The sequence below is a fragment of the Lynx rufus genome, unplaced genomic scaffold (genome assembly GCF_022079265.1).
Source record: "Lynx rufus isolate CCGP_SWC_20201006 ecotype Redwood Valley unplaced genomic scaffold, mLynRuf1.p SCAF_7, whole genome shotgun sequence".
Taxonomy (NCBI): domain Eukaryota; kingdom Metazoa; phylum Chordata; class Mammalia; order Carnivora; family Felidae; genus Lynx; species Lynx rufus.
In genome coordinates, this window is record NW_025814889.1 from 51,413,654 (window position 1) to 51,557,832 (window position 144,179).

A 144,179-nucleotide genomic window follows, 5' to 3' on the forward strand; every position below is an offset into this window, starting at 1 on the left:
TATTACCTTATGAAATTTCATTATATAAAACATGGTAAGTTGGGAAAAAAAAAAACTCTAGAGATTTATTACCAGAAGCTCAGAAGAGGGATTGGCTCTGTTTTTGAGCCATCTACTTTATGATCAAATGTAGGTCATGCTTATCATTTATTACAAGATTGCTTCTATCCTTAAACTTGAATTTTGATGACCTACATGGCTGACCCTTTATATTATTTTTAATATGATTGGAAAATGGTATCTTTGTATATTTCTTCAATAGTTCAGATGGAATTGATACAAGCTGTCTCTTCCTCTGCATACATCTTTCCTCCAGTTTTTACCCTTGCTAAATTTGATTTTATGATACAGAATATTAAAGAGGTGGGTTTGCTTTTGTTTTTTTGTATGTTTTCTTTTTTTAATTTTAAAAACAGAACTGTCACTTGTGTTCCTACATCTACTGCTCTTCCAATCATTTAAAATCAGAATGAAAGAGACTATAATAAAATACCTTAGAATTTCTTCTGACCTTTATTAATCCAACTAGTATTTAGTTACCATACACTAGCTGCTAGAAAAAAATACTTTTATCCCAATAGACATTGTTAAGATTATATTGGAAAGATGAGACCAGATCTTGCTCAGGAAGTATTCCTATAGTTTTGAGGATATTGGAATCTTCTTTTTTCTTTAAAAATTAAAATTTAATTTATGAAAAATTAATTTGGGCAAAGTACCCAAGTTATAAGTTATGTATTTCAAATTACTCATCTTAAATGCAGATTCAGTGAGTAAGCCCTCTCCAACATCTCTCCATTGCTTGGAATGAGACTTCAGTGATAGTAAAAAAATAATAATAATAATAATAAAGCCAACCTTGAAACAGTTAAATTTTTGGTAGCACCTAGTCATAGTATACAGGGATTCATTAACCATTCCTGTAACTGTTTATTTTATATATTTGAAAAATAATAAATACTACCTTAATTTTACACTAACCAAGATATTGGAGAAATATATAAGGAACTCGGAATTCAAGGCATACTTTATTCAAATAGACCAATCACATAGGAATCAGCCACAGAACAATCACTGGACCCACTTTTTATGATCTTGAAATCTATAGTAAAATATAGATTCAGAGAAATTTCAGTTAAGACCCTGACCCTTTTAAGAGTAGTCATATTGGTCTACATTTTTGAGTTTCCTGTCCTTAATTAGCAGAGCTGTCCAAACTGTTTTTGATATAAATCTCTAGAGAAAAATAGAATATAAACTCTTTCTCCTATTGTTAATGCTTGTTCTATAGATGATGAAGTATGAAATGATTGATCATGTACTATAATGATGGATAAGGACAATTTCTGGAAAGGTCAAACCTATTAAATAAATCTTAGAATATATTTAAAAACATCATATCTGCCTCACTGGAGCATGGTAACTCTTTTCAATGACAGGTGGCCTTCACATCAGAGGAGTAACAGCAGTGGCAAACAATAGACATTCATACTTCACTAAAAGAGTGGTAGAGAAGATGTGAGGATTGTGAGATTACTATTGCCAAAGAAAGAGGTTATCCTGAATAGGATGAAATAAATAAAGACCTTGACTACAGCTGCACAATCCTTGAACATTCTAATGAAAAGCAATGTAAAACAAACAAATAAACGAACAACAATAAATCTTTTCAACTGCCCAGATATCTGTATACATGGTAACACACAAATATTTGAAAATTTTCTTTTTTTCTTCATGCCATGCTTATACACACACACACACACACACACACACACACACACAAATAATAGGTTCTTTAAAAAGAAAACTGAACCTTCCTATCAAGCATAAATTATTTTTCTTGTGATGTATTCAAAGGTTTTATTTCTGTCAGTTTAGGAAGTTAGAATACACTTCACTTAGACTTAACAGAATCATACAAGCATATAGCTAGAAGGAACATTGGTGCTCATCTTGTAAACAATGCATATTTCTTTAAATCATGTTTTCATTCATCATAAAGCAAATTAGCCATACCACCCACCTTCATTTATAACCTGATAGGTATGATTTCCTTATCTTTAAATTATTTGTGAAAGATAGTAAGTGAGTGGTAAAAACAAGATAAGAGTCCCCAAATGGAGTCACTTATGTTAAGACCTACATCATCAAACCAAAAATTAATGACAGTTTCAGCCTCTCCCAGAAATGGAATCTTCAACTGGCCAATCAGGAATCATCTGGTCAGGACAAATAAGATAATCTGCCTGAGAGAAACTGCAGTCACCTGAAGGAAGGTGACCTTGTCACAACCAATCTACTTTTTGCTAGTATAATTTCCTTGTCTTCACTCCCTCTACCTATAAAAGTATCTCATTGTATACAGTTTCTTGGAGCTTCTATCTGGTAGATCAGATGCTGCCAATTCATGAGTCATTGAATAAAGCCAATAAGATCTTTAAAGTTTACTGAGTTGCATTTTGTTTTTTTAACAGTTGTTTTCCATTGCATACATTCATCAGCCTAATTTTAATGTATTTAATGATCCTCTTTGGAATTACTCTCCAATCTCCAGATTCCAATTTTTTTGGTAGGCTAAAAATTTCCATGTGTCATATTTTGTATTTTTTTTTTTTTTGCTTAAAATATCCTATTCAGGCTTAATATCTCTGGAAAGTTCCCTCTGTTTCTGTATGACTTAACCCAAGCATCATCTCATTCATGAAGTCTTTCTAGCCTTTCCCAGATAGGGTTAGGTTCTCCCTTAAGGTTCTCACAATGTTCCTTTATACATACCTATTTTATAGGATTGTGTTAGAACACCCTAAGTATTTCTTCTACGTATTTCTCTTTTATTGTCACGCTATCGCCACATTCACAATACTTCTGACACAAGCTGTATGTTGTTGTTGCTGTTGTTGTTTCCCCACACCAAGCAATCTTCTGTGATATCAACTGGCCATTCTACCATTTAACTCTATTCTGACGCTGCATACCTGGAGATAGCATCAGATCCCACAGGTTAAGGACTTAGTCTCCTAAGATTGTTCCCACCCCATTTCAGGTGCCACAAATTGTAATTTGTGCTTCAGACCAACTGGCTATAAATCTGAGGTTCCCACAACCTCCTGCTTGGGTTTGACTAATTTGCCACAGCAGCTCAAAGAACTCAGAGAAACACCTACTTATGTTTACCAGTTTATTAAATGGTATGATAAAGGATATAGATAAAGAGCCAGGCGCAGAGATAGGCAGGGCAAGGTCAGAGAGGGTCCTGAGCTTGGGAGTTTTTGTCCATAAGTTTTTGGGGTACATCACCCTCCTGGTACATGAATGTGTTCATCACCCTGAAAGCTCCTCCAACCCTATACATATTGATATTTTTATGTAGCATTCATCACATAGGCATGATTGATTATTATTATTAAAACTCCATTTTTAGCCATTCCACCTTCTCAAAAGAAGGGCAGAGCTGACAATTCCAAAGTTTCTAATCATGGCTTCGTCTTACCAGAGACCAGCCCTCATCCAGTCATCCAGGAGTTTACACACAGTCACTTCATTAGAATAAAAAAATGCTCCTGGTTCTCTTATCACTTAGAAATTTATGAGGATTTTAGAAGTCGAGTATGAGGAACTGAGGATGAAGACCAAATATACACTTTTTGTTATAAATCACAATACCAACAAAGATTTAACTCTTTACCATAATTACCTCTTTAATATCTATCCCATCCCTTCAACCAAACTCCTCCTGGACCCTTAAGATCTGGCACTGTAGAAATACACACACACACACACACACACACACACACACACACACACACACACATATAATCTGCAAAACCTAAAACAGCAGCTAATATTTGGCATGCATTAAGTTTATAAATGAATGTGTGAATGACGTAGAGAAACTTCATAGGAACTCGCATAGAAAACACTGTCACATGAAGCTATAATCATCACATACATATTGCTATCACAGCCACAGATACAAATGTGTTACTTATATTAGTTTCCTCTAGTTGCTGTAACAAATTACCAAACATTTAGTGGGCTAAATAACACACATTTGTTCTCTTATAGTTCTGAAAATCATAATCCTAAAATTTGTTTCACTGGACTAAGGTCAAGGTGCCAGCTGGGCTGGTTCCTTCTAGAGAATCCATTACCTGGCCCTTTCCAGCTTCTAGTAGCCAAAGCCACCTGCATTCCTTGGCTTGTGGCACCTTTCCCCATGCTCAAAATACATCACACTGCTCTCTGCTTCTACGGACACATCTCCTTCTCCTCTGACTCAGATTTTCCTATGTCCCTCTTGTAAGGACCCTTGTGATTACATTGGACCTGCACAAATAATCCAGGGTAATTTCCTTTCTCAAGTTCTTAATGTAATCGCATATGCAAAATCTGTTTAACCGTGTAAGGTAACACTAATAGATTTTGGGAACTGAAATATTCAGTTGTTCAGCCTATCACTAAAACTCATTTGCATTCTGACAGAGAATTATATGAACATAGTGTAGTATTCTTAATGACATAACATCACCATCATGTGAAACAACATTTCAGTGTGGGGTAGCAGAGTAATATCCATTGCAGAGAAGAAATGCCTTCCTCTGTAATGGAATTGTTCAAACATTTTCCTTGGGGGACTTACCGTGGGAAGTGGCAGGGAGGGGAACACGTGACAACAGAAACTTTTCTCAAAAGATTTTGGGAAAAGCCTCTGTAACTACTTAGGGGAGGTGTCAGAGTCTGTTGTAAGCTTCCCTCCACCTCTGCCTTCTGGTGCATCCTTGAGCCCTGTGGATATGAAGAATTTAGTTTGAAGAATGGTAACCTCAGGACAGTTGGGTGGCTCAGTTGGTAAATCACCTGACTTCGGCTCAGGTCATGGCTTAGGTCATGATCTCATGGTTTGTGAGTTTGAGCCCCACATAGGGGTTGTGCTGACAGTGTGCAAATCCTGCTTTGGACTCTCTGTCTCTCTCTCTGTCTGTCTGTCTGTCTCTCTCTCTCTCTGGGAGTCACTGCTCTCTCTCTCTCTAAATAATAAACAAGTAAACATTTTTTTAAATAAAATAATAAACTTTAAAAACAAGAATGCCAACCTCTTCCCCTGTGTTTTGAAATGGTTTCTATTACTTCCTTTGATTTTATTTTCCTGTAATTCCAATGATAACAACTTTAAGCTGATCTTTATTTGTTTAGTATTTTAACCTAATGTGGCTAGAAAATTTGTTAGAAACTGAAGCTGCGGGGCGCCTGGGTGGCGCAGTCTGTTAAGCGTCCGACTTCAGCCAGGTCACGATCTCGCGATCCGTGAGTTCGAGCCCCGCATCAGGCTCTGGGCTGATGGCTCGGAGCCTGGAGCCTGTTTCCGATGCTGTGTCTCCCTCTCTCTCTGCCCCTCCCCCGTTCATGCTCTGTCTTTCTCTGTCCCAAAAATAAATAAACGTTGAAAAAAATAAATAAAAAACGTTGAAAAAAAATTAAAAAAAAAAAAAGAAACTGAAGCTGGAACACTTTTGTGATTTTTTTCAAAATGACAGAAAGATATAACTAATGGATATCAATTATGATTCTACTGACTGAACTTTACTACACTTGGAATTTATTTCATATGTTTTGGCCTATTTTGTCTAGAACAAGGAGAATTGAATAAACTAAGACTTAATGAGAATTTTACTCACCAAGCACAGTACAGTGACTTCACAGATGAGTATTAGATTTTAACCTAACTTTTCAAATATAGAAATTGACTTAGTGGTGTGCCTGGGTGGCTCAGTCAGTTAAGTGTCTGACTTCGACTCAGGTCGTGATCTCCTGGTTCATGAGTTCAAGCCCCGTGTCAGTCTCTGGGCTGAGAGCTCAGAGCCTGGAGCCTACTTCGGATCCTGCGTCTCCCTCTCTCTCTCTGACCCTCCCCACTTGGGTTCTGTCTCTCTCTTTCTCAAAAATAAACAAAAAAAATTAAAAATAAATAAAAAGAGAAATTACTTGGTGAGTTTAAGTATTACTTAAACATGCCCAACATCCCAGTTAATAATTTCAGAAAGGATTCATGTTTAATGGTAATCCTTAAATTAAAACAAGCAGTTTTCTCATCCTTATATGTGTTTGAGATTTTGAAGCACAGATATAGGATCCCTATCTCTCTCTCTAGCATATTATATTTGTATTTTAAAGTGTCTTTTGGCCCTCAAAACAATTCTGTCAAGTATGTAGGGCAAGTGCTATGGTCCCCATTTACAGATATAAAAATCTCATTTCCAGGAAGTCAAATGTTTTCTCACTAAGCAATTATGATTAATTCCTTCTTGTTTATAATAATGTTATCATAAAGAAGCTATTACTGTTAAGAAGCACTGAGAAAAATTCTGTCTGAAGAGGCAGTACAGAATCAATCTTTTAAAGTAGTTTTACCAATTTAACTAACTGTATGGTCCAGATGGCTTAATATCCATAGCTGTTATGACAGATATATGTAGATGTCAGAACACATTATTTAGAAAATCTGTATTTCTGACTATAGATAATTGTTTTCATATTCACAACCAACTAGACATTTTTAACATAAAGGATTGGACATGGTTAGCAATTGAATTAAGACCAAACACTTACTGCAGTTAAAGGACAAATTTTATGATTTCTAAAGAAATTTTTAACCAATGTGAATGAAAATAAGAAAACAAAATGTAATGAATGGAATGATGTCAAATACTGATTTATTTATTTATTTTTTTCAAATACTGATTTAAACTAGTTTGTAAAGAGTGATTTTGATAATATTGCATATAGGAAATGACATACCCAATATTATGTTAGAGATACTAATTTTACCTAATGTATTGGAATTAAAATCTAATCAAACTAGTTAGGAGGATATCACAGTTGGGCATTTGGAAAGAAATGGTGGCTTAAAAGTATAGTAGAGACGAAGTCAGCATGTGCAGAGGAAAGAAGGGATGAGTGCAAAAGTTACAAAAAGTTCAATTCAACAAGACTTGTTTGATTGCATATGATGATGAACCAAGAAAGAGTTGTAAATGAAAGATGATTCCAAGGTTTCAAGGATGAGAAATTTGGAGAATGACGGCACCATTAAAATAATAACAGAAAATCAGAAAAATGGGTTGAAGTATAATGAAAGACAAATGATTTCTGTTAGAACGTGTTCAGTTTCAGAAATCAGTGTGATCTAGGTAGAACTACCTTGCAACTGCTACTCTGAGGCTGGATTTCAAAAAAAAAAAAAATTAAGAAGATTTTAGTTGGAGGGGCACCTGAGTGGCTCAGTCAGTTAAGCATCCAACTCTTGATCTCAGCCTAGGCCATGATCTCACAGTTTGTGAGTTTGAGCCCCGCATTGGGCTCTGCACTGATGGCACAAGGCCTGCTTGGGATTCTGTCTCTCTCTGCCCCTTACCTGCTTGTGCTCTCTCTCTCTCTCTCTCTCTCTCTCTCCAAAAAAAAAGAAAAAAAACACACACACACATTTTAGTTGGAGATACAGGCTGGAAACGACACTGGCATAATAGAGGCATCTGTAATTACAAATAAGTTTGACAAGGAAGGTATTGTAGGAAAGAGGAGAGTGTTCCAAGAATAGAGCCTTGTAAAATGTATACATTTCGGTTATAGGCATCTTTACTTATTACTGTTTCTCTCTCTCTCTCTCTCTCTCTCTCTCTCTCACACACACACACACACACACACACACACACACACACCTATTACCAAGTCCTGCTGTTTATACTTTCTAAATATCTCTCCATGTGTCATCTCCATTCCAATGGTTGCTCTTACTCTGGATCCCATTATTTATCAACTAAAACACTGATATTTTTTTTCTAATACATCTTGCATTTATTCTTCCAATCTATGCCCTTTCTTAAAGGAAAATTACCTTACCATATCCCTGCTTAAAACCATTGAGTGTCTTTCTATTGCTCCTGGACAAAAAATCTAAATTTCTCAACTTGGTTTAGAAACTGTGGCATTATCTAAGAGTCTGCTGCACCTGCCCTTTCACCACCTCCCACTTCACATCTCAGCCATACCAATCTTCTTTTAATTTCAGAAAAATACAACATCTCAGTACCCAGATTTTGGACATGATTGTGTGTGTGTGTGTGTGTGTGTGTGTGTATTCATAAAACATTCCCTTCAACATTTTTCCAGATATCATATTCTTTAACACAAGAATGTGTTAAAAATGCTCTGGATTTTATGCATTGGTGTAACTGTTACTTCGTAAATGGACTATTCTGTTTGTTTCCACATCTCCAAACTACTCTCTAACAATTTCTAATTTTCACCATGCCAGGAGGCTGACTTCATGACTGGATCACTAGAATCTTTTATGATCTGGCTTCTAGTTGTACTCTACCTCAAATGGGAGGAACAAACAAATCAGTGGGCAGAAGTAAAGAGATATCAAAGTAATTCTCTTTACCACCTTTCTTTGACACCACTTTTTTTAATATTATTTTTTAAATTTATTTATTTTGAGAGAGACAAAGAGAATGTAAGCAGGGAAGGGCAGAGAAAGAGAGAGAGAGAAAGAGAGAGTCCCAATCAGGCTCTGCAGGGTTAGCATAGAGCCCTAAGTGGGGCTCGAACTCACGAAACTGTGAGATTATGACCGGAGCCAAAATCAATAGACCGATGCTGAACTGACTGAGTTAGCCAGGCGCCCCATATTCGACACCACTTTCAGACAGTAGTTGTGTCTCTCTGTAACAACAATTTCCATCAGATGGCCCCAATTCTGTGGCTCCAATAAGACTATACCCTACCCTTTGCCCTTTCAATTCTGGAAAGGTAACCAATATCTGACCATTAACATTAGGTTATGCATCTGGATTGCTCATATATTTGATGAAAACATGACCTCTTAGTGAGGGGAAAAATTAGGTACTCATATGTGGAATACATTGCATCACAGTTATCCAGATTACCATTGGTAGTAGTTTAGGATAGGTCACCAATATAGCACAAGAACTTGGGTGATTATGTGGTCCTTGTAATTCATTGTAATAGTGACAGTGACACATATAAAGAATATAGAAGAGGCCAGTGACATCAGAGAATGCTGAAAAGTATAAAAAATAAATATACCTAATTCAAGGCTAGAGAAGAGAACTTGAATGTTTTTATGAGTCCCTTTTTAAAAGTTATCTTTTCTCCTGTAAGCATAAGACTAACAGGCTAAACACCTGACTCAAAAACTGATTGTTTGGGTTGCACAATTTTTATTCCAATAAAATACATCAATGCATCAAGTTTCTTCTCATGCTACACTAAAGAAAATAATAGGGAGAAGCGGATCCCTGAGAATTGAGAATTTGGGCATACGGTGGTCCAGTTCATACACTGAATTTGAACCCACAAAAGCCTTTCTTTGTTTAAATGCCTTTCAATAACTTCAACTGTAGCAGGAATATTATGCAGAGATAATACCTCTTTTCCGAAAGACACAATCTCAACACTTCTCATTGCTTCCAGAGTTAAATACCAGCATGTCACACATAAGGAGAACTGAAAGGTCTTTTCTATGGGGAAATAAAGTACATATCAATGTACCTGCAAGTACCTGCAAGATCTTACCAAGAGAAATATGGATTCAAATGGACTCTACAGTTATTAGGTCAAAGAAAGCAAAACCTGATATCACATAGTAACAGATTTTCCATTGTTGGTGTATTTATCTGAGTTTTGCAACTTCATATGTTAGCTAAAGCACTTGGAATGCTCTAAGAGTTTGCTTGGTTGATTGTTTGAAGCCTGGACGTAATAGTGTCTTCCTATAAATGCAGTTAAGATTCTAGAATTTTTATTTCATACTATGAAGGACATGAAAATTAAAGCAGAATGATTTAAGACCCAGTTTCTGTTGAATTAGTCAATTAGGTAAGCCAATATAGGGCTATCTCACCAGCTCATAGAGGAAAAAGAGAATATGAAATAGATGATGGTAAAATAAAAAGTTATAATTTTTATTTTTGGTTTCATGACTAGAAAGAGTCAGGATTACAGAAATTATACATATATATGTATATATATACATATATATATATATTATTTGCTTCTTTCATGCTAACTAGTGTGAAGAATAATGATAGTAGTGTTATCATTTAGATTCTAGATAAGAATAAAGTGGCAGTTTATGCTTCCTCTAAATGAGAATGTCTTCATTTGAGTAAATGGTAAGAATAAATATTATTGACAAGAGAAGTAGTCTTTACTGGTAATATGCCACCTTCCCCCACCCTAACCCTTGAATTCTCTTCTCTGCTCAGTACTCCTGGTGGTTGACACCAGGGGCTCCCTACTAGTTTGCTGTTAGTTAAATTTAGCAAATAGTAGACATTAATGACAGATTGAAGGATAGGGATTTGAAGGTTAGGGGAATGGAGAATTCTGGGTATTTTCTCTTCCAGCACTGCAGCTTCAACCCAGATAAGGTTGGCCTTTCTTCAGGCTCCAGCTCCCCTGGACTCCGGTAACACTATTTCTCCCTGTGTTTTTCAGCGCTGTGGGTGGTAATGGTCTTTTTTCTGTTGTTGGTCTCTGGGTGCCTCTAAAATCTTTATCTTTGCAAGCAGTCACATCCCTAATTCTCCTTAATTTTAGCCATCTGACTGGTTTTATGTGATGCCAATGTCTTGAATGAAACACTTTCCTCTGATCACTTCCAACCCTCCAGTATGGATTATGTGTTTACTCCATAAAAGCCCATGGCTGATCCTCTGAAAATCCCTATTTTCACCCTTAGTACACAGTTTTGACATTGTTTTGTTGTTTGTATCATACATGAGACATAGCTGAAAGAAATCTGGGACTTTTTATTTCCTTTTCATAATTATATATCTCCAGTCTGCGATAGTGTGTGACAGATAGCAATTATTCAAGAGATTATTGGTTTTTTTTATTATTTATTTATTTTTTATCTTTAGAGAGTGAGAGAACTCCCACCCATGCATGCAAGTGGGGGAGGAGCAGAGGGAGAAGGAGAGAGAATCTCAAGCAGGCTCCAAGCCCAGGGCAGAGCAGGATATGGGAACTGATCTGAGGACCGTGAGATCATGACCTGAGCCAAAATGTAGAATTGGATGCTTAACCAAGTGAGCCACACAAGCACCTCAAAAAGATTATTGTTAAGTGAATAAGTTAATAAATGAAGATGCACAGAATCCCAGGTCCTTAAGGCATTAAAAGGTGAATTGAAATTTTGACCACCTGAGAAATCCAAGGAAGAAAAACATTTCAAAGGGAAAGTGGTAAATAGAAAAAAAGAAAACAAAGTCAAAGGGAGAACAAAACAATGGCATGATTATGTACATATCTCAGTTAAGGAGAGGTGAAAATAATCAGTGCAAAAGCAAGAGAGATAGAGGCAGACTATAACTATTTCAGTAACAAGATGGTGGTGAAAGGCAGATTGAAGCCATTAACAAAATAAGTTGGACTTGAGAAAATGAAATCATAAAATACAAAACTTTTGTAATAATTTTGGTAGAGAAATACAAGAAAATGATGATATGATAAATTTGGGGTTTTCAGAGTTGAAAGAAGGCTTCTCTAGAGGAAGGAAAGACAGGATAGCAGGAAGACAATTTGGGGGATTTGAAGTAACTGGCCAAAAATAGTAAGAGGTAAAAAGTCAAGTGATGTCAAATAACTGCCCAATGTGGCAACTGAAGCCAAAAATAAAAGTGGGGGTGGGGCGGATTGAGTTGGCTAAACAAGTGGGAATTGTTGAACATCTGAAAATTGTAATGAGAATAAAGAAATAAAAGAGAGTAAAAGAACATGAGACAAAATAAATGATATATTTTCTACTATTAGATATCATGAAGGATACAGGATAAATCAGTAATTATTCACTTCAAGGTTTTATTCACTCAACAGTACACTGAAGTTAACAATTGTGAGAGAAAGAGAACATAGAACTAAGCAGGATTTCCTAAGCCTAAGTTAGAAATTGACACAGTTTTCTTCAGATGTAATTTCTCTTGACCTAAAGTGGGTTCGTAAACTCAGAAAAGATCAAGGCTACTAAATTTCCAGAGATGTGGAGTTGATTTGAAGAGTTCTCCAGGGAGTTTCTATTTTATTGTACAAAACTCATGAGTGTTTCCTAAATCGACCTATGTTCAAGGGTCATTTTAGTACTCCACTTTTTTTTTTCTTGGTGATCTTCACAGTTATTTGGTCTGTGTATATTTGGTTTGGTAGTTAATATTAGTACTTGTAGTCTTGCCGTTTTAAGCTTATCTAGTTATAATAAGGTTAGCATCAGAATCTTTGTGGAGAAATGTTCATTAAAAATCAATTCTGATGAAAAATTTATTTGGTCATTTAATGCAGACCCAACAAAGCTGACAACTTTCTTCTAGTCTCTTGTTTTTTTTTTATTTACAATATTTTTGTCTGTTTTATTGAGCTCTACTCAATATTAAACTTAAAATTATCAAAGTCTATCATAGTTATTGGCTTCATGGCATTCAACAATGTAATGAAAGAAGATTGTAATTAGAAGTTTGATTTTCTATCTTGAGTTTTATAGGTAGAATTTTTTAACTAGTGAGATAATATGATATAGAGCTGTTTTGAAAATTGGTTGAAGAAGAAAAAAAGGATTGAAATTATTGAAGTTATGAAGCATTGAAGGCAATTTGTCCAAGGTATTAAAAGAAGTATAAACATTGGTATTACAGTTTTTGTGAATAATAATATCTAGAATGATAAGTACATGTATTAAATACCTACCAAATGACAACAATTGAACTATGCACTTTGGGTAGCTCATATCATACTTCAAGAGCCTACAAATAGAAACAATTGTCCCATAATAATGCACAATAATTCTGAGGATCATGTAGGCAGTCCTGCTGATTTGATCCAAGCTTGGTAGATTTTTGCTGGGCTCGCCTACATATTTGTGACCAGCTGGCTAAGTAGACTTGGGACTGGCTCGTCAAAGATGACCTCAGCTGAGATGATTCGTCTCTGTCTTTATAGTCTATCTCCTTTGCTGGCTTTGTTATCATGGCAGAAGTCGAGTTCTGAGGAAGAGATCCCATGAGCCTATCTTAGAAATTGGTAAACTCTCATATTCCCCATATCCCTCAAACACAAGTCAAAAATCCACTAACGATATAAGAGGCGGGAAAGTAGAATTCACTCTTAATGGAAGGAGCTGAAAAGTCACTTTGCCAAGAATATTTGAGTAAAAAACATTAATTGGAGTTAGTGCAAATAATCTATCACAATATCTTTTAGGTAAATATCACAGCTAGAAATCAATCCTAATGAGTCTGACTCTAATACCAATGTGATTCTTTGTCATTACCAATAATGAATGACTAAAGAGGAAAACTGTGAGTCAGGATCTGAATTACTTATAACATGAGAGTAATCTAGATGTTGATGAACTATAAAATTGAGTATTGGAAAAAGGTGGTATAACCAAATAATATGGACTTCAGTAGAGAAGACAAAAACTTGACTTCTGCCTCTACCAGTAACAGGAATATGTGAAAAAAGAGCTGCATTCACTTGAAATGCTTGCTTGGGAAGTGAACAAGGTCCAGGGAAAAACAAGTTTCGGTGAAAGAGAAAATACCAGGCAAATACTAAGGATTTGGTAATGAAATTTGGTTTTCAGTCTGAAAACACATTAGAGCTTATAGAGAGGCTGGTAATGGAAATGCGCTGAGTAAGGAAAAATAGAGGAAGTGTAAGCATTACACTCAGGCAATATATAGGCTATAAAATTGTCTTCCTACAAGGTAGTATGTCTGAATATAAACATATCATTAAAATGAAATGGTGGTTCCTGTTGATTAAACATCATTGATTAATGATGCATGTACCATTTCCCCTTTAAAGCCCCATTAAATACTGTTAGAAAATATTTAAAAGTACGTAATAACTAAAGAACAAAAGGAATGGGACAGGAGGTATGAGTGACAAAATCTTAGACAAATAAAGTCCAAAGTAGCTCAAAGTAATTGAGTTAGCAAAGAAAGCCAAGAATGAATTTTATCCCTGAGTTGAACACCAGAAATGCTATTACTTAGGGTCAAGGAATAGTTTAGTTGAAAATAAAGCAATCAGAGGAGTACTGGAAAAATAATTATGGTTCTTGAACTGTACCTGAAGTGGTACAGTATTATTGAATATATATTGTGATTGTTAAATATGCATACTACAATCAACAGTAAAACAAAAATTATAGCAAATAAGCCAACAACAAAAAAATAAAATGGTATACTAATAATCTTTCTATTAATACAAAAGATAGAAAAAAAAAGAAATAAAGAGATGGGGTATATTAAAAATAAAGGCAAGATGATAGATACAAATCCAATAGCATGCATAATAACACTAAATGTAAACAGAATAAACACAGGAATCAAGAAGCAAAAATTATCAGATTGGGTTTCTTAAAAAGCGATACTGGACTGTATGTTCTTTATGAGAAATTTATTTTAAATATAAAAATATGAGTAAATTAGAAATAAAAGAAGGTGAAAGATATACTATGCTAATGCTAATCAAACAAAGGGTGGAGAGGGCATATTAATATCAGATGAGTATATTTTAGAGCACATAATTTTGCCAGGGTTAAATAGTGTCATTTCATAATGATTGAGGTCAATTTAAGAAAGCATAAAAATCCTAGTCATTTATGCACCTAATAACAGAGATCAAAATGAAGCAAAAACTCAAGAGAACCAGAAGGGGAAATAGACAACTCCACAGTTACAACCAGAGAGTTTAACATCCTTCTACCAATAATTGATAGAATACGTAGACAGAAAGTCAGTAAGGATAGAGATTTAGATATCACTACCACCCAATTTATCTACTATCCTTTATGAGGTGCCCCAACCAACAGAAGTAGGAAACATTATTTTCAATTACACATAGACTATTTGCCAAGAAAGACCATATTCTGGGCCATAAAATATCAATACATTTCAATAGTTTCAAATATGCACTGTATAGTCTCTCAACTGTACATTCTCTAATCGTGAAATTAAATAAGAAGTCAACAGCTGAAAGATATCTAGAAACACCCCAAAAATAATTGCAATCTAAATAATAAATAGCACATTTCTAAATAGCATGCAGACCAAATAAATAATTGAAAGTGATATACATAACTCTTGAATAAAAATGAAAACACAATGTAAGAAAATTTGTGAGAGGAAGTTATAACAGTATTTAGAGGGAATCTATAGCATCACACATTAGAAGAAGAACGTTGTCAAATCAATACTAGCTTCCCTCACAGGTTGGGAACTCCAGTGGATGGCCCAGACTCCTTTGGCAGTTCCCTTGGGCCTCATTTAGAACATACAAGACATGCTATTACTGCACTGTAACAGCATTGTGCTTCAAGGACAATGCAGCAGCCTATGCAATATACCATCCCACCCAGGCTCTATGGGAGCCACTCTTTTTATGTACCCAATCTGCTTCTCTACCAAAGGGTCAGTTGCTAGGGCTTGTACACAAACTAGGACATTCCTAGTACACAAACTAGGACATTCCTGATTGCTAGGGGGGTGTTAGTGCCTTATGAGCTGGGATGTGGAAGATGGTGAAAACTGCCTCAATAGTTTATAGATGAACCCAAATGTCTTTCCACACATCTTCATCCCTAACATGCGCCTGGTTGTGGGCTTATTTATGATTATCAACCCTTGACTTCCCATTGTCCAAGCCATAGCGTTACAGTCGAACTGTCAGTGCAAATGGTTAATAGCCAGGGCTCATGAGTAATCACCAGCCAAACTGGTGGACTGACATCAATCAGTCCCCTGGTTGATGCAGTTTATTCCTGTTTCCATCCACATGGTGTCAGTGCTGAGTTGAATAGCAACTACAGACCCTTATGGACAGATTGCCCAGACTAGATGGATCTGTATGTATATCAGGCATCAGTAGGAATTTCCCCTGCTCCCTCTCTGCTGCTGCAGGAATAGGAGTGGGAACATTTGGGAATCCACATATTCTACAGGGCCTAGTAGCTCCCATATTTCTAGATGAAAGGTGCTCCTCTACAGCAGACAGGCATGTCACTTAGGCACTGTGGGAGTTTGAGCCATGGCAGAACATGGAACATGTTCTCAACTCACCCTTTGATAAGCAGGGACGTTCTGACCACAATGTGCTGTTCCTCTGTGAAAGGCTTTACCTGGAGGAGCACCATGTACACTAGCAGGACCTGCCGTTCTAAGGGAGTACAAGGGCTTTCTGCCCCCTTCCATAGCTGGAACCAAAATCTTAAGGACACTCTTTTTGTTGTCTCTGTCACAGTGCCCAATCCACACCTTCTGGAGTCACAGACACATCTAATACAAGCCCTTCTTGGGAGATGGCCAGAGATTTTATCTGCCTCATTAGTATTTTCACCTTCTCAAAAGTGCTTGCTGTTCTGATTCCCAGTTCCACACATGCCACTCCCACCCATTTTTTTTTTTTTTTACCAGCCAGTATAAGGGATGGAAGGAATAAAAATACACCAAAACTCAAAATCCCTGAAAAGGCTTGTACCTCTTTCTCATTCTTAGGGGTTGAATAGGTTTGCACCTGATCAATTACAGCTTTCTGGGACAACACATGTCTTACCTGACTAAATGACTCCTAAAAACTCACAGTCCATTGTACTGATGTGGGGAAGGAAAACAGGGACAGATCTTGGCTGCCATCCCATGACATATGGTAGGGCTGTGCAGGTAACCTTGGGCAAGGCCTTGAAATGTCCATTGTTGTCCCTCCCATGTGAAGGAAAAGTGATCTTGTGACTCAGTGGTCAGGCATTTTCTGAAAAAGACATTTGATAAGTCCATTCCAGCATAGTATGCTCTTAGGACTCTGGCCAAGGTATCTAAGATGGTGGCAATATTGGACACAGCTATGTGAATGGGTGGAATATACGGTTTCACTGTGATTGTTCAAGCACGACTTTATTCAATCCTCAGCAGTCCGTTGTTATCCAGGTCCAGTGTCAACCAGAGCAGTCATCTTTGTTTATTTCTGGAGGACCAGTGAATAGTGTGCTTGATGTGAGGACTCTGATCACCTCCAACAGCCCTCACCTGGTGGCAGTCTTGTCCTGCATCCTATACTCAAGCCATCCTGTACTCATCCCTAATAGCACTGCATTTCTGAGGCCTCTGGAGCAGGTGGGGTGTCAGGTAAGATAGGAGCAGATGGGGGCGCCTGGGTGGCTCATTCGGTTAAGCGGCGACTTCAGCTCAGGTCACGATCTCTCGGTCCGTGAGTTCGAACCCCGCGTTGGCTCTCGGCTGATGGCTCAGAGCCTGCAGCCTGCTTCCGATTCTGTGTCTCCCTCTCTCTCTGCCCCTCCCCCGTTCATGCTCTGTGTCTCTCTGTCTCAAAAATAAATAAAACGTTAAAAAAAAAATTAAAAAAAAAAAAAAGATAGGAGCGGATGGCCCAGGTCTGAACCATTGTTCTGGTTTTAAGACTTCCACAGACCCACCAGCACAGTGTTGCCAGTCTATCTATTCTAGTGGAATCCCTGCAGCAATCAGGCCAAACCACATGTGTTTTCAGGTTACTTTAGCCAGACACTTTATAGCCAACTAGGATAGCCTTTTGGCTTTTTCCAGCTCCCTCTCTTTCTCGGGACTTTTCCATAGCCCATACTCATTCCTGAGATTTGTCAGTCTCCCCCCGATCAGCAATGGATTGCCCAACATCACACATGTCTTGTTCCATGACAGGGCTCAGCATGGATATCAGCATCCTATACTGGATGCTGGAGTGGACTGGAGAATCTTAGTTCTCATTCCTGCAGTGAATGTAGCCCAATTAGTTCCTTCAAACACAGGAGTGTGTATGACCTATCTTATTCCCAACTCCCGAAGAATTTGTGGTACCTCCTGTGTAGATTTCCAGGGTCCCACATGCTGAGGGAAGTCTCCCTCATTGGGCCAAGCCTCCCTGTAGGCTAGAATAATCCAGTGTATGAAGGAATGAGTACCTTGAAGCTCCAAGTAGCATGTAGGCACTACTGGAGGACTGAGTGTGTGTGATATTGCTCATTTTCTTTGCCTCATACCTGGTCAGAAAAATGCCACCGTCTCTCCCTTCCCTTCCACCCATATTTCCTTAGCTGCACTAACCACGCCTGGATACTTGCTGGCCTTTTGCTAGAACTTGGCAGCTATGTCAACAAGCTCAGTGGGAGTATATTCTCTCATAGTGAACGTTTCCTGAATTGGAGCTGTCCTGCTGGCTGAGGTTGCTTTGCTTTTGCTTTCCTTTGTTTGGGGTCAGATGGCAGGAGGCGTTTCATCGCTTCACTGTCAATCACCACAACACCTCCTCTTCAGTATCCTCACCCTCCCAGGGATTCCACCTCTTAGCATCCTACCAGGCTTTGTCACACATGCTCAGATCTTCATCTGTGACAGCCTGCACCTTCTTAGCTCTGCAAAAGAGCACACTAATATCTCCAACTGTTTATCCCACTCCCCCACCTTGTCTGTCTCCCAGAAGCCAGTAGAAGAGCAGACATCCATACATTCTTCTTTGACCTCAGCTCTTCCATCTTTCTAACCAGAGTTTCAGCCTCTTCTTAGACATCAGTGACCCGCCGAAGTGTCTACAGTAGAAACCAGTTCACTGTGGCAGCCATTTGCTTTCCTTCTCTGCCATGTTGGTCTCTATGCAATTTCTCAAACAAGTACTTTAAAGCAGCTAGCAGTCCACAAGCTTCTGATCTACAGGAACTTCTCCCCACAGAGATGATGGTGGCCAATGCAGAATTTCCACCAAGGATGCCTCTTTCCCAAGGCCCGTTTATTTGGTCTTCTGTGCATGGAGAGATCGAAGAAAGGCAGGCCACTCCAGATTAGTAGGTTCCAGGTTTAACTGGTAAGGGGACTTAGGAGGCTTGATTTGAGAAGCTGCAAGACAAGTAGATCTCTATAGATCTCTACATCTGTCCACCAGAATCTTAAAAGTTTCTATAAATGTCTTGACTGGATGCAGTCACTTATATCGTCCAGACACACTTCTCGACAGCACATGACTGTCTCAAAGTTACATCTTTAGGGAAGCTTCTAGTGCATGGAAGGCAAGAGGAACACACATTCCAAGAATAGGGAAGTAAGGAGTCTTTGATTGCCCATGTTGTGCATGAGGGTCAGCCGGTGTTCATATCCTCTCAATGACCTCCTCCAAAAAAAAGGGCACAAAGTTTCAGTTATGTAAGATGAATAAGTACTGGAGACTTAATATACAGCATGGTGACAATAACTAATACTATATTAGCTATACAGATAATGTGTTTAAATGTGTGGAGAGGAAATTAACACTTCAGTGGGGTTTGGGGATAAATTATAAACTGCCTACAGTGATAGGTACTCAGTAGTAAGAAAAACATAATGGACTATATAATCTAAAAAATACAAAGTTGCACAGAAGTTAAATGTAATCATAGTACACTTCATCGCTCAACTGTGAATAATGTTCACATTTTCATAATACAATGTCATGTATTTAACAAAAAAATCTACAGATACACCTATACTGGGAAAACAGAGAAAGACATGTGCACGAAAGAAGGCAAATAGCAAATTGGCAGTAGGAAGTCAATGGATAGGTCTAACATAGGAAAATCAAGAAAAAAAATAAAATAATTAGGTCATTTAAAAATGTGGGATACTAACAAAATATAGGAATAAAATGTGTGTAAAAGCTATCTTCCGAGGAGCAGACATTTGGCGTTGTCGAGATGTAAAGAAGTTTTTTTTTTAATTTCTATTATAAATTTTATAAAACTATTTAACTTTTAAAAGTATGTGCATAGGGACACCTGCGTGGCTCAGTCGCTTAAGCGTCCAGCTCTTGATTTTGGCACAGGTCATGATCTCAAGGTTCATTTGTTCAAGCCCTATGTGGGGCTCTGTGCTAACAGCCCAAAGCCTGCTTGGAATTCTCTTTCTCTCTCTCTCTCTGTTCCTCCTCTGCTCATGCGTGAAGTCTCTCTCTCCTTCAAAATAAATAAACCTTTTTTAAAAAAAGTCTGTGCACACGTTAATGTGATAAAGCACACAATTAAAATTAAAGAATTAAAATGGGAAATGTCTAGCTGTATGTAATGTAGTGACTATAAGGAAAAGCGTTATAGTTTAATGTTAATTATAACAAAACTTTAATAGTTTTGAAGAAAAAATAATTTTGAGGTTTACTCTGATAGTATAAGTTACTAAATTATTAAAATGGAAATGTTAATACTTGACCCATTAGGTTGTCCTCATAAGATGACAATTTCTTTAAAGTCTCTCTCTCTCTCTCTCTCTCTCTCTTTCTCCCTGCCTCTCCTTTAAACTATGACTTCTCTACAAGGAGTCTTTAACTTGAATTCTCAGAAATTTCCACATTTAACACAGAAAGAGACTACCAATGTCTTTGCCACTCAGCAACTGTCAGTTTTCACTAAGTCCAATTATCATTGGGTATCACTCTAAGTTAATTTGTTACCTGATTCGTTTCACTGCATTTTCAGACCTGTTTTACTTGTTCTGATGACAGATGTATTTCCGCCATTTTAGCAGTTGAATTGAAACTGCAGAAGGCAATTGATTATTGAGGAATGATAACTCAGCTACACAGCAGCACCATCTTTTGGCCTTCTAAGGAAAGTGATCCAAACTTGTAAATTCTGAAGTCTGTATTTTTGACATTTTACTGTATGAACCACCTTTGCAGTATAATTTAAGAAAATGGCTTCAAAGAATGAAGGCAACATTTTGTGCAAGAGAAGATAGCCACAACAATAAGGTCATCTGAAAAAAAATTATATTTTATTCATTTAACAAAAATTAAAATATGTTAGAAACTGCTTACCTTTGAAATTGTTAATTTCTCCATTATTACTTATAAATTCAGTATGCATTAATTTTATATGAATCTTTAATAATGATCATTTAAAATTACTTGATATTTATGGCTTCTGAAAGGAGTTTCTGCAATGTACTTATTTGCCAGAATACAGGACCCAGGATACTATTTCTTCAGTTATCTTTAGAGTAGTAACATATTTCTTCCCAAATACTCATGATTCTAATATATATTTATCAAATATTCCTATCTTTTCAAATCCTATTCTCAAGTGTTTCCTGAGGAAAATTTTCATAAAGTACAAATCCTATGAAAACTGGATTTTTACGTCAATGTAAATAATAACACACATGCTATGTCTTAGAATATAATTTTATTCTGTCATTACTAATTTAGTTACAGAAACTAAATATATGAAATAAACAATGCAGCATCAAAAAAATGTAAGTTTTATTCTGATCCTAAGAATGACAAGCCGGTTATATGAGAGAGGTAGTTCAATCTCTATTTTATATAGAAGAAATAAATCCTAATATTGATCTAAAAAATTACTTTTCTAACTCACTTAGATGTATCTGGTATATTTTTTATAATGTTATTTTTCACTGTGATTTCTTTAATTTTACCAAATAAAACCCTGTGGCATTTACATTTTTTATAATAACATTTTATCACTATAATCTTTTAGTTTTTTATAATTCTATTATACCAATATGGGTAAAGCTTTAAGAAAATTCTCATTTCCATATTCTAAAACAAATAATTTTTCTATAGTCCTTCTCATTAAAATCAATCATATAGTATAGGCTTAAAATATTTATTCATAATTTCTTTTTTCCTCCTCTAAGACCAGTGTGTCCTTTAGACCACTGAGTTGGATCATATCAGAAATAAAAACATGAATCAATCCAATGTATTTTCCAAGTTATTGAGATTTAGATTTAGGTCATCTAATTGCATGTAACTGTTTATTTTTTAATTAAAATTCAGTTTGTCAGTCAGAGTAGCCATATTTCAAATGTTTAATAGCTACAGGTGGCTAGTGGCTTGGGTATTGAGGATAAAGAATATCTCTATCATCACAGAAGTACTAATGGACAGCACTCGTGATTATTTATGCGTGAAATAATATTATCTAAAAAGTAGAAATCTAATGGTATGCCAGATTTTCAACAGCAAATTGAAGTAAATAAGACCTATAAACCTTTAAATGGTTGTTTTTAAAATAGTGGTAAGCTGTCAAGAAGAATTGGGCATTAGAGTTTTTAGCAATTGAAGTAATTAAGACTTCAGTCTTATGCCACTTGTATTATAATCTCCACATCTTTTTAAAAAAATCAAAGAATGCAGATATCTCTATAAAAATACATTTTCCTTTACTTTATTAAGTTGTGAAAGTTAGTTATATAGCCATTTCAAGTCAAATAGGTAGTATCTAAAAGAAGTTTACTAAGGCTGTGCCCCAAAAAAAGCCTGTAAATTAATCTCTTCATATTTATCTTCCTAAAACATCTCACTCAAACCATAGTCATAGGGGGACAAAATTAAACAATGAAATACTGTTGATTGTGTTACTTGGTGGGAAGAAACTCTAGGCACCTTGATTCAATGTGTTTTTGTTTTACCACATGGAATTCATAAGAGGTTGAGGTTGGTTATCTTAAACCACATATAAATTCTAAATTCTAAACAAGTATGAATGTAATATATTTAAGGTCTTTGGATTCCTTTGCTTAGTTGGGGATATGTGATTAATTTCTACAGGCATGTTTAGACTCTTGTGTTTTCCGATGTTGTGTCTCTTCTTTTTACAAATAGCATATGTGGGGTGCAGTGGGCAATATTTGGATGCCCATCCAGTCTAAAAATATTGCCACTGCTTATGAACAGAGATGTACACCTGGCAGCCATGTTTGTGTTAAATGGCAACATCACACTCAATCAATTGTACTGGGTTATACCAGCTATACACACTGAACACAAGTTAGGTCTATCAAATGGCCTCAGAATTGGAAAAAAAAAATTCAGAGAGAGCCAGTCACTTCATGTGTCTGGCTACAACCCAGGAACATGAATTTTGGTACATCGAGACATGAAAAAAAATATCCAGTTTCCAACACAAATGATAAAATCGTAAAAAAGAAAAAGTGAACAAAAACAATATACCAGGTACCTAAAATTAATTCATTATCTTAAGCTTCATTGGTCAGTGAAATCTCAGCTATGCTGCAGTAGCAAATGGTCCTGCAATCTTAGTGCCTTTCAGACACATTTCATGTCCAGATTACATCCATTTCAAGTCAGCCACAGCTCTGTTTCACATTCTCTGCATAGTGGGACCAAAACTCTAGTAGTAGCTAGCTGGGACATGATGGTCTCATTGTAGCAGGAAAAAGTGTTATCAGAGCTACATGATCACCCTTCTTTCTTCTGCACAAAAGAAACACATGCAACTTTCACTCATATTTCAGGGGATAAACTAGGTCATAATGCCAAGAAAGGTAACAATGGAGTGAAAAAAATAAAAAGTGATTCACTTTCCAGATCAGACCCAGTAGGTAGAAGTGAGAATATATTTAGAATTTATCTCAAGGCTCCTTCTAAGACCTAATACATGCTTGCTCATAGATCATTAAAGACTTCCCTTAGAATGATATCAGCAAAACTTTCTATTTTGTAAAAATATGTATTTATTTTTACTTTTCCTTTTTTTTTTTTGCTGTTAAATTCACACAATGTAAAATTTACCATTGTAACCTTTTTAAAGTGTGCAGTTCAGTGGCGTTAGGTACACTCACATTGTTGTGCAACCATCACCACCACCCCTCACCAGAACCTTTTCATCTTCTCTAACTAAAACCCTGTACCCATTAAACACTAACTCCCCATAACTCCTCCCCCTTCTCCTGGTAAACACCATTCTACTTTCTGTCGATGAAGCTGACTACTCTAGATCCTAAATATAAGTGGAATCATACTTTGTCATTTTGTATTTGTCATTGTGTAACTGGCTTCTTTCACTTAGCGAATGTCTTCAGGGTTTATCCAAGAGGTAGTATGTGTCAGAATTACCTTCTTTTTTTGTGGTTGGATAATATCCCATTATATGTATATACTACATTTTATTTGTTTATTCATCTGTCAGTGAACACTGGGTGGTTTCCAATTTCTGGCTCTTGTGAGTAATGTTGCTATGAATATGGGTGTGCCATAGTTGAGTTTCTGCTCTCAATTCTTTTGGATACATAGAAATAAGTGAAGTTGCTGGAACATATGGTAATTTCACTTTCACTTTAATTTTCTGAATTCTGTTGTAATACTATTTTCCACAGAAGCTATATTATTTTATGGTCCCACCAGCAATGCACAAGGGTTCCAATTTCTCTACATTCTTGCCAACACTTGTTATTTTCTATATGCTTTTTTTTAAATAGTCACACTAGTGGGTGTGAATGGTATCTCATTATAATATTGACCAGCATTCCCCTAATGATTAATGGTGTTGAACATTTTTTCATGTGTTTACTGGTTATTTGTATGTCTTTTTTTGAAAAATATTGATTCAAGTGCTTTGTCCATTTTTAAATCATATTTTTGCTGTTATTTGAGTTGTAGGAATTATTTTGTTGTTCTGAATTTAATCCTTTGCACTATATGATTTGCAAATGTGTTTCCCCATTCCATTAAGTGATTTTTCACTCTGTTGGTAGCATCCTTTGATGAAAAAAAGTTTTAAATTTTGATGTAGTCTTATTTGTGTTTTTTTTTTTTGCTTTGTCTTTTGGTGTCATTTCTAAGAAATCATTGCTGAATACAATGTTGAAATTTTCCCCTATGTTTTCTTTTAAGAGTTTTATAGCTCTGACATGTATGCCTTTGATCTGTTTTGAACTAAATTTTGTATATGGTGTAAGGAAAGATCCCAACTTTATTTTTTTTGCATGTGGATATAATATAATCCCAATATAATTTCCCAAAAACATTATCTTTTACCCATTGAATGGTCTTGGCAACCTTGTTGAAAATCATTTGATCATATTTGCAAGGTTTCATTCTGGCACTCTATTATGTCATGTTTATCTATATGTCTGTGTTTATACCAATATCACATAGAGGATTCAAAGTGGGCTCTGTGCTGACAGCAGCGAGCCCGATGTGGGGCTCAAACTCACAAATCATGACCTGAGCAGAAGTCAGACACTCAACAACCTGAGTCACCTAGGAACCCCTGTAGATTTTTTTTTGATAATACGATACCTTAATATTAAGGTGAACATGGGTGTTGTTCCATTTATTTGTATGCTCTTTAATTTTTTTCAACTAAGCTTTCTACTTTCAAGCGTATGATTGTTTTATCTCCTTTGTTAGGGGTGTTTTATGATTTTGTATCCAGCAACTTTGCTGAATTCATTTATTATTTCTAACAGTGTTTTTGTTTATTTGTTTGTTTGTTTTTGGAGTGTGTATGTAACTTTAAGATTTTCTACATAAAGATGATAATCATTTGCAAATAGATATAATTGTACTTCCTTTCCATTTTGGGTACATTTTATTTCTTTTTCTTGCCTAATTTCTCTGGCTAGAATTTTCTATACTATGCTGAATAATAGAGGAAAAACCAAGTATTTCTGTCTTATTTCTGATCTTAGAGGAAAGATTTCAGGTTTTCTTCACTGAATAAGATGTTAACTGTGAGTTAATCACAAATAGCCCCTATTTTGTGGGAATGTTTTCTTTCCACTCCTAGTTTGTTGAGTGTTTTTATCATGAAAGAATATTAAATTTTGTAAAGTGCTTTTTCTGCATCAGTCAAGATTATCATGTGGTTTTTGTCCTTTATTCTGTTAATGAAGTATACTCTATTGATTGGTTTTCATATGTTGAGCCATCCTCTTATTCCAAGAGTAAATCCAATTTGGTCACGGTATATGTATTTTTAAATGTGCTGTTGAATTTGGCTTGCTGATATTTTCTGAGAATACTTTTATTTTTAATTCAACAACTACCACACACAGACACACACATACACATACAAAACACATAAAAATATCACTCTTTCCATATAGTAAATGTATTTTAAAGAAAATATTAAGTCCTTAAATACATTTGTAGGTGAGATAATAGATAATATCTTGCTTTCTTCCCATCTGCTCTTCTCACTGAAGCAGGAATTTTTTTTTTTTTTAGAAAGAAAGAAAAAGACAGCATGGGAGAAAGGAAGAGGGTCAGAGAGATAGAGAGAGAGAATCTTAAGCAAGCTCCACCCTCAGTGGGGAGCCCAACAGGGAACTCAATCCCCATGACCCTAGAATCATGACCTGAGCTGAAATCAAGAGTTGGATGCTCAACTGACTGAGCCATGCAGACATCCCCAAAACATTTTATCTAAAATGTGAGTCTTATCATATCACTCTCTGTGGTATATTGCTAATAAAAATTTCTTCATTTTTATTCACTGTCCCAGTATTTGCACCTTTTGGAATTTGAAATAACAGCTTCCCCTATCCAAGAGGGAGTCTATTTCCCCACCTCTTTAATCTTACCCTACCTTATGACTTGTTCTGGGTAACGGGCTATAGAAGATGTGATAACATTCCAATTTCGAATCCATGTTTCAATAGTGCTTGTGTATTTCTGCTACTTCTTTTGAGACCTCTGCCTCTGACACAGGCCAGACTACCAGAAGATAACAAATGTGAAGTGTAGATGAATCAAGGCCCCAGACAAGTCAGGGAGCCTCAACAAGATCAGCAAATCTGACTCTCAGTTGATAGCAGATGCATGGCCAAGAACAACAATAACAAAAAAAACACGCACTTAGTCTAGACAAATTGCTGACCTGTAGATTCTTGAGATAAAGTCATTGTTTTAAGCTACAAAGTTTTGGGGTGATTCCTTAGATAGTGTTAGCTAATTAATTTATTCTCCTACTTAAACTCCTTCAATAGCTTTCCATTATCTTTAAGGGAAAGTATAAATTACTTAGAATAGCCTAACACATAACAAAGAATAGATCAAATACATTTAGATCAATGATTAAACAACCACCTTAATATAAGCCGCTTTTGTTATCTTTAAAGTATAATATAGCACATTCAGGAAGATGAAACAGAATGGAAAAAAGAGCTATTTTTTGGCTGTGCATAGATAATTCTAAAATAAAATATTATATAGGATTATCAAGTAATCAAAAAAATAGTTTCTCCTTTGTATTCAATGACTGGATATAAAATAGCTTACCCTAAGTAATGCCATGCTGCCTAGGATGTTATCTTATTAATATAGAAAACTTATCATTGGAAAAGAGAATAAACTCATTGTTATATATGGCAGTTAGGCCTCAGTTACACCTACTCCCACATACATACAAGTTGCGCTTGTGTCTTTTTGAATTTTCACAGAGTTCCTGGATTAAATGTTTTGGCTGATAACATTTTCAATACCTATGAGCTAGAAGTTACACAAAAAACTTTGTAAGTCAAATCAACTTCTACTAAAAGTGTTGGTGGATCTGCCTTTTGTACTTAGAGCTGTGAGGGAAAATTGCTTCCATGCCTGTCTCCCGACTTCTAGTAGTTTGCTGGCAATTGTTGTTATTCCTTAGATAATAGATATATCAGCTCAATCTCTGCCTTCATTTTTACATGACATTCTCCCTGTGTATTTGTCCCTAAATTTTCCATTTTTAAAAAGATACAGTTAGTATTGGATTGGGACTCACCTTAATGACCTCATTTTAACTTGATCATCGGCAAAGACATAATTTTAAATAAGGTCACATGTATAGGTACTCAGGGTTAGGACTACAATATTTTGGGGGGAGATTCAATTCAACTAATACATTATCTGTACTCCTATCTAAGATCAAGCTCTCTCATGAATTTGATCCTAACCCCGCTCACCTATTTAAGGACTTAATTTTCTTCAGTAGATTTTTTTTAAATTTTTTTTTAACCTTTACTTATTTTTGAGAGACAGAGGGAAACAGAGCATGAGTAGAGGAGAGGCAGAGAGAGAGGGAGACATAGAATCTAAAGCAGGCTCCAGGCGCTGAGCTGTCAGCACAGAGCCCGATGTGGGGCTCGAACTCACGAACTGTAAGATCATGATCTGAGCCTGAGTCAGACGCTTAACCGAATGAGCCACCCATGCGCCTCCTTAGGTAGATTTTCTGTCCTTCATATTCAATTTTTCTTTTTCTAATATATTGTCATAATTGTATATGTGTCAAGCATGTTATAACATTTGCTACTTTTAAAAATCACTCTTTAGACCCCTTATTTCACCCCTACATGTCAAAAGCTTGGAAGTTGTCACTTCTGTCTTAATAACAAGAAAAATGGTGGGCAAACTGAAAATGAACACTTAAATGGTAATTTTGATGAATTGCTTGAGACTAAGGTGGACAAGCATAAGAGTGAGAAATTCCTAGGGATTTTGATATTAGGGTTGCCCAGATTTTCATGAGCTTTATATGAAGGAAACCCACCAGTCTTTCATGGTAAAGCAGTGAGAATTCAAACTCCAAATTCCTTCATGGTTTTGCAGGGGAGAGGAAGATCATTCATTGTGAAATGTACCTAGAATTTTCTACCTAACAAAGAACCTACTATCCAGGGAAAAACATCCAGGCTAAAGCTTTGTCCTAAATCAGAAGAAGTTCATTCCTCCCACTCCAGGAACTTTTAGCCATTCTGTCTCACTTGAGAGAGGAAAAAACAAAAAACAAAACCATCCAAACAAATCAGGGCTTCATGGAAATAGATTGAGAACACTGCAGCCAGATAAGGGCATAATGGACAAGGGGAAAAAAAAATAAAGTATATATATGTATATATATATACATATATATATATATAAACCACTGCAGAAACAGTTGTGAAAGTCACAGCCCTGAAACACAGGCCACTGAAACAGATTTAATAGGAAAATTGTAGACTAATAACCCTTCCCACACACATTACCGTCACACCAAAGGAGCTCTAGTATATTAACAATGTATTATAGCTGAAGGTGCTGCACGACACAGTATTTCTTGCTGAAGAGGAATACAGAGAGAAGTCCAAAGTAAAGAGGGATTAAAAAGTAAGAATACTATAGACACTTAGAGTTTAGAGTTTCTGAATCTACAGGTATAGCAAACATAAAATACAACTTAACTCTTAGCCAGATTAGTATATACCTTCACACTAAAGACTTATTTACCACAGTTCCTACAACCCAGTACAACTTGTCTAGTTTGGCATATGTATGTATGTATACATACACACACACACATATGGAAAATAAAAAAAAAGAAGAAGAAAGAAAACAAAGCAATCTGAAAGACGAAGTCATGTCAGAACCAGACTCAGATGTGACACAGTTATGGAAATTATCAGACAGGCAATTTAACAAAGATATGATGAATAAGTAAGCTAATGGAAAAAGCAGGCAACATGCAAGATAAATGAGTAAAATAAGCAGGGAGATGAAAGCTCTAAGGAAAAATAAAAAGTAAATGTTGAAAATCAAAAACACTGTATCAGAAATGAAGAATGCCTTTGATAACACATCAATAAATCCAATAAAGCCGAGGAAAGTATCAGTGAGCTTGAATATAGTTAAATAAAAAACACGCAAAAGTGAAATACATAGACAAAAAAGAATAAAAATAAAAAACAGAAGCATAAAAGAATTTCCAATAGTTAGGGGTCAACTTCAATATGCAATTGAAATGCCAAAAGGAGAAGAAAGAAAGAATGGAGCAGAAGAAATATTTGAAATAATAATATTTGAGAACTTTCTAAAATTCATGACTGACACCAAACCACATATCCAGCTCAGAGAACATCAAGTAAGATAAATGAAAAATAAACAAACAGTTCCCCAAACTCTATACTTAAACAACAGAAATCCAAAGACATAGCAAAAATTTCATTTAAAAAGCCATAAGATTTAAAAAAATACTTACAGAGTAACAAGGATATAATTACAGTGGAATTCTTGCTAGAAACCATATGAAAAAGAGTAGAATAACAATAAAAGTTTGAAAGAAAACAAAAGTCAACCTAGAATTCTATATCAAGCAAAAGTATCATTTAAAAGTGAAAGAGAAATACTTCCTCACATAAACATAAATTGAAGAAATTCATCATGAGCAAACTTGCCCTGCATAAAATGCTAAAAGGAGTTCTTCAGACAGGAAAAAAAAATGACATAGGAATAAACTTGGGTCTACCTAGACAAAGGAAGAGCTGCAGAGAATAAATAAATGAAAAGGTTTTTTTTTAAATCTGCTCTTAACTGTTCTAAAAGATATGTGTTTAAAGTAAAAATAGTCATAATGTAATGGGCGATTATAATCACTTATATATAAATGAGGTAATTGACAGGAATGTTATAAGGAATGGAAGGAAGGAATTGGTTATAACTACACTCCATATGAAACCATATAGTGTTACTTGAAGTATAATTTAAGGTAGACTTAAATTATTTAAATATGTGTACACTACACTATACAGCAAGCACTACAAAAATTATAAAAATTAAGTACAATTGATAGTCTAAAGGAAGAAATCAAATGTAATCATATAAAATGCTTAATTTAAATATGAGAAGGTAATGGGGCACCCGGTGAATTAGTTGGTTAAGGGTCCGACTTGCACTCAGGTCATGATGTCCTGGTTTGTGAGTTCAAGCCCTCATCTGGCTCTGTGCTGACAGCTCAGAGCCTGGAGCCTGCTTCAGATTCTGTGTCTCCCTCTCTCTCTGATCCTCTCCTGCTCACGCTGTGTCTTTCTCTCTCTCTCTCAAAAATAAACATTAATTTTTTTAAAATTATGATAAGATAAAAAAGAGAGGGGAAATAGAGAACAAATGCAACAAGTAAAAACCAGTTAAACACAGTAGCTACTAAGAAAAGTATATTAATAATCACTTTAAATTTGAAGTCTAAATTTATCAATTAAAACATATATTGTCAGAGTAGAATTTTAATTTTTTTAATTTAAATTTTATTTTTTTAATGTTTATTCATTTTTGAGAGAGAGAGAGAGAGTATGAACAGGGGAGGGACAGAGAGAGGGGAACAGAGCATCTGAAGTGGGCTCTACACTGACAGCAGCAAACCAGATGTGGGGCTTGAACTCACCAACCATGAGATCATGACCTCAGCTGAAGATGGATGCTCAACTGACTGAGCCACCCAGGGGCCCAATTTTTTGTTTTTATTTTTTGTTTATTTATTTTGAGGGTGAGGAGGGGCAGAGAAGGAGAGAAAATGCAAGTAGGCTCCATGTTGTCAGTACAGAGCCCAATGTGGGGCTCAAACTCATGCACTGAGATCATGACCTGACCATCTTACCCAAAATCAAGAGTCGGTCATTTAACTGACTGAGCCACTGAGGCACCCTGGATTTAAAAACAAAACAAGGGGCGCCTGGGTGGCGCAGTCGGTTAAGCGTCCGACTTCAGCCAGGTCACGATCTCGCGGTCCGTGAGTTCGAGCCCCGCGTCAGGCTCTGGGCTGATGGCTCCGAGCCTGGAGCCTGTTTCCGATTCTGTGTCTCCCTCTCTCTCTGCCCCTCCCCCGTTCATGCTCTCTCTCCGTCCCCAAAAAAATAAATAAACGTTGAAAAAAAAATTTTTTTTTTAAATAAAAACAAAACAAAACAAAAGCATTCCATATTGTCTATGAGAAACGCATTTAAATGTAAAGACTTATAGGACATAAGTAAAAGGATTGAAAGAAACATCCAATATTAGCACTCCAAAGAAAAGCAATGTAGCTATAATTTCAGACAAAGCAGATTTCAGAACAAGGAAAATTAACAGTAATAGAGAAAGGTATTACATAATAATAAAGGGGTTAATTGTGTAATAACACATAACGGTCCTAAACGTGCATGCCCTTAATAAGAGAGCATTAAAACACGAAGCAAAAACTGATAGAAGTGAAAGAAGAAATAGACCAATCCACTGTTAGGGCTGGAGACATCAACAACCCTCTGTAAGTAACTGATAGATCAAAGAGATACAAAGTCAGTATGAATATAGATGACCTGAACCATATTTTTAAAAAATTTTTCTGGTTTGTTTTTCAGAGACAGAGACAGAGACAGAGACAGAGAAGGAGCAGGGGAGGGGCAGAGACAGTGGGAGACACAGAATCCAGAGCAGTCTCCAGGCTCCATCTGTCAGCACAGAACCCGAACTGGGGCTTGAACCCACGGACTGCGAGATCATGACCTGAGCTGAAATCAAAGGCTTAATTGACTGAGCCTTCTTGGTGCCCTGACCTGAATTATATTATTAATCAATTGTATGACAATTGACGCTTACAAAGTTCTCCAACCAACAAGAGCAGAATACATTTTTTTCACAATCCACATAGAACATTCACCAAGACTGACAATATACTGACCATAAAGCCCACCACTGAAATCATGCAAAGTATATGCTTAGAACACAATGGAATTAAACTAGAAAACAATGTATGAATTGAAACTACAATTAGAATACAATTTATCAAAAGTTAAGCAATGCAGCAGAAACAGTGCTTAGAGAGAAATTTACTTAAAAAAATGAAAGATCTACAATCAATATCCTAAATTTCTACTTTAAGAAAGTGGTGAAAAAAAGAGTACTATAAGCTTAAAGCAAGAATAAAAGAAATAATAAAAATTAGGAAATAAATAAATGAAACTGAAATAAGCCAAAAAATATATATATATATATATATATATATATATATATATATATCAAACAAAGTAAAAGTTGAATATAAAATATTGATAAGACTTATAAACCTCTAGTCAGGCTAATCAAGAAAAAGATACAAGACACAAATTACCACTATCAGAAATAGATGATGGGTTTTCACAATTGATCCCATGCAATGGCTAATCAAAAAAATATTAACTATATGTTCACAAATTTGACAACCAAATTCTTAAAAGACACAAGCTTTCAAAACTCACAGAGAAGAAATAGACAACAAGAATAACTCTATAACTATTAGATAAATTTAACCAATAATTGATAATCTTCCAAAAAAAAGTATAGTTGGGGCACCTTGTGGCTTAGATGGTTGAACATTTGAACTCTTGGTTTCAGCTCGGGTCATGATCCCAGGGTCCTGAGGTCAAGCCCCACGTCAAGGTCTGTGCTGAGAATGGAACTTGCTTAAAGATTCTTTCTCCCCCTCTGCCCCTCTTACCTGTTCACATGCTTGCTCTCTCTCTCTCTCTCTCCCCCTGTCTCTCTCAAAATAAAAATAAAAAAATAAAGTATGCATTCAACCCAATTGATTTAATTGGTGAATTCTAGCCACAAAATTAGGCATATTCTCCATATTTTCCAGAAAAAAGAATCAAAAGAAATACCTTCTACGTCATTCTATAAGGTCAACATTGCTTTCATATTGAAACCATATGAAGATATTTCAAGATACGAAAACGATAGACCAAAGTTATCAAAAATAAGAAAGTCTGAGAAACTGTCACAGCCAAATGAAGCCTAAGGAAACATGATAACTAATACCACTGTATCCTCAGTGGAATCCTGGAACTCAAAAAAGGTAATTAAGGAATCTAACTAGTATATAGATATTTCAGACAAAGCAGATTGTCAGACAAAGCAGACAAATATACTCGTTAGTATATAGATACTTGTTAATAATAATGTATCAGTATTGGCTCATAGTGACAACTGTACAATATTAATTTAAAGTGTTAATATAAGAAACTAGGTACAGGGTACAAACAAACTCTCTGTACTGTAAATGTAACGCTATTTTAAATTAAAAAGTGTAGCTTTAAAAAACACTCTATAGGTACTTCCTCCCTTTACACCACTTTGTTGACAAAATTCCACAACAGTGAACAGTGAACTATGTTCACCATTTCAAATTACTCTTATTTGCTTTCTTACATCTACTCCAATCAAGTTTCTACACTCTCCCTTTGTTAAAATATCCCTTATGGACATTGATGAGTCTTATTGCAATGGTCAAGTGTTATATTTCATGACAGGCCAATCAGCAGCATTTGACATCAATTGTAATTCTGTGCTTCTTGAAAGATACTGTTTCTGGGACAGTGCAGCCATGTAATTGTCATGCTACCCTACTGATTGTTGCTTCTTTGTTTCCTTTGCTGATTCCTCTCATCACTCTTGTTTGTTGAATTTGGAGTGACTCAGGCCTCTGTCTTTGGACTCCGTGCCTGTTTGTGCTTACTGATAATCTTAGGTTTCACGACACATTTCAAATTTAACATGTCACAAAAAGGACCCTTATTTCCTCTTCCCTCACTATGTCTCTGAAGACATTCTTGTTTAATTGATAGCAACTCCTTCTTTGTAGTTGCTCAAGCCAAAATGCCTGTAGCATCTTTAATTATTCTCAATCTTTCCTGCTCCACGTTCATCCATAAGGAATTCTGTTGACTTTACTTCTAAACTATACCAGTTAATCAACCATGATATGGAAACAACCTAAGTGATCTTCAACAAATTAATGGTTGAAGAAGAGCAATGGAATATTACTCAGCTATTAAAAAAAAATCCAGGAAATTCTGTCACGTGCAACAAAAGGATGGACCTTGAGGGCATAATGCTGAGAGAAGTCATGCAGAGAAAGACAAATACTGTATGATATATGTGGAATCTAAAAAAGCCAGACTCACGGAAACTGAGAGAAGAATTGTAGTTACCACGGACTGGAAGATGGTGGGGAAAATGGGGAACTGTTGGCCAAATGGTACAAGCTTCTAGTTAGAATATGAATAAGTTCTGGAGGTCTGAGGTGCTGAATTGTGATTATAGTAATAATATATTACATACTTGAAAGTTAAGAGTAGGGGCGCCTGGGTGGCGCAGTCGGTTAAGCGTCCGACTTCAGCCAGGTCACGATCTCTCGGTCCGTGAGTTCGAGCCCCGCGTCAGGCTCTGGGCTGATGGCTCAGAGCCTGGAGCCTGTTTCCGATTCTGTGTCTCCCTCTCTCTCTGCCCCTACCCCGTTCATGCTCTGTCTCTCTCTGTCCCAAAAATAAATAAGCGTTGAAAAAAAAAATTAAAAAAAAAAATTAAGAGTAAATCTTAAATGTTATACAACAAAAAAGTAATGTTGATTATGTGATGTGATAGAGCTATTAGCTAGCACTCAGTTGGTAATTCATTTTGCAATATAAAAGGATATCAGATCCACACTTACACCTTAAATGTATACAATGTTATATGTCAATTATATGTCACCAAATCTGGGGGTGAACAAAGAAATATAGCAAATGTTAGTTTACCTACAAAGCAACTGTCAGAATTGGACACTGAATGAAGTTATGAAACTAACAACAGCACTAAAAATGTTCAACTAGCAATTTTTAGTAAAGTATAACTAGTTCTTAAGTGAGGAAGAATGTTGGTACAACTAAAGTGTCATCTTCATAGATGTACTAAGTTGGCTAGCAAATCCAAGAGAATTGACAATATATGCACAACACAAAAACCCGTATGTAAATGTTCACAGACGATTATTTATAGTAGCGCAAAAGTGGAAACAACCCACAAATTGCTATCAACTAATGAATGGAAAAACCAAATATGGTATATCCATACAATGGAATACTATTTAGACATAAAAAGGAATAAAAGATAAAACTTGAAAACATTTTGCTAAAATAAGCTCATGAAAGTTTGATGACCCCATTTATATCACATGTTCAGAAGGTAAATCCATAGAGACAGAAAGTAAATCAGTGGTTGCCTACAGCAAGAAGGATTGGGAAGAAATGAGAAGCAATTGATAACAACCAAGGATATCTTTTTAGGATGATGAAAATGTTCTGAAATTAAATAGTGCTGATAGTGCTCATAGTACAACCTTGTCAATGTGCTAAAAAAAAACCCCACATTACATTGTACACTTGAATAGGGTGAATTTTATGGTATGTGAATCATATCTCTAAAGTTATTTCAAGTCTTTTAAATAAAAAAAAAGAATGAAGTGAATAGATGAGCTGGAGATTTAAAGGTAACTGAGTTCTGTTTTGTTACTTTTATGGGATGTTTGAACTATATTTTATTTTATACATGTATATACATCAACAGTCCTAATAGATGCTTAATAAATATTTGTTGAACAAATGAACTTGCTTCAATACAGACTCTTAAACATGGAATCCCTCCTTTCCTCTTGTAATTTAAGTGACATTGATTTCCACCTTGATGCCAAATTATTTAATCAATGGATTCATGTAGGTACAATCACAGAATACATTGCTTCTCAGTTCTTTTGCTAACTTCCTTCCTTGTTGGTTTGGTAAAGTATCCCTTTTATAGATTAGTTTCCTTGCCAAAGTTTTATTTCAATGATGCTGCTCTTGACACTGCTTTAAGTGAAAATGTTACTATACTACTTCATAGATATTCAGAACCTTTCAGGTTTTGGATGAAGAGGTCTGATTGAAAATCAGATACAGACACATATGGAGAATTCTAAGTTCCCAGTTGCCTTGAAGTTAACTGGAGTGGGCACTTGATTATTATGAAGGCTAGAATTGGATTGAAGAATCATACTTAAAGGTGTAATAGAGCTCAGAAAGTGCCAGACCTTAGAAGTACCTGGCCCTTGATTGTAGCAGCTGGAAGTGATTTAACAAGCACTCGAGGTGACAGAATCAAATGCTTTATATGATGAATGGGCTGTTTCAATATAGTAAATTATTTTGCTCTTTAAAAATCAGAATTAAATAGTTTATGTTTTGTGAAAAAAATAAAAAGGAGCTCCAACAGAAGGACACACGGTCATCTACATAACAAATGGGACCTCAAATCGCAGACACATTAGCATATTTTTCTTTGGCCTACTGCGCACAATTTATGCTCTGTATTAACTATATGCTCCTTATTAACTAAAGGAAATTATATCTCAGTGATTATTTCTTGTAGCATTTGTGAAGGCTCTGTTCTTTAGAGAAGTAATATTAGGTGGCTTGCATTTTATTTTATTTTTTTAAATTTTTTTTTTCAACGTTTATTTATTTTTGGGACAGAGAGAGACTGAGCATGAACGGGGGAGGGGCAGAGAGAGAGGGAGACACAGAATCAGAAACAGGCTCCGAGCCATCAGCCCAGAGCCCGACGCGGGGCTCAAACTCACGGAGTGCGAGATTGTGACCTGGCTGAAGTCGGACGCTCAACCGACTGAGCCACCCAGGCGCCCCTGGTGGCTTGCATTTTAAAGAAGGTTGATTTAGAACTTCCAAATACATTAAACAAGTTATCATTTTATTTAATGTATTAATGTATCAATTGATTCCATTCTCTAATTCAGACACTAACCTGGGTTATGCCTTTTTGTCTGCCTTCCTGCCTTCCTGCCTTGTGCCTTCCTTCCTTTCTCCCTCCCTTCCTTCTCTGCTTCTTTCTTTCTTTCTTTCTTTCTTTCTTTCTTTCTTTCTTTCTTTCTCTCTCTTTCTCTCCCTCTCTCCTTTTTCTTGCTTTCTTTCTTGCTTTCAATGTTTATTGAGCAGTAGTATTTTCTAGGCACTAATGACTAGGTCCTGAGAATATAATAGTGAATAAGAGAGCCCTTGCTTTTAAGATAAATTATTATATATAGGCGTCAATGGGAATTTAAATGGAATCTTCCTACCATCAAATATCTGTCTTTCTGAATTATGCATTGCTGTCAAAATTCCCTTTCATTACTTGAAAAATTTTCTAATCTTTGATTTGTCTAGTTTTATGCCATTTAAGTTACTGCTCTGATACCCTCATTTGCATGTTTTATTTATTTTTAAAGTTTTTCTTCTTTTTATGTTTATTTATTTTTGAGAGAGAGAGAAAGACAGAATGCGAGCAGGGGAGGGGCAGAGAGAGAGGGAGACACAGAATCTGAAACAGGCTCCAGGCTCTGAGCTGTCAGCACAGAGCCCGACGCAAGGCTCAAACTCATAAACCGTGAGATCATGACCTGAGCTGAAGTCAGATGCTTAACCAACTGAGCCACCCAGGCACCCCCTCATTTGCATGTTTTAAAATAATAAATTAAAAACTACTAAAGACCTTAATAAACAACTAATTTCCTTGATATGTGTGTGTATATGTGTGTGTGTGTGTGTGTGTAAGAAGATGTAGTTATATAAATGGTATGTTGAACATGAGATTATTTGCTTTTACTGTCAAAGCAACCAAAACCAATACACAAACACACACACACACACACACACACACACACATATTTTGGAAAATCAACTTTTAGTAAGCACTTTAATATAATAATAATATCAATAAAGACCTATAAGAGTACATTTTAAATGAGAATATTAAGGTGTCCAAATAATTAAATTTAATCTGAGGCTATAAAATTAAAGCAATTGCTTTCTTTACGATCAACTAATTTTCAATTAAGAAAGAAAACAAAATTCATCAGCAACGATGATTTTTAAAAGAAAACACTGGAGGAGGGGGAGGAGGGGAGGGAATCTTTGTTTGATTATTCTATTTTACTATGGACCCTGATTAAATTAATTAATCTGTATGCATATTTGTCCTGTAAAAGAAATAACTTTATTCTTTATTTGGAGTTCCAATTATGCTTTGTGCATGTTTCCTTAACTTTTCATTTTGATTATTTAATTTCTTAACTTGGGAATTAATTGCAGAACTAAGAGTGAATTTTCTTTTACTTGGATTCATTGATCTTATAGCATATAACATAGAACTTCAAACCTAATATATGTATAATAGTTTTTTTTAATCTTTTTTTGAGAGAGAGAGAATGAGAGACAAAGTGGGAGAGGGGCAGAGAGAATTCCAAGTATGCCCCACACCATCAACATGGAGCCCAATTCAGGGCTTGAACATATGAACTATGAAATCATGACCTGAGCCGAAATCAAAAGTTGGACACTTTAACCAAATGAGCCACCAAGGCGCCCCTATAATGGGTTTTTATTAAATAAATTAAGTTAGCATATGCTCTAAAAATAATGATGGCTACTCATGGGAAATAAAAAAATTCTTAAAATAATTATGATTGATTATTCATTTATCACAAATATTTTTATCATATCATTTATATAACTCTTTATAATCTCTAGTTATTTGCATATATACCTTCTTTACTCAATTTTAAACTTAGAGAAGTATCAAATTCCATATATCTTTTTAACTCCTATCATATCAACCAAATTAATTGAACAACATAAATATTCAAAAATATGCCTATGTAATAAATAATATATTAAAGTTTGAAATATAATTTATAGGGGCGCCTGGGTGGCTCAGTCGGTTGAACGTCCAACTTAGGCTCAGGTCATGATCTCACGGTTTGTTTGTTCCAGCCCCGCGACGGCGTCTGTGCTGATAGCTCAGGGCCTGGAGCCTGCTTCGGATTCTGTGTCTCCCTCTTTCTCTGCTCCTCCCCTGCTTACACTCTGTCTCTCTCTCGAAAATAAATACAGATTTAAAAAATTTTAAATAAAATTTATAGATACAATATACCTATAAATAAATATATATTATTTATATCTATTTTTATATATATAGTATCTAAATACTATGATATCTAAAATAAACAAATATATTTTTCAGAAATAATTTTATAATAGTACATTTAATAAAGTTTTGTCAATGATATCTACTAACAGCATCAAAAAACTTAAATAAGCATATTGGAAAATTTTTCCTGTGCTTTTTGCTTTTACATCACAATTTTATGATGCTAAATTTAAACCTTGGTTATAAGTTTTGCATAAGAAGTTAAAATTTTAAAGTCAAATTTAACATTTTCATTACAATGACTTCCTAAGTTTTCAGTATAATTCTTCATAGGTGAGGAGATAATTGCCCTCTGATTCATGATGCTTTACTTATCACATATTAAATTGCTTTATGTATTAGGTCCAATTTAATGGCAATTCATTACAGTTATAGACCTACCAATTTATGTTTTTATACAGCACATTATATAAGAGTATTATACCCTAGGGGACCACATTCATTTCCATCTTTGTTTTCAAAATTATCCCAGCTCCTGTTAACATCATGCTTACATAAATTTTCAATACATTTGATGAATGTTGAAATTATATTAAATAGCTGGTATAATTCTGGAAGCATCAACATTTTATAAACATCCACTTCTCTAACATAGGAGCAACATAGTATCTTGTTCCAGTTTCCAAGACTTCTCCTATATCTCTAAATAAATATGAGTGTATGCTTTTAATTGTTTCCATTAATTTTTCTTAAAGTTAAATTTCATAGTTTGTTACTTGGTTTAAATTTTTACTGCAAAGGGCTTTCACCATTATACTTTTTTCCAGATTATTTTGACATTTTATAGAGAAACTACTGAATTTTGATATTTTCATTTAGCCAAATTACTCCATTAGCATATTTCTGTTGATTGTCTTAAGTCCTAAACAAACAATCATTTATGCTAATGAAAATTTTGCCTCTTTCCTCTCAGTATCCATAGCTATTATTTTTTTTTCGGGTATTTGATTGGTTAAAACAATGATAAAATAACTATAAAACACTCCAACCAATCTTAAGGGTTAACCCGCTTCAAGTTTACTGCACTCCTTGCTTGCTGACTTGAGTCCCTTGGTCTAGCAGAACTAGCCTCCTTTCCTTGAGATTTACAGACCACGGGCCTTGAAGAGTGAAGAACCAAACTTTCCCAAAAGATAAGGCCTGACTACATTTGAAAATACCTAGTGCTGACACCAGCAAGTCTGTTCAGGACCACAACTGCCTGGGCACCTACTTCTTCTGCAGATAGCTGACTACCTCTCCCACCCCAGTTTGCCGTGCCTTCCCCTTTAAAACCCTCTGTTTTTACCTGGACAGAGAAGATGGTCTTTGGGACATTAGTCCACCATCTTCCCAAGTTGTCCACTTCCTGAATAAAGCGAACTTTCCATTCCCATTGTGACTTGTCTTTCAAATATCGATTTTCCAGCAGTGAGCAGCTGAACTTGAGTTCAGAACCAGTTCTCTGTCCAGTAACAACCATTTTAACCATTAGAAGAGTTTGCTTTTTTTTTTTTTTTAACGTTTATTTATTTTTGAGACAGAGAGAGACAGAGCATGAACGGGGGAGGGTCAGAGAGAGAGGGAGACACAGAATCTGAAACAAGCTCCAGGCTCTGAGCTGTCAGCACAGAGCCCGACGTGGGTCTCGAACTCAGGGACAGCGAGATATGTCCTGAGCCAAAGTCAGACGCTTAACCTACTGAGCCACCCAGGTGTCCCTAGAAGAGTTTGCTTGTAAGCCATTTTTAATTGCCTTAAAAATAAAACTTGAAGATTGATTTACAGACACCAGATCATTATGATATATATTGAATAGTACCATTGTCCAAACTATGAAGAATAGTCTTTTTTTTTCTCAGAGACTTAACTATGCTATTTATATAGGCCCCACTGATTATTTTTGCTAAAAATAATAACCATTAAAATAACTTGATAAGCAACATTAAAAAATAAGAAAATAATTAAAAAAATCAAAGGCAAAATAAGACATGTTGCTAATTGCTTATCTTTTTTTAAAAAAATATTTTTAATGTTTATTTATCTTTGAGAGACAGAGACGTGGCACGAGTGGCAGAGGGGCAGAGAGAGAGGGAGACACAGATTCTGAAGAAGGCTCCAGGCTCTGAGCTGTCAGCACAGAGCCCGACGTGGGGCTCGGACTCATGAGCTGTGAGATCATGACCTGAGCCTAAGGCGGATGCTCAGCCGACTGAGCCACCCAGGTGCCCCACTAATTGGTTATCTAATACCTATCCTCTCTTTCTTTCTTGTAAGCACAATCCCGATTTAGGGGAATAGCAGTACACATGATTATAGACACTTGCCTCCCCAGACACATTTGCAACTATGAAAATCCACTGCTTTATATCCTGACAAAAAGCTAGAGATTCAATTGACATATATTTTACTCTTTTGCTCATGCCTCCATTTTTCAAAATGTAAAACACAGATGTAGTTCCCACGGCTTCAGTCTTGTTATAAGCATATAGAGGATTACCATATATTAGCAGACCAGGTGCAGAGATGGGGAGTAGGAGGAAGGTGATCAAAAGGTACGAACTTTCTGGGGCACCTGGGTGGCTCAATTGGTTAAACTACCGACCTCGGCTCAGGTCACAAGTTCATGCGTTCAAGCACTGCCTCTGGCTCTGTGCTGACAGCTCAGAGCCTAAAGCCTGCTTCAGATTTTTCTCTGCCCTCCCCTGTTCACGCTCTGTCTCTTTCCCTCTCAAAAATAAATAAACATTAAAAAAATTTCTTTAAAGGTACAAACTTTCAGCTAAAAGATACATAAACACTAGAGATGTAATATACAATATGTTTACTACAGTTGTCCCTGCTATATGATATATAGGAAAGGTGTTACAAGAGTAAATTCTAAGAGTTCTAGTCACAAGGAGAATGCTTTGTTTCTTTTCTTCTTTCTTTTATTTTTTATTGTCTCAATATGAGATGATGGGTGTTAGCTGAACTGATTGTGTTAATCATTTCACAACATATGTAAATCAAAGCATCATGCTGTATACCTTATAGTTATACAGTGATGTATGCCAACTATTTCTCAATAAAACTGGAAAAATAGGGCTACAGAGTTAAAAAAATGTTAGAATACCAGAAAGATGGAAAATGTCTAGATTTTTCAGTACTGAAAGCAGTTTCAACTGATTTCAGAAACTTTTTATTACCATAAAATTGGTTACTTGTTCATGTCAGTCAGGTCAAATTCCTGTCACATAGATTCAAAAGCAATTCTGAATACGTCTAAATAACTTAAAAGAATAGATTCATTATAATAAAATTAGGCAGCATACAAAATGTCATTTATAGGTTTGTTCTTTAATTTATAATTCATACTTTTTTTTCAATCAGCTGGGTAGTTGGTTCTCAAATACTTGGTTTTTGGCATCAAGAACTCAATTATTTACCATTTAGACCAAACATATTCCTCGGTTTCAGCTATAGACATTATTGGTACTAGAAAAAAGGGGGCAAAAAAGACTATTCCTTAGAATCATCCTACATTCAGTCTTCTGCTTCTATACAAAAGAAGAGGGCTCTTTATTTTTGCTGAGAGTGCAAAACATCTTCATATTTCTTTTCTCCTTTATTTTCTTTTATAACTCATTCAGAAGGAAGTAATTAACTACTCCTGATTAGAAAAGAGGAGACTTCTCTTTTATCATAAAGTTTATTACTCTATACCCCCAAATATATTTCCATATTAGCTCAATGTATCCAAGACACCTCAGCAACTCCAGCTACACCTTGCACTAGTAACTTCAGTGAAAACCATTTTAGATGAGAAGGTCCATTTCCTCTTACACAGAATCTAGAGTTTGAAAGTACAGTATTGCTGATTTCCTCAAACTATATCCCTTTGCCTTTTTGCTCTCCAACTGAAATGAAAATAACAGAAAAAACTGTCCTTTGGATGTTTCTTCTGTCTCCAATGAGTAAAATCTGAAGTGCCTTATGAGCTGTAAGAAATGAATTCTTTTTAACTTGAAATAATGCTTGAATTTTTTTCTTTTATTTAAATGAATAAATGATCTTTTAAAATCTTAAAATACGCAATACAAAGGATAAAATGTAGACGAATACTAATTTTTCCAATAAACTAAAATTAAAGATTACAAAAAATCAATTATCTATTAAAAGGTTTAAAAATACTCTAATCAGTGTAATAAAAAGCAGAGCTCATTAATTTATATTGCTGAACATCTGTTCCTAGTTATAATAAATTTGGAGTGGTTGCAGAGTGTATTTTCACATTTAGATTATCTAAAATCAGGTGCTTCAAAAAATTTTAAGCATATTAAACTTGATGATAGATACCAGTGTTGGAAAAAATTACATTTTGTATTATTTGTACTATCAAAATTAGATGTTACTTAAAGATGATATCATTATTTAGAAAATTTGGAATAAAATTGCCATCCTAAGATGTGATATTAGGGTCCACGAAATATTTTGCAATATCATACCTACTTGCATATGAGCTCTCTAATTTTGCAAGTTTTGTTTCCCATGTCCCATATATTAGCCGAATTTGGCACACTGGACTTTGCATAATCCTTCAAAGTACTATGGAATGCAAATCTAAGTATATGTTTTAATCTGTTAAGATATGTGTAAAATACTTTTATATTTAAAAAAATTTTTAATGTTTATTTAAACATTAGAGAGAGACAGAGTGTGAGCCGGGGAGGGGCAGAGAGAGAGGGAGACATAGAATCTGAAGCAGGGTCCAGGCTCTGTGCTGACAGCTCAGAGCCTGACACGGGTTGCAAACCCACCAACTGTGAGATCACGAGCCAAAGTCAGACGCTTAACTGACTGAGCCACCCAAGCACCCCAATACTTTTATATTTAAATAAATTTCCTTTAAATCACATTCAAGAAGAAAGGCATCCACTCAAACAACCTAGGGTTATTGAATGCCAGCACTGTTCTAGGTGCTAAGGATTCAGTAGTGAGCAAAACTTTTCTCATATTAGTATGCATTCTAATAAGCAAATTGCATTCTAAACTAAAGAGCCAAACAACAAATTTGATTTGAGCACACTGTATCCAGCTGTACAAATCTCTTGCTTTTGCTCATCCTATTCTATTTATATTTAACTCATTTTTTTCCTCAGTTTTCTACCTAGTGGAACCTACTCAACTTTATATCTTAGTTCAAATTTCACTTCTTTGCAGCTTTCTTTTATGCTATTTCCATCATATCACCCCTGTGGAAAATTAATTACTTCTGAGTTCTGACAATAGCAATTGCATATATATATTACATAGATAATGCTTTATTGTTAATCACATACTTGAATGTGAGATTTAAATTTTTTTTGATGTTTATTTATTTTTGAGAGGGAGAGAGAGAGACAGAGTGTGAGCGGGGAAAGGCAGAGGCAGAGGGATACACAGAATCTGAAGCAGGCTCCAGGCTCTAGGCTCTAGGCTCTCAGCTGTCAGCACAGAGCCCCACGCAGGGCTTGAACACATGGCCTGTGAGATCATAACCTGAGCCAAAGTCGAACTGCGAGATCATAACCTGAGCCAAAGTCCCACGCTTAACTGACTGAGCCATCCAGGTGCCCCTTGAATGTGAGATTTTTAAGAGGGGTCATACTTTATTTGTTTAAATAGCTTCTACCCCTAACATATTGCTGGCTATATACAGTTATTTTTTTTTAAAAAAGGATTATATGAAAAAGTGAATAAACACATGAACAGAACAATTTTGGGACGTCTTCATAGATACCATATTAAAAGGACAAAATGGTTCAGTGAGAAACTAATACTTGATTAGTTTCTTACTGCTGCCATGACAAATTACAACAAACTTTGTGGCTTAAAAAATTGCAAATTTATAATTTTATAGCTCTGTAGGTTAGAAATCTGACATGAGTATCACTGGCTTAAAACCAAGACAAGACTGCATTCCTTTCTCTATTCTTTTTTTTTTCTTAATGTTTATTTATTTTTAAGAGAGAGAGAGAGAGAGCATGTGAGAGGGGAGGGACAGAGAGAGAGGGAAACACAGAGTCTGAAGCAGGCTCCAGGCTCTGAGCTGTCAGCACAGAGCCCTATGCGGGGCTCTAACTCATAAACTATAAGATCATGACCTGAGCCAAAGTCAGATGCTTAACTGACTGAGCCACCCAGGAGCCCCTGCATGCCTTTCTCTAAACTCTAGAGGAAAATGTATTACCTGGCCTTTCCCAGTGGCTAGAGGCTGCTGCATTCCTTGACTTGTGCCCTGCCTCCATCTTCAAAGCTAGCAAGGTCTCATCACTTTGACCTTTCTCTCTCTGACCTTAGCCAAGAAAATTTTTCTGCTTTTAAGAATTTGTGTGATTAGACTGGGCACACTGAGATAATCCAGAATAATCTCCCCATTTCAAGTTCTTCAGCCTTAATTGTATCTGCAAAATACCTTTTGCTGTGGAAGGTAAAATCATAGGTGCCTGGGATTAGGATGTGGAAATCTTTGGCGGGGGAGGGAAGGCATTATTCTGCCTGCTACAGGTAAAAGCATATCAACGGTTTGGTTCATGTGTTGTAGTGACTGCTCATAATATGTAAACACAAAAATGGCCAGGAGTAGAGCAAGTTGTAACTGTCAAGTTAAGACATTATAGGAATGGTCTAGTGAAGATATTTTCTTCGTAGTTGGTGAAGAATTGAGTAAGTAAATAAATAATTGAATAAATGGAGTCAAGGAAAGTTACATTAAGGAAAGTTGAAAAGTATACAAGCAAACATTTGGCAGACTAAATATGAGCCTAAAAGACATCGAAGCCAAAACCAAGTTTTTTCATAGAAAGTGAGCTTCAGAATTATGACTCTCTTTCAACTGAAAAGCCACAATATGAGAGAGCATTCATAAGTCTATTTTCACCATCTTAACTTCAGTTGCCAGATATCTTATAAGTTTTGAATGTACTAAAAAAAAATAGATCTTTTGCTATTTCCCCAAAGAGGTCAAAGTACTGTTAGGACATTTGTCCTGAGATTCAGGCTGTGATTTCACTGGCTCAGTTTGTCCTGTCACTTCTGCTTACATTCCCATGAGCCACCCACAATAATTCTTCACCATCTTGATAAACACATCCGTCAAATACTACTACTTGTCAATGACATCAATTTAATTTTATTGGAGATAGGGTCAGAAGCAAATATCTAACAGACTACCATCCTCTAAATCAGATCTAAAAATACCCACATTTGTTGTTGTAACCGCCATTTCTTTGAAGGTAAGAGAGGAGGAAAAAAATAAAACAGACCCTTGTAAATGTCAGCAAGGTACCAAAAAAATAGGTAAAAGCAGAGTGGTGAATGCTCAATGACTGTTTGATTTAAAAAGAAATATTAAGCAACTTTGAATTTCTAGTCTTATTTAAGTTGATAGATGTTCTTATGATTCTGGTTTTAGTATATTCATTTGACTTTTCAACATCATATAAAATTGCCATTCAGACAATATGCTTCATTTGTGTAAGATGCGGTTACAAACCTGTGTTCTGTCATAGGAGCAAAGTTATGTTACTCTCTTTAAATCATTTTGAAATATAATCAGATAATTTCAAGACAATATTGTGTTTTAGAAAGTATCTCATTTAAGCACACAGTTTAAAGATGAGAAACCTGGATGGGATTTAGTGATTGCCCAATGTCACAGAGCTAATTGGTGGCAAAATAGGAGGTTAAACTCGATTTAAATGTCACCACTCTTCCTCACAACCAAGCTTACCTTCAGAATTTCTCCTTCTTTCTAGCAACATTAACATTTGCATTCATGGTATTCTGTAATATATGTGTATTCTCTCACCTAGTTATTGGGAATGGGCCAGAATGCTGCTGTAAGATAATCTCTGCCATGATGCTATTTGCATTGTTAAAAGATCAGTCTGATTTGGGGGGGCAAAGGCAGGGATTACAGGAGGGGAAAACAGTGCACATAGGATGAACCATTAAGAATAGATTAGCGTGATATGGGGCGCCTGGGTGGCGCAGTCGGTTAAGCGTCCGACTTCAGCCAGGTCACGATCTCGTGGTCCGGGAGTTCGAGCCCCGCGTCGGGCTCTGGGCTGATGGCTCGGAGCCTGGAGCCTGTTTCCGATTCTGTGTCTCCCTCTCTCTCTGCCCCTCCCCCGTTCATGCTCTGTCTCTCTCTGTCCCAAACGTTGGAAAAAAAAAAAAAAAAGAATAGATTAGCGTGATAGAGGTGAGAGATGGAAGTAAATTGGTCCAGGGGAGTGTCAATGTAGAAACAGGGAAGATGCTTCTAAATTAGTTAAAATTAGTAGGATATGGTGAAGGAGTAAGTATGGAGGAAGAGGGAGAAGGAGGTAATAAAGATAATTTCCAAATATCTGGATTACTCAGAAATATAATGATGTTATTTACTGAGATAGGAAATATTAGAGAAGTACCAAAGTATGAATTAGCTTTTGGTAGGTTTTGAAGCAATAATACACTATTTCCCAATTTTAGTAAGAATAAAAGTTTAGCTTTTTCTTCATTATTAGTAATGCAGAGATACATATACTGAAATGTTATATAAATAATTTCAAACTGGACCTGATGCAAAGCAAAACTCCAATAAATGTTAGCTAATATTACTATTATTGCCCTCATCCGAATGAAGAGGAAATTGAAGTGTAAGAAGCTTAAATAACTTGTCCAAGATCACAGGTAGTTATAGATAGAAACAGAATTTGAGGCCAATTTTATTGAATGCAGATCCAATTCTTAATCACTATATTAAAATTTCTCTGCTTTTCTTCCATCTAATCAGTTCTTGTGGACCAAGGGGCTCTGGAGTACTGACATTCCATGACTAGCCTATTGTTGGTGGCAGGCATGGAAGTCCTGCTTATAGCATTACTTCTGAAGTGACCCAAGAATATATAAACATTTTATATATAACAGAAAAATGGCTTATCAGTGGAGAAGGGGAAGATATTTTAATGAGTAGCCTGGACACTTAAATTTGCACTGGAAAAATAAAATAAATTTGGACCACTACCAGCAATCAAGTACAAAATTCTATTTCAAATAATTCAATGACTTCATGAACTCAGATTAGGAAAGAACTATTTGTTTGTTTACTTATTTATTTAATTATTCCAGATTTATTGAGATATAAGTGGCACATAACAAGTTTAAGATTCAATGTGATGATTTGACATGTGTATATGTTGCAAAATGGTTTACCATAAGATTAGTTAAAACGTTCTTCCCTCACATAATTAGTACTTTGCTGTTGTTATTATGGTGAGAACATTTTAAAATCTCATAGTAACTTTCAAGTATACAGTGCAGAATGGTTCAGTGTGGACACTATGTTATTTATTAGATCCCTGGAACTTCTTTTTCTTAACAACTGAGTTTGTACCCTTTGATAAATCTTTCTCCATTTCCTCCACTCCCTGACCCCTGGTAACCATTAATATACCCTCCGTTTCTGTGAGTCTGACATTTTATTTAAAATTTTTAAGTTTATTTATTTATTTTGAGAGAGAGAGAGAGAGCACAAGTGGGGGACGGTCATAGAGAAGGAGAGACAGAATCTCAAGCAGGCTCTGCTTGAGCCCAGTGCAGAGCCCAGTGCAGGGCTTGAACTCGTGAACTGTGAGATTCTGACCTGAGCCGAGATCAAGAGTCAGACGCTTCACCGACTGCACCACCCAGATGCCCCAGAGTCTAACATTTAAAAAAATTTTTTTTTTCAACGTTTATTTATTTTTGGGACAGAGAGAGACAGAGCATGAACGGGGGAGGGGCAGAGAGAGAGGGAGACACAGAATCGGAAACAGGCTCCAGGCTCTGAGCCATCAGCCCAGAGCCTGACGCGGGGCTCGAGCTCCCGGACCGCGAGATCGTGACCTGGCTGAAGTCGGACGCTTAACCGACTGCGCCACCCAGGCGCCCCGAGTCTAACATTTTAGAGTCTACATATAAATGATACAATATAATATTTGTCTTTCTTTGCCTGATGGATTTCACTTAGCATAATGCCCTCAAGTGTCATCCATATTGTCCCAAATGGCAAGGTTTCCTTCTCTTATTGGTTAAATAACATTCTTTATCCATACATCGGTCAATGGGCATTTAGGTTTTTTTCATATATTGGCTACTGTGAATTGTGAATAATGCTAAGATCCAGATTTCATTTCCTCTTGCTATGTACCCAGAAATGAGATTGCTGAATTATATGGTAGGTTTATTTTTAATTTTTTGAGGAACCTCTATACTGTTCTCCATAGTAGCTGTACCAATTTATGTTGCCACAGGGCTCCCTTTTCTATATATCCTTACCAGCACTTGTTATTTCTTCTTTTTTGATAACTAACCAGACTAACAGATGTGAGCTGGTATCTTCTCATTATGGTTTTGATTTGCATTTCTTTGATGACTAGTGATGTTGAGCACCTTTTGGTGTACTTGTTGGCCATTTGTATGTCTTCTTTGTGAAAATATCTATTCATGTCCTTCATCTATTTTTAAATTGAATTATTTGTTTTTTGGCCATTGGGTTGTGTGTATTCCTTATATGTTTTGGATATTAACTCCCTATCAGATATATGCTTTTCTATATTTTCTTCCATGCCATAGGTTGCCTTTTCATTTTTTTGGTTGTTTTTTTGCTCTGCAGAAGCTTTTTCGTTTTATGTAGCAGCATTTGATTTTTGTTTTTGTTGCTTGTGCTTTTGGTGTCATATCCAAAAAATCACTGTTTAGACATTATCAAGGAGCATTTTCCTTATGTTTTCTTCTAAGGAGTTTTATGGTTTCAGGTCTTATGTTTGAGTAGGCAATCCATTTTGAGTTAATTTTTGTGGATGGTATAAGATAGGAATCCAATTTAAGTCTTTTGCATGTGAATGTCCAGTTTTCCCAACACTATTGGGACTGGACGAGACAGTCCTTCCCCCATAGAGTCTTCTTGGTTTCTTTATCAACTATTAGTTCACCATATGTGTAAGGGTTTATCTCTGGGGTCTCAACTCCGTTCCCTTGGTATAAGTGTCTGTTTTTATGCCAGTACCATACTTTTTCCATTATCATAGCTTTGTAATGTAGCTTGAAATCAGGAAGCACAATGCCTCCAATATGGTTCTTTCTCAAGAATGCTTTGGCTATCAAGGCCTTTTGTTTCCCTATGAATTTTAAGATTGTTTTCTCTATTTCTGTGAAAAATACTTTTGGAATTTTGATAGGGAATGCACTGTATCTATAGATGCCTTTGGGTAGTATGGATATTTTAACAATATTAACTTCTAGTCATGAACACTGGATATCTTTCCATTTATTGGTGGCTTCTTCAATTTCTTTGATCAATGGCCTCTAATTTTCAGTGTATACATTTTTTACAGTCTTGGTTAAATGTATTCCTAAATATTTTATTGGTTTTGATGCTATTGTTAATGGAGTTGCTTTGTTTATTTTTCAGAGATTTCATTGTTAGTGTATTGAAAAGCAACTGATTTTTGTATGTTGATTTTGAATTCTGAAATTTTGCTGAATTTTTAAATTAGTTGTAACAGTTTTTATGTGGAGTCCGTAGGATTTTCTATATACAATATGAAGTCTTCAGAAAACAGAAAAATTGTACTTCTTCCTTTCCAATTTTGATGTCTTTTCATCTTCCCGCCTGATTATTATGGCTAGGACTTCTACCATGATGTTGAAATGGTAGTTATGAGTGGGCACCCTTGTCTTGTTCCTGATTTTAAATGACAAGCTCTCAACATTCCACCATTGAGTATGATAATAGCTGCAGATCTATCATATATGACCTTTATTATGTGGACATATATTCTTTCTTTACCCAATTTGTCTACAGGTTTTAGCATGAAAGTATGTTGATATTTGTTAAGTGCTTTTCTAAATCTATTGAGATGATCACATAATTTTTGTATTTGCTTCTATTAATGTGATGTATCATATTTATTGATTTGCATATGTTGAAATGTCCTTGTTTCACAGAGATAAATCCTCTTTAATCATAGTGAATCATTCTTTTAATGTACTGCTGAATTCAGTCTGCTATGTTCTGTTGAGAATTCTTTCATTTATACTCATCAGGTGTATTGGTCTCTAGCTTTTCTTGTAGAGTCTTTATCTGGCTTGGGTATCAGGGTAATGCTGGCCTCGTAAAATGAGTTTTGGAGTGTTCTTTCTTCTTCAACTTTTTGAAAGAGTTTGAGGATTGGTATTGATTCTCCTTTAATTATTTGGTGGAATTCACCTGTGAAGCCATCTAGTCCTGGGCTTTTCTTTGTCAGGAGGTTTTGATTACAGATTTAATTTTCTTTCTAGTAATTGGTCTGTTTACATCTTCTAATTCCTCATATTTTAGTCTTCATGGATTGTGCATTTCTGGGAATGTATCCATTTATCCTGTGTTGTCTAATTTTTTGGTGTATAATTCTTTGTATTTTTGTGAAATTATGTAATATACCCTTTTTCACTTATAATTTTATTTAAGTCCTCTTTATTTTTTTTCCTTCGTAAGTCTAGGTAAAGGTTTGTCAATTTTGTTTACCTTTTCAAAATCCATTTCTTAATTTCATTGATCTTTCATAACTTCTCAGTTTCTATTTCATTTATTTCTATTCTGTTATCTCCTTCCTTCTGCTAACTTTGCACTTAGTTTGTTCTTATTTTCCTAGTCCCTTGAGGTATAAAATTAGGTGGAGATCTTTCTTTTTTACATGTAAGCATTTATCATATAAACTTTCCTCTTAGGAGTCCTTTTGCTTCATTCCACCAGTCCTGATAATTATTTTTCTATTTTCCTTTGTTTCAAGGTATTTTAAAAAGTTTTCCTTTTGGTTTCATCTTTGATTCATTGGTTGTTCAGAAGCATGCTGTTTAATTTCCACATATTTGAGAATTTCCCAATTTTCCTCCTGTTACTAATTTCTATTTTCATACCACTGTGATGATGGAAGACACTTGGTATGATTTCAGTCCTAAATTTTCTAAGAATGATTTTATCAGCTAACAGATGTCTTATCCTGGAGAATGTTTCATGTGCATTTTAGAAGAATCTCTATTCTGCTGCCATCAGATGGAATGTTTTGTGTATGTCTATCAGGTTCATTTAGTCTAAAGTATAGTTTGGGTTTAGTGTTACTGATTGATTTTTCTGTCTGAATGATCTATATATTGTTGAAAGTGAGATAGTGAAATCCCTTACTATTAGTGTTTTGTTGTCTATTACTCCCCTTAGAATGGTTGGCATTTCCTTAATAAATGTAAGTGCTCTGATGTTGTATGCAGATATATTTATAATTGCTATATTCTTTTTTAAAAATTAAGTAGGCCCCATGCCCAACACGGGGCTTGAATTCATGACCTGAGTTCAAGAGTCACATGCTCTACTGACTGAGCCAACCAGCTACAATAAAACCACAATTGTTATATTGTTTTGATGAATTGATTGTTGTGTCATTATATAATGACCTTCTTCGTCAGTTGTTATCATCTTTTACGTAAAGTCTATTTTGTGTGGTATAAGTATAGCTACCCTTGCTCTCTTTTGGTTTCCATCCCTTCACTTTTTTTGTCGTTGTTGCTGTTCACTGGTTTGTTTTTAGTTTCAGGTGTACAATATAATGATTCAACAATTCTTAAGTTCCACATATGAGTGAAATCATATTCCATCCCTTCATTTTTAACCTTTGTGCAGTCTCTTGGTGGTAGCATACAGTTGTGCCTCCTTTTCCTTTTTAATCTATTCAGCCACACTTCTCTGTCTTTTGATTGATAATTTCACCCATTTATGTTCACAGTAGTTATTGATAAGTAATAACTTACTATTGATATCTTGCTAATTGTTTCTGGTTGTGTTGTAGTTCCTTTGCTCCTTTCTTCCTCTCTTGCCTTCTTCCTTGTTGAGTTGATTTTCTGTCATGGTATATTTTGATTCTTTTCTTTTTACCTTACATGTAACTATTATAGGTTTTGTTTTATGGTTATCCTAAGGCTTACTTGAAACATCTTATAGTGATAATAGTCTATTTTAAGCTAACAACAACTTAACTTTGATTTTAATATGAAAAATTTACCCTTTACTCCTGTTACACATTTTGTGTTTTGATGTCACAATTTTCCACATATAACTATATATTTTTGTGTTATGTATCCATTAACAAATTATCATAGCTATAGTTACATATATATGCATATATGTTTTTTAATATGGTTAGCCTTTGATCTTTATAGTACAGTTAAGTGGTTAACACATCATATTATAACATTAGAATATTATGAATATACAATATAGAACATTCCGAATATGACTATCACCTGATTTGGGGCATGATGTCTTCATAACCCAGACCACTGGGTCTACAACATTGACAACTCTGTGGTCTTTGCCAAGCACTGTGGTGGTCCCCAGTAGCTTCAAGGGCTGTTGGAGTCCTCAGTAGCACCTCCAAGCCCAACAGCTAAGAACCAGGGCAGTTGCCAGTGATGGCTGGAGATGGTGGTTGGTATACACTCAACTCTGAGGCACCAGATGCCTGTGCCTGTGTAGTGGCAGGGGTCAGTTGAGGACACACATATATGAGTGAGGACTGGGACCAGCAGCAAGGGCCAACACCAACAATGGGCACATTAGCATCTGCAAGGCCCTGGTTGTTGTCATGCATCCCTGTGACTTCAAGATCTCCTCATAGGTGTGTTCACAGCAGTGGAAGCCATTGATGTGAGCTGTGCTGATAGGTCAGAGCTTGAGCCTGCCTTGGATTCTGTGTCTCCCTCTCTCTCTGCCTCTCCCAACTCGTGCTTGGTCTCTCTCTTTCAAAAATAAACATTAAAATATATATATATTATAAAATATATATAAATATATAATATAAATAAAATATACATATAAACATAATATAAATGTAAGTATATATTTATAAATATACATATATATACACATATATATTTATTAACACACACACACACATATATGTATACAAATAAAATGAAGTAAATAATAAATAGATATGTAAATCTAACCAAAGTAAAACTATTCTTTGAAAAAATGAATTGGGGATATGGGTAAAATGGAAAAAGAGGATTTCTTGATGGTGATAGATGGTAACTAGACTTTTGATTGTGATCACTTTGCAGTGTATACAGATGTCAAATTATAATGGTGTATACACCTGAAATTTATATAATGTTATATACCAATTTTACCTCAATTAAAAAAAAAGAGTAAAAAAGAATACATAGAATGAAAGAATATATTTCCAACACAAACTGGCATAATAATGTTTTTTTTTTCTGGAAACTATTAAAAACACAAATCAATTCAGAAAAAGCTCAATAGAAATATGGGTAAAATAATTTCACAGAAACTTCACAAATGAGGCTGATGAAAGGCCAAGTAATGTATGAAAAGTTGTTTAACACTAAGTCTCATTAGTAATCAGGAAAATGCAAAGTATGATGAATACATGTTGCTATTATAAATGGGAAAAATTGGCAAAGATTATAAACTTTAACAATACCAAGCAATAATATGGAGGAATTGGACATTTTTATATCATGATAGTGCTAAACTTAATACTATCATGACTTTGTAAAACACCATGTCAGTTGATAGTAAAAGGCACATAACCTATGACTGAGTATTTCCATTCCTAGTGGTATACACCATATAAAATTTCTAAAGTGTGCATCTTGAAAGGAATGTATATGAATGTCTATAACAGCATTGCTTGTAGAGGCCAAAATTGGTTTGACATTATCAAATGAATGAATGAATTAACGTATTGTGATGTATTCTTACAATGGGATACACGTGGCATGCACATGCACAATGCTTTAAACAAAATATAATTAACTCAAAAGCTTTAGATAAACTTAAAACTGAGATAAGTAGAATAAACATGATGAAAATCTGACATATCCTATATATGAATATAAAAAGTTAGCATTTCTGATAGTACACTAAAACCTTTACAGCTAAAATAAACTCTATCTTATTACCAAAAAATATTTTAGCCTGATTCCTGAATTCACACAGACTTCTTACTAAAGAAAGTAATATTTACTGAAGAATTCAAACATATTATTTCTAAGTGCCCCTTTAACTATTCCCATGATTCTCTTACTGATCATGTAAAACAGCCTATCAAAAAAGACAAATAATGATCTTGCTGAAGCAAATGGGACTTTATGACATCACACTTTGAAGAGCCAACAAATCTGTAATCTTATCTAGTTTGACACTTATAAAAGGCATTTCAAAAATTGATTATATCTACTATGAGTTTAAGAAGGTTAGCATATGACTAGGGAAACAAATCTTAAAACCTCTTCTCTAGGGAATGTGCTCTAAAAGATTTTATTCTTAATTCACAAATACTGTCACCCTTCCTTTAGATTTGATACAGATTATTATAAAATATTCCACTTTCTTTCATTCTAAAATGAAATATCTCATGTTATATGTATAGAGTTAGCTATTCTTTACTATATTATATGAAATAAACATTGCTTCTAATTTCTGGAGTTTCAATACCTTTGTGTTTCCAGTGTGCTATACAAATTTAAACACTGTTGATTTTCATGTTTTTTAGTTATAAGTAATAATCTTCAGGTGTAAAATTTCAGTGAGGACTCAGTTTTATTGATACTTCTTGGTTAAGGGAATTGACTACTATTTATGTAAAAAATATATTTACTTCAGCCATATATTCTTTTGTTTTGCTTACTCTGAACCTACTTACCATAGTCCAACTCCCCAACTCCCAAAAATGCAATTTATGTAATAAAAATACTTTTGAACCTGAAAATGATTTTTTTCCCACTATTGGCATTTCTGTTTTTAATAGTAGAAACACTGATCTTTTGCAAATGGAATCAGGCATTGGTGACTTCAGCATCCTATAGAGGAGAAATATCACTTTCTAGTTAGCTCAGTAGATTTATAACTGGTCTAAAATCTTTTGATTGTATCTTGGGGGAAAAAGTTGCTTTATGGTATTGATTTATGGAATATTAACTTTTGGTAATTACTTTTAGGAATTGATTAACTTTTGATAATTGTTTGCTCTCCCAGTTTGTCACTTATACTTTCAGTATCTTAACAGTGTCTTTGCGTAGCAAAATCATTGGCTTTAATAAAGTCAAATGTATCTATTTTGCTTTAATGGATCATGCTTTTGGTGTTGTATATAAAATTCTATCACTAAACCTGGGGTGCCTGGGTGGCTCAGTGGGTTAAGCCTCTGATTTCAGTTTAGGTCATGATCTCACAGTTTGTGAGTTTGAGCCCTGCATCGGGCTCTGTGCTGACAGTTCAGAGCCTAGGGCCTGCTTTGGATTCTGTGTCTCCTTCTCTCTCTGCCCCTCCCCTCTTCATGCTCTGTCTCTCTCTCTCAAAAATAAATAAGCTTAAATTTTTTTTTAAATAAAAAAAATCTATCACTAAATCTAATGTCACATAGATTTTCTCCTAAGTATTTTCTTCTAGAAGTTTTGTTGCTTTTCATTTTATATTAGGTCTATTTTGAGTTATGTATTTGGGGAAGTATATGTATTATGTCTAAGTTCAAATTTTTGGCAGATAGATGTCCAATTTTTCCAGCATAATTTGTTGAAAATAATATCCTTTTTCCATTGAATTGCCTTTGAATTTTTGTAAAGGATACATTTAGAATTTTTGTTTTGGTCTATTTGGGGCTTTGTCTTCTGTTTCATTGATCTACAAATCTGTGCTTTCACTAATACCATGCATCTTGATTAGTATAGCTTTAAAAGAAGTCTGCAAATCAGTGAATGTGAGTCCTCCAACTTTGTTTTCTTCATCAGTATTTTATTGGTTATTTTAGGTCTTTTTGCCTTTCCATATAAATTTATTTATTTATTTATTTATTTATTTATTTATTTATTTATATTTTAAGTTCATTTATTTATTTTTGAGAGAGACAGAGACAGTGTGAGTGGGAAAGGGGCAGAGAGAGAGAATCCTAAGCAAGCTCTACGTTGGCAGTGCAGAGCCCCACATGGGGCTCAAACTCACGAAACCCTGAGATCATGACTTGAGCTAAAACCAAGAGTGAAACACTTAACCAACTGAACCACCCACGTGCCCACCATATAAATTTTAGAGTCAGTTTTTCATTACCTAGTGAATGCCTCCTGGGATTTAGATTGGAATTCTGTCAAAGATAGTTCAAGTTGGAAAGAATTCACATCTTATCTATATTGTATTATACAATCTATGAACATAAATTTCATTTATTTAAGTCTTTGATTTCCTTTTTTTAAAAATGTTTATTTATTTTTGAGAGACAGAGCACAAGCAGGGGAGGGGCAGAGAGAGAGAGGGAGACACAGAATCTGAAGCGGGCTCCAGGCTCTGAGCTGCCAGCACAGAGCTTGAGGCAAGGCTCCAACTCAGGAACCTTAAGATCATGACCTGGGCTGAGTCAGCTGCTTGACCAACTGGACCACCCAGGCTCCCCTTAAGTCTTTGATTTCTTTCATCAATTCTGTGTAGTATCTACCTAAAAATGTTGTGTATCTATATTGCTGTACTTAATCCTAAGTATTTGGAAGGAGTTGTTATAAGTGACATTTTTAAAAATTCCAAATTCTAATTGTTCATTTCTGATATAGAAGAGCCATTGACTTATGCCTACTGACCTTGTTTCTTGCCACCTTGCTATGGTTACTTATTTATTCCAGAAGTTTTTTTGAAGATCTTTGAGTTTCGACACAGACAATTGTGTCAGCTCTGAATAAAGACATTTAAATTTTTTCTTCTCCAATTTTTTGGGAAGATGAGAAATCTTTTGTAAATGTTTTTCAAAATTGTCTTATTGTACTAGTATGGTGTTGATATGGATTTTTGTCTATAATTTCTCTATTTCATTGATCTTTGGTCATTTTAAAAATTATTATTTCTTTACCCATTTGGTATTTAATTCATTTTTTTTTCTATTCTTAGAGTGAAAGCACAGATCTTGGATTTTAGGTTTGTTGTTTGTTTTGTTTTGTTTTTAATAGAAGCATTTAATGCAACATATTTCTGTCTAGGGACTACTTTAACCGCAAGCTTTGATATGTTGTATTTTCCTCTTCTCATTCAGTTCAAAATGTTTTCTAATTTCTCTGTGAATTTTTTGCTTTATTCTATTAGTTATTTTAGATATTTAATTTTTTTTAAATGTTTGATGATTCTTCCTGATACCTTTTTAAAAAATGATTTATAGTTAATATTGCTATAGCCAAAGAACACACTTTGAAGATTTCAAACTTTTTAAATTTATGAAGACTTTTCTTATGACCTGGAATATTGTCTATGCTAGTAAATGAGTAATGCACACTTTAAAAATGTATATATTCTGTTAGAAGAGCAGAATGGCTAATGGCAAAGTTTCTGGAGGTGGGTACTTGGGTTTACATCTGCACTTTACTGTTTTGTTTTTTTTTTTTTTTTGATTTTTTAAAATATGTATTTATTTTTGAGAGAGAGAGAGACAGAGTGCAAGTGAGGAGGGGCAGACAGAGAGGGAGACATAGGATCCAAAACAGCCTCTAGGCTCTGAGCTGTCAGCACAGAGCCTGACGCGGGGCTGAAACTCGGGAACCTCGAGATCATGACCTGAACTGAAGTCGGAGGCTTAACTGACTGAGCCACCCAGGTGTCCCTGCACTTTATTGCTTTCTAATATGTAATCATAAAAAAATAAATAAATAAATACTTAACCTCACTGTGACTTAGTTGTTTTTATTTGTGAACTGGAAATCAACTAAAGATACCTGCCCTGGGGCGCCTGGGTGGCTCAGTCGGTTGAGTGTCCGACTTCAGCTCAGGTCACGATCTCACCGACCGTGAGTTCGAGCCCCGCGTCGGGCTCTGGGCTGACGGCTCAGAGCCTGGAGCCTGCTTCCGGTTCTGTGTCTCCCTCTCTCTCTGCCCCTCCCCCGTTCATGCTCTGTCTCTGTCTCAAAAATAAATAAACGTTAAAAAAAAATAAAAAAAAAAGATACCTGCCCTCATAATGTGTTATAAAGATTAAATTTTTCCATTCATATAAACTTCTGATCATTTTTTACAAGCCATATATGTTACCTGCCATTATTTGTATTATGATTATCATGACATTTGTTGTTTTCATTATCATCACCTGTAGCAGCAACAATTGTATCAAATAAACTTGAAAAACATATTGATGGGGCTCCTGGGTGACTCAGTCAGTTAAGCATCTGACTCTTGATTTTGGCTCAGGTCCTGATCACATGGTTCATGAGATAGAGTCCCACATCGGGGGGTTTGTGCTGACAGCATGGAGCCTGCTTGGGATTCTCTCTGTCTCTCTCTGTCTCTGTCTCTCTCAAAAATACATACCTAAACATTTTTTAAAAAGAAAAAAATATATTGAGAAGCAATAGGTGATATGCAGACAGAAAGTGAGAAGGCTGTAACAGAAGTCTGTCATAAACAGAAGTGGGTGAATAGAGAAGACATCAGTATAGCATTTCAAAGGTAATCTCTTTTTCTGCTGTACTTCCTCTATAGCCAATTTCCTCCACATAAATTCACGTATAACTTCATGCACCATATATACATTTGCTTATGATTCCCAAATGCCTAACTTTGAGCCAAACCTCTTTGAACTCCAGCTGTCTTAAGCTACTATTTGCTAAAAAGTATTACTTAGATTTCACAAAGCCCTTCAAGCTCAACATATCTATGCCTAATTTCATAATCTTTGCCCTGAAATCGTTGTCCTACAAAGTTTGTTACAGTACTGAACCGTTCATCTTCTTGCATAGGCCAATATTCCCCATTTTAAATGTATCAGGAAGTCCCGTTACATTTTCCTTTTAAATACTGTTAAAGTTTTGTTACATTTGCACATTACTCTCTTTCCTTAGCATCATCACTTTATGTGAAGAAATCATTTCTCATGTGGGCAATTATGGACTCTTAACCAATCTGTCATTCATCTCAGTGCTTCCAATTCCACACCTGTATTTTTGCCAAAGTGGTCATTACAAAATGCAAATCTGATCACATTACCCTAACACAACCATCTCCATTATTTAAAAAGTATTTGGCTTTCAATTTCTTTGAAAGATCTTGATCCATTTCCCATTCTTATTTGTTATCATGCTTTCTCCTTTTCTTCACATCTCAGTCACACTGACTTTCTGGCACTCAGTGTTTTCTACTCCTCCTAGCCAAAGTACCTTTGCACACTATTTCCTATGCCTAGGCTCTGCCCTACTTTTCTTCAAATCAGACTTCAGCTCAAACAGTCCTCCCTCAGGGAGACTTCCTGACCATGATTCTCCGCCTATGTTCCCATTGTTTCTATTAGATAGGTACATTTATGCATGTGATCTGTGATTAATGTTTGTTTCCTCCCTATACTTTAAATGCAAATGAGTAGGGACAGTGCTATTGTTTACTACCATATCACCAGTAACCTGCAAATGGCTGATTGCTTTAATAGGCATAAAATCATATTTTTAATATCTAAAGAGAAAACAAAGGAATAAGATTCCATTTGAGAGTGGCATAACTTAGAAGAATCAAGCATTATTTAAAAAGAAAATTAGCAAAATATTAGCATTGCAAGACTGTTAGGAAGAAGAGCAAGGTTCTTGTCATATAATCTTATCTTTGAATTAATATTTTTTATTATAAACACAAATTTATTTTCCTTAAAAAAAGAAAATCAATATATTATAGTGAAAAGAAATCTAGAAAAGAAAAGATAATAGAAAAATCAGGCTCTGGTCCTGACTTTTGCCAAAGGAATCATACAATAGAGTTGCACACAACTTTCATAAACTGAAAAGAGGCTCTTCTGGAATATAATTCTTGTCCCAGGACCAGTTTCCTATTAACCTGTAACAAATTACTTCAAATAATTACATATATTTTCTTTGTTTGCGTTCCACTTGTAGAAAATCCATAAACAAAAATTTGATAGTAAAATCATTTAGGAGATGGAACCACAGAACATCTGGGGGTATAAAATGTGGAGGTAAAGTTGAGGGAATCTGAGAGTCAGTGCAGATTGTGTGCTTCAAAATTGTTTCCCACAGATTAAGGGACCCGGGGTATTTATTTAACAAGTTCTGTCAGTCATTGGTGGACTGTTATTCCTGGGGTGGATGGAAATTTCTAGTACTTGTTTTCTGCCTGGCAAGTGGACACAGTGGAGTCCAATCATAAAGAAACTTGAATGACTGGAAGATAGACCAGAGAGCTAGTGCCCTAGGAAAGCTCAAAAGGATATGGGTGGGATATCAAAACTATCTGCTACAGTGTACTCCTTGCACGGCAAAGGCTCACTCGTGTCCCATAAGAATATGTTCTTATAGCTCCCATACCACTCATTCAACATGTACTTCATCCATGGCCAGCACTTCCATTGCCCTAAATTTATTGCCTAGTGGAGTAACTCAGACCTTAATTTCTGAGAGGAACGACCACTGGTTATGATGTCTTTTCAAGCCATTATTGCTAAAATTGCCCATTGTGGGACATGGACAAAGAAGCCATAGTGAATTCTCTGATTTCCAGATACACTCTTACTGGTCGCATTATGTAGCATCAACCCTATCTCTTACGATAATACAATTTTTGCTATCAGTATATTATTCCAGGAGAGTATTGCGTTCTTTGCCTCCCTGTCTCCTATGAAACACTTTCTGTATCTCTTGATAGATGCCTGTGTGTGTCTAAGGGCCCAGTTGCATGCCAGAAGCTGGACTTTGAATGATAAATAGGTCCCTGCTGCAGAGAACATGGTTTTGGAGCAGTAACCTAGGGGTCTCTGCTGCTAAATTCTTAGACTTTTCCTTGGGACTTGCCAGAAATGAGACTTGGTGTTCTCATTTTATCACATGTTATTCATTCCAAAGCCCTAATCTGTGCAGAGCTCTCTCTTGCTCTCTTTTCTACTCTATACTTGTGGTCTTCTGAGTCATTAAATGCATTATTAATGTCCCAAATATCCCAAGAGGCCCACCTAGCACTGTGTATCTTTCTTAAAGATAGGAGTTACTGGGGCGCCTGGGTGGTGCAGTCGGTTAAGTGTCCGACTTCAGCCAGGTCACGATCTCACGGTCCGTGAGTTCGAGCCCCTCGTCAGGCTCTGGGCTGATGGCTCAGAGCCCGGATCCTGTTTCCGATTCTGTGTCTCCCTCTCTCTCTGCCCCTCGCCCGTTCATGCTCTGTCTCTCTCTGTCCCAAAAATAAATAAACGTTGAAAAAAAAAATAAAAAAAAAGGCGTTACAAGAAACAATGACTTGCTCTTTTTCTTAGATGGGATATACTAGATCATTGTACTTCTACAATATTCACTAACAAGGTAGTCCCTGGATCTCTGCAGGGTTTATTTTCTAACCTATGGTGCTCGTGTCTCTTATTTTCCCACAGTTCTTTCCATTCCTTGCTTCCTGAATATGATTAAAATAAAGTCATCAGTTTAAGAGAACGATTTGAGGTTTACTACAATATCCAGATGATCAAGTTTACTTTGGACGATATTGTGACAAAGAGCAAGAAAACAATTATAGCTATAGCATAAAACAATGAAGGTATATTGCTGCCCATTTCAAGGGAATACAGATTGCTCTGACCCTCTTCCTTTGTAGGGATGAAAACAACATATTCACCAAATCAATAGCTACCTTAGAGTGCCAGAGGCTTTGTTGATTTGTTCTAGTACCAAATCCATATTCAGCATATCAGCTAAGATTGGGGCTATCACTTGTTTAGCTTAATACAGCCTTCCGTTATTTACTCATCTTAAGGACCTTTGGTGAAATAAACAGTGGTATGATAAGACTACCACACCTAAGTCTTCTTCCAGAGTAGCACTAATTGCTACCATTCAACTTGAGATACTGTATTGCTTCTGATTTTCTATGTGGGTCAAGGATGTATGTAGTTTCGAAGGATTCCTCCTGGCCTCCCTACAGTAAAATCTTGGTTCTCATTCCACAGCTAGCTAGTGTGAGGGTTCTGTCAGCTGCTAAATGTGTTCATGTTAATTACAAGCCCATGACTAGAAAGATGACCAGTGTTTGGTACTCATACCCTTTGGATTCACTAGGAAGCAAACTTAGGGCAACAATGCATTTATCATCTGACCCTAACCCTGCCTCTCATGGAGGGTCATAATGGTGTTTTATGTACCTCAGTATTGCTTAACTTCCTAATATATCTATTAGCCCTTAGAAGATATATTGCAAGTCAGGAAACTGGATTATGATTTTCTACTGTGGTAACTGACATCAGCATTCTGCTCACCAATTGTTTACTGTTTCTGATGTTTAGTCAAAATAATGACCTTATTGGCTAACCATCTCCTTACTCCTAATAACATAATGGTTTATTCACCCTCATCACATATTCCTGTGTGTCGATGGCCTCTTCCTGGCTATTCCAATCTTGCTGCCTGCTCATTACAGTAATTGCATACACCTTGCTGTTGACAATTATGTGCTGCTATCTGGCTTCTGCTATTCTTGAGTGCAGTCATCTCCATTGATGTTATAGTTCAAATTGCTGTATCTACCTAGAATGACCTCTTTTGAACCCCTGTTCTTTTCTTCCCACAAAGCCATCCTAAGCATGTAACTTTCTATGCCCACATTAAACTCACGTCTTTGTCTTAAAGGTTTTTCAGATTCCCCCAGCCAGGATTTGTTACTCCTATATTTTTCTCATTTTTAGTTTATATCATCACGTCTTCTCAGGGTATGTATTAGAGGGAGTTGTGTATTTCACTATAGTATAGCATCCTTTAGTACAGAAACTTTGTCCAGTTTATCATTATATCCCTTGAACTACACTTCCTATAGTCCTTCCTCCTTTTTTGGAATAATTGGAGTCATCTGAATAAAATTAATACATGATTTGAGAAAATATGAAATGTATAGTACAAAGATTCTGAATGTTTATATACTTCAATAATTAATATTTGAAAATGTGTAAACACTAGAAATTGAGCATTAAGAACAATTCAGAGTTGTGATTCTTTGGACCTATGTAAGGCAGGTGAATAAGGTATATTCTATAAAAATGTATTTATTATATATAAGAATCTCATACCTAAAGAATGGCAGGTAAAATGGAAATTTATTCATTTTAATGAAAGTTGGCATGCATTACACCAAAACCATTCTACATCTAGTATGTTACATTTTCCAGTGACTAATTTAAAGTAACATGGATGAAGTACTTGTAATGATACATTTATATATAGAGAGATATATCAGTCTACCTATAAATATCTTGAAATTATTAGAGGAAGAAACATAACAATAGTGATTTCTTTATGTTAACAATTCTGTGCTAGTTTACTTTATCTAAAGATCTCAAAAGCTTTACAAACATTAACATCTCCCACTTATCCAGTGAGATAAGTATCATTATCCAAGTTTTATAGTGAAGTGATGGAGGCACAGAGAGATTAAGTGATTTCCTCAAGGTTACTGCCAGTTATGACAAAGAAAAGGATAGAAGTTAGATTTATGACTCTCAGTCTTATGCTTTAACTATCCTTGGGCTCTGTGTATTTGTCACCAAAGACATTCAGATTAAAAAAAAAATTGAGAACACAGTAAACAAAGAGCATATAGGTACAAACCAAATATTTGGATATTTGACATCAAATTAATTAAATACGTAAAAGCATTAAATACAAATCTGGAAAGCTAACTTTATTAAAAAGAAGCAGGTCCATGGTTTGTAATTAAATGAAGCTGGAAGAGATTGTGTTACTTTACATATCAGTCAATTGGTATATAAGATTATACGATTGTGTTTTGAGAAAAGTCTAAAAATATATGTTTCTACGTTTACATCATTTGAAACTTACTAACATGGCCGATGGCAATCTATAGACCTAATAACTACATTTGGGTAACATGTTTTCTTTTCTTTTTGTTTTAACAATCTGTCCTGTCAGATTATAAAGGTTAAATTATTTTTCTAAGTGACCTCTGTGTGAAGTAAGAATTATATTGTGAAAGAATTTATTCTTTTATTCTGGTAAGTCAGACAAGAGAATTCTCATTGTACAGGTTGCCTAAGTATTCATAAATCTACACCTGCAATATGTATTTGTTTATATAATGATTGTTTGTAAGAAATAACATTGATTTCAGGTAACTAGAAAGTCCTGGGCATTCTTTTTGTTGAAACTGTATTTCTGAGTCTTTTGAAGACCATCTGGTGTTGGTAGAGAATGAAAGTCAAGTCATCTGACATTTCTTCACTGTGAGCCAAGGTCCACTTTTGTTAATGGAGGGTATCTGCAGGTTCCTTGATATTTAAAGTTAGGCATTCTATATCCTCAGATTGATTTTCTTTTCACTGATATGCCAATACCCTCATCCATTCATAGTCAAATATGAAAGGACAATAAAAGGAAGAAAGGTCATTTGCACCACGGATCATGGATTACCCAATGTCTCACAAACTGTTTTCCTTCAATCCCTTTGACCCATATCCCTCTGCCAGTGACATACAATAAACTGCACATATTTGAGGTGTATATTTTGATGAATTTTGGCATATGTGTACATCCTTGAAGTCATTGTCACTGTCAAGACAGTGAAACTGTCCATTGTGCCCCAAGGTGCCCTGTTGTGATTCTCCCAGTATCCCTTCCCACTCCTCCCTAGCCCACCCTCCACGCCTACCCCAAGCAATCACAGATCTGCCATCTGTCACTACGGTCTAGTTTTCATTTTCTGGAATTTTGCATAAATGAAACCATACAACATGTACTCTTCTTCATGATTTATTTTATTCAACATAATTATTTTGTTATTCACCTATGAAGTATATATAAATGGATCTCTTTTTTATATTATTACTGGATAATAGTCCGTTGCATTTGTATACCACATTTTAAAAAATTCATTCATCTTTTTATAACGATTTGAATTGTTTTCAGTTACAAATAAACCTTCCACGAACATTTGAAGTATTTGCATGTACATACATCTTCATTTCTCTAGGTAAATACGTGGCAATGAAAAGTCCACATCTTATGGTAGGTGTATGTTGAAGGTTTTTTTTTTTACATTTTTAAAAAATGTTTTTCATTTATTTTGAGAGAGAGAGAGAGACAGAGTGCAAGCGAGGGAGGGGCAGAGAGAGAGAGGGAGACACAGAATCCGAAGCAGGCTCCAGGCTCTCAGCTGTCAGCCCCCATCCAGGGCTTGAACCCATGAACCGTGAGATCATGACCTGAGCCAAAGTTGGACACTCAAACGACTGAGCCACCCAGGTGCCCCAAGTGTATGTTTAACATTTTAAAAAACTATCAAATTGTTTTCAAAAGTGGTTGCACATATTTACCTTCCATCAACCAAGTTCAAGAGTTCCAGTTTCTCTACATGTTTGCCAACTTTTCGTATGACAATTAATTTTGGACATTATAATAGGTGTGTAGTGATATCTCATTGTGGCTTTAATTTGCATTCCCCTAATAACTAATGATACTCAGCATCTTTTCATGTGCTTATTGCTATCCATATATCTTCTTTGGTGAAGTGTCTGGTCAAAATTTTTGCCCATTAATTTTTTATAATTAACATCTACTCAGCAAACCTGAAGGATACTGTAACTGAAGTCTGCTTGAATGGTGTGAGTCCAGATCTTTGAAACATGATGTGATTACACAATACGTACACTATCTAATGACTTTGCAATCATGAGAACAAACAGTTGTTTGGAAATAGTATAAACAAATGGATGACTCTCCATATTTTTATTGAAGCCATTAGCTGATTAACTTGATCTCATAGAAAAATATACTACAATTTCTACAATATTGTTTGCTTCTTCAACGCAATAACCATCAGCCCTGTGTATTTGCTATTCCAGCAATGGATAGAAGAGCTGGCATTATTGTTTAAATAAGAAAATAGCTTATGTTCATGTAATTAAAAAAGTAATTGACTAAATAAATTTTAAGACATCTTTTGTGATTGTCTACTATTTCTAAGGTATTTTTTATGTTATGATAAAAACTAGAAATAAATGCATATTCTCTGGATGCAGACCCAAATCACAAAAGCCAGATAACCAAAATATGTATGCATCAAAAGTGTTTCTTCTAACTTTTCTTATGTTTAGAAAATGCTGTATTTGTGCCAATTCATGCCCAAAGTTTAGTGCATTATTTCTGGATAGACATTTTTTAAAGTTATTTCTTTATTTAATTTGAGAGAGACAGCATACAGAGGAGGGGCAAGACAGAGGGAGAGAATCCCAAGCAGGCCCTGCACTGTCAGTGCAGAGCCCAACGTAGTGTTCTATCTCATGAACCAAGAACCATGAGATTGTGACCTGACACGAATTCAAGGGTTGGTTGCTTAACTGACTGAGTCACCCGGGCATCCCGTGGATAGACCTTTTTGCAAGTATTTTCTATTTTAAGAGTTGTACATGTCACAAATGTCAAGGGTTTTATAAATGGTGGTGAATTTCTTTCTTTTAACCATTTTAAATCCAGGTCGTCCTTCCTATTGTGTGAATCTGCAAGTTTCTACTAAATTAATAAAACTTGTTCTCTACTTATTTACAATATACAAATCCTACAGTTTAAAGAGAAATAGCAGTTAGGATCTGTGTTTTAAAGTGCCAGTGGTGTATGATTTTTACTGATCCAAAAAATTTTACAGCACTGAAAACCAAAACACTTCCATAGTAAGAAATCTAAACACAAAACATGCTTAATATTCTATATACACAATAAAATTTTCAGGTGTCTTGGACATGTGAATAATTACATGCAGACTAAACTTCCAGCTGGTATATTGACAAGCCAAGTTTTTTTTAATACTATTTTATTTTAGAGACAGAGAGAGAGTTTTTTAATTCAGACTCAGCGTGGAGCCTGATGTGGGACTTTATCCCATGACCATGGATCATGACCTGAGTCAAAACCAAGAGTCAAAGGCTTAACCGACTGAGCCACACAGGCATCCACAACATTTGTTGTTTTGGTTTTTTTTTTTAATTTTTTAAAAGCTTTATTTATTGAGAAAGACAGAAATAGTGCAAGCAGGGGAGGGGCAGAGACAGAGGGAGAGAGAAAATCTCAAGCAGGCTCTGCTGTACCAGCACAGAGCCAGATTTGGGGCTTGAACCCACAAAACTGTGAGATCATGACCTGAGCCAATACCAACAGTCAGATGCTCAACCATCTGAGTCACCCAGGTGCACCAAGTTTTGTTTTAATATGCAAGAATCTGAGGTGTATGTGTTTCTCTGTGCACACATGCTTGTGATATATATATATATAAATATTTTTCTCCCTCTTTCTATCTCTCTCTCTCTCTCTCTGTGTGTATATATATATATATATATATATACATGTATATACACATATATGTATCCATATATATACATATATATATATATATACAGCTGTATCTACTCCCTGCAACTCTTCTCTTTGACCTCTCGAGGAAATGTAGTACATTTGAAATTCACAACTTCCAAGTTTTTGTGAATCAATAATTCCTCTTCTTGAAATTTTTGACAAGTTGTTTTTTGAACAAATTTCTCTTGGGAGCAGGGAGGACATTATTATTAAATAATCTTCAGAAACTTGACAGAGAATAATACCTATATATCATAACCTCATTGATGACCAGGGTTGAGTCTGATGATTTGATCAAGTAAGTGGAGTTTCTCTTCATCTCTTCACCAGAGGACACATACATTGCTGCCTTCCTCTACTTATTCTACCTATCAAACTCGTACTCCACCTCAAGATAAGGTCCAGATTCCACCCATTTTCTTAAACTTCCTTAAGTTTTTAGAACATACTCTCCATTAATACTGCATTATTATATATCTGTCTCTCCAACAGACTTCAAGTGTGGTGTCTTTTTCATATCTATGCAGGCATACCTTGAAGATATCACAGTTGGTTCCAGATCATTGCAATAAAGCAAGTATCACAATAAAGCAAGTCAAGTGATTTTTTTGTTTCCCTGTGCATATATGTTTATGCTGAACTGTACTATAGCCTATTAAGGGTTCAGTAGCATTATGTCTAAAAAATAAATATTTTAATTAAAAATACTTTATTGCTAAAAAATACTAATAATAATCTGAGCTTTCAGCAAGTCATAATCTTTCTACTGGTGGAGGCTCTCACCTCCATGTTGATGGCTGCTGATCAGGGTGGTAGCTACTAAAGGTTGAGGTGGCTGTGGCAATTTCTTAAAATAAGACAATGAAGTTTCCTGCATCAATAGAATCTTCTTTTAATGAGTGATTTCTCTGTACATGTGACGCTATTTGAAAGCATTTCATCCACAGTAGAACTCTCTCCAAATTGGAGGCGATCCTCTCAAACTCTGTCCACCGCTTTATGACTAAATTTATAGGATATTCTAAATCCTTTCAACAATCCTTTCAACAGTCTTCACAGATTCTTCACCAGAAGTAGATTCAAACTCAAGAAACCACTTTTGGGGTGCCTGGGGGCTCAGTCCCTTAAGCATTGACTCTTGATTTCAGCTCAGGACATGAGCTCACAGTTTGTGAGACTGAGCCCCATGCCTGGCTCTGTGCTGACAGCATGGAGCCTGCTTGGGATTGTCTCTCTCCCTCTGCCTCTGCTGCTCCCCTGCTCTCTCTCTCTCAAAATAAATAAATAAAAACTTAAAAAAAAAGAAATCACTTTCTTTGCTCATCCACAAGAAACAATTCCTCATCTGTTAAAGTTTTATCTGGTAAAGTTTTACCCGCTCAAATATAATAATAATGAAATATTTGAAATATTGCAAGAATTACCAAAACATGACACAGAGACTCAAAGTGAGAAAGTGCTGTTGGAAAAGTGCAGATAGATTTGCTTGGCACAGGGTTACCACAAACTGTCAATTTGTAGAAAACATGATATCCAAGAAGCACAACAAAACAAACACAATAAAACAAGATACGCCTGCAGAATATCCATAAATATTACTACTACTAATTTGTTACTCTAAGTTTGCAGAAATAAAAAAGAAAGTCTCTTCCCTTGGGGAGATGGAGATCTCAAAGTTTAGCAGAAAAGATGGACAGGAAAAACAATTAAATAGCAATATAATAGGCACAAACATGTGATATTATTTGACACTATACCCTGAAGGAGTCAAGGACAGGTTCCTAGAGTAAATGAAGCATAACTTCAGTATTAAAGAGCACTTAGGCATTAACCATGTAAAGGATGAGTGAAGGAAAATAATCCAAAGAAATGAGACAGCATGAACGACTACTTTGAGATATGGGATAGTAAAGGCAGATGGGATATGGGATAGTAAAGGCAGATAGTAAAGGCGAACTTACATTTTGAGATTAGGATCAGAAAAGTTGAGACTGGAAAAGAAATCAGACACCAGGCCATAGAAAGCATCTTAATCTGGGCAACCACATATTTCCATTTACTAAGTTTCTGCTTGTTTGTGCTGATGCAACTAGAAATTGCATTCCCCTTCACTCATATGTGTCTCACTTTGGACAATCAATTCTATGGTCATTGTAATTTAAGACTATCTCCTGATTTTTTTATTCTATCATCTATTTATCATCTATCTATCTATATCATCTATCTATTTTGCAAGTAAGAAGCTTTTGAAAGATGTTAAATAAATATTGATAAGGTCAGATAAACCATTTAGAAACTAATATGGCACCTGGTTGGAAGATGACATTCAAAGGAGTAAGACTGAAGCCATAAAAACTAGTAAGAAAACCCTGGAACAGTCCAGGTGAGAAACAGTAAGAACCTGAATGGCAGCAATGGCAAATAGGGCTAGAGAGAAGAAATAATTTCAAGAAGTATTTAGGAAGTAAACTAACCATCAGTTTTGAACAGCGGAGAAAAACAAGGAGAAAAAAACTAGATACTAAATGTGATGCAGAAGAATAAATGCCAGTAAGTGAAGGCATAGAAACAGAGGAAACTGTAAGATGTGTTCTTTGATGATGGAAAACATATTTTAAGGATGACGGATAGCATATTTTATGCTATTTTAGATAAATCATAACATGTGCGTGGACGTCATTGTAAGGTGACTCTGGTAGAGTTTCTTAGACACAAACACCAGACAACATTAATGTCAGTGCTGTGAAGTGTGAGCCTGGAGAGAAGCATGGAATATTCGGGAGGTTTGGACTTGGACTCGTGTGGCATAATGGGGGCAGGCTGCCAAGGTCTGCAATAACGTCCTGGTAGGAGCTGCCCAGTGAGTCAGGTGTCAGAGCCAGCAAATCGGAGCTGGAATCTGGTAAACAATTCATTACTGAGGCTAAAGGTTGAAACCAAGATAAATAAGCTGAGGATACAATAGGTAATCGACTAAATCTCAGGTAGGAACAAAATCAAAGACTCCCTGCTGGGGCCGGGAACCCTGAAGAGAGCATTTGTGATGAAAACTGACAAAGATATGGTTGAAAAGCCTCTCCTGACCACAGAAGCTGAAGAGTGACAAGGCCAGAAGCAGGCAGAGGTAAGACAAAAGAACTGAGTACTCATTCTGTTAACTTTTACCCAAAAAAGTAAACTGTTAAATGCCAAGCTTAACAGATTAGTTTGTGGATTCACAAGCAACTACATCCAAAAGCAGTCTATGAAAAAGCAGAGGGTTTTGCTCGGGCCATGGTCAGTTAATTTTTTTCACGTGCAGTGAGAGCAGTAGAAAAAAATGTATAAATGAAATGACTTGGGGCACTTGGGTAGCTCAGTCGGTTAAGTGTCCGACTTCGGCTCAGGTCGTGATCTCACAGTTCATGAGTTTGAGCCCTGCGTTGGGCTCTCTGCTGTCAGTGCAGAGCCCACTTCAGATGCTCTGTCTCCCTCTCTCTGCCCCTACCCCACTAGTACTCTCTCTTTCTCTTTCAGTCTCTCAAAAATAAAAAAAATATAAAAAATAAAAAAATAAAAATGAGATGACATAATAAGTGTTGGTGATATGTGATATGGTCTATAGGCTTTGTAAGATATCCAGAATATTCTCTTTTGTTTTATATAGGCATATGTAAAATGTTAAGCAGTTTGACTTATGGTTGCATGTAACAATGTTTTTAGTGAAATAAATTATATCAATAAAAATTTTTCTTCTGAAAGAATATTTTATCTTTTAATAGCTTTATTACTTTTTTCCATCAACAACCCTCACATTTTTCAGAAACTTGGTATTTTGCTCCTCCCCTAAAAACCCTCACTTTAAAATGATGTGTTCTATTGCGTTGCAGTCACAGTTAATAGTCAACAGGAAAGAAATCAAGAACTAAAAGTTGTCGTGACAGTAAGGTTCAGGAAATTACTGAAGAGTAAGTAGTTTGGAACTTAAAATAAGAACAACTTTCAAAGTGGTATCTGGATGTTAGATTCAAGCTTGTATCTCTAATCTTAGATATCTGCTTCTAGGGTGCTCATCACTATTTCTTTATTTATGGACTTAAAAAAAATTGTGTATTTTATGTCACACCCAAATGAATGCTGGCACAATGAGACCTACTCTCTTATTGAACAGATACTACACTAAAACAGGACAAAATGCAAAATGACCCTTTGTCCCATCTTTGGAGTAGATCATCTATTTCAGAAATAACTATCTGTGGATCTATGGTCAGGAAAGATTATATACAATGAATTGATATGTTAAGGAGCAATAAAGACAATAAATATGAATATAATCTATAAACAGTTAATATAATTAGGGTTTGCAGAAGTACTTATTTTAAAATTTGGTTAGTAAGATTTAAGCAAATTAAGTTACTAAATAAGTCTGAGTTTTTATAAGTAACATAATTAATATGTTATTAAGACCTGTTGTTAGTTTCACTGGGAAATTATCTTTTCATTGCATCTGTCCAGGCTGAATACAATTCATTTTATTGTCTCTCATAACTCACTTCTTATGGTTTTATGAAAGCGTATGTAGTAGTTTCACCTCTGGCTCTACCCTGTGTTATACTACATCACAAACCCATTTAATGGTGATATTAATGATTTTAGAAATCACTACAAATGGTTGGCAGCATTGTTGTCGTTAATGTCTCAAGGGAACCATACAAGTGAGTTTTATCAGCTGGAGGCTGAGGTATTTGATGAAGTAATAACAAACTGGCTCTGAATTGTCTTTCATTACCCTTTATCTCTCCTAGAAAGAATATAACTTATTCAAATTATAATGGCCTCTGTTATCAATGAGCTTTACTATTTATTTACCTGCATCCAGACATGCAAATGCACATGCATTCTGGTTTTTCAACCTACCTGTAATGAAATTTCCTCACTATCAGAATCATGCACAATCACAAATTACAAACTAGTTTCTAGTATAATTTGCTTAGCATAAAAAAGCCCTACTCATTCTTTTAATATACTATCTTGATTAAAGGAGTAAAATCCAATCATTAGAGTTGAAATACAGTATATGGTAAACAACTTTTAAAATAAGATCACTATTTCAATTAGGAAGTAGTTTTGTTTTTCTCTTAAGCACTGTATGAAGTTGAACGGTGTTAAGGCTAACTTAGCTTGTAGAGAATTGTTAAACACTGGTACTGGTACTCCTTGGCACAGGTTTCTAGGTATCTACTTTTTATTTCAGCTTGGTTATCTTTATGACAATATCCTTTATATTTGTATAAGCCGGATGGATAATTTCAAAGAGTTTTCATACTCCACATCAGTTGCATCCCCTTAACCGATTGTAAAGTAGGGTAAAAAGGTATAATGGTGTATAGTTGACAGAGGAGATCCAGAAAAGTATTTTGATGCCAGGTAAAGAGAATCAAGAGAAGAATGTTCCCTGGGCCATTCTTCTTTCCTCTCTGCCTTGTCTGCTTTTGACCTTGAGAAAAACTCTTTCTTTCCTTGTCTCTTTAAACATACATTAACTAAAAATGAAAAAAAAAATGCTTACAAAGAAGTTAATGGTGATCTGTAAACTACACCCTTTTTCCATTGATTCATTCACACAACAAATATGTATTGACTGCTGGCTTCCTGCCAGATACTTTTCTAGATACGGAGGATAATGCAGTGATGGTATAGGCAGGAAATTCTACCTTCCCTGTATTATATTGAAGGTGATAAGTATATAAATGCTACGGAAAAAATATAAAATCATTTAAGGTTGAAGGAGACGCCTAGAGATTGTTTTTACCTTAAAAAGTATAATGGAATAGGCCTCAATGACATAGTAATAGACCAGAAAGAGATGAGGTAGTAAACCACCTTACAGGAAAAAAATCAGGCATTTGTAACAATAATTTCCAATGGCTTACCATTTTCTATTTTGCAAAATGTTCTTGATATATCATTAGATTCAATCCTCCCAATACCCTATGAAGTAGGCAGGACCATTGTGACCATCCCCATCTGACAGAGCAAACACATTTGAAGAAATTAAATGTCGTATGCAACACCTGCATTAATTTTCCTCTACCAGACCATATTTTAATCCTTTAATTTAATATTCCACATGCCAATTCATTAGCTCTTCATTTGGGATTTTTTCAACCCAATGAAACTTCTTAAAATTAAAATGTTAATATTATACTAGTCAATGACATCCACGAAGATAAAAATCATGTTTTATTAACAGATAAAAAACATCTGTTTTATTAACTGATAACTTCATATCTTTAAGTTCATGAGTGCCTAGCTACATGGGATTTCTTCTGGATTCTCAAATACACCCTTCATTTTTTACTTATTTTTTATTTTTTAGGTTTATTTATTTTTGAGAGAGAGTGAGCGTGGGAAGGGCAGAGAGAGGAAGAGAGAGAATCCCAATCTGGGTCTGCACTGTCAGCCCGGAGCCCACCGTGGGGTTTAAACTCACAAACCGTGAGATCGAGACCTGAGCGGAAATCAGGAGTCGGATGCTTAACCAACTGAGCCACTCAGGCTCCCCACACCCTTACATTATTTTCTGCTTTCTCTGACTAGAAGTAAATACTTTCCCACATACTCTCTTCTTCCATTTTTATAGTTGCTGTTTTCTCAGACGGCAGACATCTTATCATTTGGGTCTCATCACATTCAAATTATTTATTATCTACCTACTTCTTTTTTTAATTTTTAAAATATTTATTTAGTTTTGAGAGAGAGAGTGTGTGTGAGCAAGGGACGAGCAGAGAGAGAGAAAGAGAGAGAGAATCTGAAGCAGGCTTCAGGCTCTGAGCTGTCAGCACAGAGCCCCAGTGTGGGGTTTGAACTCAGAACCGTGAGATCATGACTTCAGCCGAAGTTGGACGCTTAACTGACTGAGCCATCCAGGTTCCCCCGTTGTCTACCTATTTCTAACTAGTGTGTGAGCTGGCAGCAGAGATGCTGGCAGCATGATCACAGCAGTGTTTTAAATTCTCAGAACTTTACAAAATACATTGTAAGCACCTTGTATTTGCTCTTCTAATGAATAAATAATGGGTATCAGGTCATCTCACAACTCCAAATATGTCCTTAAGCATCAGTAACTACAGAAAGTATTTGGAACTAATAAAAGTAATAGTCATTATATCAGGTTTTTTCCTTAGCATTAAATGATTTAAATACCATTACTATTATCATTTTTGATATCAGAGAACTGAGTCAGAGAGAGTCTCAGAACCAGGATTTGGGTACATAATCTTAACTACTTCACTCTTTGAAATTCCTCTTTTGACACAAAAGATTATGAATATTTCCTTTGAATTATTATAAGTATAGTTATTATTTCCTTTGAAAGATTATGTATATTTCCAACACATTGATAAGTCTAGGGATGCCATTTGCATTATTGTTACATGAACATAGAAAATAATATGAATAAACTCCCTTGTGTTAGGCAGCATGAAGGTCATTGTTTTATTTGGAATACCTTGAACAGCATATAATTTTCTCCTATTCTATTGTCTTCTGCTCTTTCTGACTGGTGAGTAGGTAAATACTTGTCCACATACTCTTATCATTTTTCTATTCACCGCTAGAAGAACTGTTAGTAAAAGTATAAATATTTTTTAAAAAAGAATATCCTAATTCTACAATGTTTATACTTAAATATACATTGGAAAGCTTAGGTTTGTAGCTGGAGGAAGAAGAATTTCCCATCAAAATTGTAACACAAATATTGGTGGAAGAGAAAACTAAGAAAACTAGAAAAAATTCTAAGGTATACATTTGTCTATGTTTTAAAATTAATAATTAGAAACTCTTTTTTCAACATCATAAATATTAGTTATCAAAGAAATTGGATATTATTGTGCAGGGGAAAGATATATGCAAGACTTTTCCACAGACTATAAAAGGTCAGTCCCTCTTCATCCCCTCAAGGTGAAAGAAAAAATGTAAGATCAAGAAAGTCACATGAGGATATATGCAATGGCATGAAGCTTGGAACCCTGTACCCACTATACAGTGTTTGGGAAATAGCATAAATGAGTAATGATCCTTTAGTGCTCTATATTAGTTATTCAAAGTGTATTCTGTGGAGCCCATAAGTAGAATCTTAAGTGTTATACAAAATGAGATTTCTATGGCAGATATATTTTAAAAATGTTTAATGAAAGTTAAGTTTTATTTCTGAAAAAATTCTTGGAACTTAGTACACCGATGTGAGCTGCAGGTATTCAAGAGTCATTTATACGTTGCAGGGTTTCCCAAGTTAACTTGAATTTGAAATCACATTTTCATAAAAAGGAATCATGTGCCTTGGAGTTTACTTGGGATTGCTAATTATTCTGATTAACAATGCTAGGAAAAGTGAATTAGCTTATGTCATTCATCAGTTGGTGATATAAAAAGAGTAACTACTGTGGTTGCAATGGGTAGAAGATAAATGGAGAGCACTTACTTGACAGGATTTTGGCATAATTATATTGGGAGTTCCTAGAGATAAGATTCTCTGTATTCAAATGCAATTTCAATTAAATTGCTATCATCATAGTAAAAAAACAAAAACAAAAAACAAAAAACAAAAAATTTAGCGTAGATTAAGCTGTAATTGAGGATTTTATGATTGTTTCTAAATATGTATTTAAAAGGGATCTTATTGGGGCACCTGGGTGTCTCGGTTAAGCATCTGACTTCAGCTCAGATCATGATCTCATGGCTTGCCTCCTGAGTTCAAGACTTGCCTTGGGCTCTGTGCTGACAGCTCAGAACATGGAGCCTGCTTCGGATTCTCTGTTTCTGTCTCTGTCCCTCCCCTGTTCACACTCTGTCTCTGTCTCTGTCTCTCTCAAAAAGACATAAACATTAAAAAAAAAACCTTTTCAAAAAGGGGGTCTCATTGTATCATCATATATGTATTTCTTTCAATCCTGTTTTGAACTAAAGTTATGTTTATGTTTCATTAAATTTAAAAGATTTGTAAAAGTCATTATTGATTGTAAAAAGGATGTGCACTCTAAGTACTATTTTTCACCTACAAGAATTTAGCTTTTTAGACCTGGTATCAGTCTAAGAATATACACCATTTTATCAAGTAGCACTCTTTCTCAAATGTAGATATGGATCTCCAGAAAGAAGCATCTGAAATTCTAATTTTGTGTATTCAGTCTATAAAGAAGTAGAACGTGTCAGACTAAAATTTACTAGGTAGGTATCTTCCTGTTTCTGGGATATGTGACAATAAAATACTAAGGAGACGAATACAAAATCTAGTTCATAGAATTTTTTTGAGTCTTGGAAATGAAGAGGATGATACTGAATAAATGAAAGATCAAATGACACATACAGTAAATAAAAGATCAAATAAATGAAAGATCAAATGAGAACATTGTTACCTCCCACTTTCCACCTGTTTCACAAGCAAGCCCACAGGCTTCCTTAAACTAATGTCCAGAGGAAATATATTAAGGGACTGCTTCCCTTAGAATGTCGGGTGTGACCTCAAAAATGATTAAAGATCAATGATGATGCCTGGCAGAATATTAGAGGGGTTTAAGGCAGGAGGGAAAACACGGTAAAATAAAGGGGAAACCATAGAACTTGACTGGGTAGTTAATACACGTAGTGCTTGGTGCAATTTTTGGAGCATCTATATAAGAAATGAACTTCTTATTTAGGAATTAGTAAAATGTATTGGAGTATAATACAAAGAGTGAATATATCATTAATTTGCAGTGAAGTTAGTTATCATAAAAAGAACACAGCCGTATAATCAGCAACCAGGTAAAGATACAGAACATTACTGGTGCCAGGGAACCCCCCTTAAATCCCTTGAAATTCCAAAAGAAATATCATAGCTTTTTTTTTTTTTTTGACTCCTTTTGAACCTTAAAAAAGGGAATCACATATTAGGTACTTTGTTTTCACTTTACATAATGAGATTCATCTACGCTATGCCACCATGTAGTGACTGTATTGATTTGAACTTTTAATAAAACAATGATTACAATTAATTATTGCAAATCATAGAAAATAATTCTATAAGTTGCCAAAATTTTAAGACGAATTTCCATCTGAGTGAACCAATGACTTTTTTTTTCTTTACTTCAAGTATGGTGTTGATGAATCAAAGAATTACCCTGAATGCTTTATACAAAATTATAATAAAAATTAAATACAATATCATATGAGCATAAGGATTTTTTTTCATGCATGTACTAGTATAACTATAATGTAAAAAGAATGATTTTCATGTATGGTCCATAGGATTCCTTTTGAATGATGGAACTTTTTGAAAATCTGGAGATCACCAACATAGATCACTCACTTGAAAACTTTCCATATTTACATACACAACATCTTGCAATTAATTTTAGAGTATCAGACCACCGGAAGGAATTCACAAATCTATTATGCTGAGATGAAGAACACTAACTTTAAAGTCATATTTTACCAACTTTAAGAAAATAAAAACAAAGAAAGACTCTTCAGGACAATACTGTCCTTCTTTTGTAGAGAGGAAAGTCATAGAGGTTTTTGTCACAATAGGTTTTAAAACATAGTAAGCAGGCGGAGAGTTTGCTTTTCTGGGTAGTTGAAATTAGGCCACCAAGGCTTAATTAGTCTTGCCTTTGAGTAGACTCAGATTTATCTTCTTGCTCTACTCTAGTCTAGATACAGCATATTAGGATTCTCTTTCTCTCTTACTCTCTCATACTCTTCTAACATGTAATTTTTTAAAAGTCTTTAGAAATTCTTAGATTCTTCTCATTTTATCACTGAATAATTTTGTGAAAACAAGATCAGTCAGGTCTAACTGTAGCTAACAGAAACTGCTTTAGCAGTACCTCTAGCAAAGACGTACTTAAAAGGAATTAAGTGCTAACAAATCAGTATTTGGACATCCTTGAATAATTCCAGAATCACATCACAGAACTGACCACTAAACTGCCTGAAACAAAATCAAGAAACTAAAGAAAGGCACTGATATTCCAAATTGTGACTTCATGATCACAAAATGTTAGCTGGAATCTGGAGATCAGACAACTTTAGTTTGGGGAATGCTCCACCTGCTGTGATCCAGGCATGAAAAGGCTGGCTGCGGGCTCCGCTACACCAACCATATTAATAGTAGGGCCCCTCTTCCACTTAGATTAGCTCTGAATTCAAGACTTAACATGAGTGCTCATGATCAGTAGAACCTCACTTACATCCAAAACTCCTGCCACAAGGAAGTCTGGGAAATGTAGTCTTTAGCAGTACTGAAGGAAGGCCACAAGGAAGCTGAATTTATGCTGAGCAAGATTATTTACTTTACCTGCCGCAGACATCTCCCAGTATTCCAACGGGGCTTCACGATTGTTAGCATGTGATTATCACAGGAACAGCAATAAAACTTCAAAATAAACTTGATTTAAAGGCTGTTCCTTTTTTTGTTTGTTTAAAGATTACATGATTTTTACATGTCAAGGCTATTATATAATAGCAAATAAAGAAAGAATATACAATTGAGGCCATGTCTTCTGAATTTTACACAGTGTATAATAGAGATTGCTCACAATGTCTTACTATACTGAAATTATTTTTGCATTAAGTATTGTTTTAAATAAGAGAGCCTGAAATTGGCTCGGGCTAACTTTTTTCTTTTTCTTTTTTTTTTTTTTTTGGTAATGTGTGTGTGTGCACCATTTGCTATGCACATTCCACATATCTAGAGACAGGAAAATAGCAAAGCATTCTTTATTTTTTCTGTATTTAATTAAACTTTTAACTTACTCAACTTCAGATGAGTATTGTACTGCAAATGCTACATTTTTTTTAACTTTGCCTCTATAATGCTCTATAATCGTGATGTCACATACCTATTCTCTGAGAGCAGATGTTTTGTTTTTAATATATAACAACAAGAGATCAGAATTAAAAAACAAACAAACAAACCAACAAAAAACTCTTTGGGGCTCCTGGATGGCTCAGTCAGTTAAGCATCAGACTTTAGCTCAGGTCATGATCTCACAGCTCATGAGTTCCAGCCCCACAGCAGGTCCTGTGCTGACAGCTCAGAGCCTGCTTTGGATTCTGTGTCTCCTTCTCTCTCTGTCCCTCCCTGCTCACGCACTCTGTCCCTCAAAAATAAAAAATAAAATGTTAAAAAAAAACCAAAAAACCCACTTTGAACTTCTAAGTAGGTGACCTAAGTGTCAGTCTGCTTTTGAACTCTGAGGAATGGCACTCATATTAGGTTTTTTGTTGTTGTAATTTATGCATAATAAAAATAATTCTGGTTAAAATCAACAGCTAGAAAATGCAGTTCAGCATGGTACAATATAGGGAAAAATAAGTTAGCTATTGAGGCAGGCATCATATGTCAACTATAAGGTGTCAGATACATCCTTATGTCCTTTGTTCATTAAAACTAAAAAAAAAAAAAAACAAAAACAAAAAACGAAAACCTCTTTGGTATGCTAATACAAAACGTTTTAGGACATATCCCTGTTAAATTAGCCTCTATCCATTTAAGCCTCCTTAGTAGGTGATAATACTCTTTGACAGATGACCTCACTTAAAATGCAATTCCATCCAGAAAAGCTAGGAAAAGGTGCCATCTTACCCCTAAACTACACGTGTATAACCTTTGTTAAAGCGAGATTATAGACAATAATATAACAAACATAAAAAATGTGGAGGTGTAATATAAACTAAATATGCCCAGATCCTCAGTTATATATATATATATAAATGTCTCTGCATTTCTCACAATCGTGTCTTCCTCTCCACCCCTGCTGTGCTCCAGCTCCGACTGTCAGTGATCAGTCAGCCTCTGGCAGGAGATACCACATTAGAAGAGCACTAGCCAGCCAGATAGGCAGCTTGGTCCCACCTCTGCCCATTTCTGGCCAGTCTCATCCTGAGCATCTGTCTGTGTGGATGTGTTGTGGGAGAGTCAGAAGGCAGGGGGTACATAACAGAACACTCCTTTCTTCCCAGTGTCATTGTAATTCTTCTCAACTGCTTCCTAGTATCAGAAAACACCAGCAAGCTCTCCGGGGAGTAATGGTAGATGCCTAGCTGAAATGCTGGCTTTCTAGCTCTATCACCTGGAGCCAATCACAGCCGTTCTGACCATCAGAAAGGCTATTTATCCTTAAATAAAGAAACTCTACCTTCGAAGCTTTTGTAAGAATTACATAATTGCATGCAACATAGGTAAAAACGGCAAGCCTCAAGGTCCACAGCAAGTAGCTTCTCCATACATAGTCCCTTTCTGTCTTCTCCAACTGTCACCAAACTGTGTTTGCTCTCCCCCTAGTGGCAGACCCCACACTCACATTTGCATAAATTACTCCCATCAAACACTTTCTTCTTGCAACAATCCGCCCAGAAGGTCAAAAGAGAAGACAATATTGTGTCCACATTAAATACTGTGGAAGACAAAATGCAGACTTACAGAAATAAAAAGAGTACGAATACTAAATGGGATGCTTCCCTCAGAAAAGACTATTAAAGTGAGAAAATAAACAGCATAATTACAGAGAAGGAAGAACACGTGCTACTTGCCCAGCCTGGATATAATTTTTGGTTCTGGTTGTCACAATTACAAGTTAAGTAGCATTATGTTGTTCATGCTTAATTTACTTCTGAGCTACTTAAAAGGACCAACTCTTGGTGTGTTTGTTTTGTGAACACACATCTGTTGATGCTGCCTCCATCTTACTACAAACCACAGAAGTTGATGATTACAGAGTCAATCCTCTGCTTGGAAATAAGACTGCCTTCAAAGAAAACATTTGTTGTATATATTGCAAAAACCTCCAGTAATTTCAAATATTGCAAACCATGTTGTTTTTTATAGCCAGATTTATTATTTTTTTTTTTTAGCGTGCTTTTTTGGTCAACTGTTAAGCATTAGCCACAAAGTGACTTCTTCATTCTTATTGTACATAAGGTTGACAGCATGTTACCTATCCATTCACATATGCTCTTATTTAATTTTATGAACACACTAAAACCAACATTTAGCATTTTTCTAGTGGATGCAAATGGACTTTCTATTTACTTGTGACTTAAAAGTTGGAGTCTCTTAGGGAAAGTAAATTTTTACCTCATATATCTTTGAGAGATGAAGAGATTTTTGTAACACCTTTTGTATCTATATTCAAATATCTCTTAACACCATGAAAAATTTATATTGATTAATTTATCTAATGTTTATTAAGTAAAAGTTTCCTGAAAAAATTTTCTAAGACATAATTAATGATGAATTTGTAGATTAGCTATTTACTGGTGAATTTATTCCCATTTTCCTCCTTTTTAACTTTGCTTATCTTCGTTTGTTGTCTTTCACAGATAAGAAACATTCAGGTCAGCAACATCAATAGATTTTATTACCAAAAAACTCCAGATGTTATCATCACCTATTCTGTCAGTTTAATTAGAAATATTGAAATATCCCTGTTGAGCTTAAGACTGTGGAAAATCACTTGTTTTCCAAGTTGTTCACATGCTTATACAGCTACCACTTTGAAAAATGAATCCTTTTTCACATTTTAATGGGATGAGAGAAGAAGCAAACTTTGGGCATTTTTATTTCAAACAAATAACCTAGGATGTTTCAGTAGAGACTGATCACATTTAACATTGATTTTAATGGTACGGTGCAGATCATGGTATTATATTAGTGGCATAAACCCTATTTTTTCTCCAGCAAAATAGGACAGTTAGCTCTCAGTATGTTACACTAATAAGTGGACTGAAAAAATTACAGGTGGTTTACTTTAGGACCAAATTTATTATTTAAAGACCAAATGGTTTATTTTCTTTCATAAGTAATACTTCAGGGCAGTGATCTCGACATTGTCCTTTAGAAACCCTAGCTGATACCTTTTTTTCCTCTTCAGTGAGTGACTTCCAAGATCCCCTGGGCAGCATCATCTCAGTCTGCCAGAAAGGGGAGAGCACATCAGACCTGCAAGTGGTACAGCATTTCCACTAGAAATGAGCCAGAGCTCAGTCCCATGGCCACAGCTACCTGTGGAAGGAAAACGGAACAGGCTAGTTATATGCCTGTGAAGAAATAAACATATGTGATGAATAGCTACTAGCCTTCTCTGCAATAGCCTGACCGCTAGTAATCAAATATCCATTTGTATATTCCTTCCCACACATGGAACAAGCTGACTCTCCTTTTTAAGGAGAAAACCTGAGGTCCTATTTGGCTCAAAGTCCAGAATCACGTGGTAAGGTGTAGATATCCCCATCACGTTCAGAAGCAAATCCTATAGCCAATACTTTGAAAAGACAAATTATGTCTTCTATTCCAGTATGGATCATTGGGATCCCTGGAGAAGTTTGCTTTTTCACCCTCTGGTAGAAATTTGCAGAACCCCCAGCAATTCTGGCTAGTGAGCTCTTTGTTGTCAGTTTTCTTCTTAGCCACATCTGAACAGGGTGTTTAGGAGTACACCTGCTTTTGTAGTTGCTCAGATTTTGCAGGCTGATTCTAGCTTACGGAAACTGGGAAGCCTGAATTGGTTTTAAGACTTGAACAATCTAAACTGTGTTAGAACATAGGGGTGATTTCCTTGGCGTGAGTAGTGGTTTTTCTAAAATTAATTAATCATTCTATTTGTGTCAGTGACTTTCATGTGCATGAATCACAGAAACAGTTCTTCCCAGATAGTTTCCAACTCTAATTGTTTTGGTCTGTCTTCAATATACCTGCTCAAATTAATAGCAGCTATCCAGCAACATTGAGTTCATCTAAAGAATAGGCTTAGATAGGAAGGCACATTTTTCTATGAATGACTTGGTGAAATATATAAATGATTTCTACATTGTACTTCTAATTCTAAGCTATATTTTGAATTAGCAAAGCTGGTAAAAAAGAAAAATTTTGAATAATTTCAGTGCTATATAAAAAGTTCAGTTCAAATAGGCAAAGAATCGTGCATACGCATGTATATACAGAATAAATGTTTTATAGCTATTTAAACATGTGCATTTACACAATGATTGTAGAAGATCTGATTAATATTCTCTCTAATTAAACTTATATTTTTCTCAGAGGGCATATGTATCTCACTGTGTGCACCGGTATGCACACATGTAAGTCTAAATCGAGCTGGAGAAGACCAGCACATTTCATTTAAAATATTCTTTAATTCTCTATTGCTGCCTTAAATTGGAAAACAAGGAATTTAATGGAATGAAGTCACTGAAGCTACAAGACTGATAGAGGACTAAATAGTAAATATTAAAAAGACTATCAAATAAGGGAAGAATATGTTTGATAGGCTTGGATCCTAGGTATAATAAATGGTAAGTTAGGATTTGAGATAATCAAAATTATATATTTAGGATACAATATTTAGGATACAATAAATAAAGTCCTGGAATAAGCACAAAAATAGAGGCTTTCATACACACAGATGTACATGTACTACATACACACAATTATGCAAAACAAATTCATCATATACAAAATTGGCTCAAACAAAACCATACAAAAATCTATTTTCTTCCCATAGACAATATTTCCAAAATGTCTCCTAACTTACCAACAAGGAAATTAGTCTTTCTTATGGGTTGTAATAAGGAAACCATGCCCAAGGAGAGCAATTTAAGTTCAGAGAATGCCATTTTCATATTGTATTCCCTCATGAAAGTCTGCATTGCATTAAAATGTCAGGGTTGAGAACTGTGACTTTGAAACCAGGAATTCATTTTTCTGGCTTCAAATGCTGGTTAGAAAAATTGCCTTAGAGTTCTTATTAATTTAAAATCCTTTAATTAATTATTTTCTAGTGATTGATGCTTATCATATAATTTAACTCATTGAAGGATGTCAATAGCTAGTTAAGACATCTTCTCTACAATATTTCAAAAACTAATTTATGGTATTTTGTGTTAGCATACTAAAGACAGACGTACAAAACAACTGATGATGAGAATGTGTCCTTGCCCAGAACAACCTGGGAGTTTGCAGCATCCAAAATAAGAAAAAAAAATGTATCTACCTATATCTATATCTATATCTATATCTATATCTATATCTATATCTATATCTATCTGTATCTATATCTATCTATCTCCCAATTGGTAATCTACAGGCTCAAGTAAGACAATAGATGACTATAAATAAAATTATACTGTGGAACATGATATAAGGAGACAGCCAAGAGTGAAATTCCTCTGAAGCACACAACAAGAGAATTTGGACATCAGAAAGACTTAAGTTCTAATTGCTGATTCACTTACTGCAACCTAAGTGATTTTTTATTTCCTAAAGCAGGAGTTCTAACTCTGGGTCTCAGTATCTTGATCTACAAAATGAGAATAATAACACTAAAACATAGTAACTATTATTTAGCTCAAAGTAGTGTGAGTGAACACACACGTGAATATAATCCAGAGCAATATCACAGTTTAATTTTCACACCTGAGTGTATTCGACTTTCTGAAGTATATATGAAAACCTCATGTGTTCTCTTCCTGGATATGTGAGGATCAATTATGTCCCTGAGTTTGGATCCCAGGAGAGAAAAAAGATCCTCAATTTCCTATAAAGATGTTCTTGGGAAGTATCAGAAATGCCCAAGTTCGAGGCCATGTTAGTCTATGAATTGCCCCAATACTGATATTAAGATTGGAGTATGCACTTTTATATGTACACACAATGTGTTTCTTTCCTGAGTAATATCAGAGCATTCTGAATACATGGTTCCTGAAGCACTGTGACCTGAAAAAAGTATGATGTTCTGGGGCTACTAAAGGACTCAGAAAGGAGAGTTTCATTGATGTAACAAGATGACAGCAATAGGACATGAGCAGCGATCCTTGAAGAGAAAAATCCTGAGCAGAGAGGCTGTTCTTGGCTGCTTCTCCAGTATCCATTTCCCCTTTCTCTCTTCTTAATAAGCCCTGGATTTCCAGAAGGTAACCCCTGACTCGATTCACTCATTTGGTATATGCCAAAACCCCTTAGCTGCAGTGACTGGAGTAAGGGTGGTCACTTTAGCCACAAACACTTGTCCTGCTTCAAATCAGGCAAAGGAAGATTCAAGATTTGTTGTTGATAAAGGAAAAAAAGTCACCTCTTTCTCTGTGAAGAAAGCCTGTAATCCTTGGATTGCCAGGAGTCATCTTCTTACCTTAAGGACAAAGCCAGTTCAAATTGGAGGGCAAAGCTGAGATTCACAGAAAAGCCTCATTCATGAGCCTCTGCTCCATGATCTTTGGTCATGTGGACAAATCCCAGTTTTAATTGCATTTTCTATATCTTGCTACTGAAACAATCATAACTGATACACAAGGGTAATAAATCTGTCATAAAAATGTTATAATTCATGTCATGTAATGAAATCAGACTTATGATGATTAATTTAAAAATGGTTGTCTATGAGGTAGAGAAAGATATTAAGAATTAAAAAAAAAAAACAATATGCAAGTGCATAGTAGGAGAAGAGCAAAGAAAATTTGCAGACAAAGTCAAAAGTCAACCATATTCATAGTAACATTAGTTTTGATAGCCAAGAGATGGTAGCACCCTAGAGGTCCATGGGCAGATGAATGGATAAAGAAAATGTGGTGTATTTATGCAATAGAATACTATCCAGCCTTAAAAGAAGAAGAAAATCCTCCCAGAGGCTCCTACATGGATGCACATGAAGGATATTAGGCTAAGAGAAGTAAGCTGGTCACAAAAAATAGATACTGTATTATGCCTCTCATAAGAGGTATCAAAAATAGTCAAACTTACAGAGACAGAAAATAGAATAAAGGCTTCCAAGGGCTGGGGAAGGGGGAAGTGGGGAGAGCTGTTGTTCAATGGATATTGAGTTTCAGTTCTGCAAGATGAAAAAGTCCTAAAGATGTGTTTGCACAACCATGTGAACACAGTGAACACTACTGAAATGTACACTTAAAAATAGTTAAGATGGTAAATTTTATGTTATGTACTTTTACCACAATTTTTTAAAAAATGGCCCTGGACCGGGGCACCTGGGTGGCTCAGTTGGTTGGGTGTCTGACTTCGGCTCAGGTCATGATCTCACAGTTTGTGAGTTGGAGCCCCACGTCAGGCTCTGTGCTGACAGCTCGGAGCCTGGAGCCTGCTTCAGATTTTGTGTCTCCTTCTCTCTCTGCCCCTACCCAACTTGTGCTCTGTCTTTCTATGTCTCTCAAAAAATAAATAAATGTAAAAAAAAGGCCCTGGAGGGAAGGGAGAATGGAGATAGCTTACTTAATAGGTATGGAGTTTTGGGGAGAAGAATGTTTTAGAACTAGATAGAGGTGGTGGCTGCACAACATGGAGAGTGCACATTTTTTTAAGTTTATTTATTTTGAGAGACAGAGAGTGCAAGAGTGGGGGAGGGGCAGAGAGAGAGGAAGAGAGAGAATCCCAAGCAGGTTCCACACTGTCATCACAGAGCCCGACTTGGGGCTCGAACTCACAGAACCGTGAGACCATGACTTGAGCCGAAATCAAGAGTTGAACCCTTAACCAACTCAGTCACCCAGGTGCCTGAGAAAATGTACATTTTTAATGGTTAATTTTATAATATGTGAATTTCACCTCAATAAAAAACTAAAGAAAAAAAAGGTGGCTATGAAGCTTATGCAAAGTAGAAGCAAAGTTCACACATACTTAAAGTGTACTGAGGTCCAACCAAAATATAATGGCTTTACATGTACTATAATCATTTATTTATCACAAGCCAATGGTGTAGGTGCTATTATCATCTGTATTTTACAGAAGAGTGAAAAGAAACAATCTTCCAAGAACACACAGCTCACTCCACTGACGATTTAAGCGAAACCATCTTCACTAATATCTAACATCTTCACTTCTTGAGAAAGAAATGGTTTCCAGAGATATTTCACTTACTGAAGAAATTCTTCCAGATTCAGCCCATGGGATTCTTAATTATAAATCACATGTTTATTTAAGTTGCTTGAATGAGTCTCTGTTCTTTGCAACCAAATGACCCTACCTAGATCTCAACTTGTTGGAGAGGGGCTATGGAACCAGATAGAGTCCTTGTGCTCAGAACAGGAGCCAGGAATCAGGCTCAGACTATCGGCAAAGTAGAAGTGATACTGAGTAAAAACAGGAGAGGATGGAGAGAAATGGGACCTGGGAAGAATCAGCTGGGCAGAATGTTTGTTTCAGCTTGAGGAAGAGAAAGTTGTAGGAGATTGAAATGAAGATTAGCCCGGTGGTCGAATTTAAATCTCAGAAATTCCAGATGGAACTCTCACTAATAGTCCCTGGAAACTAGAATAGATTACTTTTGCCGCCGACTGCACGTGCAAAAGTGTTCATTCATATTGTTCAGGTAGGGAACTATTGTTTTCGCTATGCTATTTTCTTTCAGTTTTATTAGTTACAGGTTCATAATCTGTCATCCTGTTAAGAATGTGAGGTCTTGGAGTTAGAATACTTTGAGTCTAATTTGCCACTTTCTAGTCAAACCATTTAGATATGTCACTGGGTAGCAGTTTCCTCGTATGTTTAATGGAGATAAAAATACTTTCCTTGACTCATGTGGAAAAGGATAAAATGTAAAACATGTAAATTAACCACCCCAGCACCTCATTGGTGATTCCAAGTGGTTCACTATTATGTTACCATAATAACCATGATGACTATTTTGTATGTAAAATATCTAACCACATAGAACAAATTCCTAAAATAACACTGCTCAGGGAAAGCAAGCTCCATTTTTCCTCATATATACTTATTTTAAATAAGTTTCTCCTGATGGAAAACATTCACGGTGATTGACTTTTCAGGAACTCTGAATTTTAACATTAAATTGCTTCTGGACAACTGTTAATTTAATTTAAATATTTGAAGTTTACTGAGACTTAGAGTCACCTTCTCATTAATATCACAAACATAATCCTGCTGATTATACTTTTACTTCAGACCAAGTTTCCTTTTACTCATGTATTTTTAATTTTATTATTATTTATTTATTTTTGAGAGAGAGAGAGAGAGAGAGAGAGTGTGAGTGAGTGGGAGAGGGGCAGAAAGAATGGGAGACATAGAATCTGAAGCAGACCCCAGTCTCTGAGCTGTCAACACAGAGCCTGAGAGCCTGACCTGAACCAGGGCTCCAACTCACCAACTGTGAGATCATGACCTGAGCTGAAGTCAGACTCTTAACCGACTGAGCCATCCACACACCCCTCCTTTTACTTATTATGCACTTGCTGTTTCTTTTATCACTTTAAACTTTTAATTGTAGCACTAAGGAGGGCATTGCTGTCTTCTTACAACTTTGCAATTAACTTTTAGCTTTCCCTAATTGCTGTGCCCACATACTTTCCTCTCCTTCAACGACAACACCCTCTTTTCTCTCTGATGTCTTTCCTCACCACAAGCTATATGCACCATTATCTCCTTTTCTACTGGTGGGAAATCTGCTCTTATGTCAGCACACCTTCTTACTCTTTTCTCTGCCTCCTGACTGATGTTATAGACTCTGGGATTTTGGTTCTCCAAACCTTGGTTCTTCATAACCAAACCCAAGATTTTGGAATCTCAGAAGACCTTTTCTGGCTCAAGAAAAGCAAAAGCATATAGAACTTTGTTTTTAAAACTCTTGCCTCTCTTATAAAGGTATAAAATCTGTGTAGCATGAAGGGTATGTGTGTATTATGTGTATGTGAATGTGTTCTAAATGGCACTTGTCTGCCATTAATATAATTACCTAAGTCTCCTTTAATTACTGCAAGTATTCTATGCCTTTTTCCACCCTTTTACTTATAAGTTATGTGTATTTTCTTTTCTTTTCTTTTCTTTTCTTTTCTTTCTTTTCTTTCTGTCTTTCTTTCTTTCTTTTTTTCTTTCTTTCTTCTTTTTTTAATGTGGGGATTCTTCTTTACAATATACATGCTGGGTCTTGCTTTATAATGTAATCTGACAATCTTTGCTTTTAACTAAGATTTTTAGATAATTTTAATTTAATGTATTTATATATGTGAAAATTTGTATTACCTTGCTATTTATTTTCTATTTGTGTCATCCATTCTTTCTCTTTTCCTCTTTTTCTATCTTTAGATTAACCAGTATTTTTTTATGAATTCATTTTATCTCTGTTTCTTTCGTTATTTTCTTTCTTGGTCTAGGGTTTATAGTGTACAACTTTAACATGAAGGTATAGTCACCTTCCTGTGCTATTATATCACCAAAAACGTCGTATAAGGATTTCACATCAGTATACTTCCATTTCTCTTCTCCTGGCCTTGGTGACATATTTTAGTGTCATATATTTTATGCTGCACATGTTATAAACCCAAAAACACATTACTATTATTTTCACTTAAGCAATTACCTTTTAATGAGATTTAAATAATAAAAAAGTCACATATTTATCCATGTAGTTATTTCCAGTGTTTGTTACTCCTTTGTGTAGATCCAGATTTCTCCATGCTATCATTTTCTTTCTGATTGACAGGTGTGCCAGTGAGGAGTTCCTTTCGTTTTTTTTATGTCTCAAACAGACTCTTTTTTTTTGGTTTTCCTCTGCAAAATTTATTTTTGCTGGATATAGAATTCTATGTTGCCAGTATATTTTTTCTTTCAGTATTTTAAAGATGCTGCTTCAATTTCTTCTTGCTGCATTACTCCCAGTAAGAAATCTTCTATCATTTTTAGCTCCATTTTCTGTAACATGATTTTTTTTCCCCTTCTGGCTGCTTTTAAAATTCTATATCACTCATTATCAACAATTTGATTATGTGCTTTGGTTAATTTTCTTTATGTTTCTGTGATTAAGATTTATTGAGCTTCTTGGAAAACATGACAATATATTTTATCAAATTTGGAAAATTTGTAGCTATTATTTCTCAAATATTTTTTCTGCCTCCTTGTTCTCTCCTTTCTTTTGGAAATCGCCTTTATACATATACTAGGTTTCTTGAAGTTGTCCAAAGTTCATTTTTTACAATTTTATTTTTTGTTTTTCTCTGAGTATTTCATTTTGGAAGGTTTCTGTAGCTGTGTCTTCAAGTTCTCTAATTCTTTTCTCCTTCAATGTCAGATCTGCTGTCAATGACACACAGTGTAATTGTCATCTTCGAAGTTCTATTTGGGTCTTTTTATTATCTTTTTCAACGTTTATTTATTTTTGGGACAGAGAGAGACAGAGCATGAACGGGGGAGGGGCAGAGAGAGAGGGAGACACAGAATCGGAAACAGGCTCCAGGCTCCGAGCCATCAGCCCAGAGCCCGACGCGGGGCTCGAACTCACGGACCGCGAGATCGTGACCTGGCTGAAGTCGGACGCTTTAACCGACTGCGCCACCCAGGCGCCCCTTATTATCTTAATTATATCTCTACTTAAGTATTTTAGCACAACTGTTTTTATATCCTTTTCTACTAAAGCTAACATGCATGTCCATTCTCAGCCTTAATTGCATGGTATTTTGCCCCCTTTTAAGGCTTATGTTTTCTTGAATCTTTTTTTTAATGTTTATTTATTTATATTTAGAGAGAGAGCGATAGTGGGAGAGGGGCAGAGAGAGAGGGAGAGAGAGAAACCCAATCAAGATCTGCACTGTCAGCACAGAGCCTAACATGGGGCTTGATCTCATGAACCTTGAGATCATGACCTGAGCCAAAATCAAGAGTCGACACTTAACTGACTGAACCACCCCCATTTTCTTGAATCTTTGCATACTTGATCATCTTTAATTGGATGCCAGACATGTGGATTTTACTTTGTTGGGTGCTGGATTTTTTTTTTATTCCTACAAATATTTTTTTAATGCTTATTTTATTATTTATTTTGAGAGAGAGAGAGAGAGAGAGACATAGTGGCAGAGGGAGAGGAAAGAGAGAATCCCAAGCAGGCTCCATGCTGAGTGTGGGATTAGCAGGGCTCCATTCTGTCACCCTGAGATCATGACCTGAGCTAAAATCAAGAGTCAGAGACTTAACCGACTGAGCCACTCAAGTGCCCCATATTCCTAAAAATATTCTTGAGTTTCATGCTGGGATACACTAACTCACAAATAGTTTGATCTTTTTGTGCCTTGCGTTTTAAGTTTGTTTTACAGGACTAGAGTAGTATTTAGTTTAGAGTGAATTATTCACTACTGTTAGATCCCTCTCCATTCTCTACCTGTGAATTATAAAATTTTCTAGTCTGACTGGGAATAAGCACTATTCCTGGCCTTGTGTGAGTACCATGTGCACTTTCTCTAATACTTTCACGTTTCTGTCCTCTCTGTGAATAGTTTCCCCAGACATGTCAATCAATCACTGTTCTGCTGACTACATCTAAACACCTTTTTTTTGCCTTTAAAAAATATTTATTTATTTTTAGAGAGAGAGAGAGAGAGAGAGCAAGCAGGGAGAGGCAGAGAGAGACAGACAGAGAATCCCAAGCAGGCTATGCAGCTGTGAGTGCAGAGCCTGAAGTGGGGCTCAAACCCACGAACCATGAGATTATGACCTGAGCCGAAACCAAGAGTTGGACACTTAACCGACTGAGCCACCCAGGTGCCCCTATGTCTAAAGACCTTTTAAGAGTTCTCTCGTGCATTGTGTAGCTTTCTTCTCCTATTCTCTATTTTGTGAATGCTAAGTGATTTTGTTTTGCCTTTTTCTAATGGCCAATGATGGGCATATTTTCAAATGTGTATTTTCCATCTGTATATCCTCTCTGTGAAAAGTCTGCATATATCTTTTGCCCATTTTCTAATTAGAATATTTTGTTTTCTAATGTTGACTTTTGAAAATTCTTTATACATTATAGATAAAAGGATTTTTTTTGTCAGATATGTGACTCCAAAATATACTTTTCTGTCTTTTCTTTCTTGTAACAGAGTAAAGCTTTTTAATTTTGCTGAGATCCAATTTATCAGATTTCTCTTTTATGGATTGTGATTTGGTAACAAGCTTAAAAATTATTTGCTTACCCATAGGTCCCAAAGATTTTCTCCTTTTTTTTTTTTAGAAAATTTATGGTTTTTAATTCTACATTTATGTTCATGATTCATTTTGAGTTAATTTTTGTATAAGGTGTGAGATTTGCGTTGAGGTTCTGTTCTTTTTTCTTATGGATGCGCACTTGCTCCAACATTATTTATTGAAAAGGCTCTTTACCATTTGAACTGCATTTTCATCTTTGTCAAAAATCAGTTGAACATATTTTATGGGTCTGTTCTGAGTTCTCTGTTAGGTTGTATTGGCCTATGTGTCATCAAATTATGATTTGATGATAGTAATTGGGTTGCCTCATCTTAAAATGGCATTTTTTTCACAGAAATGAGGAATGATCTGTGCATCAGAAAGAGATATACATACACATATACATATGTATATGCATACACATATACATTTACATATTCATATACATACACGTAAGAGGATCAAAAGAAGTAGTTTCTTCTTATGGAAAATAATTACACAAAATAAGTGTGCTGATCATCTTTCCTCTTATGCTTTTACAAAACAAAATTACCCTATAAATCTGATGCACTTTGTATATAACACTATTCCTTCAGAATCCTTATGTTATTTTTAATAAACTTAATTTAAATAAAGTCACATGGAAAGTATATAGTGTAATAGCGTACAGCTTAATAAATTTTCAGAAATGAAACCATAAGGTAACTGGCACCCAGACAAAAAAATGAACTTATTATCCAAACCCCCAAAATTCCTTTTATTGTCTTCCAGCTACAGTGCCCAAGTTTATGCACTCTTCTCACTTACAATAGCATATAATGTGCATAATATGTGTGTGTACACTTTGTGTTAGGCTCCATTTACTCAAACTATATTTGTGAGACTCCTCCATGTCATCATTATGTGTTACTATGTGTAAACATCCTTTCATGTCATTGTGGGTAAGTGTGGTTTACTCATTGTTATTATGGTACCCTATTCCATTGGATGAATACACCACAATTTATACATTCCAGTATATCTGAACATTGGAAGTGATTTCAAGTTTGTGGCTATTGAGAAATTGCTGATATGAGTATTCTTATTCATGACATTTTGTGTATAGACATGTTCAAATCAATATTTACAAATCAAATCAACAGCAGGTGCCATTCTTTTCAATAAGTCTTCATCAAATATATATTTCTGTTTTGTACTTTGTAGAAATTTTCTTTTTTTTTTTTTTCAACGTTTTTATTTATTTTTGGGACAGAGAGAGACAGAGCATGAACGGGGGAGGGGCAGAGAGAGAGGGAGACACAGAATCGAAACAGGCTCCAGGCTCCGAGCCATCCGCCCAGAGCCTGAGGCGGGGCTCGAACTCACGGACCGCGAGATCGTGACCTGGCTGAAGTCGGACGCTTAACCGACTGCGCCACCCAGGCGCCCCTGTAGAAATTTTCTTTCAGGTTAAGGAAGTATCCTATTCCTGATTGTTAGAAGTTTTTTTTTTGTGGATTGATTTAGAGGGTACACCGTAGAAAGTGTATTGGATTTTGTCAACTATCTTTTCCTTTTTTTTTTTTAATGTTTATTTGCTTTGAGAGGGAGAGAGACAGACAGAGCGTGGGTGGGGGAGGGGCAGAAAGAGAGATGGAGACACAGAATCTGAAGCAGGCTCAGGGCTGTCAGCAAAGAGCCCGACTTGGGGCTCGAACTCATGAACCATGAGATGACATCAGACACTTAACCCACTGAGCCACCCAGGTGCCCCTCAACTATCTTTTCTGTAACTGTCAAGTTGATTGAACAAGTTTGGTCCTTTTTTTTAATGTGATAAATTGTACGGACTATTTTTTCTGTTAAACCAACCTTTCAATCCTAAAATAAACATTAGTTTGTCAGTTTTTCATGTGTGTGTGTGTGTGTGTGTATCACATATATAGTAAGTTTTAAGGAAATGTTCATACTATATATATATATATACTTTATGCACATATATATTTCTAAATTTTATGGTTATTCTTTTGCTGAGATTTATTTTGCCTTTACTTTGCTCAGCAACATTTGTTAGTAATTTTCTTCTTTTAAATTCCTTTGTCAGGCTTAATTGACCCAAGAAACTTAGGAAGTGTTCCTTAGTGCATTTGTGTGACATTAGAATTATTTTAGGAGTCATATCATCATTCCATTTGCTTTAACTTTTTTCCAATTTCCATTATATTTCCTTCAATGACCCTTTGGTTATTTACTGGTATTTTGTTTCATTTCTGACCCATTGAGAATTTTCTGATTATCTCTTTGATTAATTTCATTATAATCTGAGACGATGCTCTCAATAATTTAAATTATTTTTTAATGATGCAGGGTATAGTTAACTTGGGGAAGTACAACATATGCTCTTGAAAAGAATCCACATACTATCTGTATGTCTAAAAATTTGAATTTCTTAATTACAATAAAGTCTTCTACATATTTCCTCATTTTTTGTTTTTTATTACAATATTCCATTATGATTGTACATTTGTCTGGCTCTTTTTGTTTGTTTCCTGTCAATTTTTATCCTTCATGTTTTGAATCTGTGTTATAAGCATATAACAATTTAAAGCCTTCTTGCTTTAAGTCCATTTTGTCTGGTGTTCGGCTTTCTTCTAATTAGTGTTTTCATGATTTGTGGTTTTCCATCTTATTACTTCAATCACTCTGTGTTCTTATATTCAGTAGATATCTTTGATTGAATTCCAGACATTGTGTTTCTAAAATATTATAGTAATTTCCGTAATATGTTTCATATGTTATTTTCTGTAGCTAGAAAAGCTCTCTGTTTCATTTCATAGCTCACATAGAGAAGTGGCTGATCATCTTAATCTTACCAGACATTATGATAAATCAAAGCTGGGCTGAAGTTCTAGTAAAGCTCAATCCATCTCCGATTCATACTGCTTCCCAGGTTGTGTTTTGTTTTGTTTTTTTTTGTTTTGTTTTGTTTTCAACTAAGAATACTACGTATTCTGTGCATCTTTCTTCTACCAGTAAAAATCTCTAGTCTCTATCCTCCTGAGAATGGTGAACACTCTCATGTTCTTCAAAATTTTTCTGCTAAACTTTTACCCCTGCACTCCATGTAGCTTCAGCATTTGGCAAATGTACTGAAGGAAATTTAGCTACGTACTTGAGTCTCTAAATTCCCGTCCATAATTCTGTTTTCCCTGCCCTTTCTCATCCAGCTGCTTTAAATGCCTGAGTCTAGTAGACACCCCAGGCTGTAAGCACTGAAGAGCCATCCCTTATCCCTGAGTTTTCCTCCCTTCAGAATTCTCTCTAGTTCTTTTTACTTCAGCAACTATCTACTTCCTTCAAACAGATTCTTTTTCTGAATTTTATGCTATATGTGTTTTATTCATTTTTATTTTATTTTATTTTATGTATTTGATTTATGTTTATCTATACTAGATGGGAATGCTGGTCCACTGATAACTACTCTCTACACATTGGAGCTGAAAGTCCCTACCATAGAAATGTATATGTAACAATATATGAAGTTCATATTTTCCTTTCATCTTCTCCTGGAAAGGCATGCTCTTTTCTAGATTTTAGTTGTGTTTTGAACTTTCATCTACTCCATTTATATAATATAATTATTGTTTTACACTCTCCTTATTTGTCTAGACGCAACCACATTTACAATATATCTGATGCATTACTGTTAAATCGTGGGCTCTCCTTCTGGGACCCTTTTTTCTCTCTGCATGATAAATATGAATTATAACTAAGTGATTTTTCTGCTATGTAACTGCATGAGTGTCTAAGTGTCACTTTATTCAAATTTGAAATCTAAATGAGAAATAGACAAGTGTAAAAAATATTAATGGGCACAAGCCCTCAGAGTTGGTTTCAGAACAAAAGACAAGTCGTATTCAAAATTAAACACAATATTGTTTGTCTATGTCTTTGGTCCGAGAGCTTTGGTGTTAGTTTGCAACTCTGAGACTCCATGAACTTAAAAGCCAACTTTTTTCTCATCTTTTTGTGAAACCAAAGCTAATGATGCTGCTCTTTAAAGTGCAGCTGAATCCATGTTAATAGAGTGCAGATTATTATGGAAGCTATAATAATCACAGAGAAATTGATAATGACTTGAATCAGTGTCTGGCTTGTTAATTGTAAAAGCTTTTACTATAAAAAGAAATTATTTAACAACTGCACTTAACTAGTTATGAAGTTTTATTAGAAATGGAGATTAATGGTTCCTATGGTGTCTAGTGCAGGATATAAAACATCATCGTGTATAAAATAAAACTGTGGTATTAAGATGTTGATAATCTATAACTAGGTAAAGATTTGGAAACCATAATGTTTCACTTTGCCTTCATGTTTCATATATTTAAATGATTTTATTGACAAGAATACAGTGAAAGAAGCTTTGTGACTAACAGAACCGAATATTCAAGTATTATCCTCTCCAACACATAAGATTCACTGAAATAAATTATATCTCGATTCTACCGGCTCAAACATTTTAGAATCCCCTTTAATATAGAATAAATTGGATACTTTTCTATTACTTGGAAAGCTTAAAATTTGAAGTCTCTCGGGACAAGCAATTCACTGACAAAACTTCTCCTTTTAGTGTAGCTTCCTGATATTAGACTTTTACAGGAAAATTTATTCTAATAATGAAAAGTAAGTGAGGAGGTAAGAAACATGTATTGACCAGTTTTTGTTTGCTCTACAGTACATGAAGTACTTTATATACACTCTCTGATTTAATGCCTCCAAACCTATGAAATAGACATTGTTATTTTTATTTTCAATATGTGACAATAGCAACAAAGAAAGGCAATTTACAGCTAGTAAGTGTGAAGCTCTAATTTGAAAAGAGGTGTGTCTAAATTTTTCCACCCAGTAAGCATTATATATAAAAGTAACAGAGACAAATAGAAGGTGGAAAGATTCAAAGAACAGGGGGCAATGAGTGCAGAAAAACAGCCTCAATATCTTCACAACCTGTGAAGCAGCTCTCTAGATCCCAGAAATCCAAGGATCATTTGTTTATTTTTTTCACATTTTTTTCTTTCAGTTTTTTATACAGTCCATTTACTCCTTAGAAGCATCCATCAAGAATGAACTAAAAGAAGTGGAGTGGAGAAAGAAAGAGAAAGACACACACACAGAGAAGAGGGAGTGTGCGTGTGCTTTGGGTATATTTAATGGGGTTCATATGACTAAAGTATTTACTACCACCCTAATACCAAGAATTAACTTCAGTTGCTTCTCAGGGTCTTTGCATCCTGTAACTAGATGAGGTCCAGTAGGTTGGCACGGGCATATAAGGTAGACAGCATTTCAGGCTATGGTAAGGATTATTGACACTATTCTAAGTGATGGCTAATTTACAGTTTCACTCCTGTGAAATCTTTTGTGCTCTACACAATGAAAAAACAATAAAGAAAAGAAAAGAGGATATAAAGAAAATGAGCAAAGGAAAGGAGAAAAAAGAATAGGAAATTAAAGGGAAAAAAGGGAAGGAAACCAAAAGAAGAGAAAACTTACAGGCACAAGGCATTTTTATACCACTAATATGTCATGGACAAAGAGCAAACTTTTTCCTCCTCACTCTGCTTTTTTTTTTAAGTTTATTTATTTTGAGAGAAAGAGAGAGGGACAGAGAGAGACAGGGAGAGAAAGAGAGAGAGAATCCCAAGCAGGCTCCACAGTGTCAGCGCAGAGCCCAACTTGGAGCTTGAACTCAGGAACAATGAGATTATGACCTGGGCCAAACTCTGGAGTCTTGACACTGAACCGACTGAGCCACTCAGGTGTCCTACCCCTCACTCTGTTTTGCAAGGAAGTTTCTAGCTGAAACTATTGAATCATTTGTGAGAATGGATGCTGACATTTGCCTTATCAGAGAGTGATTAATCAATCTACAAAACAATATAAAAGAAAGAGGAGAGAATATTATGAAGTTGGAATTAGTGTTTTCAGAGAGAAAAAGATGTTTTGGATGAAATCCAAAATGTTAGTCAGGGCTGGGGACTTCTGTAATGTTTAGGACTTCAAGGAAGTTAGCAAAGGTAGGTGGACTTTTAACATATTTGGCTCTGTGGCAGGTTGTATACTTTCTTTTATTTGCGAACTTATTTGCCAACTTATTTAAGAAATTTTAGGAAAAATATTGCTTTTCAGTGCTTTATAGACTCCAAATTGATGACTCTTTTGAACGTAGGTGCTAAATGAGTCTCAAGATGGAGTGTCACCTACACCAACAGTAGACCTAACACATCAGTTGTATGTGTTTTCACTGGCAGTGAATTCTTTGAGAATAGGTCAGATGCCATGGTGCCTATTTTCTCAATCCTTCCTCTTTTATACTAGAGGTGACATGATTCCTTCCTGCAGGCTTAGGTAAATCCATGGGTAGCCCCAACTATAACCTCAGTTTATAGGAATTTGAGAGACTATCAAGGGTTTCTTATTACTATGTGAGAGAATGACACATGCATGTAATCGGTTTTTATCTAAAATTTGCAGTTGCTTATGTAACTCACTATGTCTTCCTCCTTGTGCAGCTAATGACCTTTATGTCAAGGTATTTCTCCTAGGAACTAGTGAAACTGTTAGGTCCTAGTATGTGTGAAACCATAAACTTGGAAACATACATGCAATAGCTACCACAAAACTACTTTTTGCAAGTAGTATGTGCATAAGATTTAATTAAAACCTAGTGAATGTATGGATTATATGAGTGCTAGGGTATCTGTTCTATTTTTAATTCCGAGTTCTCAATTCTTAAAGAAATATATATTCCACTAATAATAAAACCACTCTTATTTCTCGACTACAGTTAAATTATTGGTTGGTATAGTTTATTTTGTGGCAACCACAGTAGGTGTTCATCTCTTTTATGGTGTGTTCAGTGAGTACTTTTATAAAAGTATTCCACTTGATCTAAGTGTCTTATAACCTTAATTTTACTACATAAGTATGTGGTCCCAGCTTGAAAGGATGAAAGAACACTGAGGCCTAGGAAGAGAAGAGAGTTTCATTCTAAATAGCAGAGAGTTATTCTTCCCAAGCAGAGACAGCCATCCATTACCCTTGGCTTCTCACCCTCACTTGTCAAAGCGGTGAGTACCCTCTCCTATGTGCTATGAGATACATACGCCATGAGATTATTCTAGTAATAGCAGCTAATGCATTTTGCATGCTTTCTGGTAACTCAGTAGTAGCAAAGAAGGCATCTAGAATTGTTTGTTCTGTCTTACGTATGGATACATCCAAAATGAAACAACATTTTAAAGGAACTTTCTTGCAAACACTGTCACTTTTAACTACATATAATGCAATCATCCGTTCACCACTATAGCAGTTATACTACTACAGAGTGAGGAAGGAAGTGTTTTATCAATATTTAAAACTGCTATTAAGCAGCCAACTCTGGTGCACCAACAGAAAGCCAAGAATATGACAACCAAAATACTAAAATTCCTTACTCTTGTATAGCGCGTTATGCCATTCAAAACATAGTCTCACTACTGCTCTCCTTAATGCCCAGAACTCCCATGAGATACAGGAAAAAATCTTATAAAAATGGTGACTTTTCCAAGGTGGAAAAAGTTCTAAAAATCACCTGTACAATATTGTACTTTTAGTTAACAATACTGTACTAACTTAAAAGTTTGTAAAAATATAGATTATATGTTACATATTTCTTAACTGAATAAAAAAAAGTGAGTGACTTGTCCAAAACTATATATTAATGATAACATTAGAATCTAGTACCCTGCCTACTGAAAATATAGTCCCTTCCTTCCTTCCTTCCTTCCTTCCTTTTTCTTCCTTTTTGCCTTCCTTCTTTTCTTTTTTTCCTTCCTCTTCCCTTAATTCCTTTCCTTCAACCATACCTACCAAATTTTAAGCTACAATTATATTTTGTCTTTACCCCACCTTTTTTTATTTCTAGAATCTACATTAATGTTTATCAAGGGAAGAGACATTACAATGTCATATTTCTCTGAGGAATCCAACAAAAATGTAATTATATAACTTTGCATTCTATGAAATAATAATATCGATTATTATTAGATGTTTGTCAGGTGTCAATCACTTCTTAATATTTTTTCTGAGCTAACAATTCTATGGAATTAAGAACTATTTTTATTGACATTTTACATGATGCTTAGGCACAGAGATTTTGAGTAACCAGCCCAAGGTCATGAAACTAAACAATTAGGGGCATCTTAACTCCAGACTCTGGTCTTATAACTACTACTTTATATATTAAGTCTATTATCCTTATCATCATTATAATAGTACATGCACTCCATAAGAAAACAAACAGTAAACAAAGAAATATAAAATACTGATTTTTGTTTCCATTTCAGACCTCCACTTCATTTCCATAGGTATATGAGCCTTCTTGTGTGTTTGTCAGAAAAATTGCAGGTATTAATACAGACACACACACACAAATACACAAACGTATAAGATTTCACAAAAGTGTATGTTGAATAAAGCTATGTCTTCTTTTTATACATATAGGAACATGCTACACACACTTTTATACCTTCTATTTTAAATTCCATATATTTTCTGAGATCTCTTTTTAATGGCTTCAGAGTATTCTTTTACCTCTTAATAGATATTTACATTATTTTAAAGGTTTTACTATTACTTTACACAAGTCTCTTTGTGTACATTTGCAAACATTGCAGAATAATTACTAAAAGTTGAATTACTGGATGAAAGATAATTTGTGTAAATTTACACAGTCATTAGTACATGTATTCCCATTTCTCTATTGGTTAACACTGTATGTTATTAAAATTCTTCACACAAACACCTAATAATGCTTAAAATGTATTTAAAAGTATTTAAATTTACAAGTGGGAAGGTAAGAAAATGTCATGTGAGAAATTATCTTAATACAAAGGTAGCCTCCAAGTACAAGTATGCTACCAGACAAGCTCCCCCAGAGATCAGGGAATGGAAAGGCTCACAGAACAAATTGAATGACTTGAGTTAAATTAGAGCACACAGCACAAAGCTGAGTGACAGAGATGGGTGCTTAACTGGCTTAGGATATAATGCAATTAAGTCAAAAGGGCACTACCTGGCTCTTGGGTGTGTAGTGTTTGTGGTATGATGACGGGATGGACACAAGGACAAAAACTGAGGTTTGAATGTTTCTTGCAAGGGCAGAGGACTCATGGGGCCATGATGGCAGTCATCAAATGTTGGCTGAATTAAGATTGCAAGGATATTGAATGTCTCATGTATATTTAGTATGTCATGAATATTTAGTGTCCCAGGTGCCTCATGTATATTTAGTGCCTTGTGAATATTAGTTAGGTATTTCTGCTTTCTCCCATCCCCTTCTATATTCACAGGTATATGATCTACTTTATCTTTCTAAGCCGCACAAGTTAAACATGTAAGTTATTCTATTCACTTTCCTTTCTTCCGTAGCAGAATGAATATTCTCAAATGTAGAAAATGAATTTTGTAGTAAGAAAAAGTCCCCTAAGGACCAAATGCAGAAGATATTGTAAAACCAAAGAAATAATGGATAAGCAAAGATACTATTATACCTTCAACAGTACTGGAAATGGTATAAGTTGGAAGACTTACCTAGCAAGTAATTTGGCAATAAGTATCAAAAAATCTTAAAACATTGCAATCGTTTGACTTTTTTCCTATTCCAGAATGTTATCCTACCTGTATAATAATCTTACGAAAAACTAGGTGTATCATAACACATATAATTGCAGTATGTATTATAACAAAAATTGAAAAAACATCAATATGTGACTACAGAGCATTCATTAAATAAGTGTTAATACACACAAAATAAAATGACCAATTTAAGATGATTATGTCAAAAAACTATTATCACATCGATGGTTAAAATAATGAAATATAATTTTATAATTCACCTTGTGGAATTTTTAATTGTATAAAACTGAAATAAGAAATAACATTTATGCTAAATACTCACATCTATAAAATTAGTAATATAAATTAATTGGATAATTAGTTGAATACCTTAAAATTTCCTACTAATCCCATTAGATAAAAACAATTTGTAAAATGAATCCTGAAATACTAAGTATATCATGGCAAAAAAATACAAATATTATTTCAAAAGACTGAGTTGTATGTGTGTACCTCTTTGCATCTTGAAGGAATTAAAGAGGAATAATTGCCCTATGTATTATTTCTATCTTGCCCTGTAACATCATTAGAAATTTAAAAGTTCCAAGTAGTACATTTGGTCCTTACAATATTCCACTGAAATAATGAAAGAATACCCCAGGGAAAGTAAGAGCTCTTACCACAAAGCCAGCTTTGACTAGGAATTGAAGTAAATGTGATCTTTATATTTTTAAAAATTAGAAACATAATGAATAAAATGCTGCCGATAATTCTGACCCAGGTCAGAACAAAGGGTCTTATGGAAAAAAAATGTCTATAGTTTTAAGTATAGATCTACTCAAAAACATATTATTTAAACTTCAAAACAAATTTTTGCATAAATTTCCAGTGTGTAATCAAGTGGACTGTAACTATGCATAGTAGAACAAGAAAATCAGAATTCATTTCTCCTTTCCACATAAAAACATAACTGAAATAACTTAAACATTAAAAGAAAATATTGTAGAAATTTAAACTAACCTAATTTTTGATAGTTTGGACTGTTCTAAATCTGAATATTTAGAGAAAAATCATAGGACTGCACAAAAATTTGAAAAAAGGGAATATACATATATTTTCCTGTCCACTCCCTCTCTAAATTTAATAATAATTAAACAATTATGTCAGAAAAAAGTGAATAATGAGGAGTTATATAAAGCATTATTGTGTTTTTAATGTGATTTTATTTTTTAATAAAATGTACCAAATCTACACAATACCATGCACATAGAGAAAATCAGATTTTTCAGGCATAGACTCTTGATACATACTGACAAATTAATTTCCTGTAAAGTTTAATAAATGTGTATACTACCAGCAAGGTGCAGGAAATGCCAGCCTCACTATCCTGGTTTTTTCACTGAGTATTATTCTCATCTTAACATTTACCCATGTGATAGACCAGGCTGAATCTTTTCACTATTTTTATCTTAATTTTTTTTGGTTACTAGAAACTTGAATAATTTTTGATCTGTTTGTTCATTGGTTATTTATATTTTCTTCTTTGTGAACCTTACCCATTTTATTTATTTTTTTTTTAAATTTTTTTCAACGTTTTTTATTTATTTTTGGGACAGAGACAGAGCATGAACGGGGTAGGGGCAGAAAGAGAGGGAGACACAGAATCAGAAACAGGCTCCAGGCTCTGAGCCATCAGCCCAGAGCCTGACGCGGGGCTCGAACTCACGGACCGTGAGATCGTGACCTGGCTGAAGTCGGACGCTTAACCGACTGCGCCACCCAGGCGCCCCAAACCTTACCCATTTTATATGGAGTAGCTGCTGTATTATTTTCCTTTGATTTATGAGACAACATCAAGTATTGAAGACATCACATTTGTTACCTCAAAAGAAGTATGCTCTGGAAGTTCACAAATGTCATCTATTTCATATCACATATCAAATATTTAAATTTTTATTACATTCCTACTCATCTTTAACTGTATTTCTTTTGCAGCTCTAGACTTTAATATTGTTTTTAATACATATGTGAGACAGAATACTTTCTGATTACTTCTGTGCAAAGGCAGACCTATATAATGTCTTTTGTTATATTTTGCAATATTTCTAAGGATATAATAAACTTTAAATTAGAAGAATTTGCTGTAATTACTTTGTGAGATATTTTGATAATGCAGAAAAAAGAGCAGGGCATTTTAATATCAAGCATTGTTCTACAACCTACCACAGTACGTAATGAAGGCCAAGTTAAAATTTCTGTATCTACTTTATACAAAGTGTTATTCTATACTTGAATAATCCTGAAATTTAATCCCTTCAACAAATGTTTATTGAGTATTTATTACATTCTTAAACTACACATGTTAATGTCCTGAACCATTATGGACCTCACAATATTATTATGGACAAAAATACATATATCAAAGATTAATTTTTCCATGTATATATTTATAAAAACCTGAGTATATCTATAATAGAATAAAACCAGCATGATTAACAAAGAATATTTCATGTGTTAAGAGAAAGTTAGAAAATAGCCCTTGTGATGGGGCACCTTGGTGGCTTAGTTGGTTGAGAGTCCACCTTTTGATTTTGGCTCAAGCTGAATCAATCCCTCACGGTCGTGGGACTGAGTCTTGCGTGGGGCTCCACACTAGGTGTGGATCCTGCTTAAGGTTCTCTCTCTCCCTCTCTCTCTGTCCCTCTCCCCTATTCGCTCTCTTAAAAAAAAAAAGGCCTGTGCTATGTGGGAAAGAATAACCACCAATACTATAGGGAATGAGAAAGGAAAAACAATAGCCAATTTGACTAGAGTGCACTGGAAATGGTTATGTGAGAAGAAATTGAGCAGAGTAACTAGGTGATGATATTCCTCTTCTATTAAAAGACATAATGATCCTGAGAATATTAAGTCTCCTTTAATTGTAAGAAAATCATATCAGTAAGTTAACATCAGAACACCAAAAGGAAATAAGGCTTAACCCACAATTTGAAATCAGGATTGTAAAACTGCTCTGAAATAAATGCAAAAATAAATAACGATAGATGGTATCACAGTCATCTATAGAAATATTCCAGGGGTTGTAAACATGAGATCATTTCCAGATCACAGATGACAAATGGGGCAGCCTAATCTTCATCGTTGTTCCTTAAGCGGTTTTCCAAAAATGAAGATATTTTAACATCTTTCAAAAACTAATATGTGTTATTATAAGTTTTCACAACAAACGAAGAACTCTAAAGAAAAGTAGATGAAATTTTCACTGAAATAATCATTTAAATCCAGGTAGAAGTTTTATCTTTATGTGGAATGTGATACTTAGGGAAGCCAGAGAAGACAACACTCTGTAAGTGATTTTTCCCACTCATGGTGCCCACACTGGGAAGACGGAAATCACAACTTAAATTATGGGCTTCCTGAGAGCAAATGTGTTTATGCACACATAAGCCTTACAGGGATACTGAAAATGCTCCTGGATTCAATGCTAACACTGTTGGCTGGCTTTCTGCCTGCCTTTTAAAATGCTCATTTCTGGGGCGCCTGGGTGGCGCAGTCGGTTAAGCGTCCGACTTCAGCCAGGTCACGATCTCGCGGTCCGTGAGTTCGAGCCCCGCGTCAGGCTCGGGACTGATGGCTCGGAGCCTGGAGCCTGTTTCCGATTCTGTGTCTCCCTCTCTCTCTGCACCTCCCCCGTTCATGCTCTGTCTCTCTCTGTCCCAAAAATAAATAAAAACATTGAAAAAAAATTAAAAAAAAAATGCTCATTTCTTAGTCTCCTTAGAGAAGGGTGGCTTTATGTGCTGGCCGACCTGGGTCAGAACCCACTTATGCCCATCACCTCACTGTAATCATTACCAGTGTCTCCTTTCACTCTGAGAGGGACCCAGTTTGGAAATATTATATGGTAACAGTTTTAGGTACTTCCTCCTCCCTGCCTGTTAGTGCTCTTAATGTTTTGCTATAAGCCTTCTTTTCTTCTCACTGTATTCAAGCATTTGGATATTAGACCTTGAGTTTCTTCTATGTGCCTCTGACTTTTCATCCTACAGTCTTATACTACATACTATAAATACATACTACAGAGATTTGTATCACAAACTCCAAAATGTTATATTCATCTGCCTATTGGATGTACCTGCATAGATGTTCCAGAGACATCATAAACTCAAAATCCAAAACTGAATATATTCTCTTTCTTTCTACCGTATTCGCTGACGCCAGCGAAGAGTATCACAATCCATCCCAAGTTCCAGGCCTCATCTCAGGCCTCCCTATCTCTTTTGTCATATAAGCAACTATCGATCCTGCAAATTCTGTCTTTTCTGTGGTTCCCTAATCTGCTGCTTCACTGCTTCTTACACAGTAACACAGCAATTAAAAATATGGGCAGCTGAGGGGCGTCTGGGTGGCTTGGTCAGTTAAGCATCCAACTTTGGCTCAGGTCATGATCTCGCGGTCCGTGAGTTCGAGCCCCGCGTCGGGCTCTGTGCTGACAGCTCAGAGCCTGGAGCCTGTTTCAGATTCTGTGTCTCCCTCTCTCTCTGACCTTCCCCCATTCATGGTCTGTCTCTCTCTCTGTCTCAAAAATGAATAAACGTTAAAAAAATAAAATTAAAAAAAAAACACAAATATGTGCACATCATTCCCCTGCCCAATGGCCACCCACCATGTTAAGCATAAACACCAAATCCCTTATCGTGAGGCCTAGGCCATCTTGACCTGTCTCCTGCTTACCATGCCCATGCCAGCTTTCTTGATTCCTTCTTTAACAGAAAAGGTGTTTCAAGCTCCAGTGAGCCTAAGAAATACTAAAAAAACATATTAAGACTAAATCCTAGGATGTGCCCACAGATTTTAATTTAGTAAATCCAGGGTGGAGCCCAGGACTCTGCCCTTTTTTTAAGTTTTTCTTTAATTTCCAGTTGGTTAACACACAAAGTAATATTAGCTTCAGGTGTATAACATAGTGATTCAACAATTCCATACACCGGACTCTGCACTTTAAATTTACTCTATCCCCTCACATCTACTACCCCCTTCCCCCAAGAGATTCTGCTATAGGGAACATAACTTCAGAAGCCTTGGTTTATGTTGTATTAAACTCCAAACGCCTTTATCAGCATTTTTTGCCTAACTGCCTCTTATTTTTCACTCACCTTGGCGGTCACTGTTTTTCAAGGAAGCAGTAAGATGTTGAGTTTCTTTTATTACAATTCTATGCAGAAGAGCAAACTTCTGATATTAACTTGGTGTCTCACACAGGTTTTTGTGTTGAGAAAATAAATCATTGACTAAAGTAACCACATTTCTCAGTCTATATTAACACATTGTCATCTTAATATTTCCGTTTCTCTGAGGTGCCTGGGTGGCTCAGTCAGTTAAGTGTTGACTTTGGCTCAGGTCATGATCTCACAGTTTGTGGGTTCAAGCCCCACGTCGGGCTCTGCGCGGACTTCAGATTCTTCTCTCTGCCCTTCCCCCACTTGCTCATGCTTGCTCTCCCTCACTCTCTCTCTCTCTCTCTCTCTCTCTCTCAAAAGTAAACATTAAAAAAATTAAAAATTTTTTTCTGTTTCTGATGGGTCTTCCCTAAAATCTGAATACTATCAGACAAAGCAATGACAGTGTAAATTAACATTTACAAATGAAGTGTAACTTTTTAAGTTGAATATCTTTTGAAGTATCACCTAAAAACAAAACAAAGCAAAAAGGACACACATCTCTCTTAAGTTTGGCTTATTTTCAACAACATCTGGGATGAAACAGGACCATTTCTTCTCCATATCCAGTGACTTTGTAACTTTTAGAACAGCAACAGCGTTTCTGTTTACTGAAATAGCCATTTAAGACATAAAACTTAAGAGAATAAATTTTACCTATTGTTAGTTTTCCCCTTTACAACAATAGTAATCCTTCATGTGTCCTTGATTTTATTTAAATTTTAGTTTTGGGGGGTTATTCGGTGGCTCGGTCAGTTAAGCGACTGACTCTTGACTTCAGCTCAGCTCATGAATTCGCGGTTTGTGGGTTTGAGCCCTGTGTCTGGCTCTGCATTGACGGTGTGGAGCCTGGTTGGGATTCTCTGTCCCTCCTCTCTCTGCCCCTCCCCCATTCTCTCTCTGTCTCTCTCAAAATTAATAAATAAACCTTATTTAAAAATTTTTAATTTTACTTTTTGATCTGTGTGTTCATTTTCCCTCAGGTCATAGGTAATTTGATTGTCAAGTACATGTCTGTGTGTCTGTGTGTCTGTGTGTGTGTTAGAGAGAGACAGAGAATTCGTACGTGTGTGATTTATTTTTTTTTAACAGCTTCCCGGTAAAATCTCAGATTTTGCTTTTATTCTCCCTACATTTGACAGATATAAACATGAAGATAAGAATCATGATAGGCTGTTGAATAGTTTATCTGTTTGTAGTTTAGCTTCAAATATATGACTCTAAAATTCAGAATAGATACATCACTTGGTGTAGTTCAGATAATTGATTCATAAGTCAGCTACATCAGGCAGTTTTTGATGGTATCTTTATAAATAGGCTGGAGCTTTCAAATGCCTGATGGTATCTCTCATGCTGACATGAAAGGCATTTAGAGGTTGGAATATGCTACCCGTACAACTTGTATTCTAGATACAGTTCATGAGGCCTATTAACTTCCTATCGTACAAGGAACAAAGTATCACTGAAACATAATAAATTTAACGGTGATATAAGAAATGCTTTTATAATTGTGTTTTAAAAGGAGCAATGTTAGATACTGACTTTTATAATAGATATTTACAAATATAAGCATAAGCAGTTTTCATGTTTAAAACAAAAACAAAAATAATAATAAATAAGAGGATTAAAAAGTCCAGAGATATAGCCAATGTGCATAGTGCTAAGATGGTTTCTCATCCATTTGTGAGTTAGATCGAGCCTGCCTTTGCAAAGTGCATTCACTCAGTCTGTCTTCATAATTCCAGATGCATGCACACCTCTTTTTTATCCTGAAATTGGGTAAATAATTAAGAGTTTTGTAGTGAGATATTTATCAAACAACTGTAAACATAAAAGATTCTGGGCTAGTAGCAGTATAGTAAGCATTTATTTGGTAATTCTAAGCAGGTCTCCTGTATACGTTGTGAATTTCTTTATATGTATTTATATACATATAAATATATGTATATATATTTATATATATATAAGTATATATATTTATATATGTATATAAATATAAATATATATATTTAATGATGTTGATATTTTTTAATGCTTTGTTTCTTTTTGAGAGTGGGGGGAGGGGCAGAGAGAGAGGGGGACAGAGCATCTGTAGTGGGCTCCTTGGTAACAGCAGAGAGGCCGAGCGGGGGCTCAAACTCTCCAACCACGAGATCATGACCTGAGCCAAAGTCAGAAGCTCAACCGATTGAGCCACCCAGGTGCCCCTCTTTATATTTTTCAATTAGGAAGGCCAAGCATTCTACAACACATATTATGCCATCATTGTCTCTCTGACTGCTGTCCTATCCTGACCTCCCTGTCAGCTCTCAAACACACAGAGGGTTTTTTCACTAGGCTTGAAATACTTTCTCTAGGTGCTGTCCCCCCACTCTACTCTGTACCATAAAAATAGGCACCCAGCCCCTATAATCCTAGAAAGTATATATATTCCTTTGAAAGAAATCGTAAAGTGCCACCTCAGAATCTGCCACTTTGGCACAGTAATTACTTTGAATTCAAGGCAGGTAAGAAACAGTGAAAGAGGGGACACTCAAGACCTTCCTTTTTCTGCCAAAACGTGCCTTAGCAAATAGCATCTAAAAATTGACAACAGGAAACACACTGGGGAGGAACTCTTCCAATGTCCCAAATGTGCACAGGGTTTTTTTTGGAACAGGAGAAACTCTTGGAGCATGAAGCCCGAAATTATATCAACGGCTGGGAACAGGTCTTCTCAGGCTCCGTGTGTTGGGAGACCTTCCACCGGAGGCTGGAGCCGCAGCTGCACCCGGCGTCCCACACGGGGGAGATGTGCTCCGCGTGTTCTTCCTGCACCCGGCAGTTCACTAAGGAGGCCTCGAAGAGGTACGTGATCAAGCTGCATAGAGCTGCCAAGCTCCATGCCCGTCCCGTCTGTGCCAAATGTTCATGTCCCAAGAGAACTGCAGCTGCGTGAGCCTTTTAAGCACTGCGGGGAGAAGCTGTTTCTGTGCAAGGAGTGGGGCCTCCGGCAGAAATGGCCAGCAGATGCGCATGAAGGCCAAGCGCAGGAACGAGAGGCCGTGTGTCTGTGAATTCTGGAGCCACGCCTTTCTCTAGAAGGCCGGCCTCGACCCGCACCTGAGCACGCACACAGGCAAGAAGCCCTTCCAGTGCCACCTCGGTGACAAAACCTTCTGTACCCCAAGCCAGCCCGGACAAGCACAACTGTACCCCCATGGGCGAGAGGCCCTTCAGGTGTGAGTTCGGCAAACAGCGCTTCCCCTAAAAGGGATCCTGCTGAGGCACATGGCCCGCAGCCACCAGGAGGGTCGGCCCCACTTCTGCCAGATGGGCGGGAAGACCTTCAAAGTGGTGGGGCAGCTTCACGTGCACATCAGAAGGCCCAAGGCATGAGGAAGGTCAAGTGCGCCAAGTAGGTCCACCTGCGGAGCTCATGGAGCTCCGCAACCAGGTGGAGAAGTACAGCCCACAGCAGCTCGAGCCCTGGCACCTAGTCACTGAAGACCAGGTGAGGATGGTGGTGGTGATGCTCCGCCTGCAGAGCTGGACCGGGGCTCGGTGGAGGCCCCTAAGTCCCTTCCCAGGCCTGCCTGGCCTTACAGCTCCCCGGCCAAAGACTGCGGTGGAGAGTTTTGCGAGACCAGGCGACATGCAGCTCAACGCCGCTGAGGACTGAGGCACGGGGCTCCTCCTACCCATTACAGCCCGCATGGTGCCAGCCCCCAATAAACCACATGGCTTTGGACTAGGGGGGAAATGTTTTGCTTTTTCTGTGAATGCTTCTCTCCTGATTTTCGCTCAAAGGATCTGCTCGAGAATGCCAAACCTAACCTTCTTTTAAAATAGCCACCACTCTTGGGGGCTCAACGGGCTAAGCCTCTGACTCTTGATTTCAGCTCAGGTCATGATCTCACAGTCTCAGTGCAGGTAGTGGAGAGCCTGCTTGGGATTCTCTGTCTCTGTCTCTCTTCTCCCCTGTGCTCATGCTCTCTCTGTCTCATGAATAAATAAATAGCCACCAGTCTTTCACTGCCCCTCCTGCAGCATGCCTGTCCTTCTTGGCTGACTTACTTCTCACCGTAGTCTTCATGCATTTATCATTATCTGACATCCTGTATAATGTACATATTTTGTTTATCATTGTGTCTTCCCACTAAAATACAAGCTTTATGAAGATATGGACTTTTATATGTCTCATTTGCTGCTCTATCCCCAAAGCTTAGAGCAACACCTGGCCCATAACACATTGTCGATCAATATTAATCACTTTACTTGTTTTTAAAATGTGTTTTACAGATGCTAGGTTCCACACATACTAGGCCCTAAAAGTTTCACTAGTTTCTCAGAAAAATACTTTGACATAAAGGTCATTAGCTGCACAAGGAGAAAGACATATTGAGTTACATAAACAATGGCAACTTTTAGATAAAGAACATATTATCTGGGGGAGGGGGTCTCTCACATAATATAAAACTCTTGAGGTGCACTAGCTAATAATCATATGGTATATTTCTTTGCGATCCTTTTTTTGTGGTACTTTTGTCCTTAAGTGAAATCATACTTAACCTGTACTTTCATATTTTACTTTTATATTTATTATCAAAACATAAGGGGTGCCTGGGTGGCTCAGTCGGTTAAGCGACCAACTTCCGCTCAGGTCATGATCTTGGAGTTCACGAGTTCAAGCCAGATGTGGACAGTTCAGAGCCTGGAGCTTGCTTCTGATTCTATGTCTCCCTCTCTCTCTGCCCCTCCCCTGCTTGTGCTCTGTCTCTCTCAAAAATGAAAAAAATTAAAAAAATGTTATTATCAAAACGTAGGCATCTTCCTGTATAACTCAAAACCACTTGTAGAAATGATTTAAAATGTCTATATATTTTTCAGTAGTATTGAAGGAGGGTATTGTGGTGGGGAGAGCTGTTTAGAGCCAATTACATTTATTTGTGAATTCTAACTCAGACAATAATTGGCCTTTGATCTAGATTAATCTTTTTAATTATATTGAGGTATATAAAAGATTCAACCATGTAAAATAAGATAACATCTTCTTTGCAGGGCACTTTATATATTTACATAAAATATATTTAAGCCATATAGCATGTATGTACTCAATACATACATACATACATAGTATGTACTCAATAAATGATTGTATAGTCTACATATCATAACTATTTTTATATCATAATTATTTTAAACATATTGTTAGACAATAATATTGTTAAATTTTTTCTCTGCTCTAACAAAGTCTACTTGAAATAGTTTGTTTTTCTGATTAATCATATGATTAATCATAGCCTAGATTTCCACAAATGTCACTTTAGTCATTGATAATAAATAATATCACATACCTCATTCTATGCATATAATTAGACTTATCACAATTTCTTTTATAGCCTTCTAGTTCCTAAATTCTTCATTTTGATTATTCTCTGTTTTTTGGAATTGAAACTTTGATAATTTTTAAGTAACATTGAGTGTATTTTTTCAGAGCACTTGCATACCTGAAACTGTCTTTCTTTTGTCTTATTTTAACCAGAATTTAGCTGTCTTTATAATTAGACTTTGCAAAACCTTCCCTCTAAACTCTTTAGACTTTTTACTTTTCTTAACTAACTTCTGTTCATATAATTGCAAAGAGTTTAAGTCATGCTGAATTTTTTCAATTGCTTTTACTTGTTTTTTTTTCTGGGAGACCAGAATATGGTTGTTGTTGTTGTTGTTGTTGTTTTTTAAATTTATTTATTTATCCTGAGAGCGGGAGAGAGAGCGGGGTAGGGGGAGAGAGAGTTGAAAAGAAAGAGAATCCCAAGCAGGCTGGACACTCTCAGCAGGGAGCCTGACAAGGGGCTCAGACTCATAAACCCAGAGATCATGACCTGAGCGAAAATCAAACAGACGTTTAGCTGACTGAACCACCCAGGCGCCCCTGGAATGTTTTTTTTTTTCTTTCTGAAACACACTGAATCATATTTGAGATGTAGAATTTTATCTCCTTACACTACCAGGATAAGGACTATTGCTTCTATATTCCAAGAATATGTATTATTATTATTATTATAGTTAGATTCTAATCTTCATATCTATAATATTTGTATTACATGCTTTTTAATATGTTCATTTATTTGACTGTCTTCATGTTCTTAAAAAATCTTCTGTTTTATATCAGTGCCATTTAACTGATTTTCTGTAATGCCAATTTGACTCTTCATTAACAAAAATGCAGATTTTAAAGTCTGCTCTAGACTTCCAATTTTCATTTTCATTTTTAAAATTATCTTCAGACATATACCTTCCTCTTTCATATTACTATTGCTGTGTTTTTGTCTTAAGGAATATTTTCAAAAATCCATTATTTTTAATGTATGTGTAAGGTGGGGGGATTTAACTGTGTTTTATGTTTCTTGATCCCTCTAAAAAGAAAGATGTCTATGGCCTGAATTGCCAACATATGGTGCACCTATCTTATCCTATCTTCATCATCCTGTCAATCATTATTTTGGGAAGGGAACGGTGTGCATTCTCCAGCACTCTGGCTGATGTGTTCATCTCAGCATAATTTCTATGCATAACCAGGACTGATTTAGTTGGCTGTGCTCTTTGAGGTGGGAGGTGGTTCCTAAACTTGCCATCTTCATATTACAGGGAAGAAATTATATGTGGTGAATAACATGACACAAATTGTTTTGTTTTGTTTCCATTAAACAAATGGTACACACACAAATAATAGTAAACCACATCTCCGAGCCTCTGCCCTAACATTTCCAACAACCAAATCTCTATCTCATCGGAGTTTGCCTTTAATAAGCACTATTCTGGCCAGTCCTGCTTTTGTTAATCTTCTAACTGTGAATATTGATTGATTGATTGATTGATTGATGTTTATTTATTTTGTGAGAGAGAGAGAGAGAGAGCAGAGTGTGAGCAGGGGAGGGTCAGAGAGAGAGGGAGACACAGAATCTGAAGCAGGCTCCAGGCTCTGAGCTGTCAGCACAGATCCCAACGTGGGGCTCCAACCCATGAATTGTGAGAACATGAACTGAGCCAAAGTCGGATGCTTAACTGACTGAGCCACACATGCGGCCCTCCTATTATTATTATTTTTCTAATGTTTATTTATTTTTAATTAAAAAAATTTAAAAATACATGCCAATGTGTCCAAATTAAAGTTTTTTCCAGAGATACCACTTACTAGTCATTCTATAAAGGTAAAATAAAATTACTAAAGCTATGTTGTTTTATATTTTCCTTATGATAGGAAATTATGTTGTTTAAAGATATTTTAATAAATATTTAATAAAATGATCTTTGATCATTAATCAAAGTTCTGGGTTTACCTTTCATCATTTTCCATCAACAGTGTTTGGTGAGTGTCCTCAAATAGAAAATTTACACAGCAGCAGGTGTTACTAACGGAAAAAGAAGTAACCAAAGCATTTGTTGCTCTATTCCTGATTTTTAGAACATTGAATATCACAAACTAACATACTGATTTTAACAAGTAAAAATGTAGTAAGAGAAAATACATTTTCCAAAATATCTTTTTTTTCATTTTACATAGTTTCTTGGTTACATGTTATTCACTGTTATAAAATAAGGTACCCAAATTGCGTATATTTTGGTTTTGGTACAAAATTCTCCTTTTGTGAACTTTTCTCCTAGGTTTAATTTTCTAATACTTTATAGACGTCCACTAATTCTTCTTCAAATTCTGATGTTTGCTAAGAACAATGGGGACATTATCTCATTCCTCAGTTATATTTCAGTTTCATCTGAACTGTTCAATCTCATTTTGTCTCATGCCCACTTATTTTAACTATAATGCTGTACTAATGAACAACTATTCATTTTTTGTAACTACAAACCTATTGTTCTAACACTTATATGTATCCAATCATTCCCCATGGGATGGGATCCATCCTGGAATCTGTCCCCAATTTTATAATTTTGAATGCAACTTTTCTCACATATACCAACCTCATTTTTTCTCTTATTTTCTCTGCCTTTAACTCACTTGATATTTTGTATTCCTTCTGACAGAATGGGTTATTATCTGATTAAATAATAACATATCTATGAAAACATTACGTATATGGTAGTATATCTATATACATATACACAAAGACATGTGTTAATCTTATCTACAAAATGTTAAGCCTTAAAAAGACATTATTAAAATAATAAATAGTAATTTAGAATGATCAAACCCATAATTTTTAAACTACTTTTTAGCAGGGTTTGCTCAAAACCTCTCTTATTGTGGAGAATGGCAATGTAAGCAAAATACACACTTCTTATAGTCTAGGCTTTAAAATTTTCTGACAAAAGTCATCCAACTGGTTATTTTTAAAAGACTTTTTGTTTAGGGGTACCTGGGTGGCTTAGTTGATGAGCATCCCACTTCGTCTCAGGTCACGACCTCGCAGTTTGTGAGTTCCATCCCCGCGTCGGGCTCTGTGCTGACAGCTCAGAGCCTGGAGCCTGCTTCGGATTCTGTCTCCCTCTCTCTCCGCTCTTCCCCTGTTCACACTCTGTCTCTCTCTCAAAAATAAATAAAACATAAAAATTTTTTTTAAATAAAGAATTTTTGTTTGAATGAATTAAACATTCTACCTCCAAACCAACCCAAGAATTTTAATTCCTAGATGTGTTTACATGTACAACTGTACCCAAATCATCCAAAACTAAATAATTGATTACCTTGAAAATAAATTTATGTCTGGAAAAAACACCAGCTTAACTTAATATCTGTTTGAATGTTTCCAAGTGTCTAGATATTAGTCATCTTTAGTCCTATAGAATGGTCTAGACGCTACAGCAGTAACTCATGGTCATACTCTCAAATAATGGCAAGTAATCTCATATCTTACTCTTCTTCAATGGTCTGGTTTTCTTCTCTTAATTCTTCATGCCTTAGTGGTTCCAGGATTACTAAAATGTTGGTAAAATTCCACATTGCTACTAGTACTATAGAGTCTTCTAATTCCCTCCTTGGAGGAACTTACATTCCCATTATTAAATTGTATCTCTATCCAAAAGAAAAAAAAACAATCTGTTTGGTAGTTTATACATTTGAAAATTATGATGACCTTCTTCTTTACTTTGAAATAATATGTTGTCATTATAAAGTATATTTCCAATTTATAGTGTGTCTTTTTTTTTTCTTTGGGAATTTAAAATACTTTAAATAATTTGGGCTTTGCCTGATTCCCCCAGAATTGTAGAGTATGACTGATAACTGCCTTTAGAATCCTTAATAGCTAAATTACAATTATTATGCAAAGTCCTACAATAGACAGTTATATGGATTATTAAATGACTTTGCCTTTTTTGCAAACTATAATCATTTTCCTTTATTAGCTGAAGGATTTCATAATTTAAGGAAGATGAGAAACCTATAAGTCACGCTTTCAAATAAGGAACATGGATATTGCAAACATTAAATTCCCCCATAAAAATGTTAAGGCATCATTAAACTAGGTTCAGATTAATACAATTCAGTCAACTCTAGATAGATATCTCCCATAATAAGCTGAAACAATACCTAGTGATCTAAGATGTAAAATATTTTACTACAGCCAATTTATAAACCTATAAAACATACAGGTATCATTCAACCTCTTTATTAATAGTGCATGCCTTGTATTAAATCAAAACCATTTTAAAGGCCCCTCCCTTTTGGCATTCCCTTCCTCAGCTGTTGCCCCTCATTATGTGTTATCTCACTGAAGCTCATCCAAAGTGAATGACAGCATCTTTTTTACTAGAAGCAGCTTAGGCAATTCCCAGCCTAGTGATACAGCTTAACTATCTCTGAGATTTATAGACACACTTGCTATCCTAAACCTACAATATTCTATGGTCTCATGTTGATGTATTTGTTTCTCTGTAAGCAGATGTGGTTTTCTCACTTTGGAAAACTGTAATTTATTACTTTTTAGGTTCTTGCAAGTTGCTTTACGTGTGAATTACATTCACAAGAAAACTGATATTGCGACAACTTCAGGTTCTAGACTGTTTTGAAGTGGCTTAAAGCGGGTTTGTTCTTTTTTTCACATTTTTCCCCGATAAGAAAGCCAAATATTTTGTATTGTCTGAACTTCCAAGAGTTTTAATAAGTTATCTATTCTGGTTATCTATTATCACATAACCCCAAAACAATGGTTTAATAGCCCCCAACAATGGCAATTACGCTCACGAATCTGCAATTGGGGCAAGATTCTGTGGGCTAACTCATCTCTGCTCTACTTGGCATCAGTTAGTCCAAGGGTAGAGGCTGGATATGCTCATATATTGAGTGGCTGTGTGGTTACTAATCCTGTGTGGTATCTCCAGCCCTGTGCCTTCAGGGCAACCAGATTCATATATGTTGACTCCTGGCTCCCAAAGCTAAATCCCAGGGAGGAGCCGATGGGAACAGGTGAGAACAGATGATGTAGGAACAGATCAAGCTCAAGCCCCTTTCCCAACCTGGTCCCCTTTTTTCCAGGTTTGGTAAATTGAAAAATAAAGTTGTAATAGATTTGGTATACAACATAATGATTTAATATACACACACACACACACACATATGTATATGTTTAAAATGATTACCACAATCAAACTGCAATCACGTTAATTAACATATCACCTCACAGTTATCTTTCGTGTGTGAGAGAACATTTGTTTGCGTTACTCTGTTCCACTGACTCCTTATAACAAGATGTGTCATCCCAAGTCATCTTGACAAAAAAATCAAGGTACAATAAATAAAATTGTAAAATATATTCAAATATTTGTATCCTTAACAGAAGAATTTTGAATTCTAACTCATCACAGACAGGTATGCATGGATTAAACTATTAAAAAATTTTCATACCATATCGACATTAGAGTTCTTGCATACCACATAAATTAACATGTTGTTTTTCACACCAAATCATCCCAAAAGAATCTTTTTTGAACTGGGAAAATAATTTTAAAGAATGAAGACCAAATCTCTAAAACGGAAATTATCCAAGAGAATAATTAGAACAAAATAAAACAAAAAATTAAAATATAATGATTAAACTGATATATATATAAATATGTATATATATATATTTACCTATGTACATATATATATGAAGACAATATTGAAACTATAAAATATTAATGAAATCCTTGCAAACAGTTGACTAAAAAAAGCATAACATTGAATTTGCTAGAATAACATTACACAATAAAATTTATTTCTCATTTACATAGCAATCCAATCTGAATGTACCTAGTTGATAGAGATCTTTCCTAAGCTTGAGATATTAGTGCCAGCCATAAGAGGACTGTGCCTCATTACACAGAGGTTACCATGAAGTTCTTTAGTAGAAGGAAATTATCCCATTTGCCAGTTTCAAGAAGTGCACTATGTTGTCTATCTTTTGTATGTTATGAAAAGTGGCCCATGGTACAGATTTCTAGGCAGCAATCGGTGGTTTTGCCAGTTGGCTAGAGATCAGTACGAAACAAAACTGGGTGACGATGACAAAAAGGACCAGAGAAAAAAACGTGTGAATGGATCTCTTAGAACATAAAATATTCATATCTTTGTGTATCATGTTTATGCCCATCAGAGAGCATCCACCAAGGAGAAGTCACTTTACAACCAGAGGGACAGGATGACCTGTCCTGCAGATATCAACCTGCCTCTTGGCCATCTTTGTGCTTACAACAACGATCCAGGATAACAGTGGTCATAGTGGCATGGATGGAAGCAATGCATGGGCTTATAATGTGGACTTTGCCTCAATATAACTGATTATGTCACTTCTAAGTTTCCAACCAGCCACTTTTAGAAATGGAACCTCTGCCCTGGATATAGCACTGTTTCTTTGTGGGCTGAGTGGGTGGGTAACAGGAAACAAGTTAAACACTGGTATCCAGGGGCACCTGAGTGGTTTAGTTGGTTAAGTGCCCAGCTCTTGATTTCGGCTCAGTTCATAATCTCATGGGTTCGTGAGTTTGACCCCAGTCAGGCTCTGTGCACACAACTTGGAGCCTACTTTGGGTTCTCCCTCCCCTCCTCTCTCTGCGCCTTCCCAACTCCCACCCTATCTCTCTAAAAATAAATACATAAACTTAAAAAAAAAAATGCTGGCATCCAGATTCTGCTGTTCCAGGATTCTTTCAAGCAGCACAGTTTGATGACAACATTCCTACTGCCGACTCTGACCTATAGAGCACAGTCACTATTAAGCTTCTCAAAATTGTCTGTGTCCCCTCACCAGTGCATTCCTCACTTTCTTAGTAAAGGAAATTCCTCTGAATTGTCCCAAGCACCACCATTACATGGTGGGTTCCTGGGCAAACCTACCATATCAATTCTAACTTCCCTACCTTTATGAATGTTCTGAACTATTTTGTATTCTACCACACAATGTTCTATTATTTCCACTACTTTTACTCTAGTCTATCATCAAGGCCAGACTTCTAAGGAACAGCAAAACTACATTGATGAGCTCTAGATGTCCCTCCTATAATGTGGAATCACAGTTCATGGTGAGTAACACCAAGTCAATGAATTCTCTCCTATGCAGACTAACGTTCTGTGTTACTGGTCCCCCACATGCCTACCAACCTCTACTCAAGATCTTCTTCCAGTTTCACCCCCAGATTCTCACTGATACATGTTAACTGGGGTACGTAGCACTGCTTGCACTCCCAGTTTAATTTCTGGGAGATGTAACCTTAATTATCAGTGATTTGGCTGAAGTTAGGCCGAGGGCCCCAACTTAAAAGGCAGCGAGGCCAGCGGCAGGGGCACTGAAGTACAGAGGGTAAACAGTTGATTTCTGAAGGAAACTGCACTCAGAGAAATCTGAGAAGGCCCAAAATGTTTGTCTCATACAATATTTCTTTCAAGGCAATAAGGTCTTCAAGGTTATATGTGTGCCAACCAGCTTTTACTTTTCCCCTGTGATGTATGGATTTCTATTATTAACTAAAAACAACCAATCCTTTTTATATGAAAAGGATCTTAGCTGCATAACTTAATTTGTGCTAACTACCCTTCTTATATGGAATACATGAAAGGCAGAATTTTTCATTATCAGACCAAATACAAACTATACTTACAGGCAGAGAATTCAACTTCTTAAGGTCTAAATTATAAGTGAAATAAGTAGTATGAGCAATAAGTAATATCAAGATGTAAACGATATCAAGAACTCACTGAGTTACTGGAAAGGCACTTTAAAAATTAAATTCATGCATTTCTGCCAAATTGATGAACTATAACTACATATTTCTTTCAAAGAAATAAATATAATAAAGGTAAACTGAGGCCTGTGGAGGTAGTTTAATAAAATCATTAAGCAGTTATACAAGCAAACTATACAGCAATGCATTGGTAAGTTATAGCGAGTGCCATTTTGTGTAATAAGGAAAAGGCTGGGTGTGAAGCATGAGTGTACAAGATACAAACAACCAAACGGCAAGCTATATATTTGAAAACACAGCTGTGGTTTATGTTCAGTCAGTTCATATCTCTAAGAGAACTATTTTTTTTAATGCATACAAAGGGCAAATTTCATTATCATGTGAATATTTAAAACTCTCTGATATAATAAATCCCCTAGGGTTACATGTCTGCTAAACAGATTTCCGTCTCTTTCCAAATACATTATTGATCAGTTTAGCCATTGATTTAGATCCACTGGGTCTTCTCTTTTCTTTGAGTTTGAAGTTTGTCAGGATGTCCTTGATAATTCTGATAAACATCATCTCTACCTCCAGACACTGCTCTGCTGCAGATAATTCACAGAATTGGCAGCGGTTATCCAATGCCAGCTTTTGCCCTTCTTCCCAGCCAACCTCTCGCACGTGACAGAGATCTTGCTTATTACCAACCAGAAGCACCGCTGATTCCACAGCTCTGAAATGTAGAACACAACTTTGGCAAAATTATTTTACATCTCTTTTTTTTTTTTTTTGCATTAGTAGGTTTATATAAAAATGAATTAAGGACAAAAAAATTATTGTGTGTGTATATGTGCTTCTTATGGTCATATGTAAGTGTACGACACAAATCCCCAATTATTTACAAAAATTATAGAATGTGGTATGTGACACAGAAGTAACAAGACTATTAAAGCATAGGATTTGCATTGATACAAACCTATTCTTGAATAATGGCTCTGTTTACCAACAAGGCATGATTATTAATTTTCCAACTTCCATTATCCTATATGTAAAACAATCGTGAAATAGCACGTGTTACACAGAATTCTCATGGAGATTTAATTAAATGATGTACATAAAAATACCTAGCACAGTCAGCAAAAGATGCTTACCAAGTATTATTTTTCATTTCCTTATCAATTGAAAGAGAAGGACTAACTAATATGTTTTTACTGAATAGCTACTATAATTGAACAATTTAGATATAATTTTCCTAGGGAAAAATATTACTCAATACTCATTGCTGTTTGTTCTTTGTTATTATCCATTATACCATAGTCTAGAGATAAATGTTATAATCTCAAGACCTTGTGCAATTTTTCTGTTTATTTAAGAAATATGTTTCCAGAGCTCCTGGGTGTCTCAGTCGGTTAAGCATCCAGCTCTTGATTTCGGCTCAGGTCATGATCTCACAGTTTGTGGGAGTGAGTCCCGCACCGGGCTCTGTACTGACAGCACAGAGCCTGCTTAGTATTCTCTTTTTCCCTCTCTCCTTGCCTCGCCCTCCCTGTCTCTCAATATAAGTATTTTTTTTAAAGAAAAACATTTCTTTGTTAAGATAATGTCTTCAACAAATATCAATAATTTTTCCTCGGTTACAGAGACAAATTTCTAAAACAGGGTTTCATTTGAAAGATAGAGTAAGACAACTAGTCCTTATAAATGCCATGGAACTCTGCCAAGTTATCTACTATAGGGAAGAAATGAATAAATGCAGTCTTCAACTCTATCTATAAAGATACTGTCTTTAGATTCTGCTAAAAGTCAGTTTCATTTGCATGATGGTGTGTGTGAGTGGTGAGGGGAAAAGCACTGTGTCTGTTAGACTTTTCAGGGTATTAATATTTTTTCTATAAAATTCAGAAAAGTATTGTAAAGGATTAATGGGGAAAGGATAAGTGAAATATTTTTAAGGGTGACTCATAATCAGATATAATTTTATAAAACAGTAACATATTTTGCTATCCTAGACTATCTACAGATTGAGAAGTGGAAATACTCTAAAAATTACTTAGTACATTAAGAAGATTGCCTGAAAAATGTCAAGTATAGGTGTTTTCATTTTTATGTTTTGACTATTCTTAAGTGATTCTTTTGATTTGGAAGAATAGTGAAGGAATTTTATTATTACCCCTTACCTAAGTCATGCTGCTTAAATATGAGGCATTTAATGCTTAAAACAATGAAGTTCAAAACAAAAATCTGTAATATGAGAGGAAATCAGAGCTGCAAGTTACCTCGGTAAAATCAAATCCTTTTCTCCTACCATGTTTCTATCAGTTTTATAACCAGAAAAATGAGGTCTAGAGATTAAAGTGGTTTACCTAAGGTCAATCAGATATAAACAAGAATTTACGTCAATTGACTTCAGGGAAACAACCTTTATCAATCATTATCCCATGGTTTCTTGATAGTGGGCATTTAAAATAGATATAAAAACACATATACCAATTTTCAGTAATAATATTGTGCTTCTTGCTTCCCAGATTAAAGTGTTATTTTGGATTCTAAGGGCAAATCTTATCACGAGCACAAAGAATCCTTTATATCAGCATGTCAAATAAAAATAAATATTTTAAATGGGAGAGGTTCAAACAAAAAAATAAAGAAAATGGGAAATTCATGTGTAAATGTATATCTAATAATACAAGAATGGCTTAAGGCAGGTACGCCTTCCCTCATAGTTTCTTTGTGTCAAGACAATTAACAATGGGTAATCATTGATCAGTTCTTTATTTTAGGAGGTGAAACAGAGAAAAATGTATTCTCATACTTAGATTCGTAATGGTTTGATTATTCAGTCTATTTTGCTTTGATAGATTGAACAACCCAATGACAAGGAATTGGATGCCAAATGTAACAAATTTGGATTTATTTAATATCCTTAACATTTTTGTGGGAATGAAAAGAAAAGGTTGAAAAGTGAACTATCTTGTGTACAGAGAACCATTTTGCAAGTGAGTGTCATGTTAACAATAGAAGCTGTCTTGTAAAATAGCCATTTACTCAGAGCAAGTAACTGTTTATGTCAGCCAGGATATAAAGTATTCTCATCTTATTCCTTTTACTACATGTGTAACTCCTGTGGAATGGAAGGTGAATTGTTCAGGGCTGTTAAATTTTGTAATTGGAAGGCTGTATTAAGCTCTTCCTAATGATGCTTATAGCTATGATGATTTACTAAAAGGAAAGGCAAGAGGAATGGAGAATATCTTACCTTTTACAATGACTAGTTTGTGGCTCCCGAATTCTGTAGACCAGTGCTTTTGCAAAAGCAAATGAGGACCTGTCACTGATGTCATACACAATAACAAACCCATCTGCCCAATGCAGTTCACTTGTGAGGGAAAATTTTGCTTTCTTTGGCTGAAAATAAATCAAGCAAATTGAAACTGGTGGGATATTCCACCTGTATTTGACACTTCAGACAATTAATTAATGGTAACCCATTTTATCAAAAAATAGATAGATATTGGAGTTTATAATATTAAAAATAATCTCTTAAAATTTTAATTAAAATTGAGAACACATTTCAGTTTTAAGACTGGCAACTTTACATTTACTCTTACCCAATCTTCTTCAAATCATGATTAAAAAAAAATAAAATAAAATAATACTTTGTTTTACTTACTTGAGAACAAGGGTCATATATTTCTAGGTTCAGTTGCTTCCCTTCCAAATACAAATGCTTACTATAGATAGATTCTGCAAAATATACATATATTCAGTGTCATTATGGAAATACTCTAGAATTAAAAAAAATAAATTCATATTTGTATTACAGTCTTGCAAATTCAACTGGTCAGATTTTAGTGGAATAGAACAGTGGCTTTTTTTAACTGTTAGTGATCAAATACATGCATGTTATATTTGCTCATACATATATGTATTTCTTACAAATAAATTTTTCCACCATATCTATTCAACTACATGCTTTTGTGCTTATCTACTTATCTTCCATCTTACAACTATGGATGAATTATCTGTGTTTCCAAGGCCAATCCATTCATCATGAACTAGTTACCATTTCCTCTGATCGACTGAGAGACATAACCATACCAATTCCACCTCTCTCTTCTGCATCGTAAACTGTTCCTCTCTACTATATCATTATTAACTGCTGAATGTCTCCTAACTTAACAATCCTTTAGAACCCCCAATCTCTTCAACTATTGCCACATTGCTCTCCTAGCCTTTTAGTAAGTATCTACACCTCTGTGTCCAATTTCTGTCTCCATCCAGCTCTTTGAATCATTCCAATCAGGCTTTAGTTCCAAGAACTTAAATAAACCTGTTCTTATCAAGGTTATGGTTTTAGATTCAATGGATAATTCTGTCTTGAGCTTATGTGTCCTAGTAGAATTAATAGAGCTGATCACTGCTCCCTCCTTATAATGTTTTTTTCTTTATTCTTTGTTGCTCCGTATTAATCTTTTTCATTTGTCCCACCATGTCTTCTCACACTCCAGACATGGGTCTAGGTTATGGATCTCTTCTCTATCTATACTCCCTGGCTAATCTCATTCAGATTTTTATACAACAGTTATTGCTGATGAACCCAATTTATATCTCCAGCCTAGCCCTCTTCCTTGAACCTCAGACACAAACAACTACTGCTATCGGACACCTCCCTTTAGATACTTAATAGACATCTCACCCTGAAAATACTTAAAATGGAATCCCTGACTCCCCTGAAAAGATTGTATCTTCCACAATTTTCTGTTTCATTAAATTATATACCCATAACTCCAATTTATCAGGTTAAAAGCCTTAAGTCATCCCTGATCCTTTCTTTCTTTTACTTCCCATATTTATCCTATTAAAAATTCCTTTTAGGGGCACCTGGGTGGCTCAGTCGTTAAACGGCCGACTTCAGCTCAGGTCATGATCTCGCGGTCTGTGAGTTCGAGCCCCGCGTCAGGCTCTGTGCTGACAGCTCAGAGCCTGGAGCCTGTTTCAGATTCTGTGTCTCCCTCTCTCTCTGACACTCCCCTGTTCATGCTTTGTCTCTCTCTGTCTCAAAAATAAATAAATATTTTTTAAAAATTCCTTTTATTCTATCTTTAAAGTATATTTTGAATTTATCTGTTTCTCATTATCTCCATTGTTAGTACTATGATGCAAGCCATCATTAGTTTTTATTTAGAGTATTACAAAACCTCCTCATTCATCTCTCTGTTTTACCTCCTTCTTAACTCCCTTCTTGTGCCTAGTCTATTCTCAACACAGGAGCAAAAGTGAACCTTGTAGCCAAATCATATCCCTTGTCTGATCAAATCTCTCCAATGGCTCCCCATCTCACTTGGATAAACCAAAGCCTTTAAAATGCCTGAAAATGTCCCTCTTTGTTTAGTCTCCCATCACTTCTATGACTTCTTTGGCTATACTCTCTCAAATTATTTGCACACAAACTACACCATCCTCCATAGCGTTCCTCAACTTTTTTCAGAAATTCCCTCCCTCAGAATTTTGGTAATTGTTTCTTCTGCCTGGAATGTAATCCTCCAGATACCTTGATGGCTCAATTTCACCACCTTTATTTCTCTATCCAAATATCACCTTCTCGGCAAAGTCTACCCTGACTACCCTATTTTAAATTTAAATTTTAACATACCATATTAGTGCCATTCCCCCATGATATTTTCTTTTTCTTTATAGCAGTTATCATCATCTGAAATAACTTGTACTTTTTTTTTTTTAAACTGACCCTTCCTTCCAGAATATAAATCTTATGGGGGCTTGGATATTTGTCTATTTTGTTCAATACTGTAGCTTCTCTATCTAGAAGAATACCTGGGACATGGTAGGTGCTCAATAAATATTTGTTTAATGAATAAAAGACTTCCTTTCTGTAACTGTTCCTCCAGAGTTTAATAAAATACCTACCTGTCTCCAAAATGGCACACTGACAAAAAAATCATGACCCATTCTGGCAACATAACCCATAGTTAAAAAGATATAGTAAGATTTGGGGAGCTGACTTCAGGGGTTAAGGATGCATTTTAAAATCCTTTTAGGTTATATTTAATGAAATTTGTTATAGTTTCATTAAACCTTAAAATATGTTTTCAGACAGTTCCTTGTAACTTCATAGGTTACTACTGACTGTGAACCCTAAAAGTTCCTTCTAGACATTTAAACATATCTACTCAAAAATAAAAAGCTGCCATCTGGGGTCACTAACTCTTAACTTTTTAGAATTTTATTATTTCCCCTTCTGGTCTTCATTTACAAGATGGAATCATTTTCTGCCAGTTTTTCCTCGTGCAGTGATGATCTTTTTGCTCGTTTGTCTTTTCAAAATGTCTCTAAGTCATATATTTTTTAATGGAAATGTACCAGCCTGAAATGTATACACTTCATTTGTTTATATAACTATATCTTATAAAAGATTAAGGTGATTTTTGTTGTTGTTGTTGCTGTTGTTATTTTTGGGTGTGGTTTTATTTGTGTTGGTTTGGTTTTGTAATTGTGGAACATCTTCTCCTGCCTGACTCTTTGTGTTATATTGACTTTTTTTGACAGAGGTTTTTCACCTGAGAATTTAAACAATAGGAATTTCTTTTTCTATGTATTTCTTCTATCTTTAATCAGTTTTCAAGCACTTTCCCTAAAATATTCCCAATGTCATATGGATTGAAGTAGTATGTTAGATACATGTAGAAAGTAATACAATATAATACCTTAACGTAAGTTTCTAAAATTCTGGAATAATGCTACCTCATGAATGGAGGCTTTCTTGCTTGCTTGCTTGCTTTCTTTCTTTTTTTGGTGGAGGAGATTATTTCTTATGGAAAAACACGTTTGCAATTATAACTTCCTCTTAATCTAAGTAAGAATTATTGCACCAAAATATCAAAATCATTCCCCTTTCTTCCAATTCTCATAATTTTTTATACTCTGCTGTTCTTGTTTGAAAAACATAAAGCAAAATCACTTTTCCCTCATGTCTTAAATCAGGTGAGATATTAGTACTAATTAGTACTAATGTTGATTGTTAATATTAGTATTAATATTGATTAATTGCTGAGCCAAAAATATACTCAAAACTCTGGCAAAGTTCCTCACTTTTTATTAATGCCTCACTCTGATATATCCCATATGTCATGCTAATTCTGAACAAAATAAATTTAGAGCAGAGTTAGTAAAATTATTCTAAGATTATATTAAGACACTTGTTTTAGAATTTCTCTGAAACTTAGATATACAACCTAGATAATTTTGATATGATCTTTAATCAAGGTATAATTTTCCCATTATTTTCACATGGGAATAAATTAAAATAAGCTTTATTTTGTAGTTACTAGTGCTTTTATAATTAATATGTCTTCATCTTTCAACAAATGTTTATTTAATTTCAAAACTGTTTCATAGTTTACAAAAATATTCACACTGACACGCTTCACAATATTAGGAGAGGGGGATCTTAGTTTTAATGTTCTTCTGATTCTAGACTGAAACAAACTGACTTCCTAATCCATCTCACTTAACATCAAATTGGGTGAATTTTATCATAAAAGCACATTCTATTCAAGTACCTAGTTTGATATTTCCAACCAGAATCTGAATAAATAAGTTGCTGAAAAATGCAAAAATGGAAAATTCTACCAAAATGCTTCAGTGACCTTAATTGTGGTTTAATTAAAATGATGAAATTTTAAAGGTTAAAAAAAAAGTCTAAAGTGGTGACTTACCAAAATTAGAAGCATATTCTCCAATGAATCGCTTGGTAAGAAACCTTACTGTAAGTGCTACAAGACAAACAGGCTGGACTTAGTGTCTTTTCTGTTTTAGGATACAGATAACTTAGTTATGTACATAAGGTTTTATCTTTCAGCTCAAAAATTACCAAGCATTAATGCAGACCTTAAAGCTTTATTAAATTCTAGTCTAAATAATAGTCATCAAGATTTTCACTGTACAACCATAAAGATTAAAAGACTAGAAAGTGATCTGCCTATTCAAATCACTATGTAATTAATTCATGAATGCAAACAGGTAAGACAGCTTACTTTATGTAACAGAAACAGAGTTCTCATTAAGTTTCAGATTCAAGAACTATACCATCTCTTTATATTCTTTACCAGATCAAATCTGGCTCTAATAGTAACAAGGACAATATTACACATTTGTTTATCACACAGTTGTTTGCAAGGATAGAGGGACTTCAAAACCCAGGAAACAGAAAAAAGACCTCTAGTGTGGGTTTATCTTGCTGCAGCTCCTGGGTCTGGACAGTTGTCGTCGTTCATTGAGATCAGGTAGCTCTATTGATGGCATCCTCACCACCATCATAACGGAACCAAAACCAAAATCCGGTAAAATAAAACAAAACCGTGACTTCCAAAGTCAGGGGCACCTGTTGCTCAGTCTGCAGGCATCTACAAAGCCACGCCCATCCTGTTTTTTCACCTCAGGAATGTTGCATTTAAAACATAATCCACAGGTTTCCCTGCATTCTTCTCCACCCTTAGGCTCCAAGCAGAAGAATCAGTTCAAGGCCATTGTTTGGCCACTAGTGGATGTGAGGGCAGGTGTGTTAGAGTGAGAAGTAGGTTGGGATGGTGATGGAGTGATTTACTGTTATTCCTACAAATTAATACTTCGAACAGTTATCTTTCTCAAAGTGCCTATAAGTTCTATAAATATACAGTTAATTGCATTACTTCCTCATAAAAATGAAAACTCCTAATGAAAAGTAGTATACATAATTATGTAGCTATATTTACCTATTAGGTCAATATATTTCTCACTCGTTTCATACTCTGCACCGTGCCACAGTATGCAACACCACTCACCAGATTTGCCTGTTCCTTCGCCACCCAAGACAGCAAGCTTCACATCGTTCATCTTGTCTTTCTGATCCTTCTTGCTCAGTCCTGTCTTTTGGAGCTATACTGACTTGAGCCCAGCATGTGCTTTTTAAAATCCTTTTTACTAATGCTGCTATCATTTCTCTAAGGCCAACTCCGCCCCATATTCCTCCCATCCAATAATAACTTTAAAAATGTTTTCCTGGAGTCTTTTTAAACATATTCCATTTAAAAAAATAAACATTGCAGTTACTATTTAGACATAAAGTCTTCGTAAGTCAATAGTTAAGAATTTCACAGAAATTCTGCAGAAGATTCTTAAGTCAGCTAAGAAAGCTTAGTTCCCAATCCTCTACTTTTTGTGTACCAGGAATTTAACTTTCTAGGACCTAGAAAAATGATTTCTCTAAATAAGAAAATGAGGTTTTAGAGGATGAGTATACATTCCTGTAAATCTACTTTGAGTGGCTCAGTTTTGATTTTTCTATAAAACCTGAGCCTATATTTTCTTGGACTTTTTCTGTGAAAGACAAAGGGAATAAGTTTACTCAGTCATGACAAGAAATGAGAGAAGGAAGAGGATGGCTGTCTCAGATGTAGTTGTTTAGGAGTGACAGCAGGGCACATAAACACACAGCCCATGTTTTTGAGTCATATGAGGCTTTAATGAAAAATACGGACACTACAGAGTTTTATCTCTGCAATGTCTTTCTTAATAAGCTCTCTCTCTCTCTCTCTCTCTTTTAGGTCAATAGACAATAGTATGGTTTCTGAGAAAAAAATAAAGCAAGCAGCTTCATGTTGTTTAAAAAGCAATAAGCAGAAGCCTGTCATGTTTCCTTCTGTGGTACTGTGGTACCCCACATTACTTTCTTTCCTTTCTCTCTCTTCATTTGTGTATGTATAAACTGGAGAGTTGAGAAAAGAGTACAACAACAAATAGAAGAACTCAACCTTGTGTACTAAATTTTGAGACCCAGGTAAAGGAGTTTCATTTCTAGGCTGGGTTGATCACAGGTATAACATGCTTTTTAAAAATGCATTTATTTAGCAAACATTGAGCAACTGCCGCTTTTTATTGAAGATGTGTTGAGTTAACAAGGTCAACAATTAAAGAATTCATTAAGATTCCTTAATGAATCTCCAGTCTACTAAGATGAAAATTGACATAATTAGAATTATAATAGACATGATCATGGCTAAAACAGAGCTCTAACCAAGGGCTGAGGAAAGCAGAGCAGTGCATTGAAAGATCTTCAAAAAGTAGGTAAAGCTTGAAACATGAGCAGGACCCAACAGAAGAAAGAAAAAGTGATTGGGAATTAGGGAGATGTGTCTATTCCAAAAGAAGAAATAGACTCTGTAAAGAAAAAGAAAAAAAAAAGGAAGAGAGAGTATGGCAATTTGTGATATCAAGGTTAACACATGAACCATAAAAAAAAATTAAAAATAACCTATGTTCTCTCTGTAATCCATACACCTATTTTAAGAGTAACAGGTAATTATTTTTTTTATTAAGGGAGTTTACTAGCTGATTTATTATATTATGAAATTGAAAGTTTTTTTCCTCTATTTGGAGAAATTATATTTTTATCTTAAGAAAGTTCTGACTGATGTCTTTAGAAAGTTTAGTATACCTACTGATATGAAGGAAAAGCTTAATTTCATAGCATGCATGATATTGAAAACAATATATAGTTACATATATATACCTACATTTTTTTTGCCATATCCTGCTCCTCCCCACTGCCACTGAATTCCAAAACTAAATCTAATAAAAAAGCAGCCTAAGGGCACTTGGTTCCAGGGATCAAGCCCTGCCTCAATTCTCTCTCTCCTCTATGCCCCTACCTCCAAAAGCACGCCCACTCATGCTCTCTCTCTCTCTCAAAATAAACAAACATTAAAAAAAAGCAGCCTAGTGTTGGAATAGAGTGAATATAATTATGTACATGCTTTTCTAAGAAACAGAGTGTCTATATATTTTTTGGCCTCAGGTAAAGGGTGCTAACATATGAATGTTCTGATAGACATATTACTTATACTACCCAAAATCCTTTCACCTTTCCCTAAATAAATATTTATTCACAACCAATATAATTTTTTGTTACTTTATTCATTTATTGAATGAACAAAAATTTATTGAGTGTCTACTATAGGCTTGGCACTATTTTCAATGCTAGAAACATATTAGTGAATAAAGTACTTACAGATTCTGTTCATTCAAGATGGACCTTAAATATTAAAAAATAAGTAACGATTACATATCAGGTATTCATTAATGCTATAATTTTATCTGTTTAATTTTGAGGTCAAGTTAACCGGCCCTTTTCAACTAATCTCATTTCCCTGTAATTTCTGTTAGAATAGATGCAAAGTTTTTTCACCAAAAGCTGCGGATTCAGAGGGTGGAGTGATTAAAAAAATCTCCAAGGAGAAAGATTATCTTTGTTCCATTATACTGTTCTAGAACATTAAAAAGATGGACTACTTCCCAACTCACTTTCTGTGTCTGCAATAATCTAAAATAGACATGAATGGTATACATAGACAAACAGAAAACAAAGAAATCATAGAAATACAATGTTATTTATGAATATAGATCCCCAGGTCTGAAGTATATTAGCAAATCAAATCCAGAAGTGTATTTAAAGAGCCAATTGTAATGAGCTAGTAGAATTTATTCTAAGAAAGGCAAGTTGATTGAACAACAGGAAGTTTGGTAAAATATTCTAATACATTAGCATGATAAAGGAGAAAAACTGTATGAATAACCTGCTGCTAAAAGCATTTCATGAAATTTAACAACTGCTTAAAACAAAATACTTAGTAATCTAAAAATACATCTAACTTGATTAAGTTTATATGTTTTTAATCCACATATCAGAAAAATAACAAATACATATAGAATTTTTACTCTTAATTTCCTCTAAAAAGAGTATTTTGTCTGTTAATTTTAGCACAGAATTCGTAGTCCTATTCAATACAATGAGGGGAAGAAATTACGTATATGAAAAAGGGGAGAAAAATAGTTACAACCTACAAATGATATTTTCCTTACCTGTATTTTATCTACATTATTAGCATACGTAAGATCATTCAGTAAGCTGGCCAAGTAAAAGAAAAACATAGAAACAATAATTCCAGATGATAAAAATAGCAGCTAACACATGTTTTACACAGTGTATAACAGGTAATTTTTTAACATGTTTTCCAAGTATAACTACATTTAACCCTCTGAGAAACTTCAGGTAGGTGCCATTATTATATAATACAAATACAGTCCTTTTTCACAAAGAAAGGAAAAAAAGAAGTAAAAAGAAGAAAACTAAAAAGGAATGTATAGGATTTATATGATGAATTCTCTTACTGAAGATTATCAAATAAGACTTGAATACATGGACAAACATAAATAGAATGGCCCAATGTTATAATTATTACCAAATCAATCTAAAAGTAAAATGCAATGACAATTAAAAGCCCAACAGGGGCGCCTGGGTGGCGCAGTCGGTTAAGCGTCCGACTTCAGCCAGGTCAGGATCTCGCGGTCTGTGAGTTCGAGCCCCGCGTCAGGCTCTGGGCTGATGGCTCAGAGCCTGGAGCCTGTTTCCGATTCTGTGTCTCCTTCTCTCTCTGCCCCTCCCCCGTTCATGCTCTGTCTCTCTCTGTCCCAAAAATAAATAAACGTTGAAAAAAAAAATTTTTTTAAAGCCCAACGAAGACGGTTTGATTGAATGTAGACAGCTTATTTTGAAAAAGAAAATATGTAAGAATAAATGAGGAATTTTTAGGTAAAAGGGTGACAAAATACCTCTCATGAAGCAAATAATATACCAAAAAAAATACTATTCTATTAAAATGTGATTGATAGGCTCATTAATCGAATAGATTTTTGAGTACAGAATTTGAGTACATAGAAATTTATTTTATTATGAATGCAATGCTTTTAATACATGTTATTTTTAAATTATGTTGATGCTATTAGAAAAAAAATCTTAGAACAATGTGTTATATCTGTACCATATGCCACACAGAAAAATAAATTATGAATACTAAAAATCTTAGTGTGAAAATTAAATTCAGAGAAGTTTACATAGCCTTTGACATATATATGAGAATCTTCCAAATAATTGTAGAGAGGGAAAAGTCTTCTTAAGAAATAGATCCAGGGGCACCTGGGTGGCTCAGTCGGTTAGTGTCTGACTTTAGCTCAGGTCATGATCTTGCTGTTCATGAATTTGAGGCCCGCATCAGGCTCTGTGCTGACAGATCAGAGCCTGGAGCCTGCTTCAGATTCTGTGTCTCCCTCTGTCTGTCTGCCCCTCCCCCACTCACGTTTTGTCTCACTCTTCGTCTCAAAAATAAACATTAAAATATTTTTTAAGAAAAAAATCTAAAGACATATACAAAAATATATATAGAAAAACCAATATAATGAATTTTCATAATTGATCTGTAAGTGTTGGTTATGTTACTCCCATGGGATTATTTAACAAAGTGTGTGAATTTGTACGTTTAATAGAAAATAAGTTTGTAGCTACAAATGGATTCTTTTTAATCAGAACTGAGGTATTTGTTTCACTTCAAATTATAATCCATGTTTCTAAAAGAAAGTTGTAGCAGAAAACAAGTGTTTTTAAAATGGAATTACTTCTGGATAATGTTATGTGATAATATGGAAATTTATAATGGAAGAGTAGTTTTGTTTTTGTTTTTTAAGAAGAAAATGGTATTATTCTAATCTCACAAAGCACATGTTTTCAAACAGCTAACAGATTTAAAGTGCATTAAGAGTGTTCAGGTGTTTCCACATTATGTTGGGGTTAGGTAAGCAATCTAGGGAATATTTATAGAAAAAAAGAACATTTGATTGCTAAGCTCTATCTCTTCTTGCTCTCAAAGCACTTTATGTTATGTTTCATGACATAAATAGCACAGATAGCATTCTCAGCCAGAGATTAGGAGCAATTTCTCTGCAATCATAAATCCTCCAAAATCTCTTGCAAAGGAATTATTCAAACGCGGACATTTGCCTAAACAAATGATGAAGATATAGGAATGGTGGCTACTATACAAAAGCTCTATTAATATTAACAGTAGCTAGCATTAAAAACTTCTATTAGTCCACAGTCTGATTTGGGGGGCTATAATATATGTATTTTAGAACTAATATTTGCTTAGTACATCAATTTATGTTCTAACAGTTCACTTATTACACTTTCCTAATAGATTTCTTTTTTGTATGAGTGATTATTTTTGATGGATTGGCTATTTATTTGAACAAGTATGTAAAACAGATTGCTATGTAACAAAACTACTCCCACACTATTTGGTCTGGGAAGACTATTTTCAGAGTCTACACCTATTTTCAGTGTAGAGTCTATACTAAGTTTTTGGCTTATAGCCTCTTGAGTGTCTGTTTAAAATTTAACAAATCATACCTGAATACTGAACACCTACCTATTCTACAAATTGCAACTAATCTGAGTTTATCTTTTCTTTTTCCTCTTCCTCTTTGTGCCCCATTTCGCTTCCTGTTGGTGTGAATGTGTTTCTCCTTGCTTGCTTTCTTCCTTTATTCTTGGCTGCTTTTAAGAGGTTTTAGGTGCCTTTCTTCATCAGCAGTGTTCTAAAATTTCACAGTTATTTTCTGGTGCATGTCATTGTTTTCATTAATTGTACTGACACTCACCTCACCTTCTAAATTTAGAGATTCCTGCATCTCAGTTCTAGGAATTGTTTTTGTATTATGCCTTTAACAATTTTTTCAACTCTAGTTTTATGTGTTCTTTCTGTTTGAAATGGGCATTAATCAGATTTTGAAATTACAAGATTCATTCTTTTTTTTTAAGTTTATTTATTTATTTATTTTGAGAGAGAGAGCGAGCACGAGCAGCAGAGGTGGAAAGAGAGAGAAGGAGAGGGAAAATCCTTAGCAGGCTCCGCACTGTCAGCACAGAGCGTGATGCAGGGCTCGATCCCACGAACTGTGAGATCATGACCTGAATCAAAACCAAGAGTTGGGCACTTAACCAACTGAGCCACCCAGGATCCCCCAAGATTGACTCTTAATACTGACATTTTCTCTCCTATTGACCTGTTCTGTATCTTTAATTTCTCCTTTATGATTTATTTCATAGATTCTACCTTGAGTATGCATATATATATATATGTGCATATATATGCATGTATATATGTATACACACACACAATTTTTAAGAGTGCTTTCTTATTTGTTGCTATCGTGTTGAAATAGTGTATACATTAATTTCAATTTAAAGAAAAAGTTTGACATATGCTGCAGTAGAATTTGAAACTATATAATCCCTTTCATAGTTAACTTCACCTTTATGAATTAGTTTTGTTCTAAATTACACTGTAATACAGTAATTCAAAATAGGAGAGATAGTTTACCAGACCAAAAAAAAAAAAAAAAAAAAAAACTAAAGGAGTTCGAGGAGTTCGTGACCACTAAGTCACACCATAATACATAAATATATGATTTTTACTATATGATATATGTGTGTAGGAATTTCAATTAAACAAGGTAAAGATGCTTATATCATTCCCAAACAACTTGAAAACTCAGTTGACATCATTAATAGAACTGACCTATGAAAGTTATGCCTTTCTAATCCTAAATCACTTTTAGAACAAGTTTTGAAAGCTAATCTTTCATTTGGGTATCATATTCTAAAGGAAAATTTTATTCAATATGTAATGTTAGTAATTCACTAAATTACATGGGACTTTTTTTTTAAGAAAAATAATGAATACCTCACCAATTTGCAAAGATTTTCAAAGCATATGTGAACTAAATAATTGAATGCCTTTGCTAATTTTTCTCAGCGTGCATACTTATAATTGCAATTATCTTTTCAAGGTAACAATTCAGTATTTATCTTACTCTTTTAAATTATTCTTGAGGTGTTTATCGTTTGATGAGATTTAGTTTCCGGCTACATATATAATAGTTGAAACATGATAGCTAATAGTAATTACAACTCAGCTATTTGCCCTCTCTCTTCTCTAAAAATGTATGTCAGTCTTTCTGTAGGCGCAAGTAATTTTCCTTGAAGTTAGTTTTTGTCAAAAGTTTGTGAGTAGACTAAAAAAGAATTTTGTTAGCTCTTAGCTGTTTCCTAATCACTTTAAGTTGGTCAGTAGAACAAAAGTGACTATGGTCTTCAAGAACTGTCTTCCTCTGTGATGTGGCCGCTCTATCAGGAAGCTTGAGTGAGCAGCATGGGGTTTACTACAGTGAGGGCACATTCTGCAAAAATAGGCATTTAAAAGGCTGAGCAATGCATTTGTGAGAAGGATATGTTACTCATACTTTCTCAACTCCTTTCATAATCCTTTAGAAATAAATAATCCAGGGGCACCTGGGTGGCTCAGTCGGTTGAGCATCTGACTGTTGGTTTTGAGTCAGGTCACAATCTTGCAGTTTCTTGAGTTCAAGTCCGGTGTAAGGCTCTGTGCTAGCAGTGTAGAGCCTGCTTGGCATTCTCTGTCTTTATTTCTCTCTTCCCCTCCCCTGCTCATGCTGTCTCTGTCTCTCTCAAAATAAATAAATAAACAAACTTTAAAAAGAGAGAAATAAATAATCCAAAATTAAATGTTCAGAATTCAAACTGAATCATACAATTAAATGGAATTGAATGAATAAAAAGTATGATTCCTCTGAAAGACTGTTATAAACAGACCTCAAAATATGTAAAGCTTCAAACAGAAGAAAAGTATATTTCCTGCTCACATAAAATACTAAATATGTGTTCCTGATCAGTGAAACATCTCTCCTCCAACATCTTCAATGTCTGGCTTCCAAATATCGTGCCCCAGGGCACTGGAAAGGGAAAAAGAAAGACAAATCATGTGTGGGAGGTTTGGGTGGGCTAGTCTGGAAGTGGTGCACTTCTCTTCTGTTCACATAAACCTGAATCATAAATGAAACATCAGTTCTTTGGCTGTTCTTGTGTCTCAAATGTTCTAGCTTTTGGACTAGCAATCATGCCATCAGTTCTGGTTCTCAGGTCTTCAGACCTGGACTGTAACTACACCATTGATTCTCCTGAATCCCCAGCTCACTGACTATAGATCTTAGGACTCCTCAGTCTCCATAGATTTATAAGCCAGTTTCTTATAACATGTATATTATTTGTGTGTATATATACACACATAATGTATATGATATATATATATCAGGTCCTATTGGTTCTATTTCTGTGAAAAACCCTAATATAATTTCCAAGATGAAATTTTATTTTCTCTAATAGTATATCTCAAAATGTAATTTGCTCAGGGTTACACAAAGAGTAAAGGCAAGCTGGCCTAAAGCCTACAGTCTTTCCACTATAACACCCCACAGATCTCTCCTTTCCCTGCTCATTGATTCTTATGTGAAATAAAACAGATTTTTCTCTCTCCAACATTTTTTGCAAGATTTTGATATTATTGCTTCAGCCTCAATGATGTTATTCCAATTGGGTTATGATACATGTTTATATTTGGCTTTTTTTTTTCTTACCTCATCTCCTTGGTTATTTTTTGAAAAGTTGAGCCCATTAGAGCACCATCCCTTTATATTCATAAGTATAAAGCCATGGTTAATTTTTTAGATATCTATTTTCTTTCTCATTTGAAGTAAATGTAATTGATTTTATTTTCAGGCTTGCTTTACACCAACTATTTTCTTCTATGGTTTTTTTTTAACTTAAAATTCTGCAATGACTTTCTTACATTTCTGCCAATTCTCTATTACAAAGAAAGCTATGTCCCACATTAGTTTGTTATTGCTGCAAAACAATTTGCCATGGACTTAATGACTTAAAACAACCACATATTTATTATCTTGGAACTTCAATAGATCAAAAGACCATGCAGCAGTGTTTAACTGGGTTTTCTGATTTGGGATCTCACCAGCCTGCAAGCTAGGTGTCAGCTGGGGCTGTGATCATCTCTGAAGCCTTATTGGTTAAAGTACTATTTCCAGTCTCCTTGTGGCTGTAGAACTCTGATTCTTCTCTTTGTTGTCGTAGTTGGTGGTGGTGGTTGTCGGCCAGGGACCTCTCTGAGTTCTTGGATACATACTGCTTACAGTTCTTGTCACTTGGGTTTGTCCATATGACCTTGCAGATAATAGATGGATAGATAGGTAGATAGGTAGATAGATAGATAGATAGATAGATAGATAGATAGATAGATAATATAAACATATAGACAGATATTGATCGTGTGTTTGTGTGAGCCTTATACATATTTATCTTAATGTAATTATAGGACTGATATTTCATCATTTCTGCCATACTGTACTAGTTAGAAGCAAATCCCAGGCCCCACCTGCACTCAAGGGGAGAGGATCACATGGGATGTGTCTCACTGGGGATCACCTTAGGGTATATCTGTAATGTGCCCTAACTCTTTATTTGATGTTTGTTCTAAACAAAGTATATCTTTATTTTGTTTTATTTATAGATGGCAAGTGTTAATGGTGATTAGATCACATTTCACATGAATAATTAAGCATGTGTGGACCTGTTTTTTAGCGTGTTCTATATAATTTTGAGTCAATGTGCTCCATATAATCCCATTAGCCAGTTATGTCTTGGAATTTCATCTTAAGAAAATGAATTAATAAGCCAGCATTTGAAAAGTGATGCATTTTTACTTGCATCATTTTGTTAGATATGGTCAGGAAGTAGGACACACTGGTTGTGAGTGCTTTGGATAGTGAGATAAGCTTATACTATCTTTCTGGTTCTTTCCCACTTGGTAAGTCATCTACTTTGAAAATAAAAGAGCAGAGCTGCCTTCATTTCAAAAGATTAAGAAATACACAGTGAGTGCTTACTATGGGCCAGACATCATGCTAGGACATTGACAGTAAGAAAGGGAAATGAATAAAATCATTCATCCTCTGCCCTTGTAAAGTTTTCATTTTAGTGAGGAAGATTCAATATTTATATATCAAGTATAAATTGAGGTAAGTACAAGGTGCCTTGTACTTGCACAGATAGGAGAAACCTAGCTAAATTCTAAAGAGTAGGTGGAATAGGCTGAATAGTGGCTCTTTAAGATATCAGGCTCTAATTAATCTGGAACCTGTAAATGTTAGAATATGTAGAAAAAAAGGATTTGCAAATGTGATTAAGAATCTTGAGATGGGGAGATTATTGAAGCGGGCTCTAATATAATCACACGCATCCTTATAAGAAGGAGGCAGAGAGGAATTTGACATGGAAGAGAAGACAATGGAACCACAGAGACAGAAATTGGAGTGATCCATCACAAGCCAACGAATGCTGAGCCACCAGAAACCAGAAGAAGCAAGGAATGGATTTTCCCTTAGTGATTCTGAGGGAGCAGGACCCTGCTGACACATCGATTCCAACCCAGTGAAACTGGTTTTGAATTTTTGGTCCCCGGAACTAGAAGAGATACTTGTTTTGTGATTTTATGCCACCAACTTTGTGGTAATCTTTTACACAAGCCTTAAGAAACTAATAGAGAATGTATTACAGACAGAAAGAACAGCTTGAACAGTCATAGAGTAGAAAGTAGATGGTAGATGCTGGGCACTGGAGTACCTCTGCATTACTGGAAAGCAAAAACTGAGTAGAAATGGTGAGAATCACAGCTCCTTGACAAAATGAATACAAATTATGGTGGCCTTACATGGCATGCTAAACACATTGTCTTATAGGACATAAAGAGTTATGAAGGATTTTTAAGTAGAAGGGGCACCTGGCTGGCTCAGTCAGTGGAGCATGCAACTCTTGATCTTGGGGTTATAAGTTCGAGCCCCATGTTGGGTGTAGAGATTACATAAAAATAATTTTTTCAAAAAAAAATTTTTAAGCAGGAGAGTAATACATTATTATTAAATGCTCCACTCTGGGAAGTAATATAAGATATGGTTTGAAGTACGGAAATAGAGAAGGTAAGAGAAACTAAGTAAGTAGAAGCAGTAATACCTGTTATGTTATTTTACACTCTCAAAGGGTCTCAGTTAAAGTGACAATGGGATCAAGGGAATATTGTTTTGAGAAATGCTTGGCCAATAAAAATTTAAAATTCAGCAGGATTCGGTGATTAGGGAGGTGGTATGAGAAAGGGAGAATAAACCTAAGATGAGTACCAAGTTCTGACTCAAAATTATGAAGTTGATAGTGGTGTTGTAACTGAGCACTTGCTTTGTTCAATTTCACTTATGAGAAGCAGTTTGAAGGAGCAAATGCCTCCCGTTTTGGGCATGTGAAGTTTGAGATATCCTTGGGGGTGTCCAGTAGTAAGCTGGCTGTACAAGTCTAATGTGAGAAAACAGGTAGAGCTGAAGGGAAAAGCAGTTCATCTTATCAATACACATTCAGCACAGAGTTAAGCTTGTTTTTATGACAGGGATTGCAAATTGATATGTGATTTTTCTGGAAAAAAAACCCCACTTTGATCTCTATAGAAGAGAGAAAGCTATTTACAAAGAGTTTTCCACATTTGGCTTTTTTAGATGATTTCTTAAGCCAAAATGCCTTAGATATTTTGGAGATTCTAAAAAAAACACTAAATAAAATATTTCTGCTTATTTTAACAACCCCATAAATAAGCATTATGGATCCTATTTGTCCCAGTTTGTAAGCATGCATTCTGAGGCTCAGAGGGGATTTTAAGTATGCAACCCGGAGAAATTCTCCTAGTAAGTAGAAGCTAGAATTTAAGCTACAGTTTCTGTGATGCATAATTTCAGTAATTTTTCTACTGTATCATGCTACCTCTTGCTTTTAATATACCTCTTCTCTAAGCTAGATGATTCTTATGGGTAGCATTTCTTGAAACTGATTTTTTAAATCAGTTTGTAGTACCATATAACAAAACTGAAAATGTTACAGAAATTAATTTTCAAAACAAATTATAGTCCTATAATGTATAGCATAGCACTAAACATAGAGTGGGTGTCCCAAATGTCATATATTAATTGTTGGCTGACAATTTTGATTGTACCAATCAAGCCAAGATTCATCACCAAATTTTCATTTTAAAAGATGATGAGTTGTGTAAAGCCAAAGTATTATTTTAACTTCTGTTACACAGAAATCTTCTGTCTCTGATAGACTTTTTTTTTAACTTATTTAAGCAAATACTTGGTCTCTGTCACTCTAATAATTAAATTCTTTCCAAAGGAACTCTAGCTGAGAACAGAAACTTCCCTATTTAGAATCTGAAGTGAAATATCCTTTTGCAAATCTGTTTTAATTTTGTGATCCTTATTCTTACACTTGTTTTTCTTATTCAATGGTGACAATATTTAGCTATGTTCTTCTCTAGTTGCAAAGGGAACTGTATTTTGTTAGGAATCTTTGAAAATACATTCACAAAAAGTATATTTGATTAAGGAAAAATGTTGACAATTTTCTTCCTCAAGAACATTTTTTTTTTCATATTACCAATGCTGTGGTTGGTTTTCTGCCCTATATGGACACATATTTAAAAGCCATTTCCATCACTAGCCTGGTTCCTAAGAACTTGGATTTGTTCCCACTATTCCCTGTCTACCAGGTTTAAAGTTGTAATAGTGACCATTTGGAGAATTCTAGTTGAGCATCAGGCTTCTCTGAACTATAAGCCTGGACAGGCCAGCTGCTCCTCAGGAACTCGTCTCTAGGGTTGGGTTCCACATGCTCTTTTCTATCGCAACCAAGCACATCCCTCTGTCTGGGGTATGCTCTATTCTTTAGTGATCATTGAAATCAAGTAGGCTTTAATACTTCAATCAAGCCATGCTGAATCAGAAAAGAATTAATATATATACAAGCATACCTCAGAAATATTGGAGGTTTGGTTCCATACCACCAGAATAAAGCAAATACTGCAACAAAGTTAATAAGGGTGTTTTTGGAACATATAAAAGTACAGTGCATATAAAAGTTATGTTTATACTATATGGTAGTCTATCAAGTACACAATAGCATAATATCTAAAAAGCACTTGTATACTTTAATTAAAAATGCTTTCTTACTAAAAATGCTAACCATCATCTGAGTTTTCCATAATCACTGATCACAGGTCACCATAATAAATATAATAATAATAAAATTTGAAATACTGTGAGAAGTACCAAAATTTGATGCAGGCACAAAGTGAGCATATGCTGTTGGAAAAAAAAATGGCGCTGATGGACTTACTTCAGGCAGGGTTGCCACAAACCTTCAATTTGTAAAATCACAGTATATGTGAAGTACAATAAAATGAGGTATGTCAGTAGAAACAAAAAATATTCAAAAATGTCCAAGATAACCATGCACAGTAATAACTTTGGAGATGATCAGTGGTAATGAAAATGAATGAGCAATTCTGAAAAACACTTAGAAAAATTTGTTTGCAAAGACAGATTCGGTTTAGAATGATGACAACTTATCAGGTCTATAATACTGGTATACTAACTGCCTTATTAACAGCAGTGGGGAAACTGATTAGAAAAGATAATTTTGGTTTCAAGATATATTATATTTGAGAGTAATCTGATTATTAAAATAACTATTAAATTTATTACGAAAGAACTATATTACCTAGGGGTGCTGGGTGGCTCAGTCGGTTAAAAGTCTGACTCTTGATTTTGGCTCA

The 144,179-nt window shown here is 35.4% G+C and overlaps 1 protein-coding gene and 1 pseudogene across 1 annotated transcript; one reads left to right on the forward strand and one right to left on the reverse strand.

The window, feature by feature from the left end:
- The first annotated feature begins 16,117 nt into the window (after positions 1–16,117).
- LOC124501862 (telomere zinc finger-associated protein-like) lies at positions 16,118–112,234 on the forward strand (annotated as a pseudogene).
- A 9,929-nt stretch (positions 112,235–122,163) lies between these two features.
- Positions 122,164–130,602, reverse strand: RERGL (RERG like). The gene is made up of 5 exons (XM_047065116.1): positions 130,551–130,602; positions 129,447–129,503; positions 125,384–125,457; positions 124,970–125,118; positions 122,164–122,446 (listed from the first exon to the last, which is right to left on the reverse strand). The coding sequence occupies exons 1-5, from the start codon at positions 130,600–130,602 to the stop codon at positions 122,164–122,166; spliced, it is 615 nt and encodes a 204-aa protein (XP_046921072.1).
- Between the last annotated feature and the right edge of the window lie 13,577 nt (positions 130,603–144,179).

Coding starts and splice junctions, on each gene's coding strand:
- RERGL (XM_047065116.1), bottom strand. CDS start 130,602: ATGAACGATGTGAAGCTTGCTGTCTTGGGTGGCGAAGGAACAGGCAAA. Junction 129,504..130,550: donor CGAAGGAACAGGCAAATCTG/GTGAGTGGTGTT, acceptor TTTGTCTTGTAG/CACTTACAGTAAGGTTTCTT. Junction 125,458..129,446: donor AGAATATGCTTCTAATTTTG/GTAAGTCACCAC, acceptor TATATTTTGCAG/AATCTATCTATAGTAAGCAT.